The following is a 144,179-nucleotide window of genomic DNA, read 5'->3' on the forward strand; positions in this document are numbered from 1 at the left end:
CTGGCTGGGTGCGGTGGCTCACGCCTGTAATCCCAGCACTTTGGGAGGTCAAGGCAGGTGAATCACGAGGTCAGGAGATCAAGACCATCCCGACTAACACGGTGAAACTTCGTCTCTACTGAAAATACAAAAAATGTAGCTGGGCATGGTGGTGGACACCTGTAGTCCCAGCTACTCGGGAGGCTGAGGCAGGAGAATGGCATGAACCCAGGAGGTGGAGCTTGCAGTGAGCTCAGTTTGCACCAATGCACTCCAGCCTGGGTGACAGAGCAAGACTCCATCTCAAAAAAAAAAAAAGAGCAAAAATCAGAAAGACTGTTGGGATATAAAGACAATGTGAGAACGTGAGCATGTTTAGCTAATGAAGAGTGCGCGCTGAGAGCAAGGGAAGGCATGGCTGTTGTTGAGAGTCCTAAGCAGGTGGGAGACACATGGTGAGACACAAAGCCCAGGTGGGAGGTGGCCTCTTGACAGGAATAGGGCACCTCTTCTTGAGTCGAAGGCAATGCTTGGAACTGGTAGGGAGTGTGGGCAGAAAGATGGGCTCTCCCCCATTTCTTTGCAAGGCTGTGTCATTGTAGAACCTTTAGTCACAGTCCTGGACTCTGACTGAAAGGGTCCTGGGTCTTGGCCTCTGTGTTAACAGTTTGCTTCATAGGGAAGATTTAGGATTCATCCCTTCCTCTCCTGCTATAGAACTAGAAAAGAATCTCTACACCAGTGGTCCCTAATGTATTTGGCTCCAGGGACTGGTTTCATGGAAGACAATTTTTCCACGGACTGGGAGTGGGGGGATGGGGATGGGTTCAGGATGAAACTGTTCCCCCTCAGATCATCAGGCATTAGACTCTCATAAGGAGCATGCAGTGTACATCCCTCGCATGCACAGTTCACAATAGGGTTTATGCTCCTATGGGAATCTATTGCCACAGCTGATCTGACAGGAGGCGGAGCTCAGATGGTCATGCTCGCTTGCCTGCTGCTCACCTCCTGCTGTGCAACCTGGCCTCTAAGAGACCACAGACAGGTACCTATCCATGGCATGGGGGCTGGGGACTCCTGCTTTACACTTATGATATAGTTTGGATGTTGTGCCCACCCAAATCTCATGTTGAGATGTAATCTCCAGTGTTGGAGATGGGGCCTGCTGGGAAGTGATTGGATCATAGGGACAGATTTCTCATTAATGGTTTGGTACAATCCTCTTAGTGCTGTTCTTATGATAGCGAGTGAGTTTCTTTTCTCTTCTTTTCTTTTCTTTCTTTCCTTTCTTTCCTTCCCTTCCTTCCTTCCTTCCTTCCTTCCTTCCTTCCTTCCTTCCTTCCTTCCTTTCCTTCCTTCCTTCCTTCCTTCCTTCCTTCCTTCCTTCCTTCCTTTCCTTCCTTCCTTCCTTCCTTCTCTCTCTCTCTGTCTATGTCTCTTTCTTTCTCTCTCTCTCTCTTTCTTTCTTTCTTTCTGTCTGTCTCACTCTGTTGCCCAGGCTGGAGTGCAGTGCAGTGGTGCACTCTTGATCTTGGCTCACTGCAACCTCTGCCTCCCAGGCTCAAGCATGGCACCATGCCCGGCTAATTTTTGTATTTTTAGTAGAGACAGGGTTTTGCCATGTTGGCCAGGCTGGTCTCGAACTCCTGACCTCAGGTGATTCACCCTTCTCGGCCTCCCAAAGTGCTGGGATTATAGGCATGAGCCACCACGCCCAACCGATAGTGAGTGAGTTCTGGTAAGCGCTGGTCATTTAAAAGTGCCCCCTCTCTGTCTTGCTCTTGCTCTGGCCATGTGGCTCATCTGCTCCCGCTTTGCCTTCCACCATGATTGTCAGTTTCATGAGGCCTCCCCAGAAGCCGAGCAGATGCCAGTATCATGCTTCCTGCATAGCCTGCAGAACTGCGAGCCAATTAAACTCTTTTCTTTATAGATTACCCAGTCTCAGGTATTTATAGCAATGCAAGAATGGACTACTACTACTTACCTTTCCTGAGGCTGTTGTCTCTGTTGGGCATTGAGGAGTTTCTAGAAGTCTCTCTTTCTTTAACTATGTGGCATGCAATGAATCATCGAATAATTAACCCAGTCAATTGTAAACAAAGTGATTGATGGATGCCATCAGATCACAAAAGTTCCTATTACCGTAAATACAAGTGGATAAGTAAATCAAAATAATGTTTCAAATCCTCAGTAGGCCTCTTTTTCTGTTTCTAATTGAAGATTGTCACATCAACACATAAACAAAAATGCCTGTGAAGGAAATGTGTATTTTAGTGCACTGCATTTTTATATCTGAAGTTTATTTCTATTCCTAACTTTAAATGCTGAGAAAGGGATTTGTTTTGGTGCTTACAAAATTTTCCCATTTGCTCTTTGGGCTCTCACAAGTTGACAACAAATTACTGAGACCGAGGGTTTTTGTCTTTTTCTGTTATTCTAGAAAACGCTGTATCCTCTGTATGGAGGGAAATTTCTGGTTTGATTAACACTGTAAATTATTATGAGACAAAGCCTAAATATAAAAGATTACTCACACAGGCTCTTACGTTGAGTAAGATATTATGTATTAAAAATCAGGGTTAATAGTTTAACAGGCTCGTTATGGTTCAGAAATCCCCTGGGGGACTTCAACCGTCTTTTCTGGATGTTCACTTTGCCAAATAGGCTGCCTCTATGTCATACCTGAAGGGCGGGCTCAGACACTGATTGGGGGAAGTGTCACCCTTACTATAGCAAGAAGTCAGACATCCAAGGTCAGACACTATGCAAAGTCAGATACTTCAAGGGCTTTCCTTGGAAGGGAGGATGAAAAGGGAAGGGTAGGAACATCAGCTCAGGTGAGACATATGAATTCAACGAAACATCAGGGATGGTTTGTCATGTTTGCGAGCAGCACAGAAAACGGCAGTTTGCTCCAAGTTCCCAGCACACCAAAGGGGGCAGCAGCGCGTCTGTAAAGTGCGTTGTCGACTTGGTGATAATTTCTGTTTGCATTCACACTCAATGATAATCTCAACTGTTCGAGGCAATTCAACAGATAACAATGCGGAAGTTTGGTCTGAAGCCACCTGAAATAACTTCCACGAGCTCTTCCAGCTCTTCTGATAAAGCTGCCTTTGATAGTTTTCATTAACCCCTCCCATATTTGCTCCTCAGAGTCCCTTGGCTTAGCAGCCCCAGCCTTTGAAGTCCAACCTAAGCATTCTTAGATGATGAGTGAGGGTCTGCCTTCCCCAGCACCAGCCACTTAGTCAGGCTTGTGGCTGGTCTAACAAACTGGAGCCTGGAATTCTGAGAAAACGAAACCAAACAGTTGTACTCCGGGGTTAACACAGAGTAACTTCCACCTGCTGTGTGAGTTGGTGATCCTTTCTCTTGCTGTTGGAGAGCCCCAGTGAAAACTTCAGTGAAATAAGAGGGCATGGAGCCTGCCAGTCGCCCGCCCTGCACACACACACACACGCAAACACATTTAACTTTCCACTTGCAGTGACCTGCCCTCCAGTGTGACTTATCAGCTGTTTGGCTTTTGTCACTAAAGGAAAACAAATTGTGGAATGTCCTGCTCTGCATGCTTATGAGATGGCTGAGCCAACTTAGGGGTTATGAGGTGGTTTGCAAGTGAGGAGAAGAATGATCTTCAGTTTCTGACCTCCTGGCACGGTGGCGGGCGGTATTTATCAGGAGGTACATGTGACTGGTTAAGACTCAGAGCCCCAGCCTGAAGGAAACAGCTGCTCTCGGCATGCTCCGGCACTTGGCAGCTGGACAGGCAGAGTGCTGATGTGAAAAATACCACCACGACAAAACCACCCCAGTAAGTAACTAGAGAACTTTCCTCTCTCTCTCTCTCTTTCATTCTCTCTCCATGTGTGTGTGTACGTGTGTGTGTTGCAAGCCACCAAAAACTTATTATTTTGATTGTGGTTTCCCTCTGGCACGATAGGAGGAGATATTTTATTTGTACCTGTTAACAGCCATTGGTGTTTTCACAGCCCTTTTTCAGAACCTGTTATTTTCGGCAATGGTATCTTGTAACTTTGAGGATGAACGGGGCATGTGGCTTCACTCCTGTCTAGGAAACAGCGAGTTTGTTTCCCAGTGTTCGGGATTTTTCTGGTCCATGGTGTTTAGGTTCAAAGCCAAGATTCAGGTTATGAAGTAGAGACTTCATTGAAGTGAGTTGATGACTAGATTTGATTTTAATCTGTTTCTACCACTGAAACCTGAAAACATACTTGTTTAAAATAACTTGTGAATTTGTTGTATGGCTGACTTGGCTTTTCCTATGCAATTTTTGAGAATATCTCATTTAACTGTGTAGAACTGTCTGCAGTATAGAAGATTGACACAATAATATTTAGATTCACATTAGAAATCATACTTAGATTTCTTGCATGGTTTCCAACTAATTGAAAGCTGTATTTTATAGCTACTTTATTTCCCCCCCCCAACAAGCTAATTCACCTTCATTACTTTTAAATGTTCAGTTGCCCCTGGTCTTCCTTATTTTAGTGTTTTCGTGATGCTCGGGCTGTTTCTTCCTTGTTTATGACCTGGTTGGGAAAGTGCTGCCTGCAGCTGATGATTAACTCTGGGAGGCCTGGCATCCAAATTACAGAGAGGACCGGCTCTTTCTCAGGTTCATTCAGCAGTAATGGCGCTTGTTCTTGGGAGAGCAGCAAAGTAGGCACCATGCTGGAACTGAGCTGTTGTTCAGCGACTTTTGTCCTTCCTTGGTACCAGACAGAATGCTTCAGAGGAAAGGCAAAAGGGGAAAAGAGAGAGGGCAGAGCTCTAAACTGATGACGTAAACCTCTCAAAGTGACAGGTCTTTGAATCAGAGGCTGCAGGGAGATAACCAAACAGGTTCCTGTTTCTGGAGATTGCATGGACCTTGAGGAGGGCGGGTAGAGAGGGGCTGTTTTTATTTGAAGTCTCACCAAATAGTTGTTTTGCTTGTGATAAGCCTAGGACAACCTGGAGTGCGCTTGTTTCCTCGTGTGACAAATGGATTCTCAAACAGGCTCAAGTTATACGATTTTCTTTCACCCTCTGCCCCCTGCCATGAGGGAACACTATTCTCTCCCCACCTTTACCGCCCCTTGTTGTTTGTGGAGAATGGATTAAAATTGACCCAGGGCACGCCACTTCTGTGGTCGAGTTTCCCTTAACACAGTGGGTCTTGAGTACCACACCAACCAATGTTCTCTGATGGAAGCACTTTCAGATGCCTTGTCTAAACAAATGGCTAGCCTGATGTTGAGAAGTTCTCCACCTTCTTTTCCTTAAAATATAGAAGAATCCACAAAACCTAGAGTGGCCAATGAGGAAAAATAGTCCCGACTTCTTCTCTGTTCCTCGGTATGGCATTTGTGTGAGGTCCTTGGGTCAGCCGGTGGCCATGTGGTCTGTGACTTCCCTGTCTGACTGCTGGGGGAGGGGGGTCCTCCTGAGTCATTCTTTAGGGAGTTTGTTCCTGGTATAGTTTCATTTCTTCCATAGGTTGATAGTGGAAGAGAACCCTCTGGTGAAACTGTGTCTCTGGAATCATCGAGCCTCCCATAATAAAATGGAAGGTCTAAATGGGAGCAGTTGAATTATCCAACTGCTATATTTTTGAGAGCCAACAGACTCTTTTGAAAAACCCATGATACCCTGACTTTTCAAAATATTAATAGCAAAATAATAAAAAATAATGATTTTACTTGCAGATAGCACATCCATTGACTCAAAGATGTTTTGACCTGGATAGGAATGACAGAATGTGCAATTTAACTCTTTCATTTCAAAGATGAGGAAACTGTAGCAAATTTATTGAAGTCACAGTGCAGAGCCAGAAGAGACAGCTCGAGGCTTCTACGACTATTACCATAATAATTTCAATGCTAATAACAATCCCTTACATTTATTGTGCACCTACTATGCCAAATGATGTGCTAAACAAGTGTATTTATTTTCATAGTCTCCTCACAATAACTCTATGTGCTATATATTATTATTCCAGTTTTATAGATAGGAAACCGAGGTTCAGAAACCCCTTAGTTACTTGACCATACATAATACAGACAGGAGGGACACCTGGATCTGACTGTAGAACCTGTAGACATTAAAAAATAAAAGTGGAATCCCACACATTTAAATTTAAAAACTCACAACATGCAAATGAGAGTATTTCCAGCACAATATGATTACACACACAATGTGTGTTATGGCCTCTTCGAGCTCTCCATGACAGGAAGGGCTAGGTTTCCCCCTGGGACAGTCCAAGCCCAAGCTCTATAGGATCACTGGCTGGTGGCATGTTTTTCTCTTTGAAAATAGTTCAGTGACGGTCCTGATGTTGGTAAGAACAGCAACTGGAAACTTTGTTATTAACCTCCAGCACATGGCTCCCATGCCCCTTCTGGCCTTTCCCTCTATTTTTCCTGTCACTCCTTTCCTTTGGAAGACAGCCACTCCGCCCATGCCCCACCCCAAATGGCTGGCTTAGTGTTGATAAAGCTATTATCAGACCCGTTCCCTGTGCTCAGCCTGGAAGGTTGGTTGTCTGAGTAGGTTGCTGATGAATAGAAACCATGCACTCTGCCACTCTGCTCCATATTGTTGAGCTGTGGGTGTAGGGGGTGGGTCACAGGGCAGGGGACTAGCTGGCAGGAGGGAGGGAGGAGAGGTGTGCTCTTCTCCGCTGCCTGCACCTGCCATTTACCCTGAGTCACACTTCTCTGCACACCAGTTGCATATCTAAAATTCTGGCGGTCTCATGGGTGGGCCATGAACCTGTGGATTTTCTGGGTCATCAGACATGCAGAGCCCTTAAGAAACCTGCCTCCTCCTGAATCCTTTTAAAAATGTCGCTTGCTGCCCGCATTCCTCCACTTTAGGTTAAGTGTCAAAATTAGGGTTGGAGATAATGGGAAAGAGCACCAGGTAGTACATAATCAGCAGGGGACCTTTGAATAATCAGGAGGAAAATCAAGCACAAGTATGCCATGTGTGGATATCTCTGAGAAAGTTATCAATGTTTCTGCAAGGTCATTCTGACAAGATTGCACATTTTGAAGATCAAGCTATTTATAGCATGAAAGAGGAATTTTTAATCTTTAATCCCACCTGCCTGCTGCCTCTAAAACTAAGCCCAACTCAGTGGTAGTCAGTGATGTGGTTTGCTAGGCCACAACCCCCGGGAATTGCTAGGAATTGCTCACTTCCATAGAAATTGGCATTATACAGGGGTGTCATATGGGTACACGTGAAGTGGACTCAGAATCACGACAGAGTCCACACGTCATACTCTGGAGCTCGTTTGAAAGAAAATAAAATGCTTGATGCGTTTTGGGGGGCCTTTTACAATACGGAAACAAATTCTGGGATACAATGCCTATTTTATTTCTTCATTTTTGCCTGATTATGTGTTTCTAAGACATCTGCTTCCAAAAAATTAACTTTCTTGAATCTTCCTTTCCTTTGATATTGATTTCTCACTAACAGTCTCTGGAGTTAACAGATCCAGTGTCATGTTCCCACTGCTCTATGGGATTTGAAGTCTTTGGATTTTTTTGCTGTTTCAAGTGATTATTATAGCTTCAGAGTCTGTAGTGTGTAGAGTCACTGTGCTTTGATCTTTGAACACATCTTTGGTATTGAGAAGATGAACCTCTGCATTTATATATACTGGCATAAGGCACTTTCTTGCACCTTGACATAATCCCATGAAAAAGGGAGGGTATCATCACCATTGTTTTCCAAGAGGAAACAGAGGACGAGAGAAAATGAGTGACTTGTCTATGGTCATGGGAAAAGTAACTGTCAGAGCTCAACTGTATCTCCTGTCTACTGACTCCAAGTGCCAAGCTTTTTCTGTTAGTTATGCCATCTTTCAGAAAAAGACCAATTTCACACTATTTCATGACCATGCACTTACATAATCTGTGGAGTTATCTTTGGTGATAAAAAGTTGTGTAATTTGTATTCTCTTCTGATAGGCAAAGAGTGAATGGATGACCAATTTGCGACATGCCACTCATGATATTTCCAAAGCCTATGGACATTTGACTTTGGAAACAGGGTCAGCTTAGTCGGCAGACACAGTATTTGCTTAGGGTAATTTTTTTTGTTTTTTTTCAGACGGAGTCCCACCTCTGTCGCCCAGGCTAGAGGGCAGTGGGACGATCTTGGCTCACTGCAACCTCCGCCTCCCAAGTTGAAGTGATTCTCTTGCCTCAGCCTCCTGAGTAGCTGGGACTACAGGTGTGCGCCACCACACCCAGTTAATTTTTGTATTTTTAATAGAGACAGGGTTTCACCATGTTGGCCAGGCTGGTCTCAAACTCCTGACCTCAGGTGATCCTACCCGCCTTGGCTTCCCAAAGTGCTGGGATTATAGGCGTGAGCCACTGTGCCTGGCTAGCTTAGGGTACTATTTTTAAAGGAACTTAGTGATCATTTTTCTGTCTTGAAGACTCATGTGGTCAAGTTGGAGTTATACCAACTATGGCATGATGTAACATTCAGCTTTGAGAGACAATTTGGTTGTTTCCTGTGATATGAAAACTGCAGTCTGCTCTTCAGTGTGCACTCTCCTTGCCCAACAAAACCATCAGCATTCTTGAAAGTTCTGCCTGGGTACAGCACCTTTATTCCTGTGGAGGTATAATATACTCTAAACACCATGAATAGTGTCCATTGTGATCATTTCCCTCTGCATGATTATCTGCCCACAACTGAGAGAGTCTTAAGTTGCTTGAATAATGGAGATGTTTCACTATCTGTCAGTTTCCCAATACGGCCATTCAATTCATTGTATGACAGCATCATCCGAATGTTGGCAAGGTCATGAAAATGGCAGTTCATGTTGCCTGATGATTTTACAGTGCATGTTGTAATGGCCAGGGCTTAGAGGTAGGGGAAAAACATGTGGACAGCTTTGTGACAAGAGTCTCTATTATAGAGTTTCTTTCTAAAGTAACTTTTTCTGAGTATGAATGTGAAAGGTAGCCTTCTTCGAATTAAAAAATATCCTGAAAAACATTTAATGTCTGAGCTGACTCAAAGAGCATTTTTCTTTAGTGATTACTGTGATAATCAGAATTTTCTTCACCTTTCAAGAGGACAAAAGGGAACAACTATGATTTTAAAAAAAAGAATATGAAATAGTAAGTTGGAAGCATACCTTCCTGGATTGTAGTCTGTAGAATGTGGGGTAATAGAAACCTTGATGCCCCTATTGTAAGTGGAGAATTCAACTCAATGTATAAATGATTTCTGTGGTTGTAGATATCCCATCTTTTAAGTTTCTATTTGAATAGATTGGTAATTTTATTTTCTGAAGTCTTCTCTATTTGTCAAATGCTGCCTTATCTTTGTTGGTTTAGGTGGTTTGATCTCCACCCCACAGTAGGTTCTAAGCCCCTTGGAAAGATCATTATGCCATTGATTTGCTAAAGTATTGTAAGTGTTCTCAGAGTTTCAACTCTTAATATGTTCCAAGTGCAACTTTGACGGAAAACTAATAATGTAGGGAAAATAATATGGAAAAAAATTAAATTCATATCTAATCCCAGAAGCATGTTTTAGCCACTATTTATTTTTTTATTTTTTTTATTTTTATTTTTTGAGACAGATTCTCACTCTGTCACCCAGGCGGGAGTGCAGTGGCACAATCTCAGCTCACTGCCACCTCCATCTCCCAGGTTCAAGCGATTCTCCTGCCTCAGCCTCCTGAGTAGCTGCCACTATAGGCACGTACCACCACGCCTGGCTAATTTTTGTATTTTTAGTAGAGACGGGGTTTTGCCATGTTGACCAGGCTGGTCTTGAATTCCTGACCTCAAGTGATCCGCCTGCCTCGGCCTCCCAAAGTGCTGGGATTACAGGTGTGAGCCACTGTGCCCGGCCTAGTCACTACTTTTCTGTTGTTGAATCATTTCAAAAATCACAGACAACTGCATTTGATTGTGTGTATGCAGTTTTAATTGCTTGTCCTTTTCCCATTTGGGGTGTTTGTACTATGCTAGAGACCTTAATAGTTAATGAATTGACCAAAAGGAGTAGTGACAAGCTATGGAAGAACTCAGGCGAAGAGGTGATCAATCTGTGATGGAATCAGACTCCATTAAAAAAAAAAAAAATTTGGCTTAGTCACTTCTCTGTTTTGTTTTGAGAAAGTAAAAATTTCCCCTCCATCCAGCAATTCAAATTTGGCTGAACCAAGTTTCTTTGGAGTCTTTGACATAAATGAACTTTGGGAAGACACCAGGAGGAATTCTTTCCTAGGCATGTGCACAGGTGGGTTGGTGTTACAGAACTCCCTAGACCTGGAATGAAAGGAGTAAAGAAGAAATGTCCTTTTCTGGCCACACTCTAACAACTTGCTTGTGACTATCGGGGATGAATCTCTTCAAGTCTCAAGTTAATATAGATTTCTGGAGCTCATAAACTACTCAAGAATTTTTAAACAGTTTTAAATAAGAATTGGGTATAATCTCCATATTTGGTTCTGGAAAACTCATACCATGAGTTCAATTTGACTGAACTTTGAATTCTGCTCAGCTTTCAGTTCTGTTTTTTAAAAGTAGAAAGTATTCCATTTATGCATGGAATGCTTGCCGTTCAAAATCATCTGAGTTGACAGGATGTTTTAGAGATCATTATTTTTTTATGGCAAGGACAGTGCACAGTCTGAATGGTGGTGCTGGAGATTTCTCTGTAATCCATTTCTCTCCCCAGTCACTCTAGATTCTGAAATGAATTCCTGTCTTTCTACTTTCCTTCTCTTGTAGGCATTTAAATTGTGTCTGCTATTGAGAGAGGAAATAAAGCAACATTTATTTTCACATCACTCAGAGGTAGACAGCATTAGCACTCTTGCAGAAGAGAAAAATAAGTTTTAGAGAAGTCATATACTTTGTAGAAGGTCACAAGTCAGTGAGTAAGAGTCTAGTCCTAGTCTGCCTGGAAACAAAGTAGGTGCCTTTTTCATCCAATCACATTGTCTCTCACTGTGTCTATGTTAAAGCTGATACCCTCGGCTCGGCCGGGTGCGGTGGCTCACGCCTGTAATCCCAGCACTTTGGAAGGCTGAGGCGGGCGGATCACCTGAGGTCGGGAGTTTGAGACCAGCCTGACCAACAAGGAGAAACCCCGTCTCTACTAAAAATACAAAATTAGCCAGGTATGGTGGTGCATGCCTATAATCCCAGCTACTAGGAGGCTGAGGCAGGAGAATCGCTTGAACCCGGGAGGTAGAGGTTGCGATGAGCCGAGATTGTGCCATTGCACTCTAGCCTGGGCAACGAGAGTGAAACTCCATCTCAAAACAATAACAACAACAACAACAACAACAAAACTCTATGAAAAGGGAAGCCATTCTGTGGAGTTGGGATTCTGCTGTCCTTGTCAATTGATATTATGATGTCAATTGATATTATGTCATGTCATGCCTATTACATACCCATTTATATTAGAAGGATGCTGTAGGACAAAGAAATATCCCTGGACTCTGGATTTGTAATTGCACCCTGCAGTCTCTTTTTAGCTTCTACCCAGAACACATTCAGTTTTTATTATTGAGGTGTTCTCTCAGCTGTGCTGCTCTGTATCTTTGGCAGGGTGCTACTGCAGAGCTAAGCCTTTGGCAACACTCAAAAATCATTATACTATCTCAAATGGTGACAGGTATGGAAAAGATCTTGACTGTTGGACTAGCTGATTAACTAGCAGTGACAGTTTGCTTTAAAATGTATTTGGTTTTTACGAGAAGTGACATAATATTGGCACTAAGAGGGACAATCATATTCATTCCCATGAAATGTTTCTTGGGGCCATGATTACAGATAGATAAAAGGGCCAAGCAGACCTTGAAGCAGAACCAGTGTAAAACATCTCATGCATTTTAATTCTTTATGTTTTTAGAGAGGAATATTGCTTTCAACCTCTCTTTGGAATTTGCGGGAACTTTGGTTGACTTAAGCCAATGATGGTGGATTTATTATGTAAGAATTGAAGGTTTGTCTTTTTCAGCTACAAAGATGACTGAGACATGTGTCATGCATAAAATTCTGCAACTATTTGGAATACCATCTCACATCTAACTGTGGATGAGAGGCTAATATATTTGGGAAATTGTTTTGAGCTTTAATCACCAGTTTTAGAAATTTTCCTCAACCAAAACTTCAGGAATTACAGTCTAGTAGAATCCAGGATTTACATTTAGGTAACAAAAGTAAGGGACAAAATCCAGAATATATTTTCATACAAGATGATTCACTTGGTATTTCTTTTTTTTTTTTTTATTTTTTTTTGAGAGACAGAATCTCACTCTGTCACCTAGTCTGGGATATAGTGGCACAATCTCGGCTCACTGCTACCTCCGCCTTCTAGTTCAAGTGATTCTCCTGCCTCCGCCTCCTGAGTAACTGGGATTACAGGTGCCCACCACCACACCCAGCTAATTTTTGTATTTTGTTTTAGTAGAGATGGGGTTTTGCCATGTTGGCCAGGCTGGTCTTGAACTCCTGACCTCCTGACCTCAAGTGATCTGCCTACCTTGGCCTCCCAAAGTGTTGAGATTACAGGCGTGAGCCACTGCACCTGGCCTCACTTGGTATTTCTAAGCATATGCTTTTGTGCTGCATATTGCACAAACATGAAGAATACAGAATTTATCCCATAGGATTTTACTGTTTAGTTAAATAGATCAATATTTTTAAAAGGTTACAATAATCATCTTACAATACATAAACGTATTTCTGTAAAAGAGGATGTTTCCAAAATGTTCTGTGGGAATTCAGAGAGAGGAGATAATTAACTGTATCAGGATGAATCAGGGATGATTCCCTCGGGTTGGTGACATTTAAGCTGGGTATAAAAGGATCAAAAGTCATTGTTCAAGAAGAAAAAGACTATATTTGAAAGAGTGTGTTCCAGAAATAACATGTAACTTGATAGAACTGAGTCATAGAGTAGTACATGGTGGAGGATGGAGGGGAGAAAAGGAGCAAAGATAAGGTGGTTCCAGGTGGTTAACAGTAGTGTTTGCCCTTCTGAAACGTATCAGTATTTTCAAGAACTGTTTAGAGTTAAAAGAATTCTTTTATTATGGCACATTTCAACCATATATAAAAATAGACAAAATAGTATAATTAACCCCCATTTATTATCTAACTTTAACAATTTTCAATTCATGGTCATTCTTATTTAATTTATATCCCTACTGATGCTCTCCTCTTCCCATATTAGCTTTGAAGTAAATCCCAGATATTTCATCATTCCATCTGTAAATATTTTAGTATGTGTTTCTAAAAGATAAGTTCTCTTAAAAAGTTCACAATGTCATTCAGACATCCAAAATAATTAATAATAATTCTTAACTATTATTGTAGTTTGTCAAGTAGAGGGATGACATGAGTACATTTACATTCTGGAAAAAAATCTCTGAAGGCAATAAGGAGGACAGATCAGAGAAAGAAAAATACCAAAGACCAAAAGAAGACTCCAAAGATAGGTTTGAACCAAGACAATGATAATAGAGAGGATGGAAGAATTTTCAAAATGTTTAAAAGGTAAAGTTGATAGTTCTTGAGATTAATTGTATTTGGGTATGCAGAAAAGGAGGGAGTTAAAGAAGTTTTGGAGGTTTTAATTTGAATAATCAGCATATGAATATGCCATTAGCCTTATAGGGAAAGGATTCCTTGAAAAGCAGTTAGCCTGGTTCAGCATTATACAGAGACTATAGGAAACAAATAAAAAAAAATCTTCCTACTACCCTCAAACAAAACTTTGAGATTTTCACCTGTAGTCCTAGCTACTTGGAAGGCTGAGGCAGGAGGATTTCTGGAGCCCAGAAGTTTGAAGCCAGTTTGGGTGACATAGTGAGACCCCATCTCAAGAAAACAACAATAGAACTTTGAGACTCAGAGCATTTAGAATAATTCTGATTGCTCCACCTTAAGAAAGCCATTAAAGCCAGGCATGGTGGCTCATGCTTGTAATTCTAGCGCTTTGAGAGGCTGAAGCAGGAGGATCACTTGAGCTCCTGAATTTGAGAACAACCCGGGCAACATAGTTGCAGACAGCAGTACACTTCATTCCTAAACATTTTATCATGTATATGTGTATATTACCAACTATAGTTTGTTATTGCAGAATTTATACTTTACACAAGAGAGATTAAACTTATTCATTTATTTTCTCAATGGGAAAAGCCGTGATTCAAGAAAGATTAACACAATTCATAGTTGATTTTTACTTGATTATTTATGAAAGCAAGAAACTGAGAACCTCTTGATTTTCAAAAGTTGTTGCCATACAGAGCAGCCACATTCTACTACAAAACAGCCTTGGAGTAACTATCAAGTATTGTCCTGGCAAAACACGTTCCTCTCAATAAATGTTAGTTGAATTTGAATGTAAAGAAACTGACACCTAAAAATGCAAGCTTTTTGCCAGTAACTGACAGATTTTGTACTAGAACAAATTACTTCTAATAGTTTCTCATTGAGCATCACTCCTTACCTCTGACAACTCTGAATAGTAATAATAGAACACAGAAGATGCTTTATTAGTAAAAAGGTAATACCTTCTGTATCAAGTCATTGTGAGATTGCTCAAGGCTCAATGGGACCGAGGAGTTGGGCCGTTGGAAAGGGGGTAAAATTCTCTGACAAGAAAGAACTCTCTATACACAATGGAAGAAAAAATGCCTGTGTTCATTTACCCGCTGACTTCCTCCAGAAGAGGATTAAAGCAGCTTATGACAAAAAGCAAAAATAAAACACAACTGAAAATGATTAACACAGGAATAAAACAAGGGCCAAAATCCGCCAGTTAGTCAGGCGGGGGAGTCCATTTGGACCTAGAAAGCTTTAAAATGTTCTCAATTATGTCAAATTCTGACATGTCAAATCTTGCTGATTGGTTCAAGAATTAAAAATCAAGTTGAAATGATGTCTAAAAGACATGTTCATTTAAATGTTTTTTGTTGATGAAGACATCGAGTATTCATATGGAAACTGAAAAATTCAGTCAAACAGCCAGGCATTTGCCTACGCAAGAAACAGACATTCTGATACTAGAAAAGATTTTAGGGGTTTGATTGACTTTTTTTGGTTTCCATTTTGATGTTATGGCATCAGTCTATATCAGTGGTTCTCAACTGAGAGTGGTTTTGCCTTCCAAAGGACATTTGGCAATGTCTTGGGACATTTTTGGTAGTCTCCACTGGGAGTGGCGGTGGAGTATTACTGGCATCTAGTGAGTAGAGACCAAGGATGCTGCTAAACATCCCAAAATGCTCATGACAGCCCTGCATGACAATGAATTATCCAACCAAATATGTCAATAGTACCAAGGTTGAGAAATCCTGATCTATGTGAAACAATTAAAAATCTCACTCAAACACTCCTTCAAAGACACTTTAGATGAGTTACATGCAACATTTTTGCTTGTCTGCTGCTGAGCAGTAAGTGGCGATGGCCTAATACACTTGCAGAAATACTGCTGCGTCGACGTCAGGGTGGAAATGAGATGTCAAATGGCCAGTCCTTCAGAATGAAAAGCCACGTTGAGTGGTTCACAACACAGGCTGACAGCACTCTTTGATGTCCAAAAGATCAAATGTTGGCAGGCAAGGATACTGATATTTAGCCAGCAGGAAAATATTCAAAGCAATGAGGGACACATTGTTGTTTCTGGGTTTTTTTGTTTTTGTTTTTGTTTTTGTTTTGTTTTTGCGACCTCTGGCTCTGTTACCCAGGCTGGAGTGCAGTGGTGCAATCTTGGCTCACTGTAACCTCTGCCTCCCAAGTACCTGGGACTACAGGCAGGCACCACCACACCTGACTAATTTTTGTTATCATTTGTAGAGAAGGGGGTTTCACAATGTTGGCCAGGCTGCTCTTGAACTTGTGAGCTCAAGCACTTCTCCTGCCTCAGCCTCCCAAAGTGCTGGGATTACAGGTGTGAGCCACTGCTCCCAGCTGACACATTGCTGATTAGGACGGAACAAAGGATCTTTAGGTCATAAGTCATGGGACAGTTGATCCTGGGACTTGGGAAGTTCATTTCTCTGTTTCTGGCTTTTTTCATCTTCAAAAACTCAGGAAAAGAGAACTGAAGGCATCAGAGCAGGCTGATTTGATACACCCTTGCTGCCAATCTGATGACTATATATCTCTGATTTGTGAGATTCTTTCTCATGTTCCCCTTGCTAACTATTAGCCATGTTTGTAACCACGTTCTTTTTCTTCCTTCTTTCATATTGTAACTGGAACCCATCCGCTTCCCTTTGGTTATCTTCTCTTCCTTCTGAGTTTTCAGCTTCCTCTGCTAGATTCTCCTCATCAGTGCATAAGTGTGCTTCAGTAACTCTCATCTTATAAAAATATCCTTTGCTTGCCACAACCTCTGCCAAATTCTCTTCACTGCAATTCTAAACAAACTTGTTGCGCTCATATTCTACACACGTTATCTTTGTTTCTTTGCTTCTCATTTACTCTTGCACTCACACCAACTTAGCCTCTGCCCACAGTTCTGTAAAACTACCTTTGTCAAGGTCACCAGTGACCTTCTTGTATTAAATTTTTAAAAAGCAGATAATTTCCCCTTCTCCTCTTATTTAACTTCGCAGTAGCATTCAACATGATTGACAGCTTCAGCTTCCATTCTATCCCTGGCCTCATGGCACAGCGTGCTTTTAAGTTTTCCTTCTCTTTCTCTGACAGGAGCTCCTCAAGATGCTTTGCTGCTTCTCCTCCCCTCTCTGACCTCTACATGTTGCAAAGCCCAAGACTTAAGAGTGGGTCCTCTTGTCCTGCCTCTTCATACTTGCTCCCTGAGCAATCTGAACCATTGCCATGGCGCTAAATGCTGCTCACCTGGTGATAACTCCCAATTGTAAATTCCATCTCAGATCTTTCCCTGGAGTTCCAATTTGTATATGTAACTGCAACTCAAGATTCACACATAGTTTCTCACCTGGCCTGTTTAGTTCACTGCTGGATACCCAGACCCTGGCATAATGTCTGGAAGGTAGAGATATATTTGTTTAGCCAGTAAAGAATGATTTGGATAGATTTGGATACTGGGCCTAAAACAGACACATTGTTTTTTTCTGTGACAAGGTAAGAGTTAGCTGCTTTTGTTGTCAGAGTTACACTTTTATTATATTAAAAGATAACACTTAGACTAGGCAGGTGGTTCATACCCGTAATCCCAGAGCTTTGGGAGGCCGAGGCAGGTGGATTGCTTGAGGCCAGGAGCTTGAGACCAGCCTGGCCAACATGGGGAAACCTCATCTCTACTAAAAATACAAAAATTAACTGGGCGTGGTGGTGCATTGCCTATAGTCCCAGCTATTTGGGGGGCTGAGGCAGGAGACTCACTTGAACCTGGGAGGCAGAGGTTGCAGTGAGCCGAGATCGTGCCACTCTACTCCAGCCTGGGCAACAGAGCGAGACTCTGTCTGAAAAAAAATAAAAATAAAAAAAGTAACACTTAAGTGTCACCCAGAACAAAAAAGAAACAAGATACTATTTAATAACTGCTTATTGGTTGACGGGTAGATTGATTAATCAATTGGAAATGTATTAATACTTAATCTTTTTGTATTCCAACTTATTTATTCATAACATAGAAATAATGCTATTACTTGCCAAAGCATTTTAAAGGACAAAGGTAATTGCTTTTTAATATCCTGTGGAGAAAGACACTAACTACATACAGAATTGCACACAAGATGGTGTAGAGATCGCATGCATTATCAATTTCCTTAGTCTGAGGACTGACTACATTGCATTTGCGTCTGAACTCCTGTTGTTTGTGAGCCAACAAAATATCAACAGTCCTCATTGTTATAAGTCTTATTTGAAAGCTACCATTGGATAGTGTTTATGTGATGTGGCTAGAATTATATAATTGTTTATGCAGCCTTGTAGCCATCTCTTAGCTGCCCTGCACTGAGAGGTGCCAGGTGAGGATGGTGGACAGCACAGCACAGTAGCCCCTGGCTGAGGCCTAGGCTAGAGCACAATGGACTTTCTGGCATCTGGCCAAGGTGCTGAAGGGTAACGGGGGTGAACAAAGTGGAGAAGGAGGCAACTTCATGGGCAGGAGTCAGGAGTAGTAGATCTAGACCTGGACAGGATCATAGGTACTTCTGCGAAAGAGAAAACCTGTTTTCAGAATTGAATGTTCAGTCTGAGGTTGCTCATGGAATCTTGAGAGGAGATGAAAACTTCAGTATCTTAAATTTTTGTGACTCCAGACAGCTGATGGTGAGAATCAGGAGGTGAAGTTATTTTTCCTCCCCTTTTGCATTGGGCAAGTTCATTTGCTTTAAGGTAATAAAAAATAACATTGAGTGGTAGAACCTCAAGAATACTGATTTCCCTTTGTCTTCTTCAGAAATCCTCTGGGGCAACTGGCCTTTGTGTGTTTGAGTAGAGATTATGAAACTTTTATTACAGACCCCCTTCGAGCCCCCAAGGAAGGCTATGGGCCTTTACCCTAGAAAGAAGCCCATGGACACAAATACACAAAATTCTGTGTATGATTTCAGGGTTGTACAGATCTCCGATCGTTGGTTGGCAGCCTAGATGTGGACTGAATTTTGTGCCCCCAGCATCCACATGTTAAAGCTCTAACCCCCAGTGTGACTGTATTTGAAGAAGAGCCTATAAGGAGGTAATTACAGTTAAACAAAGTCACAACAGTGGGGCTGTAATCTCTGATAGGGCTGGTGTCCTTATAAGAGGAAGGGACACCAGACTTCTCTCCCTCTGCCATGTGAGAATACAGGAAGAAGGTGGCCATCTGCAAGCCAGAAAGAGAGTCCTCACCAGGGGCTTCTCAGCCTCCAGAGCTATGAGAAATAAATTTCTGTTGTTTAAGCCATCCAGTCTATGGTTTTTTGTTATACCAGCTTGGGCTAAGACAGGTCTCTATCCTGGAAGCTGCCCTGGCCTGTAATGTAGCTGTGCTCACGCTTACCGATCCATGGAGGGACCAGGATGGGGAGGGGAACGTTCCAGTGAGCGAATGTTCTGGGGAGGTGTATGAGAGCCTTGGTACACCGAAGCAGGTCAGCCAGTAGTATCACACCTGGCTCGCTCTGCCCAGGCTTCATGAGTCCGCAGTGACAGGGTGAAGTATGAAGGTCACCCAGAAGGATGATGTGCCATCATGCTGAGTGTGTACCTCTTCTTTAGGTGTTCATTTCACTGGGCTGGTTGTCTACTAGAACCAAGGGGCCTCTTTGAATTTCCTTTTAAGCATTTAATAAGAGGCATGCATCCTCCTAGACACAATCATCCATTTAGTAAAGTAGGCAAGTATCTCCGCACGGCTAAGATTGGAGCCACCTGAGCCCTAAACAACTGACATGTGGGAAGCATTTGCTCCAGACAAATCCACTTACCCCATCCCTATCCCTCTTGAGAAAGCTGCCATTGTCTGATGTGGGTAGAATTTGGGGACAACGACAGTGAGAGCTGCGGTATGCAGACTAGCTGGTCCAACACCTGGGAGAGCAGGGGCAGAGTCCCTACTGGTGCTGTCAGAGTGAGTTTGGACTGTGCAGAGGAGCACTTGAAAGTCTTTTCTGGAATAGTTGAAAAGAGAAGCCAAGGTTTGAATGGCTAAAAGAAACCAGAAAAATCTGTGGGATTCAATGTGCTAGGAGTAAATGAACAGTGTCAGGACCCAAGTGTTGGACCCAGAGAACCAGTGGTTTGTGCCAAGACCCATTTAGAGTTCCCAGACTCCACCTTCTCAAGCTCACCTCTACCAAGTCACCTTCACCCATCTCACAGACATCCAGACCTGCTTCAGATGCCCGGCACCCAATAGCCAGGGATTAGAGCTTTTTATTGAAATCCCTGCAATTTTTTTAGACCAGACTGCTGACTTTAAAAAAAAGGCTTTGACTAGGAGAGATGACCACAATAATCTTTACAAAATTAAAAAAAATAGATTCCCTTGAAATCAGACCAGTGAGCAGAAATTCCATGACTGATGATAGCATATAGCTGTTTCATTTCTCCATATCAAAATGGCCAAAGGGTGACTTTGTGTCAGAAAACCCAGATGTTTTTAAAGCAAGTGCATTAGTTCAAAATCAGCCTACTGCCTTATATACTTTTTATGTCTTAGAGGCCCCAGTATGAATCTGGATTCTATAGAAGTTCACTATGATGGAATATTTTCCTTTCTTTCATGAACTCACCATTTACAACTTAGGCAAATCACCTTATCATTTTGGCCTTGGGGCTCTCCTTTATAGTATGAGGTAGTTAAACTGGCAACTAAGTAAAAAATCCCCTTAAAAAGTGGAAATATTCCGTGTCGCCTACTAGCACAACCTCTTTCTCTATTGGAGCTACGGTTTTCTCTGTGTAGACTAAAAACACTATCAGAAGACGTGAATTACCAAGATGATGAAACCAGGTGCTTAGACACCAAGGCTCACAGCTGCACTGACCAGTAAATAACCCTTCCCTGGTTTCTGGTTTTTCTTTTTAGAGTAACAAACAACAACAAAAGTAGAGTACCAGTTCAACTTGTATAGTCTCTAATTATACAAGTGACTCATTCTAAGGGCTAGAAATTATCCTACAGGAAATTATCCTGAAGGGTCTACAGTGATGAATATCTATGATTTCCTTGAGTCTGACATGGAAAAGTAAGCTGTGACTTGTTGTAGTCAACAAATCCAAACCGACCTGGAGAGGAAGTGGGAGAGAGTGAAACTATATACTCACTATAGTGTGTGGAATCTGAAAATGTTTGCCTCTAAGCAGGAACAGGTACATATTTTTTTTTCAGGTAGCCCAATGTACATTCTAGTTTCTCTAAATGTTTACAAAGTAAAGTACTGAGGGGGCATTGGCACCCAGTCCCCTGCTCTTTAGAAAACATTAATGACTGCCTATTTTGCTGATTATGATAACTTTTTCTATTAATATAAAAGAATAAACCAGAAATCTGAGGAAACTCTAAAACTTGAAGGCAATCTAGACATGTAGAGGATATTACAAGTGGAAATAAATAACAAAAAAAAAATTAGAATAACCAAGCTTGACAAATGCTGCAGAAATCTCCGAATTTACTTTCTTGTTCACGCAAGAGGTGAAATTTGTCTTGCAATTTGAAATTACGTTTTGAGTAAACATATGTCAGAAGGCTTAAGTAAGCATAGTAACTGTCTTGTCATTCTTCCTTGTCCAGTCCACAAACAGTAACATTCCAAAGATCTGCACTTTGAAAGATCCTCCTTAGCTTTTGCATCTGTGGTGTCAGTAGGCAGCCCAGTGAGCCTGAGCTAGCACTTGTAAGTGCAGATGTCTACGGCGGCAATCCCTAACTTTTTGGCACAAGAGACTGATTTTGTGGATGACTGTTTTTTGATGGATGGGGCAGGCGGTAGGGGTTGGGAAGATGGTTTGGGGATGAAACTGTTCCACCTCAGATCATCAGGCAGTAATTAGAGTTTCATAAGGAGCACACAACCTAGATCCCTTGTATGTGTAGTTCACAATAGGGTTTGAAGTCCTTTGAGAATCTAATGCCACAGCTCATCTTATAGGAGGGAGGGCTCAGGCAGTAATATTCCCTCACCCGCATTTACCTCCTGCCATGCAGCCTGGTTCCTAACAGGCCATGGACCACGCCATGGCCCAGGGGTTGGGGACCCCTGGTTTACAGGACCAGGAAGATATTATAATGATGTAATGAGTGAAATTAATTAGGAATAAGAAAAATTCTGGACAAGACATGGTGCTTCGTGCTCGTAATCCCGGCACTTTGGGAGGCTGAGGCAGAAGGATTGCTTGAGCCCAGAAATTTGAGACCAGTCTGGGAAACATAATGAGCCCTCGTCTCTTAAAAAAAGAAAACAATTATTTCTGTTTGGAACAAGTGATAGTTCACTTTCCTCTTAAATCTACTAAAAGAGAAAAGGCACTTAATGGGATGGTAAATGGTAATGTCACTTGGTCTTAATTTGGGGAGACAGCAGAAGGTAGGAGGGACTTTGGGGAACTGGGAGTCAGTCAGTTGCTGCTCAGCTCCATCCAAATGTGGCCTCATGGAGATGCAGCCCTAAAATTAGCAGAACCAGTTTTTCCACAAGAATCTAGAAAACTGGATTTTTAAAGTAAAGGTTCAGATTTGTAAATTTTCACAATTAATTCAAAATTTTTGAAACTCTGTGAGAGCCAATCCTGTATGGGCCTAACAAAAAACATACATCTAAGGGCTAAATCTGTTTATAACCTGTAGATGCTGAGTGAGGTGGAACTTACTAGCTTGCACCATCTTCGATTTGGAGAAAGTACAAAGATTCGTGGTTCATTATTTGTATGTCTTTAAATAGGTTTTATCAGATAAAGAGAAAAAAGTTTTAAAAGCAAGGCATTTGAGGACAATGTTTATAGCGTGTGGACAGGAACTCTGCTCTTGCATTTCATTCCTGAAGCATCAGAGCCAGAGTTCTTGGGTTAATATGGAATGCATGATTTTTTTAGGATCCATAGCACATTGAAGTGAGATATTGCTGATGTCAGGCTTATGGCATCTGTAGTCATCTTGCTGTGAATATGGTCCTTAATAAAGAATTCATTAGAATGATTCAGATAGGGCCTATGTTACAACAAAGATATGGAGATCTGGATATATCTAGATGACATGAGGAATTTTCTAGTTGTCAAAAAATAAATGTTTGGGCTGGGCACAGTGGCTCACACCTGTAATCCCAGCACTTTGGGAGGCTGAGGTGGGTGGTTCACTTGAGGTCAGGAGTTCAAGACCAGCCTGGACAACATGGTGAAACTCTGTCTCTACCAAAAAGTACAAAAATTAGCAAGGTGTGGAGGCGCATGCCTGTAGTCCCAGCTACTCAGGGGGCTGAGATGGGAGAATCACTTGAATCCAGGAGGCAGAGGTTGCAGTGAGCCAAGATTGCACCATTTCGCTCTAGCCTGGGTGACAGAGTGAGACCCTATCTCAAAAACAAAACAAAACAAACAAAAAAACAAACCTGTACTCCCATCACATTGCTTTAGATGCATGAAAGCGATACGTTTTGGGTCTTGAGTATTTCTTGACATTTCAAGTGTAGATATAGCTTTAGATATTTCAGCATTTTTTTCCTACTCATTGATTTTTTAATGGTAGCTTTTTTCTTTTTCTCCCAATTCAAGTACGTAGTAATAAGTTACTGTCAGATTTGTACATTTTAATTTGTATTTTTGTTTCAATAAATAATAAAATAGTTTGTGTTACATTTAGTAGTAGAGAAGTATCTTTTTACCTAAATGCTTGGTGAATACTTTCAAGTTTTGCGTGATTAATAGTTAAAGGGTGCTACGATAATCAAACAAATATATATATGCCCCGTTTCCTGACCTAGAGATTAGAAACAAAGTTTGAAAAGAAGCCAGTAGAAATGAGATATTGTGGTGAGATAAAGATTGGCAAGGGTCTAAAATTGTGAACTTGCAGACTTGTGAAATCCCCACAAATTACCACAGAAGCTGATGAGGTTCTCTTTTTAATTTTAGTCCCAGCGTGGTTTCACTTACTATTTCAACTCTTCAGCATCCTTATTATGACTAGTAGATCTGTTAGCAAAACTTCTGGTGGAAATGTTTTTGTGTACTATCCATTCCCCCAAATTGTTTTAGGGACATTAATAACATGACATGCATTTATTTTCATTCCACAGAAGAATAAATGCAATCTCCAGATTTGGATCACATTCAAGATTCATTGGTCTATTACTGACATTTCTAAATGTATCTACTGAAATCTTCTGCTCTTTAACCTCTTTGTGGGAAGATATGTGTCTTTGTATGCCCTTGAGTACTTTCTGTGTGTGCTTAATAAATACCTCTTAAAAATTAGATAGTAAATTGATCAATAAAGATATCATTGAATGGTTTGGGTGGTATGCCCAGAGATAGCTAGTTTCAACCTACCAAAATAATGAATAATACAGAGTAAGAAGCATATTATAGAATTTTCATTTAAGAAAATACGGATTAAGTCATAGCAGAAATGGGATTTAAAACTAGTTCTCATTTCGTGACACAAATTTCTAGCCTACACTGCCTTTTCCCCCTTCCTTTCTCCAGTCCTTCTTTCCTCTCTTCCTTCCTTCTTTCCTTCCTTTCTTTGCAAAATGGGTATATGTAAGTAATATATATGTGGCTTATGAATTTGAGAGGAGTGACAGAAATAGGAATCATTGCATCCCTAGGTAGAGGGCAGCTTTTGGTCCCTTACCAAGATAATAATAACAGCAGCTAACACTCATTGAGGGCTTACCATGTGCCAGTTAATAAGCACTTTATCTATTATTAACTTATTTAGTTCTCATAACAACTCTACAACACAGACATCAGTATTATTCTATCATAGAGATAAAGATACAGACACACAGTAAATTAAATAACTTGCCCCCAAACCACACAGTTAGAAAGTTCAAGAGTTGAATTTGATCCCAGTGGTCTGGCTGTAGAGTCCAGGCTCTTAACCTAGTTCTAAACTAGTTCTCATTTCATGACAGAAGAACTCATTAAAGAACGAGTACAATGTGTAAGGCCTGCAAGGAAGGGCTATGGTGAGTTATGTCACATGGGCTCTCACAGAAGCTTTAGTTATGATGTTCAGAACATGATAGTCCCTCTCTCCTTCAAAATGATTTTTTTTTTTTTTTTTTCAGGCAGTGTCTCACCGTGTTGCCCAGGCTGGAGTGCAATGGCACGATCTTGGCTCATTGTAACTTCTGCCTTCCAGGTTCAAGCGATTCTCCTGCCTCAGTCTCCTGAGTAGCTGGGGTTACAGGCATGCGCCATCACGCCCAGCTTATTTTGTATTTTTAGTACAGACAGAGTTTCACCATATTGGTCAGGCTGGTCTCAAACTCCTGACCTCGTGATCCGCCTGCCTCAGCCTCCCAAAGTGCTGGGATTACAGGCGCGAGCCACCGTGCCTGGCCCAAAATGGTTTTGAGTGAAAGAATGAACAAATATATGCTTTAATCCCAACTTGAAGACCTCACCATCCTGTGAGCATTCCTGCTTTTCCGTGCCTCCCTGCCTTCTTCAGTGCCATTTTCTCTGTGTGCAGCGTTCTCCTTCTGCTCTCTGCCCAGTGCATCCCTGCTTGTGTGGCTAGGCACAGCTCGGTTACGTGAGTCACCTTGTTTTTACCTCTCTCACAACTCTTTCATAATGCCCTGGATCGTAGCTTCTGTCCATGTGTGCCCCTTCTCTAGATCTTCAAGCCTCCGAGATCACATTCTGTGCCTGACATATACTTGTACCTCCGCCATGGTGTTAATCACAGTGTCTGGCACAGAAATAAGTGTTTATTCAACAGACAAGAAAGTGACTGGAGAAGTATTCACTGTAATTTTATTCTCTTTAACAATCTGTAATACTAAAAATTGGAAAGCATATCTTGAAATTGCATTATGGGCCTGTTAATATAAAAGGAATAAACATATTCAATAATAAAACATCAAGATAAGAATAAGGTTAGGCTCATCTCCAACCCCCTCCCATTTCTGACCTCTGTTCCCCTCCTAAGATTCCTCCTAGCCCTATACTGAACAGTGAGTCCCTCCCTAAGGCAAACCACCTATCTCCCTGGCCTTGTCCAGACATCTAATCCTCACTCTATATAGTGATTGAAACCCCAGTTTTTGGCCAGGTGTGGTGGCTCAATCTCAGCACTTTGGGAGGCGAGGTGGGTGGATTGCCTGAGCTCAGGAGTTCGAGACCAGCCTGGGCAACATGGTGAAACCCCATCTCTACCAAAAATACAAAAATTAGCTGGGTGTGGTGGTGCGCACGTGTGGTCCCAGCCACTCGAAAGGTGATGAGGTGGGAGAATTGCTTGAACCCAGGAGGTGGAGGTTGCAGTGTGCCAAGATCACGCCACTGCACTCCAGCCTGGGCAATGGAGTGAGACCCTGTCTCAAAACAAAACAAAACAAAAACCCGTTTTTGGTGTCTCAATGCACAATGTTAATTAAGTAGGAAAATCTCGGCATTTAAAAACTCTGAAATATTTACATAAATGATTTGACCCAAATCACTTGTAAGGGTCAACTGATTTGGGTCAAATCACCTATGCCTTGAGCTATACTCAGAGAATTACATGCCGCATTAAAATATCAAATCCAAAAAAAAAGAGAGAAGATTAGAGAAGAAAATTAAAGAAACCAATTTGAAGTTTAGAGACCATGTCAGAAGACTATGATGGCAGAGAAAGGTAGTCCTATAAAGATATCAGGCATACTTCTGGGCTAGGGGCTAGAAAAAATACAGTTTTGTTCTTAAGCCGGTAGAGAGACCAACAGAACCATTCAGTAACATAAATTTTACAAAGCTAAAGGAAGTCAGTATGCTGAGTGCCAAAATCCACCTGGAAGGGTGAGGAGGGAGGAGGAGATTTCTGGAAAAGTGAGTAGGGGATTGCCAAGCATAAGTATTGGGAGAGGAGAGACATTCAGAAAAATAAAGAAACAATGTGTGCAAAGCATGGGGTCTGTGAAACCGGAGCTCCCTTTCACAGCAGTATCACGTGTGCTGGAGTAAAGAGAGGAAAGAGGAAGGAGGGAATGCAGGGGCAGGCTTTGTATGCCATGGAAAGGACTTTCTATTTGTGTAAGACCACAGGAAACTGTGGAAGAATTTTGGAGAGAGGAGTTCCGCAATCACTCTGATAATTTGGAAAGATTGATTTGGCCCCAGGAGAGAGGGGAGATAAACAGGAAGTGAGAACCCATCTGGAAGTCTGAGGAGTGAGACATTGCGGTGGGCCAGGGGAAACGGGACAACAGCTTGAACCCAGGAGAGGTGGTGGAGATGAAGGGCAGTGGGGGAGAAGAGACAACTGAGAGGTAGGTGATCAGACTCGGGCATGAGGGATGGCAAAAGAGGGTGCTAGGAAATCTAGGGTGAGTCCCAAGTTTCTGGCATGGAATACTGGGAGGCAGGTTGAGCCACAGACCAAGGAAGAAAATATAGGAGATACAGCAGGTTAAAAAAGGGAGAAGCGGGTGGGTGCCGTGGCTCATGCCTGTAATCCGAGCACTTTGGGAGGCCGAGGCAGGCAGGTCACGAGATCAGGAGTTTGAGACCAGCCTGGCAAACATGGTGAAACCCCATCTCTAATAAAAATACAAAAAGTAGCCGGGCATGGTGGCACATGCCTGTAATTCCAGCTACTCAGGAGGCTGAGGCAGGGGAATCACTTGAACCTGGGAGGCGGAGGCTGTAGTGAGCCAAGATGGTGCCACTACACTCCAACCTGAGCGATGGAGCAAGACTCTGTTTCAAAAAAAAAAAAAAAAGTGAGGACATATTCTTTATGTCCTTTATATTCTGCCTAACTCATTTCCAAAGTGACTGTACCATTTTACATTCCCACATATTCTTTAATTAATTAAAACTATTTCATTGAGACATAGTTTATATACCATTGGAACCTACCCCTTTAAAGTGCACACTTCAGGCTGGGCATGGTGACTCATGCCTGTAATCCTAGCACTGTGGGAGACCGAGGCAGGCAGACCACCTGAGGTCAGGAGTTCAAGACCAGCCTGGCCAACACCGTGAAACCTCATCTCTACTAAAAATACAAAAATTAGCTGGGCGTGGTGGCACGCACCTGTAATTCCCAACTACTTGGGAGGCTAAGGCAGAAGAATCGCTTGAACCCAGGAGGCAGAGGTTGCAGTGAGCCAGGATCACGCCACTGTACTCCAGCCTGGCGACAGAGCAAGACTCCATCTCAAAAAATAAATAAATAAAATAAAATGCACAGTTCAGTGGTATTTAGTGTATTCACAAGGTTCTCCAAATTGGACAGCAATTTTATCACTCCAAAAAGAAACAGTGAACCCACTGCAGTTACTCCCCATTCCTGCCTTCCCTCAGTGCCTGGCAACCACTAATCTCCTTTCTGTTGCTATAGATTTGCCTATTCTAGATATTTTCTATAAATGGAGTTGTACAATATGTGGCCTTCTGTGTCTGGCCTGTTTCACTTAGCATAACGTTTTCAAGGTTCATCTATATTGTAGAATGTATCAGTACCTAGTTCCTTTTTATTGTTAAATAATATTCCATTGTATGGAGATACTTCATTTTGTTTATCCATTTATTGATTAATAGACATTTGGATTGTTTTCACTTTGCAGAAATTATGAATAGTACTGCTATGAACATTTTTCAGTTCTCTTGGGTATGTACCTAGGAATGAATTTGCTAGATCATATGGTAACTCTATGTCTAAGTTTTTGGGGAGCTGCCTAGCTCATTTCCAAAGTGACTGTACCATTTTACATTTCTACTAGCAATGAATGAGGGTGAGATACAAAAACTTACCCAAAAGTTAAGTAAAACTTGCCGAAAGTCACATGCTAGTAAGTAGAAGAGCTAGGATGCAATCCCAAGTCCGCCTGTCTCCAAATCCTACTCCCTTCCTCTGCAGTTCACGTGTAGCTGATCTCTGGTTTGGAGTCATTAACATGGAGGTATAGTTGAAGCCACTTCTGTGTATGAGTTCAGCGTGGAGACCTGAGAACCGTTGGCAGTTTAGAGGCTAGCAGTAGGAGAGGAGTCTGCAGATGAGACTGAGAAGGTATGACCAGAGGTATGGAAGAAAAACCAAGGAAGAGATGTTGCCAGGAAAACCAGCCAAAAGGAGAATTTAAGGGAGGGTGTGGTCAAGAAGTACTACACTGCGGCCGAACCTTAGCGTAAGAAGACAATGAAGAGAGCTTAGCGGGTGTAATGACTTTTGCCAGAGTAGTTTGAGTGGAGTATGAGGGCAGGAAGTAGAAGGGGAGTTAGACAGAGCTTGATTTGGATGGTCTAAAGAGAGGATCAAATAGAACCAGCAAATTCTACTTGACTGTGAGGGATGGGAGAGATGGCCAGTAGAGGGTTGCTAAATTTTGTTTGTTTGTTAGTGTTTGGTTTTGGCCAGAAGGCACTTCACGTTTACCTACATAGAGGAAACACAAGGGGAGTTACAAGCTAGAGGAAGGAGAAGTGGTAAGACACGTGAACTCTAGACAGTTACACCAAGGAGCTGGTGAAGAGAGAAGAAAGGCATGGTGCTGTTTCTGGGTGGGGGGATGGGAGGGGGGTGCAGATACCTTCATATGGCAGGTCAGGGGAAATTAGTTCACTCTGGGCTTCCCTTCATTTGTCTTAATTTGCTCACACTTTAGTAAATTACAATTGATTAATTCCTCCTTTTACAACCTACCAACAACATCCTTATTCCCATTCCTTGGTCTCCTTTAACTGTCTCTTTCTTTTTTTTTTTTTTTTTTTTTTTGAGACTGAGTCTCCCTCTGTTGCCCTGTTGCCTAGGTTGGAGTGCAGTGGCAGAATCTTGGGTCACTTCTCACTACAACCTCCGCCTCCCGGGTTCAAGGGATTCTCCTGCCTCAGCCTCCCAAGTAGCTGGAACTACAGGCACGCACCACCACATCTGGCTAATTTTTTTGCATTTTTAGTAGAGACAGGGTTTCACCATATTGTTCAGGCTGGTCCCGAACTCCTGACCTCAGGTGATGTGCTCGCCTTGGCCTCCCAAAGTGTTGGGATTACGGGTATGAGCCACCATGCCCAGCCTTCCTCTAACTCTTCAACCTTTACTTTATGGAAAGCTAGCTTCTTCTCCCTCTATCTTCTTTCTCATTCTCTGTCTCTCTAGATGCACTAATGAGTCCAAAATACCCATCAGAAACCCTAGTTTCTCAGAGTTGTGGCATTTCTGAAAGCTAATCTGGCCCGCTAACAAACCACTTTATCAACCTCTAAAATTCTTAAGCACTCCCAAGGTTCTCTTTTAGTATTTTGACAGACTGTTTCCCATATGTAAATCTGTTATTACTCCACTTAGAATATTGTTCTAATGGAAAATATATATTCTAAATTTCAAATAACCACTTTACAAATTTAGTTGGGAACATTTCACAATTTTAGGACTTCCTTTTTTCTCACTGTGATTTGTACTCTTAAAACATTTTTGAAATGAATTTTTTTTGTTCTGATAAGGAGGGCAGAGTAGTAGTCTTTATCTCATGTCAGAGATGATAAAAGTGAGCCTCAGAGAAGTTACGTGAGACCTAAGATACTACATACATTTTCTAGTCACTTGTATTTTCTTGTTTTGTAGGTATGGACTGTGAGTTCTTTTCAGGAGTAAGGTGAAATTAGTTGATGTCTTAGATGGGAGAAACACGGATATTGTTGCCTCTTGAGATTTGTTTTTCTTTTAGAGAAAAGAAGAACCATTTGCTGCAGGAAAAACAACTGAAATAAAAGGGAATGACAAAGTCATTAAGTGGAACCTTCTAATTATGGGCTTTAAGCTGTGTAACTTTATTTGAAAGCACAGAAATAATTTTAAACACACTTTTTTTTTTGTTTCTGTACTTTACCGTTAATTGGTTCCAATAAAAAGTCTAGCTCCAAATCCCTGATTTCAGAAGTAATTTCAAACTGAGACGTTACCATCCCATAAAAGAGTACTATAAACACATGGGTTTCTAAATAGGAGCAAAATGTTTTCGCTTAGATAATAACATAGTACAGTTTCTCTTAGAAAAGAGAAATTTATATTACATCTTCAATATCTGTGTATACAAAGTTAGTGTCTAAATGGTAAAGGAAATCTTTATTAAAGCTTATCACTGTCAATAGTGAAACTGGATAATAAAATTAATAATAAAAATAAAGCAGCATTGTGCAACCCCTACGCTTTTTACAATCCTTTCATTTATTCGTACCTTTAAAAATATCCAAAGATGGTTCAGAACTCAATGTATCCCTACCTGACCCCAAACATTTTCTCTGTCATCAGCTTTTAATCTAAATATTGTTGTCTCACGTGTGTTCTTATTCATTTTTCACATAGTGATAAATTTCTGGATTGCAAATTGCATTTGTCTATCCTATGCCTAATTCTGGAATCATGTTCAGATATTTCCAAACACCTCACTGTCTGACACTATTGGACTTAGCCTGTATTTTCCATTGTAATTTTGTGACCCATAAAGCTTAGTATCTTTCCTGCCAAGAAGGCCTCTTAGATCTCCTTGGGTGGAATTCGGTCCCATTTCTGTGCTCCTGCAATGCCCTGGGCATCTGTCTCTGTCACCAGACTTAATGGACTCATTGGTTTATAATTGATTTATATTATGTCTCCTGCATGGGATTGTATGCTCTTGAGAATGGGCTGTCTACACCTCCAGCCTATTGCTATAAACATTGTGTTTAATGTTTAATAGACAATAAACGTTGGCTTTTGTGCCCGCCAAACTAATGCCTTTCTCTGATAACCTGCAGGTCCATTTAAAGGCAGTCTTTCATTATGTTAGTGCTTCTTGCTGCATTCCTGTGTAGCGACTTAAAATTCCTGTTTTCAAATCCTTTCCCTTGTTTTTCGTGACAGTCAGCTTCCACTCCCATCCTAGAGTGATGGTAGTTTAGGAGAGATTTTGTGGTCCAGGCTATGCCTTCTGTTCACATTCTCTTGCTTTTTAGAGGCTTTCTATGTAATGTCTTCATTCTCTTGGAGCCTCTTTTGTGTAGATTCTATCCTTGGAGATTGTCATCTGGATGCAGTGGGATGATCCCTAAGAATTTTACTTATGCAGTTGTTAAAAATGCCTTCCTGTTCATAGTGAGCACATGAGGCAGAGCACATTGGTATTGGCACCAAGTACTAAACAGAAGTCAATAACCAGCTCAGAGTTCATCTCACAAGACCTCATTGCATTTTTTGGTGAGAATTAAGTAACAAGCAAGATCTAGCCGCATTTTAGTTATTGCTAGATTGTTTGGGAGGGGCCTGGCCTCCCAGAGTTTGTTGGGGAAAAACCGCAACACAGTGACCAACATGAAGAGCACCTAAATGATTCCTCCTCTTCCTCCTTCTCTGTATCATCATCATCAACACCATCACCACCACCATTATGATCAGCATCAAATCCACTCTGAAGGAAAGGAGTAAGGGAATGTGACTTTATTTCAGGGAATTTGAGACCAGGTACTTCCAGAGCATTAGGACCGCAGACAGGATTCCTTTTTTTTTTTTTTTTTTTTTTCTGAGACAGAGTTTTGCTCTTGTTGCCCAGGCTGGAGTTCAATGGCCCGACCTTGGCTAACCACAACCTCCGCCTACTGGGCCCAAGCAATTCTCCTGCCTCAGCCTCCTAAGTAGCTGAGATTACGGGCATACACCACCATGCCCAGCTAATTTTGTATTTTTAGTAGAGATGGAGTTTCTCCATGTTGGTCAGGCTGGTCTTAAACTCCTGACCTCAGGTGATCTGCCCACCTCGGCCTCCCAAAGTGCTGGGATTATAGGCATGAGTCACCATGCCTGGCCAACAGGATTCTTAGGAATATAATATTGGCATTTTTGAGAGAAGAAAATATTGATCTTTAAAAAAATGATTTTCCTAAAGTTTAAAATGTTAACTTCTGAGGTTCAAGTTTCCTAGTTCTGGGTCTTACATTGAGGTATTATTTAGAAAGTGAACACTCGAGTTACTGTAGTAGGTCATAATCCTTCAATGTGGTTGAATGTGTCCATCTGGAAGCCATCCAACTGCAGGTGTCTAGAACGTGTATATATTATTTCCCTGCTATGTTTGGCTGCAGCCAAATGCAAGGAAAATATCCCCTTGGTGGGACTTTGGAATTTCATGGTATTTATTACTAAAGCTTCTCTAAGATTCTCATTTCTTGTTCAACTTGTGGCAGGTAGCTGTAAATATGTTGGTTTGATTGCCAATATTCAATACCAGTAACCAAGAAAACATAAATAAAATGCAGTTAGGCCTTGTTACTTGTTACCAGAAAATGCAGCGAGGTCTTGTGAGATGAGCTCTGAGCTGGTTATTGACTTCTGTTCAGTACTTGGTACCAGTGATTCCCTGAGTTGCCAAGCTTGCTGTAATAGTGAAGGTTATTCATTTTCAGACAATAGGGGCCAGTGATAGGATGCTTACCAGCCAAACACAGGGAATAACAAACCTTTGTTCTAGACAATGTCTGGAAATTGATCTAATGGGCAGGCCTTAACAACAGCTAAAATTTTTGTGGGTAGTTGAAAAACATAAATTTTGGAGATGGACTTCGCTTTGTAACTTAACTAGTAACATGATACTGGACAAGTAATTTAACCTCTGTAGGCCTCAATTTCCTTATCCATGAAATGGAGAAAATAAGACTTAGCTTTCGGGGTGTTATAACATTTAAAGATAATGTAGGTAATTTTCCCAACATTGTATCTGTCACATTACATTGCCACCAACAAATGGTATTTGTAGATGCCGTTATTACTTCATTTTCTAAAGTCCAGCACAATGTTGATTATTAATTCCCCATTAACTTAGTGAAATCTCTTTTCAGGATAAAACAAACAACAAAAATATTAAAATCTAGGAAAATCCTGTTATCACATTAAATAAACACACCCAATGCAAGAAGGACAAAAAATTTCTTTTAGAGTTGAAAATTACTGTATTAACCATGGCTCCTTCCTGCTGTCATTGTTAAATAACCCTTGGAGATACTGCTTCAACATCCATAAATATGGGAGATTTTAGTCTTCATGTCATCAGTTGTGGTCCATTTACAATGAATGAACTTTGCCATGAGCATCGGGCCCATTTCTTATATTCGTACTATCCCAGTAGGTTTGTGATAGAAACAAGTTTGACAGTGATGACAGTATGACTTTGGTAGAGCACACTGGGAAGAACACCTGATTGAAGAAAATGAAGTAGAAAGAGAAATCCAAAGAACAGAGGAGTGAACTTGAAAGGAATGAGCAGGAAAATTTAAACAGAAACAAGACCAATGCAGAAATAAACAAAGAATTTCAAATATAGTCAACTGAGGCCAGGCACAGTGGCTCATGCCTATAATCCCAGCACTTTGGGAGGCCAAGGTGGGAAGATCACTTGAGGTCAGCAGTTCAGGACCATCCTGGCCAACATGGTGAAACCCCATCTCTACTAAAAATACAAAAATTAGCCGAGCATGGTGGTGTGCACCTGTAAACCCAGCTACTCGGAAGACTGAGGTAGGAGAACTGCTTGAAACTGGGGGGCAGAGGTTGAAGTGAGCCGAGATCACACCACTGCACTCCAGGCTGGGTGGCAGAGCGAGACTCAGTTAATGAGAGCATTGGAGAGCGTGAGTGGTGGGGCAGAGATACAGAAAGCCTATTAGGGAAGGTGGGGATCATAAGAAAGGTGGCTCAGGTGGTAGTTACCAGAATGAAATATTTTGGATCAAGTCAAAGGATGGGAGAGAAATGAATCTCTCTCTGTTGCCCAGGCTGGAGTGCAGTAGCAGGATCTCGACTCCCTGCAACCTCCGCCTCCCAGGTTTGGCGATTCTCCTGCCTCAGCCTCCCAAGCAACTGGGATTACAGGCATGCACCACCATGCCTGGCTACTTTTTGTATTTTTATTACAGATGGGGTTTCACCATGTTGGCCAGGCTGGTCTCAAACTCCTGACCTCAAGTGATTCACCAGCCTCAGCCTCCCAAAGTGCTGGGATTACAGGAATGAGCCACTGTGCTTGGCCCATATCTGGATTCTTCCAGCTGCAGAATGGAGAATACATTGTAGTAAAGACTTATACTGAGGATGGGGAAACCAGTTAGTAATTGGTTAAAATCGTTCAGGCAAGAGATGATGGTTGTCTAAACCAGCATGTGTCCATGGAGATGGGAAAGAAGTGGTTGGTTGCAGAATTTCTTTTGAAAATAGATTCAGAAAGATTTACTGATCCATTGGCTATGGGGAATGATCAGAATCAAAGGTAATTCCCAGATTTCTAGCTAGATATTTGGTTGGGTGATGGTGTTATTCTCCTGCAATTGAGAAATTGAGAGTGGAGGGGAGGAGAAGGAAGTTTATGGGAGGAAAATGATGAGTTCATTTTGGCCGTATTGATTTAGAGATGCCTGAGACTCCAAGGAGAAATTTTGTTTTCAATGATTTCCCTTGATCACATCAAGGAGAAATTTTGAGTTAACTTCTAGATATCCATTACAGACTTCTGAGTTAAGACCTGGGCATCTTTAAGTGCTAAGATTTAGCAGGAAAAATAAATATTGGAGGAAGAGGCAAAAGAGTGAGAAGTTAATTCATGTAACATGGTCCCTGGGAGGACAAGAGTAAGGGATCCATGCACAGGTGGAGGGATGACCTTGAATAAAGAAGAGGGCCACTTCTTTCAATGCAATAGCAGGAGAGACCCCAAAAAAGGGCATTCATGTAGGTAAAGTTGTCATTTTTATGGAAGGAAGTCAAGGAAGTTTCTGTCTGGCAACTTCCGTTTACTCTAAAAAGGAGACACAGTCATCTGCCAGAAGGTATGATGGATACAGTTCTGAGGTTTATCAAGAGGAGAAAATGTACAAAAGCCATTGTGAAAAGAGAAGAAAGGAACCAGAATTATCGGGATTATTTCTGTCAAGAGTAGAAGGCTGAGGTTTCTCTTCTCCTGGAGGTTTTCTTTTGTTTGGTTGTTGTTGAGAGGAAGTTTAGTGTTCCTTGTTCTTTGGTCTATTGTATCACCCACCCATGTCATGTTTCTAAAATTATTTCAGATAACTTCTGGAACAATGTATATAAACCTCCCCTGCATTCAAGAAGCAATTCTGAGTTTTTATTATTATGATCTAGTCACACTTTCCATAACTCTGAGCCTCGGAACTAAAACAGGGCTGGCATTTGTTAGGTGGTGTCCTCACCAGGGCACAGATCCTAGCTCCCATTTCACCCAGCTTTGCTTGACATGGTGAAGAGGGCGTTAAGATACCATTGGAAATGAAATAATAAGAAAATCAGGCAGGGTGCGGTGGCTCATGCCTACAATCCCAGCCCTTTGGGAGGCCGAGGTGGGTGGATCCTTGAGGTCAGGAGTTTGAGACCAGCCTGGCCAACATGGGGAAATGTCCATCTCTACTAAAAATACAAAAATTAGCCAGGTGTGGTAACACATGCTTGTAATCTCAGCTACTTGGGAGGCTGAGGTGGGAGGATCACTTGAACCTGGGAGGCGGAGGTTGCAGTGAGCTGAGATCACGCCACTGCACTCCAGCCTGGGTAACAGAGCGAGACCATCTCAAAAAAAAAGAAAAAAAGAAAATCCAGATATGATCATGCCACTCTCCTTTCAAACAATGGCTTCCTGTTGCCCTTTGGATAAAGTATATACTCCTTACTAAAGCTTACAATACTGTCATGGGCTACTTCTACTGACTCTTTAATCTCATCTCTTGCCATAACACTTTAGTCATTCTAAATGTCTTTTCGATTTCTCGTAATTGCCATCTTCTTTACCAAGCTAAAACTCCTCAGGCTTCTAGACTAAATTAGTGCCCCTCCCTACCTGCTCTGTGCTCCAGAGGATATTTTATTGTAATTCTTCCTTTCATTCTTTGCTGGACTGTATAGGCAAGGATTGTGTCTGTCTTGCTTATCCATTTATCCTTCCCTTCCCCAACACCAGCCCCTTCTACCAGCCACTCTAGTGTTCTGTTCAGTGTCTGGTGTCTAGTAGATCCTTGGTAAGTATTATCAAAAAAATTAATTGTCTTTCAGAGTTTTTATTATCATTTCATTTACTAAACTCAATCTCAATTCTCCTATGGAGTATCAGGTAATATAATCACAGAACTTTTTAAAAAATCTCATGTCTGTGGTGATAAAGAGAAATTAAGTTTGTATATTTCCAGAACAATGAATGCTGACATCTTTGGCATTAATCTTTAAGACTTCAAGGTTTGTAACAATTACCACTTGTTTTATAGTCATTTAGAAAAATCTCTTTGTCTCCATATGGAGGTCGTATAAATGTAAAGAGATTTATGTAGCCATTTATGCATAAAGATAATAACTGCCATTAGCAGTGAAGGATCTTCAAGAAATTCTTTTGTCTTGGAATAGAGATAATATGATAGACAAGACAATCGTTGAAAGTTCTAATATGGCCAACATCATTTCAAAACGATTTGTTAAACACTTACTAGTTACAGTATTTCACCTTATAAATCCTACAATTCTAGAGCCAGGAGAAAGCTTCCCTGTCATTTTGGCATACTTCCTAGACACCGTCTGGGAATTTAGTCTACAACATCTCTGACAGTCATGACCTAACTTTGACTTGAGAACCTTTGGGAATTGGAGTCCCTTGCTGGTGAGGCTCCCCGGCCCACTCATAGGTGCTCCAGTGTCACCGTATTTTTTCTTAGAATATCTTTTCTCTTCTCTAAATGAACATCTCTCTCCCTGTCACTTCTACAAATTGGTCCACTACTTCAGGCCTCAACTTAAAAGACTTTTAATACGAGAAGGGAAGAAGTAGTGTGAGCTTCACATTGAGCACTCAGCATTCTGTAGGCTCCATGATGGATTCACTTTATGTGACCTCACTAACTCCTTAAACAGTCTAATACAGTACACAGCATTATGGCATTTTACTCAGAGATAAGTCAGACTTTCCCCATTCGGTTACCTAATGTTGAAACCCAATTTTTTTTAATGGAGAGGTTCTGAGTCAAGAGCCTGGTATGCTCATTTTTATCTGTTAATGATCAGTTTCGTGGAATTGGCTTCCTTTTATTATTTCTAAAATTGGGAGCACAGCTCTTATTGTCTTAGGCAACCTCAGAAGGATGTTTTTTGACAACAGAGGCTTCACAAGTCATGTTAATGGACGTCCTTTTGCTACAGGAACATATCATAGCCTTTGAAATCACACCCAACAAAACTCTATTGCCCTTTAAAAATAACACTTTTCTTTTAGAAATAATTCAAACCCTGGGAGAAATTTGGCTTATTGTGTCCCTTTCAGACTTGGGAGAAAATGTCTATGCTGGAGAGCAATAATTTTCATCGCAGCCGGAGAGCACCTATCAACACTACGGCAAGTCCTAAACAAACAGCAAGTCCTTAAGTCCCCATTGGGAGACTAAACAACCTGCTCTAAAATAACATTGACATTCGTGTTGAGACAATCAGTAGTGATTTAGGGTCAGAGTTTAGTGATCACGACCACAGACTGTTTTAAGTATTTACTAACATTTCAAAGTCAGTGTTTGGAAATTCTTAATGAGTAATCCACTGATAAAAGTACATTTGCATGAAATAGTAGTTTATACTATGTGTGTAGAACTTGGCTTTGTCCCATGTGTGGGTTTTTAATAGGCTGAAAAAAGCTTACTTGATTAAAAAAAAATTGTGTTACCAAATAACTATTTTGAATATTTGCCCTTGTTAATTGATGTTGTGGGTGAAGTTTAGACAAAATCTCAAATACCACCTATAACTCAAAGTTTTTGAAAATGCTTTAACACAATGTGGATTCTTTGGGGTTATCGTGATCTAATTCTGTACGGCGGCTTCTTTCTGTTCTTTTGTCAGGTTCTCCAAAGTACTTACCATACAGGTTGAATAAACCAGTTCTACAGACTGCTTCTTCTGTGCATTTCCCAATGGTGCTAACTGCCCTTAAAATTATTTCAGATTTGGAACTCTATCTGTATGGAAACAACAGGTAAGTATTTCTTTAAATTGTCATAAATTATGTAAGAATTCTCATAAAAAAATAAATATGCCTAGAGAAACTAAAAGAAACATGCTATGATGTTAATAGGAGTTATCTTTGGATGATGAGATTAAGGATAACTTTTTCCTTAATGCCCTATTTTAAATAATAAGTGTATATTGCTTTTGTAATAAAGAAGCCTTGTTTTGAAAAAGGCAGTTGTAGACACAATAATGTCCACACGTAGGAAATGAGATCTCAGGTAAATGTGCAGGTGACAGAAGGCGGAGCAGAGACTCAGACACATCTACTGATTGCAGAAACAGATTGTAACCTGATAGCCTGGCCCACCTGGCCCATGATGTGCCAGTTTCTTTGCAGATCAGAAATATAACCCTAAACATGGTGATGAGTCTTTGGTTCCAGGTTATCTCTAACCCCTTATGGGGACGTCAACACCTTCCCCAAACAGCTCAGTTGAATAATTTTGGTTTCGAATTGAGAAACAAGTTTAGTCTAGGCCTATTTGTTCTAAGTAATATGTCTACTGTTCAGTGAGTAACAGGATAAAAAAAAAAGTCTGTATACACCTGAAGGTAATCAAACTTGTTAATTGTTCAATCTTGACTTTTAAGGGTACTGATAGAGTTGACATTAGAGGAATCAGAGAAGTTCTGCCCCAGAATGTCTTGGAAAAGGCAAGTTCTCATGATTAATAGAGGCGATTATATTAAGTTTAGAAAACTGGCAGAAATTTTTGTTCCAGTGATGTTTACTTAAAGCTGATTTAGTAAACAAACTTTAAAAAGTCTCTTAAAAATATATGGTATCTATACACACTCACATAAATATACTCATATTCAAAGACAAACCTGTGACAAGTTTCATGATATTTATTTCCTCATCCATTAATCCACTCATTCATTAATTTAGTGAATAATTTTTGAGTATCTTTTATGTGAGAAGCAAAACCTTAGGCGTTAAGGAGTATACCAGAGAACAAACACAAAAATCTCTACAATCTTGGAGCTTATGTTTATGGCACTACAGAGATTTAAAAACAAATAAACAAGTAAAACATATAGTTTGTCAGATAGTGTTAAGTGTTATGAAGAAAAATAAATCCAGGAAGGGCGGTAGGACATGCCAAGTGAGAGGTGGGTGAGAGCTGAGAGGTGCGTTGTTTTAAATAGGGCAGGAAAGGCCTTACAGGTAAGGTAACTTTGTTGAAAGATATAAAAGAGTTAGTTCCAGATGACTTTAATAATCTGCTTTCACAAATCATTTGAGCAGCAGAATTGGGAGAACATTTGATCCAGCGTTTCTGCTGTTTTTATTGAACACTTGAAATAACCCTTTATTTTATGTTCTAAGAATGGTACCTTCAGCACAGGAATCTGGTTCTTTCACAGAATGAATAGAGGGCAAACATTTTCCCCCCAGAGTTATGTGCCTGGTGAACAGACTCATTCCAATGTCACTCCAGTGGTCTCACTGAACTAATACAACCATCATATGGACATTAGGTATTTTTTCCTATTCAGTCATGTGTTTGTTTTCTGAAGTTGACTATGAGCCTGTTGAAGGTAAGAATGGGACAATGATTTGTTCATCTTGGCAGCCTCAATGCCTAACCAAGTGCCTGGCATAGGCCAGGTGCTCAGTGATTGCCAGTTGAATAAATAAAGTTCGAGAGTAAAATAGACATTGACTTTCAACAGCTCATGAGATGAATCCTCAATGGCTGCATTTACCTACTAAAATATCTAAAGTGGATAAATGTCTTACATCATGACAGCCTCCGTCCTGCTCCAAGTCCTGTGGGGACCTGGCATCAAGGACCTGCTCTGTAAAATCAAGTGATGATGTCTACCCAGCAGTGATGCTTTTGAGTGTAAGCAACTAGAAGAGGCTATTGCCAATCATGTTTTCCTCACAACAGTGCTGGCAAATGCGATAGCTGTCATCCCCACATATTCTTTCTACCTCTGTAACAGATAATCTGCCTTACATCTTCTTTCTGAGATGATGTGGAGGAGTGATACCCTTTACACTAGATTAGCAGGCAAAACTATGATGGTTTGTGATATCCATGCTTGTAGAAGTAGTAAGAAGAAAGGGAACACAGACGCTTTATTTTGTAGTGGAGTCCTGATTCTAGGCCTTAATAATTGTATGGTTTTGGGTAAGTTGCTAAATCACTGTGAATCCCATCAACTCATCTGTTAACTGGAAATAATAATTACTACCTCACAGCATTGTTGTGAAGGTCAAGTTCGACAATATATGCAAAACATTTGGAATGGTGCATAGTACATAATGTGGGTGTTCAATAAATTAACAGTAGTATTTTTACCACTGCAAAGAATAATCTTACTCTCAGGCAAGTAGAATTTTTTATAGTTGTTGAATATTTATGAATCACTGAGGATAATGTTTATAAATATATTTGCATCTAAAATTTTTTTCCTTACATATTCTTTTATTAATATTAAACCAAGTAACATTTATAATATTCTTGAATATCTTATCACTTAAGAATATGAGGAAAGGTGGCTGGGCACAGTGGCTCACACCTGTAGTCCTAGTGCTTTGAAAAGCTGAGGTAGGTAGATCACTTGAGGTCAGGAGTTCAAGACCAGCCTGGGAAACATGGCAAAACCCCATTTCTACAAAAAAAAAAAAAAAAAGCCAGGAGTGGTGATGTGTGCCTGTAGTCCCAGCTACTGGGGGGTCAGAAGCGGGAGAATTGCTTGAACCCGGGAGGTCGAGGCTGCAGTGAACCGAGATCGCACTACTGCACTCCTGCACTCCAGCCTAGGTGACAAAGTGAGACTTTGTCTCAAAACAAAACAAAAAAAGATACGAGGAAAGTATAAAACATTGCATTAAAAAATTTTAGCTGTGAAATGGAATGGTATATAACAGGGAACATTTCCATGGTCTCCAAGAACCATCCATCCCCAGGAACAGCTTAGCAGGTATTTTTGGCATCATAAAGGTTGATGTAATCTCAGTCACTGATACTTTTCTTGTAGAAAGATACTGTCTATGGAAGTCATTATCTTTTCAGGTTGGCAAGTGATGCTCTAATGGGGTCTGAACTCTAGTCTAATAACTTTCTCTTGTTTTTTTAATTTTTAAATTTTTTTTAGAGTTTTCTTGAAGTACAACTAAGGACAGGTCACCACTAGGCACTAACGTCACTGACTTGCATGATTATGGAGATGGTCTATCTGATGCTGAAAATGTCTCTGGTTTTTTGACAACGGCTAAATAACCATGGGATCAAGTGGCCTCGGGAAAGCAGCAACATTAGATGAACTGCTGCACACTTGCATTGAGATGTTTGGTACGAGCCTTTTCTCCTTTCATATCTTTTGGATCTCTCGATGCTCTCACTTTCCTCTATTCAGAGGCAAGTTGCTTGTGGAACAGAGTTCAGTCTCTGTACCTTGGTATTTAAGGCCTTTTGGATGGACCCCAGTCTGTCTCTCCAGCTTCACTGCCCTCCACATTTCTTTCCCTTTACTGCCCACAGCTCATACCCCAGTCAAACTGTCCACTTAATGTTTCTGGAACATTCCCTGTACCTTTCTACCACCATCCACTGGTCATATTCCCTTCATTGAAATTCTGCTTCAGGGCCTTCTCAGATGTTCATAGTACCATTCCTAGTTTCCTTGGTCAGGAACGCTGCTTGCCTTTTCCCCCATCTCACATCCCATTGTAATTCCTTATAGCACATAGCAAATGCCTCTATAATTGTTTCTTGGTCTTTTGACTCAGATGAATGTGAGTAGCACAATTTACTGCATTCTACATTCAAACACGTCATATCTGCTACTAGATTATACACTTTACAGCTGTATGCTCCTTGTGTTGTTGTTTTCGTATCCACCACAGCATATTGAGTTATCCCTTGCACAAAGAAAGTCAACCCACATGGGAGTAGTTATTTATTAAATCGATTACTATAGAAACCAGAGTTAAACCAGAGCAGGGTTGCCAGATAAAATACAGGATGACCAGTTACATTTGAATTCTGACAAACATTTTTAGTGTAAGTATGACCTAAATAATGCCAGGGACATATTTACAATAAAGAAATTAATCATTATTTCTCTTAAATTCAAATTTAACTAATTGTCCTGAATTTTATTTATGAAATCTGTCAGTGTAGACCAGAGGAAGGGTAAGACCCACCCACCTTTACTTGCAAGGAAATACTAGCCAAAGTAGGAGGTAAAAGATCACTGGTTGGCCAGGCGTGGTGGCTCACGCCTGTAATCCCAGCACTTTGGGAGGCTGAGGTGGGAGGATCACAAGGTCAGGAATTCAAGACCAGCCTGACCAATATGGTGAAGCTCCGTGTCTACTAAAAATAGAAAAATTAGCTGGGTGTGGTGGCGGGCACCTGTAGTCCCAGCTACTTGGGAGGCTGAGGCGGGAAAATCACTTGAACCCGGGAGGCAGAGGTTGCGGTGAGCTGAGACTGTGCCACTGCACTCCAGCCTGGGTGACAGAGTGAGACTCCGTCTCCAAAAAAAAAAAAAAATTCATTTGTCTATGAAAAATTTTTGACACTATGATACTATTGCTTCTCTATTGATGTTAGAAAAAGTAAAGAGTAGCACTGTTATCTCCTCACTTCTTGTTCTATTTTTTTAACAGATGACAATGGAGAGCTGAATAATAGTTACTTGCCAAGAATAGTTCTACTGATGCACCGATGGTATTTATCTTCCACTGAGTTGGCAGAAAAACTTCTCTGCATATATCTTTTCAACTACTGTGTAATTTTTACAACCATAAATCAAGCTCTGTATTTAGATAGAGTGTCTATCCAAAGCCAGTAAATTAAGATGAATAAATAGTCTTCGGTTATCCAGCTGTTTTGCAAATATATGTAGATGTCTAGACGAAACACATCTGGATGATAGACCAGATAGTTGACTCTCCATCTGGATGTTTTGGCTGTACTTGAAAATAATCACTAAGATGTAAAATGAAGCAGGAACTGTGGGCTGGATGTTTCTAACTTGTCTTAAACATTTCTATTATTAGAGCAATGAGAGAATATTTAACAATGATTCAAGACCAGATTTGTTTCTTCTGGGATGGCAAAATGGTGGGCATAGAGGATGCAGCTTAATCATATGGAAATACAGCCAAAATAATATGCTCTCACTTGGGCACAAACATCCATTTAGTTTTCACATCTTCCCTTGCTGCCAAGACACAATGAACATTCTAGCAGGCTTATTATAATTTGTTGACTGATACTAATGTTAGATTTTCTTCTGAAATGAAAACAAAAAAATCCCACATGGTTAGAAACATCATTCCATAATGAAGGCTTTTAGCAGTCTACCACTTCTCTACATCATGCAGTCCAGAAAAGTGGTTGAAAGCCAAATGACTGAAGATGCAGTCTCCCATTCGTAAAAGGTTCTATTCCCTGAGAGCCAATGCTTATTATACAATCTCTAATGTCGGTGCCTGCAGTCTCTGCCTTCTTCAAGCCCATGAGGCCCTGGAGATGAGTGAGAACCGCTACAGGGAGGGGGAGCCTTAGGGGGAGAGGCACCGCCTTAGAGGGAGAGGCACCATCAAGTGTTGTTAGGGCCTGCCAAGGCTTCTGGAGCCAGTAGGGTGTCCACCTGTTCAGTTCAAGCTTCCTCCACTTTCTACTTCTCTTCATCCTCCTCACAACCTCAGAGCAGAAAAGGATATTAGAGAGTCTGTAAGGTCCATGGAAGTGAGCAAGATCCTAACTCCTGGTAGTCCAACGGTCATATGCGTCCACTGTTGAAGTGTAGAACACAGGTAAGGATGGAGGGCATTGGCTCAGTCTGGTCATACTCATGGCAATCTAGACATTATCCAAAGAATGTAGCCACCAACAGTGTTCTTACCCTCAGCATGGTCACCAGTGCATGAGACACAAATAAAAAGGGATATTTAGGCATAGTAACATTTAATGTGGGAAAGTTGAAGACCGCCTGTGAATCAACATTTCTATAAATTTTCCTCCCTTTGGATTCCTTGCTCATGCTATATCCACAGTGCCTGGCATATACACAAGCTCAATAAATATTTGTTTAAAAGAGTATGAATAAATACACTTACAAGTAAATAACACAACCTGAGTATTAAGGTACCTGAAAATGACATTTTCAAATATTAAAGAAGAAATTAGAGTACCTATACAGTTACGCATAGCGTAACGACGGGGAAATCATCATTTGATGATTTCATGATTTTGCAAATGTCATAGAGTGTGCTTATATAAACCTAGATGCTATAGCCTACTACACATCTAGGCTATATTACACAGCCTGTTGATCCTGGACTACAAACCTGTACTGCATGTGGCTATACTGAATTCTATAGGCAATTGTAATACAATAGTGGGTATTTGTGTATCTAAACATAGAAAAGGTATAGTAAAAATACGGTATAAAAGATAAAAAGTGGTACACCTGTATAGGGCGCTTATCACAAATGGAGCTTGCAAGACTGGAATCCGCTCTGGGTGAGTCAGTGAGTGAGTGGAGAGTGAATGTGAAGGCCTAGGACATTAATGTACAATATTGTAGACTTTATAGACACTATACACTTAGGCTACACCAAATTATAAAAATATTTTTCTTTCTTCAATAATAAATTAACTTTAACTTACTGTAACTTTTATACTTTATAAACCTTTAAAAACTTTTTAATCCTTTTGTAATAGTACTTACCTTAAAACACAAATATATTGTACTGCTGTAAAAAATATTTTCTTTCTCAATATCTTTATTCTACAAACTTATTCTATTAAATTTTTTTTTTTTAACTTTTTAAACTTTTTTATTAAAAGCAAAGACACAAACACACGCATTAGCCTAAGTTTAGGTTTACACAGGCTCAGAATCATCAATATCTTTGTCTTCCACCTCCACCTCTTATTCCACTGGAATGTCTCAGGGGTATTAACAGGCATGGAGCTGTCATCTCCTATGATAACACCCCCTCCTTCCGGAATAACTCCTGAAGAACCTGCTGAGGCTGTGTTACAGTTAACTTTTTAATTTTTTTTACATAAGTAAAAGGAGTACTCTAAAATTACAACAAAAAATAGTATAGTAAGTCCATAAACCAATAACAGTCATTTATTCTCATTATCAAGTATCATATACTGTACATGACTGTATATACTAGACTTTTACATGACTCACACAACAGCAGATTTGTTTACACCATCATCACCACAAACACATGAGTAATGCATTGGGTTACAACATTATGCTGGCTACCATGTCACTACGCAAAAGGAATTTTTCAATCCCACTATAATCTTTTTGGACCACTGTCATATATGCAGTCCTTCATTGACTGAAACGTCGTTATGTGGTGCATAACTGTATAAGGCATTAATCCTAAATACAAAATCTTTTTGGTTAAAATAGTATTTCTCGGCCAGGTGCAGTGGCTCACGCCTGTAATCCCAGCACTTTGGGAGGCCGAGGCAGGCGGATCACAAGGTCAGGAGATCGAGACCATCCTGGCTAACACGGTGAAACCCCATCTCTACTAAAAATACAAAAAATTAGCCGGGCATGGTGGCGGGCGCCTGTAGTCCCAGCTACTCGGGAAGCTGAGGCAGGAGAATGACGTGAACCCGGGAGGCAGAGTTTGCAGTGAGCCGAGATTGCACCACTGCACTCCAGCCTGGGTGAGAGAGCCAGACTCCGTCTCAAAAAATAATAATAATAAAAATAAATAGTGTTTCTCTGTACTATCAATTTTAATTATGTATAGTTGCCAGTCTATTTGTAATTACAATTGGCAGTTATTAGTTAAGTGTGGAGGAAGGCAAAACTAATCTTGTAACTGGCTTCTCCTTCAGACCAAAAAAATATATTCCAGAGCTATAATAAATCAAGTTTCAATTGTTCAGTGTCGAAGTCATCAGAGGCCACTTCTCTCTGTATTTGAGTGTCTTTATAACCCTAAATGTCCCCAGCATGGTCCTCTTACTAGGAATTGATATACGTTGAGGGCACAGCTTCAGGTGTGTGTAAAGGAAATGAGGTGCACGAATTTTTTCTTTAACTGGTTTACGTATCGAAATGCCACTGGAGAAAGCTGCAATGAATTTCGATTAAAGATCTGCTACTTCATGAGGTAAACACATTTACAAATTTGATTTCTTATAGCTTCTGGTTCTGGCACGGTTGTAGTTTCTAGTTCTGCAATTGTTGACAATTTCCTTTTCCCCAAGCTGCAGACCTAGTTTGACAACAGTCTACTCTGATACCCCTCCCACCAACTTTGTTAAAATTGGCCCTCCTCTGTTGGGTGGGGTGGGGGAAACTTTATCTTTTGCACTAGAGATTAAGTAGTAGTAAATGTGATTAAGGAATGAAACTAGCTCTTAGAAAGGGTGGATTTATTTTCTTCTACTCCCTCACCACACCCATTCCCACCTACTCACCATGACTTGAAGGAAGGGTTTCCTCTCAACTGAAAGAGAGGCTATGAATGGGAGTGGTTTGAGATAGAAGGAGGGCAGAGAGAGGCTCCACGTGATGGATGGGGGTTTGGAGACAGGAGATGGCTAATTTGAAGTATGGTCCTGGATTCAGTGTTAAATGTAGTCTGTAAAATGGTACAATCGTTTCCATAGATATCCAACTTGAAATATTCCAGCTGCCAAAAATATTTGATGCCTTTCAGGTACTGGATTCTGAAATTTCCTGCAGAGTTTAATTTGGATCTTGGTTTGATTCGTATGACTGAGGAATTCCGGGAAGTAGCTAGTCAACTAGGATATGAAAAACACGTCAGCCTCATCGACATATCCAGCATGTAAGAGTGGCACCAACGTCTTTCACACTCGATGAGTCCACTGCTTAGGGGAGGAAGTAGTGATCACCCCACTTGTCCTGAGTCCATCCCACTCCTGAATCTAGGTTTGCTTCTGTGAGAAAAGCCTTGCTGCAGTGAGTACAAGCCGTGTTGGACACAACTCATCTCTCCAAGCTGCAGTTTCTTTACTTGTAAAATGTGGACAGTACCTTTCTCATGGGATTATTATGAACATCCAATAAGGACATAAGATAGTGCATGAAAGCATTTGGCACACAATAGACGCTCGGTATGAGTTACTGAGTCTGAATCTAGTTAACATCCTTATGCCTTCACTACTCAAAGTGTGGTCTGCAGACCAGCAACATTAGCATCACCTGGGAGCTTATTAGGAATGCGGCCTCTAGGCTCCACCTTAAACCTGAATTGGAATCCGCACTTTAAAGATCCCCAAGTGATTCACATGCAAGCTTGAGAAGCTCTGTACCATAGTGCTGCTGAGGTTGGCCTCAGAACAACAACCTTATGGTGGTTGACCATAGATGTCAGCAGCTGGTTAGCTCAGTTATTAGGTAACTGGTGCAATTAGGCCACTTTCGTATCAACTAGGTAACTTTGCACAGGGAAGACTATTTGATGATCCTAAATATGGTTATCCATCTTGCAAATGTATGTTCTTGTGTGTTAGGTATCTCTGTTTTCCACTGTCGATTACTATTGAATACTTCTTCAATAGTAATCAATAGTGAATGATCCGGGAATTATAAGGGATGTTTGGTGAAAAAACATATTATTCAAGATCATTCCTAATAAATCAGAACCTCTGGCAGTAAGGCGCAGGCGTCTGTCTTTATAACAAGCTTTTCAGATAATTCATGTTATACTAAAGTATGAGAATCACAGCTTCTAGTGGTTTCCATGTGCCTTAAATCACCATCTATATCCTGATAAACTCCCAAATTTATATACTAGCCCTGACCTTTCCTTTATGATCCAGACCTTGCTGGTCACAAAGAGACTAAGTAAGAGATTCTGGATGGATCAGTGCAAAACCTACTCTGTCTGGAAAAACAACTCCAAGTTTATGTTCTATTGGCAATTGGTCAGTGGTTTTCTCTTCAAATATGAAAGACAGGGCATGTATTTTGCACAAGCCCCTGGAAGCAAGCCAAGAGTTACAGAGTCAGTAGGTTAATAACTTCCATTGAGTGAAATGGGCTTTCAACACATTGACCGGACTCACTCTTCTTTTATAGTCCTTCCTATGACTGGATGAGAAGAGTCACACAGAGGAAAAAAGTATCCAAGAAGGGAAAAGCCTGTCTGCTGTTTGACCATCTGGAGCCCATTGAATTGGCTGAGCACCTCACTTTTCTGGAGCATAAATCTTTTAGAAGGATCTCAGTAAGAAACTTGACATTTATTCTTCCAAGGATAACAACCACGATGCCAACTTTCCCAAGAGCTGCATTTTCATACTCTGAAGTGTTGGCAGCTTCTATCACTGTGCTCTGCTGGAAAAGTGCCCTTAATTCACAGGAACAATCCCTTTTAACCAAAGATAAATATTATCCTGTCTTTATTTTATGGCTCAGGAGCTATATTTCTGTCGCTATTTTCAATGTCTCCTTTCATAGGATTAAAGCGTGATTTTTCTAAATAGTCAGTGGAGATTTAACCATTCAAGGTTGATTTAGCTCCATTGACTTCTCCCAAGTGAACATGTTTTGCTAGGCCCTTCGTTTTGGGGAAAAAATATTTAGTTAGGTTCGGATTTGTATAAATGGCTAATTATGGGTGTAGGTTGAAAACAGGAATTGTAGACTTTAAGGAGAATCTCAACATCAGGTTGTTTCTTTCCCAGAGATAGAGATCCTGAATTAAACTTTTCTTTCCTACTCATCTTGATGGAGCCTCATTCCTTCTCTAACTCCCCCTTTTCTTTCTCTGGTCTGTGATTTCTTAGCCTCCTGCTCTCTATCCTCCTGTTATGATAACATTTTCCACATTGGTTCACAATCAGCCAACCACTTTGCTTTGTCTCGCCAAGCTCTGGGGAAGTTGCGCCTCCTCCTTCTCCTTTTCCAAGGTGTCGGAGAATGAATTACATTATTGCTTGCAAAGAAGACTGTCTTGGTTAGAAGCATGAATTTCTGAAAGACTGATTCTTTCACTAAGTAATCCTACTTGGAGAGTACCTTAACGATTCCCCGCAGGCAGGCCATGGGAGGGAGTCCCCTGCACTGTTTATATGATAGAAAGCTCATATGTATTTTTTGACCTCCATGCTAACATTCTGAAAATGTGTTTGTCTTGCTAAAGAGCAGCCTTACTTCAATTGATTTTTTTTCCCTCTGTCTTCTTTTTTCTTGAAACAACTTTACAACTGATGCTAATTTGAAATCATTATATTTGTGTTCATTTCCTCCTCTTCATTGTATACCATTGTATCTTTAACTTGCCTGACTGGAATCACCAACAGTGTGTTAAAAATGGAGATTCTTGGCCCAGCGCGCCTTTAATCCCAGCACTTTGGGAGGCCAAGGTGGGCGGATCATGAGGTCAAGATATCGAGACCATCCTGGCCAACATGGCAAAACCCCATCTCTACTAAAAATACAAAAAAATCTAGCCAGGCCTGGCGGCTTGCACCTGTAGTACCAGTTACTCAGGAGGCTGAGGCAGGAGAATCGCTTGAACCCGGGAGGCGGAGATTGCAGTCAGCCAAGATCGCGCCACTGTACTCCAGCCTGGCAACAGAGCGAGACTCGGTCTAAAAAAAAAAAAAAAAAAGGGAGATTCTTTGGTTTTTCTTCTGAAGATAGTGATCGTTTACACCTAGGGTGTTCCCAGGAACCAACATTTTACCAAGTGCCACAGGTGGATCTTATGACCCAGTAAATTTTGAACTCATTGGAATACCACTTTGAATCTTGCCTCTTTCTCCTCCCACCAAAGCTGTGATGTGTAGTAGTGGGTGTCTGTGCATGGGGTGAGTAGTGGGGTTTGAAAAACAGCAAAATAATATTTTAAAGACACATGTATATTCAAACTTTTAGGATGCCATTGTAAATGTGAAATAAAAGAAATTATTCTGTTATGAAACAATATCTTACCTCTTCTATATAATATTCTAATTTCTGATTTTACATTATAATTCAGAATCTCTGAATCTTCCTTTCCTAGTTCACTGATTACCAAAGCTATGTCATCCATGGCTGCCTGGAGAATAATCCAACTTTGGAAAGATCGATAGCTTTATTTAATGGAATCTCTAAGTGGGTCCAATTGATGGTTCTTAGCAAACCAACCCCCCAGCAAAGGGCAGAAGTCATCACAAAGTTTATCAATGTTGCAAAGGTATGTCTTGTAATCAGACTGGGTTCTTGAGTTCTAGATGTTCATTCACTCTGTTGAGAAAAGTCCTTGAAGAAATGTGGTGTTCACAGTATAAGAGCACTGGACAACTAAACTACTTGCTGATGTCTAATGAACAAATCGTATTTTTGCCATGCAAGAAGATTGCTTTCAAAAAGCAATGCTTAGAAGCATTTAACGTAGCTATTTTTCTGTGAAGTAATAGATATATTTCTCTGATTCTATTTGTGCTTCATTTTAAATTGATGTAATTTTTTCATTAGCTTCTTGTTATTAAAATTGTGCATAAATGTACTTGTAATTCAGAAAGTTTAGACTAATTTAAAAATCCTTAAAAAGCATTGATGCATTTTTATTGCAGAAGCTCCTTCAGCTCAAAAATTTTAACACCCTGATGGCAGTGGTGGGAGGCCTCAGTCATAGTTCCATTTCACGCCTCAAAGAGACACATTCTCATCTTTCTTCAGAAGTTACAAAGGTACAGTAGATTTGATCCTAGTTAAAAGTAAAAAAAATGCATTTGTAAATTGTTCAGATTTAGTATACGCCTAACAAATGTCACTCAGAGGGGGGAAGTTTTCCTCTTAAACCAGTGGTAGTTTATACATGGGGACAAAGTAGAAAGGGAATAACCACACCAGCTGAGTTCACCTGGAAAAACAGGTTGGAGGTGGTGGTAAGTGTCCCAGGAAGAATGCTTTGAATATCATTAACATATTGTAGTGGTGGCCAGGCGTGGTGGCTCACTCCTGTAATCCCAGCACTTTGGGAGGCCGAGGTGGGTGGATCACAAGGTCAGGAGATCGAGACCATCCTGGCTAACATAGTGAAACCCCATCTCTACTAAAAATACAAAAAAATTAGCTGGGCGAGGTGGCGGGCACCTGTAGTCCCAGCTCCTCGGGAGGCTGAGGCAGGAGAAAGGCGTGAACCTGCGGGGCGGAGCTTGCAGTGAGCTGAGATCACACGACTGCACTCCAGCCTGGGCAACAGAGGGAGACTCTGTCTCAAAAAAAACAAAAAACAAAACAAAACAAAAAAAACCCAACATATTCAACAGGTATCTGTTTGGTCCTACTATGTGATAGGCACTGTGATACACAAAGTAAATAAGACAGAAATAGTTCCTACCCTACCTCCTAAAATAAAGTCATTGAATGACTACTTTATTCATAACACTGTGTTGGGCACATCAAAAGATAGAAAAGGGAAGACATAGGCCTTGTATACAAATCCTCAGATTTAGAACTGAATTGTCATGAAAAAAAATATGTGTATATATATATAAAAAACAGTGATCATTTTCCAAACTGCGCTTTCTGCTGTATTTATTTTTATGACATGATAGTTCTCTTTTTCTTCTTGAGCAAACAGGAGCATTTCATCCTTATGAAAAGATTGTCACGTAAGAGTGCACTTTGTTATTTCAATATGGACACTTTTAGCTGTGAGTTTAAAAGAAAAAGAAAAAAACTTCTACAGCAATTAAACAATCAGGAAATGTATTGTCCATCAGGCGTGGTGGCACACACCTGCAATCTCAGTACTTTGGGAGGTGGAGGTGGGAGGATTGCTTGAGGCCAGGAGTTTGACATCAGCCTGGGTAACATAACTAGATCCTGTCTCTACAAAAAAAAAAAAAAATTAGCCAGGTGTGGCAGTGTGTGCCTGTAGTCCCAGCTATCTGGGAGGCTGAGGTGGAATGATCGTTTGAGCCCAGGAGTTTGAGGCTGCAGTGAGCCAGGATCATACCACTGCACTCCACCCTGGGGGACATACCTGGAAGTCCAGAGACAGAGCAGGCATGGTCTGATCAGACCTCTGACTCAGGGTCTCTGCCTGCCTCTGAGTATTTGAGAGTTTTGTTTTTTTGTTTGTTTCATCAAACTGGTTTTTCTCCTAATTGGGCTGTCTGTAGCAACCGAAAAATTATGTTCCCTTGTTCATGAGAGCTGAAGATAGGGAAGACTTCTCACTTCAACTCTTCACGCATAGAATTAAAGACCTTTTGAGCCAACTCAGGTCTTAAGCCCATCCCTGGACCAATAACAGTTGCCAGAGGAATACGACGTACTGATTGGCTTAACCCTGAGTTCCTGAACTGGTCACAAACTAGAGGGATGCAATTACTCTGATGATAAATCAGAACCCATTCTTGGTCCTGGAAATGGAAACAGCTCTGTCTGAGTCACAAGGGCTGCTTTGGGAGAGAGTAGACTAATTAAAATCGGGGTCTACTAGAAAGACCATGCCTGGTTACTGTGAAGCAACTAACAATAACTTGTCCACATAAACAAGAGGAAGTAGTAAACGACAGAAGTACTGTTGTTTGACCTCAAACTCTGTACTCATTCCAAGTATAATGGAACGTATTAGGTAATAAGTATTTCATTTTCTTTTAGCTTTGTACCAAATCTCAAGTAAAAAGCAAAAACAAATTTTAAATGTTGTGAAGAATAAGAATCTGATAGAAGCTTATAGAGGCTTGGAGAACTACCAGTGTATCTTTTAAAATTATTTATTGGAACTTCTCTTACTTATAGAGAAAGAAACCGAGGCCCAAAGAAGTGAAGTGACTTGTTCAAGGTCACCCTTCTAGTTAGGCAGAATATAGAACCACAGCTATCTCATAACGCATTGCAACTTTCCCTACCCCACAGTGTCCCAGATTAACCTCAAGTAATATCTGGAATGCAACTTTCTTGGAACAACTAAAAAATTTTAATATTCGACATGCTTGAATTTGTGGACAGTAATATTTTCATAAATTCCCAAACACTTAAGAATACATGATGCCATTTAATATCCCAACATCTCTAGTAGGTAGGCAGACATGTAGGCTATTTCCGTTTTATAGCAAAATGGAACCGGCTGCTCAATGCGTAGCCAGGCCTAGTACGTTTTCTAACTTTCTTTTTCCTGATTAATATTTCCCTGTAGCAACATTGGTGCAAGTGATACTTTTCTCAGTAGCTGAGGAATTTCCTAGCCACACATTGCAGGGCCTGGGGGTGTGCAGAAGGGAAAAAGCTGTTTGAAAATTCTACTTTTCCATCTGTTCCCAGAACTGGAATGAAATGACAGAGTTGGTCTCCTCCAATGGTAATTACTGCAATTACCGCAAGGCCTTTGCCGACTGTGATGGCTTCAAAATCCCCATCCTTGGAGTACACTTGAAAGACTTGATAGCAGTCCATGTCATTTTCCCAGACTGGACGGAGGAGAACAAAGTGAACATTGTGAAAATGCACCAGCTCTCCGTTACCCTGAGTGAACTAGTCTCCCTGCAGAATGCCTCTCACCACCTAGAACCCAACATGGATTTGATCAACCTGCTCACGGTGAGTTCCAAGGAGCCAAGTTTGGGCTCTGTAACTCTTCTGCACCTTTCTTTCCAGGAGACATAGGAAGATGTGTGCCAGCAATTCATTCTGGAGGAAAATTGGTTTCAGAGTCAATAGATAAGAGGAAATCTCATAGGACAAGGGAAAAGGAACCCTGATTAGTATTTTCCATAACCAGCAAATCTTGGGACAAAGAAATCTACCTTTGTTCAGAGGGGCCCAGTCTCTGCCGTATGACTCCACTTCTGGAGTTTTTAGAGAAGCTCCTCCAGACTCTGTCTCAGCCCTCGCTCTCCTTCACATTCGTCCAACTCATCACATCCTTCTATATGTCCTCCGGTCATCCGCTCCTCTTTATCCTCACTGCACTGCTTTAGCTGAAGCCTGGAGTAATGCAAGGACCTTCTCTGTGATCCCCCTCTTCCCATTGCGAACCTCCCAAACCTCCAGGATGTAGTTTACAGACTGGCATTCAAGGTTCTTGAAGACTCAGTCTCCAACCGTCAGCCCAGCCTTCTTTGCCATCACCCTCTCCCACATTTTACCAGCCTTTGAGAAATACTGAACTTCTTGTACTTTGCACTCCATGAAGTGCTGCCTTCTGCTTTCTGGCCTTTGCACTTTCTGGGAGAATCCTATCCCTACCCATCCATATGGCGAGTTCAAATTCAAAAGCCTGTCTTTCTGGAGCATTCTCTCTCCCCCTCCAAAGCAGTCATGCATCTGTCACATGTCACCCTGGCACTTTCTATTTTCCTTAACTATAGGAGGAGTCACTCTGAATTCAATTTTTTTCTGTTTACCTGCCTTACATATCATATCCCTCGCACCTCTCACAGTTCCTGGCATATTTAGGAACTCAATAAATGAACTGCATGCTGTATTTAGGAGTGATGTGGCTTAGGAAAAGAAGTTCACCTACCACTCATACTTTTTTGGCATTTGTGGCACACATGTTTAGCTGGTCTCCGCATCCTAGAACTTCTAGACGCAACAGGTGTATAGAAGAGAACATTTCCCACTGGCTGCTGCTTTGTGGGAAGAAGAGGCATAACAAAATTCACTCGCCCTTCCTTAAACAAAAGTAAAGGTACAACTTCCCTGTTTGGGTTTATAACACTGTAGCATCTGAAACTCAGCTGCAATACTGAATTAACTGTTTTCCTTGTATGGCTGTGGAAAATGAAACCAATAACTCCTCTTAATTTCTGAGAGCCTAAATCCCCTAGGTCTGCTGCATTGGCATAGTAGTGTGGTTTCTCGCCCTTCTCACAAACTGTTCCTAGAGCATGTAATTGTTTACCAAAGAATAAACCCCTAAGCGTAGGCAATAATGCTAGCTATGCGCTTCAAATAAAGCAGAAGTGGCCAACACACAGAAACACGGCTCTCTTAAAGATGAGTTTTTGTGACAAATAGTAAATATGCAGACTTTCTCTACTGGGGGCAGGGAACACAACTCACAATAATTCAAGCACCTGCATTTATTTATTTATTTATTTATTTATTTATTTATTTATTATGATTATACTTTAAGTTCTAGGGTACATGTGTACAACGTGCAGGTTTGTTACATATGTATACATGTGCGATGTTGGTGTGCTGCACCCATTAACTTGTCATTTACATTAGATATATCTCCTAATGCTATCTTTCCTCCCTCCCCACTCCCCACAATAGGCCCCAGTGTGTGATGTTCCCCTTCCTGTGTCCAAGTGATCTCATTATTTAATTCCCACCTATGAGTGAGAACATGCGGTGTTTGGTTTTCTGTTCTTGCGATAGTTTGCTGAGAATGATGGTTTCCAGCTTCATCCATGTCCCTACAAAGGACAGAACTCATCCTTTTTTATGGCTGCATAGTATTCCATGGTGTATATGAAGCACCTGCATTTATTAATGATTTGCCATGTAAATATGTTTCCATGAATGAGTGACCAGAGTTGCAGCCCCAATCAGACTGCAGACCCACAGCTGCAGGTGATGTCTGCAGACCCGTCTCCGTGTGGAGCCTAGGCTTCCAGTGTCTGTGTCCAAGCTGTCCACGATGTCAAGCATAACTTCAGAGAGCAGGTGCCTACCCTTGGGCAATTTCTCATAGAGACAAAAGATAATAATGGGGTAGAGAAATTAATTTGAGTTATAAATGAAACAAGCAACATTACGACAAAGAGATATTTAGAGAAATATTGAAGGATTTTCAATAAAACTTCAGGAGTACAAATGAAAAAAATCTGAACTCTAGAAATAAAGGCTAAGAAAAAAATTCCTTTTTGCTGGGGAGGAATCTTTCTCTCTCTCTCTCATATTGAAGGAAAACTTAGAAGCCATCAAGCGCCGTATTTAGTAAATGCAGTGTTGGGCAGCATAGTGTAGTGGCAGAATCCTAGGTGGGAGACCTTGCTTTCAGCCTTCCCTCTGCAGTTGCTTGGCTTTTTCTCCTTGCTAAGAGCCTTGTCTTTGGCTTTTTTAAAATAAGTGTTTTATGCTCATTTGTGAGGTCTCTTCCAGCTCTAAACTTCTAGGATTCTAGATGTGAGAACCAGTGGAGTCTTGAGAATAAGGAACCAAGAGTCAACTTGATTCTGTAGTACCAGCCTGATAGCTCATCACGATAGCACAATCCTGTGTATGAGTCACCAAACTTCAAGCCGAGATCCTTTCTCTCCCCACACAGCCAAGAAGAAAGTTTAGTGCATAGCAGCATACATTCATTCTTCCTGACTCCTGAGGAGTTAATCTCCTCAACATGAGGACCGAGGAGGCTTCTATCTTGTGGTCACTAGAGCACAGTGGCCGTTTTATGAAACACACACATATGTGGATTAGAATCATATGGCTGACCACAGCTGCCCCAATGCGTGTGAAGGCGTCCACATGCCAGCATCGGAAGGGGTGATTCATTTTGCCCCAGGACTCTAAATTTTCACCTGAAGTGATTGTTTTCATCTAAATATGGCCCCAGCTGAGGTCGCCTGTATATGATGGACAGCCCTGGAGGACAGAAAAAGAGAAGCCTTAAGTTCATCAACAATTATGAAATGCCTACTCTGTGTGGTAGGCTGTAGGGCAGTGCTTTAACTTTCTGTAATAGTTGATTACAATTTTCACAGCACTTTTCACATACATTTCCTCAGTAAATTCTCACACACACCCTGCAATGCAGCCTGGGCAGGGCTGCGAATGTAACATCACCCCTGCCCCGTCCTTTTTTTTTTTTTTTTTAAACAAAAGAAGAAACTGAGATTTACAAAGGACAGGGAGTAACCTTCTGCATCGCAGCCTGGGCCAGGTTCCCCTCAAATGGACATTTGCTCTCTCATGTGGGCACATTGCTGACATCTAATTTATTTCACATCTGTAAAAATTAATTAATACCGTTCTCTCCCCCTCTTCATGATGTGCAGTAAAGGAAGTAATTATAGGACAAAATCTATGAGGGTAGGAACTTTGTTTGTCATTTTTATCATTGTATCCTTGGCCCCTTGAATACGGCACCAGGCATGTTGAGGGAAGGAGGACCACGCCACCAAACTGTTGGGATTCGTATTGTTCCTCTTTTCAGGGAATATCTGAAGAGGACGTTTCCCTTACATCCCCATTCACGTAACCAGGAGTTTTACAAGCTGATGCTTCTGTTGCATGGGGTATGAAATAGTCTGAATCTTTTCATGGTATTTTTAGCCCTATCAGTTACTTTTTACCATTTTGAGTACATGCAAATAACTGGAAAGCCCCTGTATTTTTAATTTTAGTCTCATTTTTAAAAAAGAAGAAGAAGAATAAGAAGAGTTTCAAAAATGGTGAGTAGAGGCAGTCTGACGTCCAGGTGTGTTTTATTTTATGATAAACAGTCAAGCCAATGTAGATCCTACTGAAGACTGAATCTGCAACCAGCTTTGCTGAAAGGATAGGTTGGTAAATGCAACAACTTGAAACAGTGGATCAGAACATTTGTCAGAAAAAAACAGCCAGGCTCAAAATATGTTTGACAAAAGCAAATGTTCTTGAAATTCCATTGATGAGCAGCCCATATTATAAAAAAGGTGTGTAGAAAGTAGAACAGATCACTCTTTGGGCAGGGTCCGTAAAGCCCGGAGGAGATCTGAGAGAGGAAGTAGAATCATGGCTGGGAAAGAAGAGATGCTAGGAGTAACCCCAAGTGGCAGCTTTACATTCATGGATAAGCACAGTGGCATTTGACTCGTGCATTGACTGGAAGCCAAACCCTGCATTTGTGACCTTCTAAACAAACTTTAGTCAGACACCCATTAGCTCATTTAATCTTCACCATAGTTCTTGGAGGCAGCTATTATTTATGATTCCCATTTCACAGATCAGGAGACTGAGACTCAAGAAGGTTAATTGCCTGCCCAGGCTCACACTACTAATAAGCAGAGAGCAAGTATTTGGAGACTACCAAAACATTTCCATTGCTGGGCCAGTTATCCATTTGACACATGGAAATACCCAAGGATGTTCTGTTTCTCTTGAAAGAGCATCTCCCCGCCTTAGTGTGTGGCTAATTTGGATTCTTGGTTGGCAGTGGTAGTGCTGCTGTCATCTCCTCTCCAGCAGATGCTGGTGCCAGTGATCACAGGACTTGGAAGCTGAGTCAGGAGGAAGGGAACATGCTCCTCCAAGTCTGCACTAACTCCTGATAACAAGGAATTCAGAAGGAAGGAGTCACTCGGTTTTCTCTCTTTATGTAACCTTCACAATGTGAGGCTGCAAGCTGGGACAGGGGATACAGAGGTGCAAAAGACAGATGTGCTGCCCATTTTCATGAGACTGAGAGCCTGGTGCAGTTGTCTGTTGTGGGAATTACAAAATAGTAGACAACTGCCCACGGCTGATGTATTTTATTTGGTCCATATGGAATCATAAAATTTTGTTGTTAGTTAGTTCCCAGTGTTTAAAAATTGGGATAGTTTATCTAAAACTCCAGATTTCTGGCTTCTCTGAACAAATCAGAAGATTTGGCAACTCAAGGTCCAATGTTAGGCTGACAGCAATTTGTCATTGCTGAGTAGCGATGTTCATCACAAACCACACCTCTCCCTGTGACTTCCCTAACGGAGAGCGGTGTCGGGTCCCATTTATCATCATAATTTTTTTTTAAATTGTGGCGCTAAGAGGAAAGATCCTTAAATAAATTACATCTGCAAAGACTGTTTTCCAAATAAGACGTTGTGGTACCAGTGTCTCTATCAAAATGTACCTTTCACACATCCTACTCGACTCTTTTATATAATGGAATGGCTCCCAAAGGCATTTGTTTGTGACATGTCGAGGTTTCCTTTCCTGTAACAAGGCAGAGCCCGGGAGGTAGGAGTGATTGCTGTTCAGGGGAAGGTGAATACAATGTCTCTTTTTTGTAAGCAGGATTGTCATGATCTTGACATGATACTGGGGAAATTTCACAGTTAAATCAGTTTTATTTTGTTTAGAAAAAAAACTTCGTGACAAAGTGCAGGTAAAAGAAACGTGACCTGATTATGAAGTCCTTAATTTAAATGTTACATTCAAGCAGCTGCTAGAAGAGTGACTATAACAGTCCCTGGCACATAGTAGATTACTGATAAATATTTGTTGAGTGAATGATTTGAAAATGAAATTTTATGATGCCAACTTCTTTTTTAAAGGAAATAGAACAGGAAAAGGAATCTTTGGAAACATTTTCACCTCTGAGTTTTCTCTGGCTTCCTCCTTCTTTCTTTTCCCCCTCACTCCACTCTCATACACACATTAGATAAAATATGTTAAAGAACATTTTTCATTCCTACATGGTCAAAGAAGGGAACCAGCACTGGTTATGTTCATGGCCGGGGAAGTGATGTGATCCATGGAGTGTTCTATTTAAAGGAGTAGGTGGGAATTGTTCAGGCTTATTTTAACCTCATGACTTCTGTTTTAGGTGAGTGAGAACGTGCATTGTAGGGCTTTACAGAGTTTATCCACGTTCTCCAATCTGGATCTGTGTTGTCCTTGCCTACAATGATCTTCCTCTCTCTTTTGTCTAGATTCCGTCCCAGTCCTCCTGGTTAAGTCCCAGTTCACAAGGACCTCCATGAATCCATCCTGATCATTTCCATCTCCAGTGGCCCCTATGCATAATAATAATATAACAAATAGCAAATACGATAATAACACAGTAACATTAACACTACAAAATAACACTTCTTGAGATTTTACTGTGTACCAGGTCCTGTGTGAAATACTTTACATGTGTTATTTCATTTTTCGTCTTGATACAAATCCAACTCAGTAGGGACTTTTATGATCATTTCCATTTTCCAGATGTGGTAACTGAGTGTCAGAGAGGAAATTACTTGCTAAAGGTTACACAGCTAGCCAGTGGCAGGCTCCATGCTTGAACCCAGCCCTGCCTGACTACACAGCCTCTGCCCTCGTGTATTTACTATGCTGCCTCCCTGATTTCTGACCGGTTCCTGGAGCACTTAAAGTGGAGCAACTACTTCACACTCAGCATGTGCTGCCTTTTATTGCTATGAACACACCTTTTTAGGTTCAGGCCCTATTTATTCAAATAAATTATCAGGCGCTTGAGGGCAAGGAATGATTTTATATCAGCTTGCCTCACTAGGACTTAGCACAACGCTCTCAAATAATAGGAGCCTAGTTAACTGCTCCTTTATTTCCACAGTTCTTTAATCAAACCTCAAAGGCAGCATTTATTATATTTACAAGTCTTATTGTTTGCATCTGTCCCCGCTTCCAGCCTGGAAACATCAGGTAGCCCTCATCTGTGACTCAGCACCTGGGAGCTGCTCAGTAAATATTGCTGAGGAATTGAGTTGATGGTTCTCGTCCATACTGATGATTAACCAGGATTAACGTTTTCTCTTTTAAAGTTCATTTTCCATCTCTGCATGCCGTCTTTTTATTGTTCTGCATTTACTCAAATTCCTGTATTAGACAGTGAACTTAAAATTCAACCTGAACAAAAATTCAGCAACGTAAATAAATAAATAAATGTAATCCAACATATTTATCTGTTTTAATTTTGTTGTAGCTTTCCCTTGACCTCTATCACACTGAAGATGATATTTACAAACTGTCACTGGTGCTGGAGCCTAGAAATTCTAAATCGGTAGGTATTATTTTCTCTCTAAGGATCAGTGCCACTCACTATTTTTTGTCATTTATAGTAATTGGCTATTACAATGTTGCTTTATGTTCTAAAATGGAAGAATTTTAAAAATTGGTATTTTTTTTTTTTTTTTTTTTTTTTTTTTGGGGTTTTTTTTTCCCTTTTTACCTGGGTTGGAATGCAATGGTGCAATCTCGGCTCACTGAAACCTCCGTCTCCTGGGTTCACGCGATTCTCCTGCTTCAGCCTGCCGAGTAGCTAGGATTACAGGCACACACTGCCATGCCTGGCAATTTTTAAAATTTTTTTATTTTTAGTAGAGACGGAGTTTCACTGTTGGCCCAGGCTGGTCTCGAACTCCTGACTTCGTGATCCGCCCGCTGTGGCCTCCCAAAGTGCTAGGATCACAGGCGTGAGCGACCGCGCCCGGCCATTATTCATTCCCATTTTATCAATGGGACAGCTTAGCCCTGACAGTTTGAGAATTATGTCTTCATACCAGAGGCTAATAAAGAGGAAGAACATCATTCTCATTACTCTGTTTTATAATTGATCTTCTATTTGTTGTGTTCCTGCTAAGAACTCAATACACCTAGGACCAAAAAGAAAGGAAAAGAATAATAACTCATCTTAATGTTAAAGATCATTTAGACTGTTTCAAGCTTTAAAAAAGCTCCATTCAACATAAAATTAGATTTAAAAATTTAAATATCTTGATCGTAATTTACGAATTTCTCTACTAACCATTGATTCAACTCAGAATTTGGATGTCACATTGGATAGTGTCTCACTTAGTAGATGGCAAACTCTTAGTAAATAAACTATATAATGAGATTGAAGAAATTGCATTATTGAATATATACCACTCATTGGTTTTAGTGGATGGATTATATTTTAGCTATGATTTGCACTAATACAAAATGTCTGGATGAGTTTAAAATTTATAATGAGGTTAGCCGGGCACGGTGCTCACGCCTGCAATCCCAGCACTTTGGGAGGCCAAGGCAGGCGGATCCTAAGGTCAGAAGATTGAGACCATCCTGGCTAACATGGTGAAACCCTGTCTCTACTAAAAATACCAAAAATTAGCCGGGCGTGCTGGTGGGTGCCTGTAGTCCCAGCTACTTGGGAGGCTGAGGCAGGAGAATGGCGTGAACCTGGGAGGTAGAGTTTGCAGTGAACCGAGATGGCGCCACTGCACTCCAGCCTGGGCTACAGAGTGAGACTCTGTCTCAAAAAAACCCAAACCAAACCAAAACAAAACAGAAACATTTATAGTGAGGTTAAGGCTTGCATGTTGAAGATAAAATGCCTATGCTTGCTTCTTATAATCACATCTTGAGATCAGTTCTCTTATAAAGATCTCATCCTTACCAGCTGAACTCTATAACATAGTCACTATGCCCCCTAGGTTTATTAATACCTGCTGTGATTCTGAACCATCAGACCGAAGAGACAAAATGGCAGTGAGAGCCGTTCTCTGGCCCCGGCAGGACATGCACTTGAGTCTGAGTCAGTTGAGCTGGTAGCATCTGTTCTTAAAATAGTGCATGTGGTTCCATGAGCATGTTCTCCTTCCTGCCAGTCTCAGGAGGCTCGTCTCCTGGAAATACTGCAGAACAGAGCCATGCGGGATGATATGGCACATGCAACGGTAGGAGTGAGGACCCAGACTCTTTAAAGCTAGCAAGACTAAGGAAGCTAGCAAGAAAGCCAAAGCTTTTGAAAACCAAAAAGGAATTTGTAAGCCCCTCCCTAATTCTGTAGTTTTGTCATGATGAACCTGGCCACGGTGTGTTAAGGCCTGTTGTATGTGTGCATATAGAATTTCCACCTCTTGGCGCCAATTAGGCACCAGAATTGCTTCCAGCTGTTGAATGCCTGGCAGGGCATCATACACAGTTTATCTTATTAACTCTGTTAAGAAAACTAGGTCTGGGCCAGGAGCAGTGGCTCATGCCTGTAATCCCAGCACTTTGGGAGGCCGAGGCAGGCAGATCACTTGAGGTCAGGAGTTTGAGACCAGCCTGGCCAACAGGGTGAACCTTGTCTCTACTAAAAATACAAAAAGTAGCCGGGCCTGCTGGCACATGTCTGTAGTTCCAGCTACTTAGGAGGCGGAGGCAGGAGGATCACTGGAACCCAGGAGGCAGAGGTTGCATTGAGCTGAGATCATGCCACTGCACTCCAGGCTGGGCAACAGAGCAAGACTCCATCTCAGAGGGAGGGAGGAAAGAAAGAAAGAAAGAGAGAAAGAGAGAGAGAGAGAGAAAGAGAGAAAGAGAGAGAGAGAGAAAGAGAGAAAGAGAGAGAGAGAGAGGGAGGGAGGGAGGGAGGGAGGGAGGAAGGAAGGAAGGAAGGAAGGAAGGAAGGAAGGAAGGAAGGAAGGAAGGAAACTAGGTCTGGTGAGAGTAGGTATCTCACTCGGATCAAACAGCTGCTAAGTTGGAGAGCTGGGATTCAGTGTCAGGCCTGTCTTCCATCCTAGTTCTGCTTCTACCATCCCTTATCTCAGGAACAGCATAGGAATGGCCATTTTAGCACACTTGTCTGCCTTGTGTGCCTTTAGTTTTACTTTAGTTTATTTTCAGGATCAATTTTTTCCAATTTTAGGAGATTTTTCCATCAAACATACAAAAGTCTTTTTATTTGTTGTAAGAGCAAAAGCTTTCAAAAGTCCCTTCCTAGTGCTAAAATCCTATGAATCTAAACACAAGACATTTCCCAGTCTTTCCGTCTCTTCTCTAAGTGGAGTGTCAGCCTATTTGACATGTCCTGATGAGATGGGAGAGTTCCCTGGATCCCTTCACTGAGACTTGTGACAGGGGTGTGGCCACATTCAAACCCCTTGCGGGAGGGGGAACATGCAGACAAGCGGGTGCCGCATGGGGGCCGGGGAGAGTGCTTTTGGGCTCTGGCCCCAAGACAGCATTTAGGGGTGTGTTACAGTTAATGCTCTTTTAGCAGTTGCTGTCCATGGATAGCTAAGTGGTAGCCAGCTCAGTGGAGAGTCAGGGTGACAGGCTTTTACACCCAACCTTCTTGGTACCTGGGTCCTTGTCTGGCATCCAAGAAGAATCAGGTCACACGGACTTGAAGGATGGTGAATGCAGAGGTTTTATTGAATGATAGAGGTGGCTCTTAGTAGGATGGGGAGCTGGAAAGGGCATGGAGCGGGAAAATAATTGTATTAGTGTTCTCTTAGAGGGACAGGACTAACAGGATATATATATATATATATATTCCTGTGGTGATCAGTAGTGGGATGGTGCCTATGAATAACCACTGCACTCCAGCCTGGGCAACATAGTGAGACCCTGTCTCTAAAATACACACACACACACACACACACACACACACACACACACGTATATATATCTACAAATGTATTTTTTTTTTTTGAAATGGAATCTTGCTCTGTCTCCAAGGCTGGAGTGCAGTGGCATAATCTCAGCTCACTGCAACTCCACCTCACTGGCTCAAGCAATTCTCCTGCCTCAGCCTCCCAAGTAGCTTGGACTGCAGGCACGTGCCACCATACCCAGCTAAGTTTTTTGTATCTTTAGTAGAGAGGGGGTTTCACCATGTTGGCCTGGGTGGTCTTGAACTCCTGACCTCAGGTGATCCACCTGCCTTTGCCTCCCAAAGTGCTGGGATTACAGGCATGAGCCACTGTGCCCAGCCTCTATAAATATAAATTAAAAAGAAAGGATAGAAAAAAAATAGATTTGCATGTGTGCACCAGCAAAAATGTTGACATTGTATGAAGCTTTCAGGAAGAGGATATAAAGTGAACACCAGTCTTGGCTGGTCTCCTAAAAGGATTGTGTTCTCTGCTTGTGTTGTCCAAGCATGTTATACATTATGCTACCATCTTCCTCACAGTTTTATGTGCAAATGTCTTGTGAGAATGCAGAAAAATCTGTGGAGAAAGCGAGTTCACCAAAGACGGCCAGAGAGACCTAATGATTGGCAGAACAGTCAGAAGCGCTTAAGTGTGTTGAGCAAGGTGCAGACGTGAGGACATAAACTTGGCCACCCACTGGTACCCATTTGCTGCATGCACCATAACTGATCACTAAGTATTAGAGAATTAGATAACTGGTGTTTTTATATCCTGTATTACACAAAAATCCATGATGGATTGTTATATACATAAGTTTTAGTGATATTTGGAGAACTTGGATAGGATTTTTGGACGGACTGGGAGTGCACTGCTTTTTCCCATTTAAAATAATAGAATTTAAGCTGGGTGTGGTGACTCACACCTGTAATCGCAGCACTTTGGGAGGCCAAGGCAGCTGGATCACCTGAGGTCAGGAGTTTGAGACCAGCCTGGCCAACATGGTGGAACCCCATCCCTAATAAAAATACAAAAATTAGCTGGGCTTGGTGGTGGATGCCTGTAATACCAGCTACTCAGGAGGCTGAGGCACAAGAATCGCTTGAACTTGGGAGGCAGAGATTTCAGTGAGCCGAGATCTTGCCACTGCACTCCGGCCTGGGTGACAGAGAGAGACTCTGTCTCAAAAAAACAAAAAAAAGTAAATAAAAAATAAAAATAAAATAATAGAATTTAAGTTGCTGTTAAACAAAAGGCAGTATCTAAACATGTATTTAGTTACAGATTAGATTCCATCAACATAAGATGCTTGTTTTATAAGCATTTAAGAGATACATACATGTAAGTTTCTACTGGTATTATGAATATACAAAACTTATTCATTCTTCTCAGTGTCCCTGGTCCTCCTAGTTGCTCAAGGCCCCAGTTAATGTTGAAAAATATGGCCAGGTGTGGTAGCTCACGCCTATAATCCCTGCACTTTGGGAGGCCTAAGCCGGAGAATTACTTGAGCCCAGGAGTTGGAGACCAGCCTGTGCAACATGGTGAAACCCCATTTGTACTAAAAATACAAAAATTAGCTGGGTGTGGTGACACACACCTGTAGTCCTAGATACTTGGTAGGCTGAGGTGGAAGGATGGCTTGAGCCCGGGAGGCAGAAGTTGCAGTGAACTGAAATGATGCCACTGCACTCCAGCCTGGGTGACAGAGCCAGATCCTGTCTCAAAATAATAATAATAATAAAGTTGAAAAATATGTGTTTTTTGTCAGCAGCCTACCTCCCCTACAACACCCAACAAGCCTGTGGTGCCCCTCGAGTGGGCATTAGGGGTGATGCCAAAGCCAGACCCCACGGTCATCAACAAGCACATAAGGAAATTAGTTGAGGTAAGTGGTTGAGGGAGAATAAAGAGAGGGCACTTGAAGACCCTTTCCCTTTCCAGAATATTCCGCGATTGTCCACGAATCTGATGGAATCTATGAAAACAACCCTCTGGCAGGTAGGAACAATTTAGCAGGCACTTAGTGCCACCTGGCATTGGGCCCTGGGGAGAATCGATCAGGAAGGCCCTTTTCCCTTTGTTGTCAGTCTACTCTCTCTTGCCCAGATACTCTCAGCTACTCCCAGCAATTCTCTTTCCCAGGCATTTGCCACCTCTGTCATTGTCAACAGCTCAAGGGATTGGGGATTAGAATCACTCATGAAAAGCCCACATAGGTCCCACTAAGATGCCCAATAAATTGATTACCCAAGGGCAGGAAAGAAATCCTGTAAGTTGGATAGTTTCTCCTTTTGTATAGTTTTGGAATTTTATGACACAGCAGCCCAATGTAATTGAGATTAGAAAAATCACCTAATGTAGGACAAGGCTCTGTCCTTGTGATTAGAGAGTTTTCCATGTAGAAAAAAGAGTAGAAGTGCCAGTCGGGGGAACACGGAAACATCTAGCGTACTAGGAAACTGTGATCCTGAATTAAATGTCGACTTTAATGGATTGGTAGGTACATCTGCTGGTGCAACAGAATTGAGTCTTTGGGACAGAATGTGCTTTTTTCTGGGAGAAGATGTTTAAAGAAAAAGAAAGAATGTCTTACATCTTGGATAATTTAGGGAACTAGGAGGTACTGAAAGAAAAATTTTGTGGAGCATGTGAGGCAGGAAGGAAAAGGGTGGTGCCAAGAGGAATATTAGTGAGGGAAGGTCTGAGAAGGAGATAAGGTCCAATGGAGCCTATGGTAGTAACAGATCCAGCTTAGAGCTGGGGAAGGTGAGAAAAGGATCCAGGGGCCCCCAGGGAATGCAAGGACTGAGTTGCAGCTCAGGAATGTCTGAAGCTGGGAAACGGAAGACAGAGCTGTTCCCTCTCCCAGTCTCATTCTACATACTGACTTCCTCTGCTCTCTCTCTCTCTGTCTCATTCTGTCTTCCTTACCTACTCTCTCTTCCTTATTCTCCAAATTCCTTACCATTGGTTCAATCAAACAAAGACCTGGATTTTATGATGAATTTTACTCCACAAAAAATCTACTTGCAGTTAAACTATAAATAGTAGGCATTCCAAAATAGTTAACTTTTAAGCTATTTTTATTATAGCTAAGTAATGATACTGGGATTTTAAAAATAAAAAGGTAATGTTTTCTGATTTTGCACAATTCTGTTACCTATGAAAAAGCTTGAGATGGGCTCATTTGAGTCATATTTTTAATTAACTCATTCATTTATACCTAACTACTTCCCAAAATACTCCTGAAGTAACTTGCAACACAGGGCAATATAGATAGATAGAACAGACAGAAACTACTGGGAAAAGTAGAGAGATTAATTAAAACTGGAATCAAAATCAAATATAAATTTGTGTACATGTGTTTGCAAAAAGAACTTACAAAAGTTTTTGAAAACCTAATTTTGCAGAGGGCAATGGGAAACTTTTTTGTTCTTTTCTGATTATAAAGGAAGGTAGAATCATCAAGAATATTAAAGCACTACATAAATTATAGAAAATAAAAAGCTTTACTTTCAGGTCTTGGTAATTCTATTCTCCAGGGATAACCACTGATAATTTGTAGATTATCTTATATGACTTTATTCTCTCTCTCTATGTATATATAAACACAGATAAACTACATACATATATACATGTATGTCTTAAGCAACTTTCTTCGAGTTCTTTAGAACAGATTCCTAGAAGTGGAATTGCTGTGTCAGAGAGTAGGCACTTAAAATTCCTGATTGTCCTCCAGAAATATTGTGGCTATTTACGTCACTAAATTGATACAAGAGTAACTATGGTCTCATACCCTAGAAGATGATCAATTACAGTATTTTAAGATTTTATTTTCATTTACATTTCTGTAATGATTAGCAGAGCTGAATAACTTTCCATGGATGTATTGACTATTTGTATTTTTATTTGGTGATTGCCTGTTTGACTTTTGTGTCTTTGCTCTCGCATATGCTGCAAATAACTTGCTCTGTTTGACATTTATCTTAAAATTTGTTAATTGAGCTTTTTTGATTCAAATTTTTTGCATTTCATTAAATAAAATATTTTTCTTTATGGCTTCTGACATTGATGTCATGCTAAGAAAGCCCTTTTTCACACACAGATTATGAAATGTAAAAAGTATTTTCATCTATTTATCTTTGGTGTTTTATAGCTTTGGGTTTTTTTGCATTAAACTATGTAATACACTAGTGCGGAGGCTCATGCCTATAATCCCAGCACTTTGGGAGGTTGATGCAGGAGGATGGCTTGATCCAGGAGTTTGAGGCTGCAGTGAGCTATGATCATGCCACTGCACTGCAGCCTGGGCAACAGAGTGAGATCCTGTCTCTAAAAAGATAAATAAATAAATAATATATAATACATCTAGAATTTAGTTTGGAGGTAATTTATTTTGTAAGATTATTAGTCATTTAACTCAGTAGCGGTTATTGGATAATCCATAATTTCTCTGTGGATTTTAAAAGACACTTTTTGATATTTTAAATTCCTATATATACATGGGTTTGTTTCTGGACTCCACTCTACATGGTAATTTATATTATGTTGTTTTGATTAGTGTAGCTGTGTAGAATATTTGGTTTCTGAAAGGGCATGTTCCGCCTCATTACTCTTCATTTAAAATAATTTTTAGCCTGTTTTCAACGTAACCACTTTGATTTGAACCTTATAATCAATTTGTTCATTTAAAACAAATCCCTACTGGGATTTTGACTGGAATTGCCTTAAATGTACAGTTTATTTTTGAGATAACACCTTAAAACTTTATTTTCTATTGTCATGGTATTGGAATTTGTAAATTCACTAAGCCAATTTCTACTCAACCCTGAGGTTTCAGTTTAAACCTTGCTTTTCCCAGGAAACCTTTCTTAATCTACCTCCTCTTTCCCCCCTACCAATAGCACTCTGTTTTTATTTATTTATTTACTGAGACGGAGTTTTGCTATTGTTGCCCAGGCTGGAGTGCAATGGTGCCATCTCAGCTCTCTGCAACCTCCTCCTCCCAGGTTCAAGCGATTCTCGTACCTCTGCCCCCTGAGTAGCTGGGATTGCAGGCGTTGTGCCACCATACCTGGCTAATTTTTTATTTTATTTTATTTTTAGTAGAGATGGGGTTTTCATCATGTTGGTCAGGGTGGTCTTGAATTCTGACCTCAGGTGATCCACCCACTTCGGCCTCCTAAAGTGCTGGGATTACAGGTGTGAACCACCGTGCCCAGCCCAAGTTTTATTTTTAATTTTATTTTAAATTCATTTTTTTGGGATGATGCCTTACTCTATTGCCCAGGCTAGAGTGCAGTGGTGTGATCTTGGCTCGTTGTAACCTCCAACTCCTGGGCTAAGCAAGCCTCCTGCCTCAGCCTCACAAGTGGCTGGGACTATAGGCATGCACCACCATGCCCAGCTAATTAAAAAAAAAAAATTTGTAGCAATGAGGTCTCTCTATGTTGCTCAGGCTGGTCTCAAACTCTTGGGCTCAAGTGATCTTCCCACCTCTGCCTCCAGCTCCCAAAGTGCTGGGATTACAGGTGTGAGCCACCACATCCAACCATTACTCTGTTTTTATCCTCAGCAAACTACTTGTCTCTTACGTTATAAAGGCTTCTTGACTTAGTTATCTTTCACTAGATTCTAAGCTCCTTGATAGAAAGGACCATATGCTGGTTATCATTGCTTTCACAATAACAAGTGCAGAGCCTGCCTCATAGTCATTCAATAAATACTGATCTTTCCTTTGCAGTCTGTATTTAGAAACTATGATCATGACCATGACGGGTACATTTCCCAAGAGGACTTTGAAAGTATAGCTGCCAATTTTCCCTTCTTGGATTCCTTCTGTGTGCTGGACAAAGATCAGTAAGTTTTAATTTTGTTTTATTTTACTGCAACTATCATAAAGCAGAAAATTATTATCAGAGGAGAAAAGGGAAACTTGTAATTTACATCTTGACAGCTTCAACCCTAGTGCTTTGATGAGCCAGGTTTAATTCGTCACTGATTATTTTCTTGGTGTGTATGAACATGACCTGAATGGAATCACAGGGCAGACCGTGTTGTCAGTGTTGAGCACAAGTGCATATTTGTAAATTATCCAAGCACTCCACTTGCTATATTGCCTCTATTGCTTAGCTCTCAACCCCAAAAAATCTCCACCAAAAAAGAGTAGAGGAGAAATATAATTAGATCTAACCTGGGAGAATCTTTGGCATTAGTGGACCTGAAGGCAATCTTAAAACTCATGAGCATTTAAAAAAAAAATTTTGGCCAGGCATGGTGGCTCACGCCTGTAATCCCAGCACTTTGGGAGGCTGACGCAGGAAGATCACTTGAGGCCAGGAGTTCAAGACCAGCCTAGCCAACATGACGAAACTCTGTCTCTACTAAAAATACAAAAATTCACTGGGCGTGGTGGCACAGGCCTATAATCCCAGCTACTTGGGTGGCTGAGGAGGGAGAATCGCTTGAGCCTGGGAGGCAGAGGTTGCAGTGAGCTGAGATAGCACCACTGTACCCCAGCCTGAGTGACTGAGCAAGACTTTGTCTCAAAAAAAAAAAAAAAAAAACTTATTTATAGTCTTCATTAAAGCAGACGATAGCTGCAGATAGCCAAGAAGCATTCGTGCTTTTTTCTTTGATTGATCAAAGGTTGTCTTGATAAACGAAGAAAAAATATATTGCTTTTTAGTGTCAAATGATTCCAAAAAATTAAACCGCTTTAGAGACTAAAATGCAACTCATTAAAAGAAAATAATAATTTGGAAAAAAAACTGCTGAGAAATCCTGGCATTAATAATTTGATTGTTAATTGTACAAGATTAGTTCCTAATTTAAAAATCACCTGTAAGGAAATGCTGGATTTTGTTTTGGTAAATGGGCAAATGAAATTACATTAAAATTCTCTAATATTTTTGCTGGTGTGAGATTTTTTAAAAAAATGAAATCTGGGGCCAGGTGTGATACCTCACACCTGTAATGCCAGCATTTTGGGAGGCTGAGGTAGGAGGATCGTTTGAAGTTTCAGACCAGCCTGGGCAACATGGTGGGACCTTGTCTCTAGCCATTTTTTCTTAATTGAATTTAAGAAAATAAAATCTGTAATTCAACACACCAAGAAAAGCCTTGACACATTAACATAACTTAAAATCTTAAATTCATCTTCATTATATACCCAGAACAAAGAATATTTTTAAAATAAATTCTATTAGAAACATTAACTTCCTTCACAAAGTAAAATTTAAATTGCCTGCTAACTACCCACTTCTTTGCTTAGTTTGTTACTATTAGTGACATGTAAATAGGACATTGACTTAAAATAACTTCCCAGTCTTCATTTCTTTTATCTGTTGGTTCTAGAGACAGAATTGAGATTGTCCTAGCAAATATCTGCATCTATCTCTCTCTCTATATCATCATTATCTCTACTTACTGATATCTATAGAATTGTTTTCTATGAATGAAGGTTTGAACTATTCATATCTTGCTTACATGATACTAAAGTTTTGAGTGGTTAATACTGGAAAGTCTCAAAAAGATGTTTTCTCTAAGGTACTGTTTTCCAAATGATGTTCCACAGAAGTAGCTATCAATTAGTACTTTTGAAAAAGGAACTAACTCATCACATGTGAGAAACACAGGGTTAAATCTCATTAAATAGGTGTCTTTACTGTGTGACTTCCCAAAGCTTTTAATAGGCTAAAGTGTGTTACGTTGTGAGTCCCTAGGAGGGGAGATGGGCTAATGTACTGTTACACAAATTTACGTAGCAAATGATGTCATAAATTTGTGAGACAATGCATTAATAAATTTATTTATCATATATATAATAAAGATTGTTTTTGGCATCTTCATTATGAAATCAGTGCCCATTCCTTTGAGTGGGCAAAAGACACAAATAGACACTTCTATAAAGAAGACATACATGTGGACAATAAGCATATGAAAAAAAGCTCAATATCACTGATCATTAGAGAAATGCAAATCAAAACTACAGTGAGATATGATCTCATACCAGTCAGAATGGCTATTATTATTATTATTATTATTATTTTTTGAGACAGAGTCTTGTTCTTTCACCCAAGCTGGAGTGCAGTGGCACAATCTCGGCTCCTTGCAACCTCCGCCTCCTGGGTTCAGGTGATTCTCATTCCTCAGCCTCCTGAGTAGCTGGGATTACAGGCATGCGCCACCATGCCAGGCAATTTTTTTTTTTTTTTTTTTTAGAGACGAGGTTCCATCATGTTGGCCAGACTAGTCCATGTTGGTCAGACTGGTCTCGAACTCCTGACCTCAGGTGATCCACCTGCCTTGGCCTCCCAAAGTTCTGGGATTCCAGGTGTGAGCCACTGTGCCCAGCCAGGAATGACTATTATAAAGTCAAAAACTTGGCCAGGCGCAGTGGCCCACGCCTGTAATCCCAGCACTTTGGGAGGCTGAGGCGGGTGGATCACGAGGTCAGGGGATCAAGACCATCCTGGCTAACATGGTGAAACCCCGTCTCTACTAAAAATACAAAAAATTAGCCAGGCATGGTGATGGGGGCCTGTAGTCCCAGCTACTCAGGAGGCTGAGGCAAGAGAATGGCGTGAACCTGAGAGGCAGAGCTTGCAGTGAGCCAAGATCGCACCACTGCACTCCAGTCTGGACGACAGAGTGAGCCTCCATCTCAAAAAAAATAAAAAAATAAAAAAAATAAAGAAAGTAAAAAAATAACAGATGCTAGTGAGGTTGCAGAGGAAAGGGAACACTTACACACTGTTGGTGGGAGTGTAATTCATTCAACCATTGTGCAAAGCCGTATGGCGATTCCTCAAGTAGCTGAAAACAGAACTACACTTCAACCCAGCAATCCCATTACTGAGTATATACCCAGAGGAATAGAAATCATTCTGTAGTAAAGACACAGGCATGTGAGCGTTCACTGAAGCACTATTCAAATATCAAAGTCATATAATCAACCTAAATACCCATCAATAATAGATTGAATAAAGAAAACGTGGTACATATACACCATGGACTATTACACAGCCATAAAAAAGAATGAGATTGCCAGGTACAGTGGCTCACGCCTGTAATTCCAACACTTTGGGAGGCCGAGGCAGGTGGATCACCCGAGGTCGGGAGTTTGAGACCAGTCTGACCAACATGGAGAAACCCCATCTCTACTGAAAATACAAAAATTAGTCAGGCATGGTGGCACATGCTGGAGGCTGAGGCAGGAGAATCCCTTGAACCAGGGAGGCAGAGGTTGTGATGAGCCAAGATCGTGCCATTGCACTCCAGCCTGGGCAACAAGAGCGAATCTCTGTCTCAAAAAAAAAAAAAAAAAAAGAACGAGATCATGTCTTTTGCAGGAACATGGATGGAAGTGGATGCTATTATCCCTAGCAAACTAATGCAGGAACAGAAAACCAAATACCACATGTTCTCACTCCTATGCGGGAACTAAATGATGAGAACTCAAGAACACAAAGAAGGGAATAATAGACACTGGTGCCTCCTTGATGGTGGATGGATGGTCAGAGGAGCAGAAAAAATAACTGTTGGGTGCTAGGCTGTGCCATAATTTCTCAGTAGGCTTGAGAATTTAGAATCCTTTTTTTTTTAACCTCCTACGCAAAATAACTTTAATAATAATACTTATAATGTACAAAAATCAAAGTTATTTTGCATAGGAGGTAAGAAAGGGATCTCAAATTCTCAAGCCTGGGGGAAAATTGTGGCACAGCAAATAGCAATAGGGAAGCCTGGGCAGGGAGTACAGGGAAGAAAGAGATGAAGTTGGACTTAGAACCATTGATTGAGACAGAGAGTGGATTATCAGGCAGTGAGGTCTAGCAAGTTGTTGGAGATGTGGTGCAAAAATTCAGGACAACAGTCAGGGCTGGGAATGGAGATGAAGTCTTCCCACTGTAAGCTGGAGTCGCGATCTTGTGAGCAAACTCTGGTGGGAACGCTTAGAGGGAGGTGAGCTTGGGGCCTGAGGAATGAGCCTTCAGGGACTCCCCTCCTACATGCAGGCATTGAAAGGAGTCAGAGGGCCCTGCAGCGAGCTGGAGAAAGGGGAGCTGGAGAGGAAGGAGGAGAAGCGGGGTGGCATGCAATTCCAGGGTGCCTAAGGGGAGAGCGCCGAAAGAAGGAAATATGTCTCCGTGTTACCTCCTGCCAATGAGAAAAGGCCACTGAGGATGTTCTTGGTGACAGATTTGTAGGGTTAGAAACCCAAGTGGCATAAAGAGTACCTGGAGGAAATGATAAAAGAGCCTAATGATTTCTCTTTTTGAAAACTTTGGCAGTAAAAGAAGGAAGAGAGAAAAGACACCTGTTGGAGATGGTGGCAGGACTGAGGAAGGGGATTCTTCAGGTGGGAAAGTCCTGAGCATATTTGTGAACGGGGGAAGAAACGGAAAGAGACTGAGCATAACCTGGAAGGAGGAGAGTCCCGGGGAGGCTGGAGAGTGCTGGATGGGGCAACATTTCCTCTGAGAGAGGAGCCCCAAGAGAGGACAGAGGAGGTAGAAAAGAATTCTGAACCGGAAAGGAAAGGTGTGATCGCCAGCACACGCTAATGGACAAAAAGCAATATGGAGCTCACCTGTGTCAAGTGGATCCAATTATTATTATTATTATTTTTTTTTTTTTTGAGAAAGAGTCTCGTTCTATTGCCTAGGCTGGAGTGCAGTGGTGTGATCTCAGCTCACTGCAATCTCTGCCTCCGTGCCTCAGTCTCCTGAGTAGCTGGGATTACAGGCACACGTCACCATGCCCAGCTAGTTTTTGTGTTTTTAGTAGAGATAGGGTCTCACCATGTTGGTCAGGCTGGTCTTGAACTCCTGACCTCAAGTGATCCACCCACCTTGGCCTCCCAAAGTGCTAGGATTACCATTACCTCTCGAAGTGCCATGAGCCACCGCACCTGGCCAACTGGATCATTTTTGATAAGCAAGAAGTCAGGGTATGTGGTGAGCAGGGGTAGGAAGGTGGGAAGAACCAGAGGTTTGTTCTGTGTGGAGTAGGTCTGGAAGAATTGCTCCCAGCCAGTCACAGTGAATGGGCTATGAGCCACTAAGATGTGAGTGAAAATATCACCAAGGAGCCCGGACAGGGTCAAGCTGAATGAATTTGAGAATGGTCAGTCCAGTTATACAGTTTTTTGCCTTTCTCCATCATCCTAATTCTCGCAACCTTACAGCTAGGCAAGGACTAGAAAGATGTCCTTGAGGAAGCTGCTTTTCATAATAAAGACTTTGTGTGCCGTGGTGCACAGGCCACACGTGTGCTTACATGAATATGCTCCTGCACACACACACACATGCAGGGTGCACACATACACAATTTTCTGCTCACTGAAAAAGGCTTTGAACACCTGAAGATGCCTTTTGAGGTTCGCCGTTTCTCTGAGATGTAACAGAGAAGTGAATATTCCTCATCTGCTTTTGGCCACAAAGGTTTGGGAGGTGGGTGATTAAAGTGTGGCGACTACGTAGCAACCTGATATTCAAAGATCCCTCCCTTCTTGGATTCTCTTAACAGGGATGGCCTAATTAGTAAAGATGAAATGATGGCTTACTTCCTGAGAGCTAAATCCCAACTACACTGTAAAATGGGACCAGGATTTATCCATAATTTTCAGGAGATGACCTATCTCAAACCAACCTTCTGCGAACACTGTGCAGGATTCGTAAGTCTGTTTTTCGTTGTTTTCTTACATAAGTAGTTATTTGCGTGGCATTCTGAAAGGGTAGGAAAATGATATGCTAAATAAAGTTCACTGTCTGCTTTGAATCAGAAGTAAAATGTGATGCCTCCCTGAAATTAAAGATTAAACACCAAAGGCAAGGTTTCATTATTTTCTAGGAATGCAGGGCCAGCAAAAACAGGGAAGGTTGGCTGTTAACTCAAGAGAGTGGGTTTGTTTATTAATCCCTGCCAGGGAAAAGCATCAGCCCAATGAGCCCTGGCATTATCACTAATATTCATAAGTGGTTGCAATTAAGAGGTGCATTTATCTTAGCGAGTTCCTTCCAGTTTTCATTTCATGTGTTATTAGTGACCAGAAATCCATCATGGCATGGTTCAATAATTCACAACTCAAAAAGAAGAAAAAATCTTTTTGGAGAGAAGCTGGTTATAATAATAAATAACATTTACTGAATGCTTGATGGTAACAAAGTACTTCCATAGACATTATGGTAACTAATCCTCATAGCAAGCCCTTGAAGTGGGTATTTTACTTTCACCATCTTGCTTATGAAGATAGAGAGGTTCAAAGAGGATAACCCAGGTTCCTGAGGATTGCACAGCTAATCATTACCGGAGCTTGGACTCCGACACAGGTGTACTGACTGTCAGCCCTGTGCTTCACCTATACCACTGCAACAAATGAAAACTGCACGCTTCCTTCCCCCACTTTTGATAATTCTTTGGGAAGTGAAGTCAGTTTTTGATCCTGGCCTTAACAGAAACTCTTGGGCCCTGAATGTCTTCCAGTTGATATCCAAGTTAAATACAATGGAAAATGCGGTATTCCAGGTGAGGGAGGCCCAGCACCCAGATGAGTATGACAATCACCCCTTTTTCTTTCTTTTCTTTTTTTTAATTTTAATTTTTTGAGATGGAGTCTTGCTCTGTCGCCCAGGCTGGAGTGCAGTGGCACAATCTTGGCCCACTGCAAACTCCGCCTCCTGGGTTCACGCTATTCTCCTGCCTCAGCCTCCCGAGTAGCTGGGACTACGGGCGCCCACCACCATACCCAGCTAATTTTTTGTGTTTTTAGTAGAGACGGGGTTTCACCGTGTTAGCTAGGATGGTCTCCATCTCCTGACCTTGTGATCCGCCTGCCTCGGCCTCCCAAAGTGCTGGGATTACAGGAGTGAGCAACCACGCCCAGTGACAGTCACCCCTTTTTCTAGATGCCAGAGCTCAGTCGTGTCACCTTTATTTGGCAGCCATGTCCTCCTGTTGACTTGTTCGCCTATATTGAATTTGTTGCCAATATTATACACTACCAGAAATTACATTTTTCCCATCCCAGGCTCAAAGAACTGGCTTTGGGGGGCCAAATGCAGGAGTCTGTGTTCAAGCACACACTCCTCTGAGAATGGGTAAATAAGAGGCAGCCATTACCTCAAAGATGGTCCCAGGTGGTCATAGCAGCTGATGTGACACAGGGCAAAGCCCGTCTAACTAGCTCTCTTTATTCACTGCAGAGAAGGTGAAGTTCTTCTTTAGTATCTCCACTGGGATTGCATGACCAGACCATTTTATCATAAAACAAATGGTTGGCCAGGCGCATTGGCTCACGCATGTAATCCCAGCACTTTGAAAGGCCAAGGCAGAGGATCACCTGAGGTCTGGAGTTTGAGACCAACCTGGACAACATGAGGAAAACCCATCTCTACCAGAAATACAAAAATTAGCAGGGCATGGTGGCAGGTGCCTGTAATCCTAGCTACTCAGGAGGCTGAGGCAGGAGAATCACTTGAACCTGGGAGGCGGAGGTTGCAGTGAGCCAAGATCATGCTACTGCACTCCAGCCTAGGCGACAGAGCAAGACTCAGTCTCAAAACAAAACAAAACAAAACAAAACAAAATGATCTCCTTTTTCATGTTTCTCTAGTTTCTCTATTCTGATGGAAATCTTTGGAAGTACTTAGACCTGAAAGTTCTGATGTGGGATGGGGCCATGTGTAACACACTCCTACACAGTGGGACCCAGTGAACAAAAGATCAGGCTGCTGGGCCATGGCATGGCTCAGCCAAAAGTCAGGATGATGCATCTGTCTTTTGGTGGGCTGTGAGAGTCAGAAGGCCCTTACCAAATCTCAAGGTCCCGGGTGCTTTGGCATGGACCTGTAGTCCCAGGTGCTCGGGAGGTTGAGGCAGGGGGATAGCTTGAGCCCAAGAGTTTGACTCCAGCCTGGGCAATATAAAGAGACCCCCACCGCTGCCATCTCTAAATATAATAATAATAATAAAAACTCGGAAAGGCGTGGTGGCTCACGCCTATAATCCCAGCACTTTGGGAGGCTGAGGCGGGTAGATCATGAGATCAGGAGATGGAGACCATCCTGGCTAACATAGTGAAACTCCATCTCTACTAAAAATATAAAAAATTAGGCAGGTGTGGTGGCGGGTGCTTGTAGTCCCAGCTACTCAGGAGACTGAGGCAGGAGAATGGCGTGAACCCGGAAGGTGGAGCTTGCAGTGAGCCGAGATCACGCCACTGTACTTCAGCCTGGGCAACAGAGCAAGACTCCATCTCAAAAAACAAACAAACAAACTCAAGGTCTTATCTCTGCTCTCGAGTCCTTCTGTCCTGTTTCTCCCTTTTACAGAGGCCCTGGTTCTGTGGGAGCAGCAAGGTAGACTTTCTTGGAAGTTCCACACCTGTCCCCCTGACTCATTGGAGCAGAGATGCTGGTGCTGTATTCTTGATGCAGCTGTGATGAAGTAGAAAGCTCTGGACCTGGAGTCTGGAACCCTGGGTTAAATTTCCGTTTTGCCTTTGCTAACTCTATGTCCTTGACCAAGTCATTCACCATCTTTGGGTCTATTTCTATCTGTAAATACTTACCCACCATGTTGTTGCATGATAAAATACTATTAGACACGTTGCACGTCACATGGCTTGGAGTACACATTTTTTATGTATTCCTTGATACTTTGAGAGTTTCATTGAAATTAACTCATTTAAAATTTTTACAGCTGTTTTTGTTTTTAAAATATATTTAATTTTATTGATACGATTTGATTTGATCTTCACTGACACTCATGTTAGAAAGCCCATTGGTTTTCAAAGTAATTTATAACTATAGCTCTATAGATGTGTCATTGAAAGGAATTGTGGGAGAATGGTTCCAGTGCCGGAACCATCTGCTTTTAAAATAAATTCCATTTTAAGGTTAAGGAAGACAAACAGACTTGCTCTGCAGAAGACTTATTTTAGGATTGGAATCCCACAACTGAAAGAGTGTTAGTAATTCCCTTATTTTGTAGATGAAGAAACTGAGGTCTGGAGAAGTTAAGTGACTTCCCCCAAGGTCTCACAGATCATTAGCAGCAAAACCATGAGTCACACCCAGGTCTCCTGACTCTCAGTCCAGTGCTCCTTACACCACAATTACTCCAAATATGACAGCAGCCGGTGGTCTCAAATCCAAGGACTGTGGGAAATACTCCCGCATACCCATCCACATGAGTTCATCCTCTCCTGTTCTTGGCAGGCACACTGGCCCAGTGCCTCTTCCTAGCTACTGTTTGTTCCTGGCTATTAAGTAAGCATGAGCAAACCTACCTCCTCACCCCCACCTCCAGCACTCTTGCTTGACTGTATGTTTTTCAGCAGTTCCTGCAGCAATGCAATAATGTAACATATCTGGATATTAGGATGTCTCTTCTTAAATCTTATCCTTTCTTGTCCCACCTCAGTGCCTTTGCTCACACACAGAGTATGCAGGAGCAATGGCTTCCTGTCTTTCCCTCAAGTGACACATTCTTCTTTCCCTTACTAGCTATGAGACCTTGCCAACGGACTTTACCTCTCTGCAGGTCAGTCTCCTTGTCTGTAAAAATGAGAAAAATATTATTACCTATATCATAAGGACATCATGAGCAATTAAACAAGCTAATATGTATAAAGACCCTAAAACTGTGCCTCTCACATAGCAAGAGTTCAAGAAATGTTAGCTATCATCATTATGATTGCTATTATCATTACCAAGGGCTCTGGAGAAAGAATTTCCAGGTTGTGGGAGATTGGAAATTATCTAACTTCCTGGATCATCACATTCACCTTTTACAAAAGAGAAGCAAACTAGATTATCGTAAAGATCAAGCTGTGATGATCCTGGCCACCACTGCCCTTTTCTGGATCATGCCCCTCTGTCTTCCAGCCATCCTTGCTTCTACTTAGTTGTCAAATAATCCTTCCTGTCCTCAAGACAAAATATTGCTGTGTCCTAGGAGATATTTGCATTTTATTTATTTATTATTATTTTTTTCTTTGAGATAGAATCTCTCTCTGTCGCCAGGCTGGAGTGCAGTGGATATTGGCTCACTGCCACCTCTGCCTCCCGGGTTCAAGCGATTCTCCTGCCTCAGTCTCCTGAGTAGCTGGGACTACACGCATGCACCACCATGCCCAGCTAATTTTTGTATTTTTAGTAGAGATGGGGTTTCACCATGTTGGTGAGGATGGTCTTGATCTCTTGACCTCATGATCCACCTGCCTCGGCCTCCCAAAGTGCTGGGATTACAGGCATGAGCCACCACACCTGGCCGACATTTGCATTTTAATAGGTATTCTGAAGGACCAAATAGCTGTTAAGGCTCAAAGGAATTTTAGTTTTCTACTTGGGGAAGTTCCTTGTCAAGAAGTAAGGATTTTTCCTGTACTCTTGAGTCACTTCACATTGGCTGTGACTTACTCTTCTGCAAGAGTGGGCCATGCTGCCCACACGTGGGGGCATTGTTCGCTTATAATACACTGTGAACATTGTGAACGGCACCCCCATCAGTCGCAGTGGGCCCTGCTTTTTTCAACATTATTTTATTAAGTAGATAAGAGCCACCTAACCCAAACATGTAAAGGTTAGCAATAGTTCTTCTCCAACTTGAGCTAAGCCCATTTAATTACGCATACTGTACACCTCTGGTGAATCTGTCACCCCGTGCAAGATCTGTGGGGAGGCACAGAAGGGCATGGCAAGGCCCTCTTCTTTATGGTGTTTAGGAGTCTGTCTAGAGAGCGAAGACACCACCACCAGAATGTTGCCCCTGAACCCCCCGGGCAAATGCTCCCTTGTGGAACTGTGGGCCCTCACATCTCGCCTCAGGGATTTGTCACTTCCTACTCGTTAACCACAAGGAAGTCACAGACTCCTTGGTTGGTAGAATCTGAGCTTTTTCGACATCTCCTACAGCCCTGGCACAGGCCAAACATAGAGCAAATGCGGAGAATGAAGACATGAATAACTAAGATCATTTCCTCTTCTGTATTTTTCCATGGGACAAATACTACTCAGAAAATAACCTAGGAAAATCCAAATGCTTTCATGTGAGGCGCGCTTCTTCCATTGCTTCATTTCCTGTAGTGGGTACCAAGAGCAGCTAGTGTCATTAAAAAGAGGGAGCCAGGGGCTCCCAAAGACCAAGTGGCCATCTCCTCTGTACATTTTGCCAAAAACGCATCAGGCCAAAGTCTGGTGCATCAAACTTTAGTAGTTTCCCATCCCGGCTCCCAGTTGGCTCCAAGAAAGAAAAGGGAAATGAAACTCATGTTATCACCATAGCTGGAAGGGGCCCAGAGAGGGTTCTTCTATCTGGCAGGAAGGGTGTTAAGAGTGGCTACATCCTGTTTGTGCCTGGCTAGTCATGAAGCTTCCCAGGACTTCCCTCTCAGTGGCCTTGTTTTCCTTCCAGATCTATCCTCAGATTCCCTGACATTCCTTTGTCTTTTGTTACAGCTCTGGGGCATAATCAAGCAAGGATACAAATGCAAAGGTAAATCAATGTTATTTTGTTAAAATTTTTAAAATGTGACATTTTGGTTAAGAATCAAATTTGGTTAAACTACAAAAGCTCTTGACATTCAGAATTTCAGTCTTTTGGGTCAACGGCAACTGAGAATGATTGCCTCTGAGGAGGAGTTCCTGGAGTTTTGGAGAGCTAAAATTGGAATTTTATAGCTTGTTAGAAACCACTCTTATCAACACACATAAATCTAGTTCTTTTGAATCAGAGGCATCCAGTTAAGGTGGGAATTCTGAGTGGGACAAGCCTAGCTAAAATACTGTATATAAGAAATTTTTCCTTCAAAGAAAAACACTACTTACTATTTCTATAATCCATAGGCACTTCTTCCCACTCACACTTAGCTATTCTTTTCTCTACTAAATCACATAAATGGTAACAGAAAACAAGGAGAAAACTTAAAATGTATTTTTGTCCTTTTCAGTGAATGCATTCCTCTATATTTCCCATTTAATTAAGTTTATAAACAATTGAATAAAATATATTTGACAAATGCTATATGCATGTATATTAAGCATTTAGGAATGTGTTGCTACTTGTACATATATGATCAAGTACACATTATTGTTATTTAAGAAGTTGCTGGACACTATGCGGACAGTTTATATGGTTCTTTTAAGAATCTTACAATGCTTTTGAAAAATATAATAAAACTTCAAAAAGAAACATCTTAATCACAGAATACCTTCAGATGAATGTTGTTCCCCTAGCATGCCCTTTTTCTCCAGTTATTTTCCAGTATTTGCTCCTCATTTTGCATGAACAAAAAACTTCCCAAATCTCAATGGAAGCCACTGTTTAATGCTCAGAAGTACCTTCCCATTAGTGCTTCTCTATCACTTGCCTTGGTCTAACTTGGATTTTTACTTTCAAGCAGCAAAGATACTGCAAGAACTTATTGCCCAGCAGTGAGTCATTCATTTTATTCTGGTTTCTATCCTCATACCCTAAAATACACACACACACACACACACACACACACACACACACACACACACAATTTTATAAAGATGAAAATATATTATACCTTTGGATTATCTCTTGTATTTTCTTAATGGCATATAAAGTGAAGAAAAAACTAATTAAAATAAATTGAACACGTCATTAAGACTTTTTGGAAACAAGATCACTTAGGGGAAAATGGGTATTGGAAATAGTTAGAAAGGTCCTCTTTGACGGTAGGAGAGAAATGATGATCTCTATTCAGTGATTCTCTGTGAAGTGTAGGACCCTCACCATAGGAAATAATTGGGAACCACCATCTGAAGTGGCCACATTTTTCTACCCCAAGTAGTAATTAACATTCTATTACCTTATCTAAAACATCCTAATGGGCAATTTCACAGACTCTACTGCATACCGTTTCAAAGCATAAGCAAATACAGAACATATTTACTGAGCATCTGCCCATCTTGTATTCTGTTTCTATACAAAGGAAGGAAGCAGAAGATGTAATCACTGGCCCTGAAAGGTTTTGGAAAATGAAGAAGAGTAAAAAAGTCCAGACAAGTGCTGAATGGAGGAACTCCTCACAATAAATGATCAGAGGCAGCAGTTGGCCTGGGAGAGGCTAGAAGCTGAGGCTTCTTGCCCTCATCCTGCCTTAGGCTCTCTTTGTGGGGATTCCATCTAAGCCTGGGAAAGACTCTCAACCCCATTTGATTTGCATTTAGTTTTGGGCAAAGGCAACTGACCTCTCAGACTGGACTCTATTTGCTCCCTAGGCACAGTTGCTCATTAGGTCCTCAATTGCATAGAGAATCAAGCTGAGCAAATGTAAGAGAACTTTCGGAACCTCAGGAAGGCAAGTGTGGACCAATGGCCCCTTTCCAGATGCTAGACACACCCCATGGGCCTGAGCTCAACTCTGAAATTCAACACAGAAACTGGGGTTGGGGAGGGGAGGGCTGAAAAATCAAGTGCCACCCTGGAAACTCAATCAACATCAGACACACTAATCATCTGCGACACCCTTGGAATTTTTCAGACTGTGGAGCCAATTGTCACAAACAGTGCAAAGACCTCCTGGTTCTGGCCTGCAGGAGATTTGCCCGGGTGCCCTCCTTGAGCAGTGGTCATGGGTCACTGCCTGGAAGCCCCTCGCTGCCCCCAGGTAATGCCCTCTGCCTTCTTTGTTGCCATGGTCTCTCTCTGCTTGCCTCCTCACACTTGGACCTCATTTAGGTTCTGGGTCTAAACCCAGTCAGTCTCTCTAAATGCTAAGGCCTTCTTTAGGGTGAGCAGCAGTGGCTAAACCCTTGAATCATCCTTGCTTCTCTCTGCTTTCCAGTCTCAGGAACATGTAGGTTGCCTACAGCTAATTGAGTTCTGTTCCTCGTCGGTTCCTCTAGGACCTTGCATGCCAGACTTGTGCTGTTTGCACTATCCTTGATGCTTTGCTATCAAGCAGTCAGATGTCAAATAATCACCATCCTCTTTCACTTCCAGCACAGGATGAGGTGTTTGAGTTCCCTGGAGTCGCTGCTGGACACAGGGATTTAGACAGCAGAGCCATCACACTGGTTACAGGCTCTTCTCGCAAGATCTCCGTGAGGCTACAGAGGGCCACCACCAGCCAGGCCACCCAGACTGAACCTGTCTGGTCAGAGGCTGGCTGGGGGGACTCAGGGTCCCACACCTTCCCTAAAATGAGATCCAAGTTCCATGACAAAGCAGCAAAGGACAAAGGCTTTGCCAAATGGGAAAATGAGAAGCCCAGGGTGCATGCTGGTGTGGATGTTGTAGACCGGGGCACGGAGTTCGAACTTGACCAGGATGAAGGAGAAGAGACCAGACAGGATGGTGAGGTAAGTGCTAGGTCAACCCACAAAGAAAACCAGAAGAAGGAGGCTGAAAGTGCTGAGATGAGCATGACAGAGGGTCTGGGGGGCAGCCTGGTAGTTCTGAAAGCAGAATGGTTGGGAATGAAGACATGTATCACTTTTAGTCTTGCCACTGGCTAGCTATGTGCCCCTGGACATATGTTTCTTCTTTCTGGATCTCAGTTTCATGATGTAAAAAATTGAACCAGATCAAGTTCTGAAACCTAGTGAAGGCTGTCATGTGTGCGTACTGAAATGATGCCCCAGAAGCCCCTGACTATATATCCAAGATACCAGTACACAATACAGATCAGCTTGGTTTTCCAAGCTAGAACCAGGGCCAGAGTCAAGAAAGGCAGTGGAAGCAAAAGCCTTTTAGATAAAGGAGAATTGGAAACTTCTGACTCTACTCAAAAGAAGCTTTTGACAGCATCATGGAAAAGGGGGTGGTAAGAATCAGAGATACACGGCCCTTGAGGATCTCTAAACCAGGCTCTGCCTCTGCGTGAGCAAAATCATGCAAAGCAAAGTAGGATGCAGATGGAATTTGCTAGAGTATGCTGACATAGAAATTGATTCAAGATGGAGTTAGATAAATTTATTAGTTAACAGTCTATAGTGTATTAAGAGAAAGGATTTGAGAAAATTGGCATCATATTCCTAACGTTTAAAGCAATGTCATGGAGGACAGCCATTGCTGCCCTGTCAAATCGTTCTCATAAACAGAATATTGGGTTAGGCAGAGATCCTACTGGATCAAGCCAGTGCTCTTTAGTCTTATGGGTGGTCCTCCACATTCCATTCTTCAGGAGACCTAAACACATCTCTCCATACATCTCTCCATGATGAGAAAAACTCCAATGACCTTTGACCAGAAATCCCCCTAGTTCCTTCCTGATTGAAGGCAGTGCATAAGGAGGCCACCCATTATCTCTGGTCATACAAAGTTTATTATAAGTTTCTGCTAAAACACTTTTTTTGTTTCTTATAACATCCTCTTTTAAAAACAGCTTTGAGATGTAATTCACATGCCATGAAACTGACCCGTTTAAAAGTATACAATTTAGTATACTTTCAGTATGCTTTTAGCATACTCACAAAGTTGTGCAACCATCACTACAATCTAATTTTAGAACATTTTCATTATTCCAAAAAGAAATCCTACACCCATGAGTAGTCACTCTCCCCCACCTCACCCCAGCCCTAGGCAGCCAACTAATTTATTTTCTGTCTCTATAGATTTGCAACACCCACTTTATTTTTAACATTTCCCCCACTGATCATCTTGGCAACTGTATCAGTCCTATCCCCCCACTTCTTTTACTGGCCTAGCACAGTTCAAGCTGGGAATATAAACGGGAATAAGAGAAAGATCATGATTTGGTGCCAACAGCTCTTAACCTGACGTCTATTTAATGACTTCAGGGGGTTCATGACAGCACTTTATACTTTATATAAAATTATACATGAACATATGCTCACTTCTGGGAAGAGGAGTCCATGCATTAAACAGATTCTCATGCGGGTATGTGATCCAAAAAAGCAAAGAATCATTGTGCAAGAAGATTTTCTGGATTCCCTGTCTAGTCACCCCGTACACCAACTCAGCCTGCAGAGGCTATTTCCATGGGTGCTGTAGCTGCCCCTGGAATCTCAGAAAAAGAACTTCTCCAGGTTGATGGCAGGATGCCTACCAGAGTGCTCAGGATGGCACCCACCTCATGGGCATCTCTGAATTCAGAGGAGAACCTGCTTTTGTTAAACAAATAGTGAAATTGGCCATGAGCTCACTACTATTGGCCTCTCACAGTTCAAGTTACTTAAACTGTGCTTCTGAGTTAGGAGAAGTTCACAGCCTGTTGGGTGTAAGACAATCACATAGGTAAGATTTCCTGATCATTAATCTCTATAAGGAAATATAAACAAGTATCTGGGCTTTTAAAAAAATTTGAATTTGTTTTCTGGAAATTGAACTTTTATATTCAAATGCTCTCTTATCCTTTCTGTGTTCTTATCTCTCTTTTTTTTTGACAGAGTCTCACTCTTTCACCCAGGCTAGAGTGCAGTGGCGCAATCTCGCCCCACTAGTTTTTGTTTTTTCAGTAGAGACAGGGTTTCACCACATTGGCCAGGCTGGTCTTGAACTCCTGACCTCAGGTATTCTACCTGCCTCATCTTCCCAAAGTGCTGGGATTACAGATGTGAGCCATTGCACCCGGCCATGTTTTTCTCTCTTAAAGCACAGGGATGATTCACTGACCCCAAGTATTTAATTTCATCTGTGCTAATTAATGAAGGAAATATGCTGTTGCATGAAATGCATATGTGTGGTATATAGTCTCAATCCCATAGAAATCAGTAACAAATGAGATGTTTGCCCTGTTTAGGGAATAAGCAAGAAGGAAAAAAAAAAATGACAAAATTATACCCAGGGGTTGAATATGTAGACAAAGGAGTTTTTAAATTTAAGATTTTTTTTTTTTTTTCTGCCAGGCGAGACCAATAAATGGCATTTGGAGCACTGACCTACACATTTATTATTTAGTATCAGATGATGTTTGTGAGTCCTGTAGTTAAAAACTGTAGAACGCAGAAAAGGTACTTGTGTTTGTAATCCGTGTATTTCCTCCAACAGAGTTCTAGGATTTATACCCATTTTAAAATATAAGGGTATGAACATTTTCTGTGGCAGTGTACCTCATCTCACCAATGACCACAGAGCCCCTGCATGTCAGAACAGGTCAAGATTACTCTCTTGGCAGTAAGAATACATGCATTTCCTTTAAACTTCTTTTATTTTCCTTTATCTTCTACTAAATTAAATTTAGTCAACAAATATTTATCATAAAAGCGTTGGGAAATGCTGACTAAATAAAATGGAATATGTTTGTGAATATATGTCATATACATATATAGTCATACATATGTACATATACATATGTAGATTGATAGGTTTTCTTAGTGCCCTTATGCACAATTTACACTGTGGATTTCTAAAAGGGAAACCTTTTAACAAGAATCATTTTGAGGAACTAATGATTTGTGGTATACCCTTTAAGCCTTTAAGGTCAACATCCTAGTTGGACTCCATATAGGAGTCTTCAAGAGTTCATGTGCTGGGTGAACTACGTGATCTCTCTCTCGCTCTCTCTCTTTTTTTTTTTTTTCTGAGACAAGCTCTCACTGTCCCTTAGGTAGGACTGTAGTGGTGCAGTCATAGCTCACCACAGCCTCGAACTCCTGGGCTCAAGCGATCCTCCCATCTCAGCCTCCTAAGTAGCTGGGCCAGCAGGCATATGCCACCACACCCAGCTGGTTTTTATTCATTTTTTGTAGAGACGGGGTCTTGCTATATTTACCAGGCTGGTCTTGAACTCCTGGTCTCAAGTGATCCTCCCACCTTAGCCTCCCAAAGTGCTGGGATTATAGGTGTGAGCCACTGCACCCGGCTACCTATGTGATCTCCTAATTCCCACTAAATCCTGAGACTATGAGGTACTGATCATTTCAGATATTCCCTCAAATTCATCTGAAAAACTGCTTTCTAGGAACATTCTTACTTTGTTACATGAGATCCAGCCATGCAATAGGTTCCAATTTGTGTTTCAGGATGGCTGACTTCAGGCTGCGGAAACTGAAGGCAATAATGTGGGCTTTCGGAAGGGCAAGATGAGACACTCTGAAGAAAGCGGTGACTCTCAGGAAGTTATCTGGAAAGATACCTGGATGTTCACTGCCTTGGGACACTGTGGGATCTCCATGTTTGGACTATGGGACAGAGAATTGACCCTAACTATGAACTATTTATTTCCTGCTCCCCTACCCCTAGTTAAGTGCCACAAAGACTGTGTTATGTAGTCAGTACTTTTTTCATGTATCTTTCTCTAGAGCCATTTATATACGGGTGAAACGAAAGCTTTTTTGCATGTACGTGATACTCATTCTGTAAACTCAGACTTCGCTTTTTTTGTGAGAATATCCTTTCAATACTTTTATAAACTTTTGTGTGTGCTGTGGCGGGGAACAGTTAACAAGGAGATGATTTAGAGGATTTTTTTTTTTTTTTTGGTCTGCCTTTTGGATGGGACCAGGACTTAACATTTTCCTGAGGACAAGGAAGCTCTTCAGACACTGGAATGCAGTGATTCTTCTAATGATGGTCAACTGCAAGAGGAGCTATTTACATTGTTCCTACCATACAGTTGCTATGATATGTAACAAGTCACACATGTATATATTACACAAGTCTTACCAATTCTGCATCACTAGGAAGCTATGGCATGGTCGTGAAAACTCTCCTAATACTTACAATAGCCATGGAAGAAAATTATGCTTGTCCCTTCTGACTGGGTGAAGCCATCTTTCTTAAGATTCCTGAAGTAGAAATAGCAATTAAGAAATAAATTCAAGTTTTGAAGGTTAACATTTAGCAGAAAAACAAACCATTGAATCAGCTACTAGGTGATATGCAAAACAACCATCAATTTTTTAAAACTCAAGAATTTCATGAAAAAACAAACAAACAAAAAAACCTTTCGGTTGTAAAAGAAAACCCTTGTTCTCTTCCTAAGAAACGGCCTTCCACAATTAAAGAATATTCATAGAAAGAAAATAATCACAAACCATATTTGATTAACATTTCATTTAAGCTTTTAAAATATCAATCTTTTAAGTAGCTCCCATTTACCCAAAATAACTAGTTATGGTTCTATTTCTTCCATGATTAGAGGAGAGAGAGCTTGATTCAAGATACTGAAAAATAGAGATGGGACTGAGCCTGTGAATGACAGGAATAATCTGTTACCAGGTGACTAGTCGGAAACTACCCCACAGAGGTGCACTGGTCTGCATTTGGGGGCTAAAGTGTATATATTCCATTTAAAATGGAATTTGTTTGTATTTGGGGCAGTCTACAGTAAAGCCTTTCTCCTTTCTTTTCTCCACTGAGGACAGTTCTGCTCAGCAAAATTGTTGAGTACCTGTTCCAGCCAGGTCCCATGCTATATGCACAAAGTTAAGAAAAACTTGGTCTTGGCCCTTGAGAGCTGACAGCCCATGGGCATTAAGGCAAAGTGGTTCCAGTGATTTAAAATATGGTTCCAAATATGCTAAAACCAACTTGTGCCAACCAGATTTACAGATTGGAAATACTGCAGATGAAGTGAAGTTATCAGTTAAGGGAGCTGTGATTAAGCTGGATAATAAGAGAACACACCACCTGTAAGCACTCAGAAGGCAGTCATCCCTAGATGTTGGTTTCATGTATATTACACTATCTACTACTACCCATAAATGCAGTAATATGCATGTTAACAACATTAAAAACAGAAAACAGCAATCTAAGTACAGGAAAGCTTTTTTGTGTGTTTAAAAAAATGGAAGAAAATTCAGGAAGAAACGTGTTAATAAACATTGTACTGTTCTTTTGCTTCTCAAAGGAATTATTCACTTGCCACTTTGGTTATTTTTGAGTTTTCATACATAGGAAGTTTTATACTGTCAGCCTTCCTATGACAAAGATATTAAATGTAACGAGTAAAAAATAAAAAAGAACAAATAACTATGTATATACATATATAAATTACATATGTGCCTGTATAGTGTGTGTGTATATACACAGTAAGTCCTCATTTGTCCATAGATTCTTGGAAACTGCTACTTTAACAACTTGAAGTTGGTCTTGAAACAACTATAACAAGACCAACTTTTTTTCTCATCAACGTTGTAATGAAAGGAAATTGAATGAAATCACCTTGTGGAGGACCAGTCTGAACACTTCATTTGACTTAAAGTTGCTGTTCCCAAGAACCTACAGACCATGTTAAGTGAGGACTTACTGTATACACGCACACGCGCACACTCATACACACACCCCTACCTATTAATACTTTGCTGAAGAATAATTTAAGTCTATGACAAAACTGCCTTATAATTTTGATTATATCATTTACTGACAACCAATGACTCTGATGTTTCCAATCTATCAATTTCCCATAATCAGCAAAATAAACAAAATAGGCAAATCCATGATGGGGCAAAAAGAACAATCACAATTGACTCCTCCAGACCTTAATTTTGTAGGTTTGATGATCACTGTCACCCAGAAAATTGAAAGAAAAAACAAAAGCAAACTCTTAACAATGAAAATGACGTATGAGGGCAGGATTCATTAAATGTTTTAATTGCATCTTCATTGGAGCATCTGCAAATTGACTGATGCTTTCTCAGATCTGCCTAAACCAGAGAAGCCATGATTGGTTATTTGAACCCTTATGTTGAGTGGATATCCTCTGAAGCAATAACGTCCCCAGATTTTCATGGTAAGTCTGTACAATGGACAGAGGAGTTTGCAATTTAAAAATGAAGGCAGGACTTCTACAGAAGAGCATGTCAAACTGTTATCGATGGTAGGAAACTTAATTATTCCTAAGATAAATATCTTAATTTTGCCAAAATATATAAAGCTCTAGAATGACTGAGGAAATCAATTCAGTGAAACTGCACCACAAAAGTGTACCTTTAGCACGCAATTCCCAACCAGATTGAAATCTCATCTTGGCTGCTTATAGTCATGGAATCCTGGGCAAGTCAGGTACATCTATTTGAGCCTCAATTTCTTCATTTGAAAAAGAGAGATTTCACCACCCTCTTCAACTACCTCATAGAGTTTTGGTAAAGATCAGGTCAGATAATATATGTAAAAGTATTTGTAAAGACCTTATGTTGTTATTATTTTGCAATTAAGCAGGATTCTTCTCTAAAATTGTTTTAAGAGCCCAGATTTTCTGTATATTATATGGCTGTGTATTTGGAGGCTCTAAACTCAATATTTAACTAAATTTTCTGTTTATAAAAAAGATTTCAGATGGCTCACGCCTATAATCCCAGCACTTTAGGAGGCCGACGTGGGTGGATCATAAGGTCAGGAGATCAAAACCATCCTGGTTAACATGGTGAAACCCCGTCTCTACTAAAAATACTAAAAAAAAAAAAAAAAAAAAAATTAGCCAAACGTGGTGGTGCGCACCTGTAGTCCCAGCTATTTGAGAGGCTGAGGCAGGAGAGTGGCATGAACCTGGGAGGCAGAGCTTGCCGTGAGCTGAGCAGAGATGGTGCCACTGCACTCCAGTCTGGGCGAAAGAGCAAGACTCTGTCTAAAAACAAAAAAAAAAAGATTTAAACAGAAGTATTAATGAAAATAGTCAAAAGAGATTTTCTTATTTCTGGCACTATGTGTGTGTAGGATTAGTTCTGGTTTGATTGCAATACTGACTAGTCTTGTCCTCTTTGAAAACAGACCAGCAAGATTAAGAAACCAAATGGGTAAAATGTAAATGAAGTTAGAGAAAAATCCATATATTGGGTATATGTAAATGGGATACAACACAAATATATTTAAAAGGCTGGCTCGTAAAAGAGTTTATTAGTTTACTACAGGGAGACAGGAGGAAAACAAACACTACTTTTTAAAATAAAAAGCATTTACTTGATAACTGGAATGTATTTTACAGCTATTGAAGGTGGGTAAGTATAGGAAACTACTTGGCATTTTAAGCCTTCATCAGGAAATGGCTTCCTCCTGGCTGCATCCAAAACGTGCTGGCCTAAGTCTAGAGAGCACTCAGACCTCAAACAAAAATGATTATCTTGTGTCTTAAAAATGTTACTAGCATATCATGTTGGAATTCATGCCCATTCAGAATCTAAGTGACACGCAGTTTATCCACAGGAGCATAAAGGAAGAATTACTTGGAGCATTCTACAAGGCAACTGGCCTGAACACCTCAAAAATAAAATATCATGAACAGATAAAGGAGGGAAAGGGCAATTTTGGGTCAAAAAAGATTGAATGAAACACAATAGTAAAATGCGATGTTATAAACCTTGATTGGATTCTGGGTCAAATACTGAAGAAAGCAGTGGCTCACGCCTATAGTCCCAGTGCTTTGGAAGGCTGAGGCAGGAAGACTGCTTAAACACAGGAGTTCGAGGCTGCAACGAGCTATGACTGTGCCACTGCACTCCAGCCTGGGCAACAGAGCGAGACACTGGATTAAAAAAAATAATAAAAGAAAAAAGTAAAGCAGGCATTTGCGGGGGCAACTGGAAAGATTTAAATATGGAGTATAGGCCGAGTGCAGTGCCTCATGCCTGTAATCCCAGCACTTTGGGAGGCTGAGGTAGGCAGATCACTTGAGGTCAGGAGTTCGAGACCAGCCTGGCCAACATGATGAAACCCCTAAAAAAATGCAAAAAATACAAAAATTAGCCAGGCGTGGTAGTGCACGACTGTAATCCCAACTACTTGGGAGGCTGAGGCAGGAGAATAGCTTGAACCAGGGAGGTGGAGGCTGCAGTGAGCCAAGATCACATCACTGCACTCCAGCCTGGGTGACAGAGTGAGACTCTGTCTCAAAATAAATACATAAATAAATAAATAAACAAATAAGGAGTATATATTAATTGAACTATTGTATGAATGTTAACTCACTTCAGTGTGGTAACAATTTTATGGTTATGTAGGAGAATCTCTCTTTTTAGGAGTAGTAGTTAGGGATAGAGTATCAATATTTGCAACTTTCAAAGGGTCAAAATTTTTTAAAAGTTTCTATTTGTGCAGAAAGATAAAAAGAAATGTGAGAAAATACCAAAATGTTGACTCTAGGTAAAGGGTACATAGAAGTTCATTGTACTATTTTTTAAACTTTTATAAAGGTTTGTGATTTTTTAAAAAGTTGGAGGAAAATAAATCATTATTCCTTCTCTTACCGGAAATCATTTTAAAAAGCATCAATGAGAATAAAAACAAAAAACAGTTTCAATTTGCAGAAAAAGCTGGTGAGAACTGAAATTCTGGCCCAACAAAGGAAAGATGGTCAAGAGCATCAGAGACTTGCAGGACGGAGGGACTTGCGGGAAGGAGGACAAGGACTGACATCGCTCTGGGAGAGAAGGATTCAGTAGCTGCAAGTATTTAAAACATACACACAAGGCCGGGTGCGGTGGCTCACCTATGTAATTGCAGCACTTTGGGAGGCCGAGGTGGATCACTTGAGGCCAGGAGTTCAAGACCAGCCTGGTTAACATGGTGAAACTAAAAATACAAAAATTAGCTAGGCATGGCAGTGCGCACCTGAAATCCCAGCTACTCAGGAGGCTGAGGCAGGAGAATTGCTTGAACCCGGGAGGCGGAGGTCGCAAGTAAGCAAAGATCATGCCACTGCACTTCAGCCTGGAGTGAGATTCCGCCTCAACACACACACACACACACACACACACACACACACACACCAGGCGGCAGCAAATATCCCGCTCAGAGAGAAGAGGCACACACTGAAGTGCAAATCCTCAATCCTTGTTTACAACAGAAGAAACAAGGACATGTTAGCCGGTGGCAGGAGCTTCCCGGGCCTGTTTGGTTCGGAGAAGCGGGAGAGCCAGGGCACACTGACAAGCAGTATTTGCTGGAAGCAATCTGCCTCTGTGACAGCAGAATGCCAGAGGATCTTTATGATGAAAAAACCAGAAAATCCCATAGTTGCCAGTGCCCAGCAAGATGTTAAGACTAACTGAACTCACACTCACAACCTAGGATCGTAAGAGAAATTTGACTGGGCCTGAACACTACCCTGGTTCCTTCCCTAGAGGAACTTCCCACAGATTTTGAATAAAAGCTCAAAATTAAAACAGAGGTAAAACCAAAACCAAGGGAATATGAGAAGATAAAAAGAGGACAGTTAGACAGATGTCAGAGAACTCACCAGAAAACAAAATTGCTACAAAGCATATGAAAATTGTTTCTCCAAGAATTAAAGCTACTTAATGAATTCCTGCTTCACAGAAATCATGGTAATAATAAATGCTTATTGTTTTACGTTACTAGGTATTAGGGTATTTTGCTACACAGTACACATGAATATAATATCCTACAAGGCAATTAAACCATAATCTTTGAGGTTATCTTCTCTACTAGACAGAAATAATTTACACCTCTACCTGATAAAAATCTGTTGCATCTTAACCATTTTCTGGAAGTTAGAAACTGAGACCTAATCCTCAGTAAACAGTAAATGAAACAAAATTACATTCCCCTAAAGAAGGTTCCTATATCTCTGTACTATTGACATTTGGGGACACAGAATTCTTTTTTGGGAAGTGGGAAGGGGGCTGTCCCTTGCACTGTAGAGTATTTAACAGCATCCCTGGCCTCTGCCTTCTGGATACCATTAGCACTTCCTTTATAACTAAAAACGTCTTTAGACATTTCCAAATGTCCCCTAGGTGACAAAATTGCTCCTGGCTGAGAACCACTGTCCCTGCATCGGAGTCACCTGAAGGTTTGTTAAAGCACAGATTGCTGGGCCTCATTCACAGTTTCTGATTCTGTTGGTCTAGGAACAGGGCCTGAGAACTTGCATTTCTAAGCTCCCAGGTGATGCTGGCGTGGCTAATGCTAGTTGGGTACCGAACTTGAGAACTGCTTCTAGAAAGTCAGATGGCTCTCAGGCAGGTTTGTTAGACACTGCTGCAGACTGACACCCAAAGGACATACAGCCATCTTCTGCCTCATTTCCAGATTTTAGATCACTTTTTTTTTTCTGCAATCCTTTCTAAAGAGGAGTGTAAGGTGAAGGCAATGCTACATAAAGGTCCACATTACAGCAAAATTTTAAGTCTTTCTAAATATTAGCGTAAATGCAAAAACCAAAGCAAAGAGACCCTATATGAAAGATGTTTAAAAGTTATAAAAATAGAAAACAGAACTTAATATAACAGAACTAAGCTCAAACATCTGTTATATAAATATAAATGGGCTAAACTCATTTTTTTTAAAGGGTACTCAAACTGATAATACCACCACCAAAAAACCCCAATTCTATGCTGTGCACAACAGACCTGCCATAAAGTGATGCAGATGGTTGAAAACTTTTTAAAATGGGTAAATATACACCAAACAAATACAAGCAGAAAGAAAACACTGATCATAAATATAGTATCACACAAAATTAAGGCAAAAGGCACAAAAAAAGGCTGGTGTGGTGGCTCACGCCTGTAATCCCAGCACTTTGGGAGGCCAAGGCAGGTGGATCACCTGAGGTCGGGAGTTCGAGACCAGCCTGACCAACATGGAGAAACCCTGTCTCTACTAAAAATACAAAATTAGCCAGGCGAGGTGGTGCATGCCTGTAATCCCAGATACTGGGGAGGCTGAGGCAGGAGAATCGCTTGAACCCGGGAGGTGGAGGTTGCAGTGAGCTGAGATCGCGCCATTGCACTCCAGCCTGAGCAACAAGAGTGAAACTCTGTCTCAAAAAAGAAAAAAAAAAGGCACGGAAAGACAGAAAGAGACAAAAGTAGGCCCATTTTAATGTTAAAGGATACAGATCACAATCAAAATATAATTATGAATATTTTTGTACCAAATTATAGAGCATCATCATTTATAGAACAAAAAGAATAGATTCAAAGATACACAGAAATGTATTAGTGGTATAGAATATTTATTATCATCTAACTCAGCTCATGATATAACCAAGTACAAAGTACACAAAAAATAAGGCGCTTAGACCTGTGCCACTCAACACAGTAGCTGCTGGTTACATGTGGCTAATGAGCAGTTGAAATGTGGCTAGTCCAAATTGACAGGTGCTGTAAGTACAAAATATGCCAGATATCAAATACTTAGTACAAAACAAAGAAGGTGAATATGTTGTTAATAATTTTTTCTATTGATACAGGTAATAATAATGGTTTTGATATAATGGGTTAAATAAAATTTCACTTTTAAAAAACTTCCTTAACATTATGGCTACTTTAAACTTGAAATTGAATGTGTGGCCTGTATTATATTTCAATTGGACAGTGCTCCTGCTCTAGAACTAATTAAAAAGGCAGATCTAAATACTTATAACAATGAACACATATATAGTATTTATTTCATTCCAGACACTGTTCAAAATATTTTGCACATATCAATGCGTTGAGTCCTCTCAGCACCCTAAGAGGTAGATGCTATTATTATAGCCATTAGCCATTTTATGAACGAAGAAACTGAGGCACAGAGAAACGAAGTAATTTGCATAAGATCACAGTAGTGAATCTGACATTTGGTTCTCATCAATCTGGCTCCAGAGTCTGTACTCTAAACCATGATGCTACAATTGATAAATGTACATATTGAACTCTGTCCTTTGAAAACAGAGATACATCTCCTGTTCCATCTTCTCCAATGAGATAGCCACAAAAATTGACCACAGATTAGGCCACAAGATAAATATCAAGTTTCAATACTGGGAAATAATACAGAGGAAATTATGCTATAATGCTATAAAATTAGAACTTGATAGCAAAACCAGAAAAATGAAGTAGCTAAAGTTCAGAAATGAAAACAAAACAACACAAAACCTACCTCTTCCAAAGAGCTCTTGAATAAGAGAGGAAATCAAAGACTAGCAAATGATCATGAAAATACAGATCAGAATAACTACAAGATTCAGCCTCAGCACTACTCAGAGAAAAAGTTTCAGTCTTAAATACGTTCATAGACAAGAAAGAGTACAAATAAATGGCTAAACTTCTCAAATCCAAGGCAAAAAATAAAAACCAAAAATGAATAATTTTCTAGGAAAATATAATTTACAAAAACTGATCTAAGAATTAAAAAAAAAAAAGTAAAGTTGTTGAAGAGCTACTGTCCAAAATTATCATCGGGCTTAGAAAATTTTTATCAAACTTTTAAAGTGTAGATAATTTCAGTGTAACTTACATTGTTTTAAAACACAAACAAAAAACTTCTAGAAGCTTTTAAATGAAGGGAATATAATATTATTCTGCAATAGGACTGTTTGTGAAAAAACAAATAAAAAATAAAACAACAGTAACAACAAAAAGAAAATATAACATTGATACCAAAACCCAGTAAGAGTTGTCCAAATTAAGAGAACTGGAAAAATCCCATTTCTGAATATCAAGGTAAACCAGAATGCTGTAAATACAGTAAAAATATGAAAATTATTAGTAGAAATTCAAGAATGGCTCAATATTCATATATTTATTAATATAAGTATGCTAATAATATATAAAGAATAAAACTATATGATCATGATAATAAATGCTAAATAAATGTTTGACAGAATACAACATATATTTTGATTTAAAATTTCTTAACAGTCAAAATAAAAATTTCTAAATATGATTAAAATATATCTATTTCAATCCCAAAATCATCATGATCCATTACAAATTTTTTTTTTTTTTTTTTTTCAGACAGGGTGTCGTTTTGTTGCCCAGGCTGGAGTGCAGTGGCATGATCTCAGCTGACTACAACCTCTGTCTCCTGGGCTCAAGCGATCCTTCCACCTCAGTTTCCTGAGTAACTGAGACTACAGGTGCCCGCTACCATGCCCCAGCTAATTTTTCTATCTTTTTTGGTAGAGACAAGGTTTTGCCATGTTGCCCAGGCTGGTCTCTTAACTCCTGGGCTCCGCCTGCCTGGGCCTCCCAAAGTGCTGGCATTACAGGTGTGAGCCACCATGCCCCGCCCCAGATTCTTAATGAAGGAATAATGCAAGCATTTATAGTAAGAACTTATCTAAGATAACAAGGCTTGTCATCACGATTATCTAACATTGCTTTTGAGGTACTAGATACTACAAATAAATAAACAAGAAAATAGATGTATATTTAAAAGTAGGCAAAATTGTTACTGTAATATAATCCTATACCTAGAAACCCAAGAAAATCAACTGAAAACTTACTACAAACAGTAAGAAAGATCAACAAGGTAGCTGTGCATTAAATTAATAGACAAATAGTTTTCATAATGTAGACAGCAATCAGTTAGAAAACATAAATAAAAGACCAGTGACGAAAATAGATAAAATATCAAGGAATAAACTTAAGAAACAAGCAAGCCATATGAAGAAAATTTTAAAATGTTCATGAGAGACACAAAAGAAGACTGAAAGGAATGGAAAGGTATCAAGTTCTTATGAAGAAATCATCATGAAGATTTCAGTTCTCTTCAAGTTAACCTTTGAATTTAATACTGTGATTCTCCAAAAACACTAAGAAGATTTTGTTTTTGGAATTACCAAATTGATTTTAAAATGTATGGAGAAAAATCAAACAAAAATAGCTAGGAAATATCTGAACAAGAGTAATGAATATTAATTAGCCCTGCCAGATATTAAAACATAAAGTCTCAACCAGTAAAATAATGTATTACAGATGCCTGCATAGAGAGAATAGCAAGTCCAGAAACAGAAGCAGCAATATAGTAATTAAACGTATGGGCTAAAGTGGGCATCTCATAACATTTCAGAAAACATTATTACTCAATGAATGATTTGAGGCAACTGGGTAGCAATCTTAAAATAAATTTGAATTTGTACCTCAAAACTTACACCATGATAATTCCAAATGAATGGGTGATTTAAATGGAAAGGAACAGAACCATAGAAATGAACAGTATGAAAATTATTTTTAATTACTATCTTGGACAGGGGAAGCCTTTCTAAGTGTGACACAGTTCCCAGAAGCCATAGGAAAAAAGATTGACAAAAATCTGTGACATAAAAAGTCTGATTGGTTTATTATACCAAAAGTTAAGGGAAAAGTAGACAAAAAATACTTTAAAACATTTTCAAATCCTATCACTAACACAGCGCTAACTTACCTAATATATAAAGAGCTACAAATTCATAAGAAATCTAATGTCCTGGTTTCAAATAAAATGAGCAAAAGAATTAAATGGACAATCCACACCAAAAGAAATCCAAGGGATTCATAAAACCACATCACATCCCTCACAAAGAAGAAATGCAACTTAAAACTACACTGTGGGCTGGTAGCGGTGGCTCACGCCTATAATCCTAACACTTTGGGAGGCCGAGGTGGGCAGATGGCTTGAGTCCAGGAGTTCAAGACCAGGCTGGGCAGCAGGCTGATGGCAAAACTCCATCTCTACCAAAAATACAAAATTAGCCAAGCGTGGTGGCGCACAGCTACTTGGGAAGCTGAGGCAGCAGGATCACCTGAGCCAGGGAAAGTCGAGGCTGCAGTGAGCCCTGATCACGCCACTGCACTCCAGCCTGGTGACAGAGTGAGACTGTTTCAAAACAAACAAAACAACAACACTACACTGTGATAACAGTTTCAGTCATCAAACTAAAAAAATGTGAATACCTTCTGGGCACAAGTGCGAGAGACATTCTATTCATACATCACCACTGGGAATACAAATTTGTATATCCTTAATGGAGACCATTTTGGCCTTCCATAAAGATTAGGAACATTCTTTCTTTTTGACTTAGTACATATATGAGAATTTATCCTAAAGAAAATGAGAATGACAATAACAATAGTAGTAATAGCAGTAACTAATAGCTACAGCATATGTCAGCCACTGTTCTAAGCAGTTTACACAGGCCGTGTCACCAAATCTCTGCACTAATCTTAAAGTTCTTACTGATGAGGAAACTGAAGCAGAGAAGTTAAGTAGCAGGCCCAGAGACACACACCTCATAAGTAGAGCCAGGGTTCAAACCCCAGCACTCTGTGTCCAGAATCCATGCTTTTATTTGTGATCTCTCAAGCTACACTTGGACATAAGAGAAATTAAAAGTAAACAAGAGTTTTCACAAGGGTATTGTTCAGGATTGGAAATAACTGGAAATAATCAAAAATCTACCAATAAAGACCTAGTTAGTTATATCCATACAGTGTAATACCATTCAGATGTTTTAAACAAAGAAGAAACTCTATATAAATTGATAGGAAGTCTCCAAGATAAATTTTTTAAAACAACCAAGCTTCAAAACATTATGTATTATATGTCATCATCAGTATACAAATGAGGGAAATAATGAATATATCTATTCCCTTTATATGTTTAAAATATCTCTGAGAGAGGACAATACCACATACCTAATAAACTATTGTGTTTGGGAGGGGAACTGTGTGGCTGAGGGGCAAAAGTGAGAAGAGGAGCTCATTGAATAACTTTTTTTTCATTTTGAATTCTGGACTATGAATAACCTATTTAAAAATTAAATAATAATATGGCTGAGTCTGGTGGCTCACCCCTGTAATCCCAGCACTGTAATCCCAGCTACTCAGGAGACTGAGGCACAAGAATCACTTGAACCTGAGAGGTGGAGGCTGCAGTGTGCCAGAGTCACACCAGTGCACTCCAGCCTGGGCAACAAGAATGAAATTCCATCTCAGAAAAAATTAAAGAATAATATTAATAATAATAGTAACAGAATGATATGGATCCTCCTTAGGGTCTATGTCACAGAGGAACAAAGGGTTGCAGGCAAGGTAACAATGACAAATGTGAGGACCGACTGCAGCAGAATGGGCACCTATCCTTTTGATAATCACTTAATGAAATAGAAAAATCCAGAACTAGTTATTAGAAGAACTGAGACAAGAATATTTTAAAAACTCCTAATACAATCCTCTTTCCATCACTCTTATTTTTCCCGTAGCTAAAATGACTTCGAAGGTGGTGTTCCATCACAGAAAATGGTAGAGGTTATAGTCTGAAAAAGAAGGTTGATCCGGTATACCATATTCAGAGAAACCCCTCTCTGGTCTGGGAGAGTGCATTATGATGAAGTATCCCTCAGATACACATAAAGGCATTTACCAAATTAGTGGTCTTTAAGCCCTTGTGTTTACCTGATCGTTTTAAAGTTTATATACAAGGCTGGGCCCGGTGGCTCACGCCTGTAATCCCAGCACTTTGGGAGGCCGAGGCGGGTGGATCACGAGGTCAGGAGATCGGGACCACGGTGAAACCCCGTCTCTACTAAAAATACAAAAAGTTAGCCGGGCGTGGTGGCGGGCGCCTGTAGTCCCAGCTACTCGGGAGGCTGAGGCAGGAGAATGGCGTGAACCCGGGAGGCGGAGCTTGCAGTGAGCGAGATCCGGCCACTGCACTCCAGCCTGGGCAACAAAGCGAGACTCTGTCTCAAAAAAAATTTTATATACAAAATGTTTCATCATAAATTTAAATAAGTTTATTGTTTGCTATAAGATGAAATGAGCATTGACGGTGATTGGAATAAATACTTCATGACATGATTTGATAGCATAGGTTTTAAGTAGGTTATTGCATAGAGATCTCTAAATGTGAAAGAAATCATGTATCAGTTTATCTATTTTATCTAGTGTATCTTAATAGATTTTGTTTTCATAAAACATTCTAGTTATATTGAAAACAACCCACATAACTAACCTATATTGTTTTAGTCAGTCTGAATTCAGAATATCCCCAGACAGGTCAATTTGATCCTTAAGGGAAATACATACAGTACAAAAGTATTTAAAGGGTTAGAATGCCTTCTTTATGTAAACTGGGAAAAGTTATTTTCTCAGCTAGTTTTGGGAAAAAGTAACCATGAAAGATGATCTAGAAACCGATTCCCTTGCTTACATTTACTTGACTTAGCAGCATTATCTCTTGCAGTGACTTCATGCACTATTCCTTATTCCATTTTGGAAAACACTATGCTAAATCATAGGCATCATTCCACTTTCTTATTGTTTTTATTTTTTATTTTTCTGAGACGGAGTCTCACTGTTACCCAGGCTGGAGTGCAGTGGACTAATCTTGGCTCACTGCAACCTCCCCCTCCTGGGTTCAAGTGATTCTCCTGCCTCGGCCTCCCAAAGAGCTGTGATTACAGGTGTGCACCAACACACCTGGCTAATTTTTGTATTTCTAGTAGAGATGGGGTTTTGCCATGTTGCTCAGGCTGGTCTCGAACTCCTACCTCAGGTGATTCGCCTGCCTTGGCCTCCCAAAAAGTGCTGGGATTACAGGTGAGCCACCACTCCCAGCCGTGTTTTCAGTTTTTAGAGGTCAGTTCTCATTGTCGCCCAGGCTGGAGTGCAGTGGCACAATCATAGCTCACTTCAGCCTCAAACTCCTGGGCCTAAGTGATCTTCCTGCCTTAGCCTCCCAAGTAGCCGGGGGTTACAGGCATGTGCCACCATGCCTGGCTAATTTAAAAAATAATAATTTTTTTTTTTTTTTGGTAGAGATGGGGTCTTGCTATGTTGCCTGGGCTGGTCTTGAACTTCTGCCCTAAAGTGATCCTCCAACCTTGCCCTCTCAAAAGTGCGGGGATTACAGGTGTGACCCACTGCGCCCAGCCTATTTTGTTTTTGATGGGAAAATAAAAGCATGACCAATGAGAGGGAATGTTCTGAAGGGACATAAAAAGGATTCTGTGGCCAGTGTGGTGGCTCACACCTATAATCCCAGCACTTTGGGAGGCCGAGGTGGGTGGATCACGAGGTCAGGAGATTGAGAGCATCCTGGCTAACACAGTGAAAACCCGTCTCTACTAAAAACACAAAAAATTAGCCAGCGTGGTGGCATGTGCTTGTAGTCCCAGCTACTCAGGAGGCTGAGGCAGGAGAATCACTTGAACCCGGGAGGCGGAGGTTGCAGTGAGCCGAGATAGCGCCACTGCACTCCAGCCTGGGTGACAGAGCAAGACTCTGTCTCAAAAAAACAAAACAAAACAAAACAAAACAAATTCTGTAACATGAGCCACCCAATCTTCAACTCACTCCCTTTGTTGTCCTTAACAATGCTGTTACACAGCAGCTCTATTCTACATAGTCACACACTGAATACTACGGAAAAGAATTTATTAGAAAAAAAGCTAGAACACAAAAGCAAATTTGAACATCATGTTGTACTGTTTCAAAAAACAAAAAACAAAACAAAGATGCAAAGCAGATTGCCCATCTTTATGTGTGAGTACTCAGGATATCTTAGGCTGTTTTGAAGTTGTAGGAAGGGCAATAATCGAGTGCTATGCCTTTCTCTGCAACATTTGTTCCAAACCTGAACCAGGAGGAGTAAAGAGATTTCTCCCTAAGATTGTGCTTAGGAAGTTCCTGAATATTAGTTACTTCTGTATTGATAATAAACACTGAGTGTGTATTATGTGCTATACATTGTGGTAGGTATTTTATAGGGATCATCACACTTAATCCTCCCAGCTCTTCTAAGAAGGTGGGAATTACTCTCACATTAGAGATTGGAACATGATGGGTTAAATAATTTGCTCAACATCACATAGCTAGTGTACCAGACTGCCTCCTGGTAATTTAAATGAATTGTTAGGCAAGTGTTTGTTGCATCCACCCATCGCTCTCAAATTTTAACATAGGTACAAATTTCATTGCCCCAGTTTGTTATAGGGTAGCTGTCTAGGGGAAAAATGCTTTCTATTACTTTTATGTTTTCTGGAGTAAGCACTTAAATAACTTGATAAGGTGTTAACGTTAAGAGTGGCACCACAAAATTTAACTTTATTACATTTCATTATCATTATAAATAAGATTTTTTAAAAAGCCCTGGCTCATCCTTTTAGGTTGTAATTTACTTTTTATTTCATTAGAAAATTTTTCACCAATTTCTAATAATTGAGGGTTAGAATGAAGCAAATTTCTCTGTAGTTGACTTGTGATTGATCATCTTCCACACCATACCACATAAATTGGTTTCCACTGGAAGAGAAACAATTCTGAAGCAGTTAAGCCTTGAGAGATATTACAGCTGGTGTTGACTAATGCATTGATAGGTGCTGGAAACTTTGCATAACTGGGAATAAACCTACCTGTTCTGAGGACTTGATAATACTTTTCATGTATTTTGCAAATAAGTCTGTTATCTCAACCATTTTGTAAATGCCTCATAAATAAAAGAAAGAAGCCAGGTGCTGTGGCTCACACCTGTAATTCCAGCACTTTGGGAGGCCAAGGTGGGAGGATCCCATCAGTCCAGGAGTTTGAGACCAGCATGGGCAACATGGCGAGGCCCTGGCTTTATGAAAAATGAAAAAACTTAGCTGGGTGTGGTGGTGCCCATCTGTAGACCCCGCTACTTGGAAGGCTGAGGTGGGAGGATCACTTGAGCTTGTGAAGTTGAGGCTGCAGTGTGCTATGATCACTCCAGTCTAGGCCTGTCATTCATGCATTTATTCACTTATAAACAAATAAAGAGAGACAATACTAGATATGCTTGCTTTAAACCCCTAAATAATTGTTATTGATACTTTCGGGTTCTTAAAGATTTTCAGTTACATTTTCTTGAAGATTTCTCTGGTTTTTGTAACCTTTCAGAGTACATCACTTCATTCCACTAAATGTTATACTGTTATTTTACTCTGTCCTTTCTCAGTGAAGCTTCTAGAACTACAGTGGTCCCCTGGTATACACAAGGAGATTAGTTCCAGGACCCCTGAACTAATGCACATACCATTATGCACACATAGTCAAGTCCACAGTCAGCTCTGTAAAACCCACATATATGAAAAATCGGCCAGTCCCTATAAGGAGGTCTTTACATCCTGTGAATACTGTATTTTACAGCGGCATTTGGTTGAAAAACTTTCTCATATAAGTGGACCTGTTGTTCAGGGTCAACTATAATCTAAATTTATGGTTTCTTTTCTCACTCTTTCCTTAAACTCCAGAAAACTGGCCTCATTTTTATTCTGAAACTGCTCTTGAAAATGCCACCAGAAAAAAACAGAAACACAAAAATGCCGCAAGACATAATGGCTATTTTTCAACTCTAGTTTGTTGAATTTCTCTGTAGCATCTGGAATTGCGCATTACTGAGCTCTGGAGCCAGATGGCCCTAGGTTTATTCCAGCTCCCCTGCTTACTAACTATATGGATATGGGCAAGTCTTCTCAACTATCCTGGCTTCACACTCTTTACAAGTGAAAAGAGGAGTAATAGTAGTACTCATGTTGCTCTCAATAAACAGTAATAAAATAAATTAGCATTCGTAGTACCAACCCCAAGCTTCCACACCGCTGTTCTCTAGGTGTCCCTCTTACTCTGTGACCCTGCTCCATCTATCCCTTAACTGATTAATCCTTAAGATTTCATCCTTGGTCCACTGCCCCTTTCCTCCCTTTTTGGATGGTTTAATTCAGAATCATTTTTCCGATGAAATGTTTCAATGCAAAAATCAGTGGATGTTGATCATTCCCAAACTTCTACCTCCAGGCATTTTCTGGAGTTTCAGACTGAAATCATTTCCCCCAGCACACCTTTCCCCCTTCTTGTAATTTCGATTTCAATTGGCAGTTCATCATCCACTGAATCACAAACCAAAAAAACCAAAAACCAAAAACCAAGGTTCATACTAAATTTCTTGTTCTAATATACTCCTATGATATTTGCTTCCTACGTAATTCTCAAATCCGCCCCTTCTATACTGTTACTGTATCTACTACATTAGTTTAAGCTCTATGCTTCTGATTCCAATCTTTGCCCTCCTCGAGTCTATCCCCTAACTCTTGAGCAAATAATTTACACAGAGCCAAACTTGAATATGCCGTGTTACTGGTATATTACTGTACACAAAGTAGGTCCAACTTACTCAGGACAGCATGGAGATCCCTCTATTAACTGACCCCTGCAGTCTTTCCAATTTCTGCCAATTTCCGCCAATTTCCACTCCATATAAACAATATGGAAACACTATGCTCTCATAGTACCCACACAGAACTTTCATTATTATTTATGCTACAATTACCTATGTTTCTGGTTCTGTCATTCAGTCCATGCTGAGACATTTCTCAAGGCACGGACTTTCTACCTCAGCCCAGCACAGTGCTAGAATATAGCAGATACTCATTATTATTGAACCGAACTACAGGCCTTTCTTCCTTTTTTTTTTGTTTTTTTCTCTGAGATGGAGTTGCCCTCTGTTGTCCAGGCTGGAGTGCAGTGGTGAAATCTCGGCTCACTGCAACCTCCGCCTCTCGGGTTCAAACCATTCTCCTGCCTCAGCCTCCCAAGTAGCTGGGATTACAGGCGCCCGCCACCAAACACGGCTAAGTTTTGTAAGTTTTGTATTTTTAGTAGAGACGGAGTTTCACCATGCTGGCCAGGCTGGTCTTGAACTCCTGACCTCAGATGATCCGCCCACCTCGGCCTCCCAAAGTGCTGGGATTACAGGCGTGAGTCAACCGTGCCTGGCCAGGCCTTCTTCCTTCTTGAAAAAATTATAACTCAATTTAACAAATACTGATCATTTTAAGAGACGTTTTCTCCCCAAGATTCTCCCCCACCCAGATTCCTAGGAAACATTTTTTTTTTTCCCCTATCATTTCTGCCCCTGGCCTCTTTATTTACATTTAGTGGGCAGGGAATGATTTATTGTGGAAGTTCTCATACCAACAGTTATGTTTACTCCAACTTACAACCACACATCTGCAGGTGACTACAATTGTGCAAGGGGGAAAAGTGAGTTCAAACACTGACATGCATACCTGTTTGAATCAGTGATTTGAACCCTAGGAATACACTGGTGTATACAAATATGGAAACCACACACACACACACAAAAGCATTTCTAGTTATTACCATGATAATGAGGAAAGACAGAAACAAGAAAAACAGGAAAAGAAGAAGTCATAAAATGCTAAGTATTCTGTGATGAATGTATTTTTTTATTTAGGTAAACTCATTTTTTTATTTAGGTAAAATACAAATAAATACCTAAATTTTATCTAGGTAACCCTCTCTGTTAAAAAACAAATGGATCAAATGCTATCCAAATTACTTAAGGTGGGAGACGGGGGTATGATTAAATAATATAAACATATTTAAAATCTATTTTCAAAAGGATGTAATATAGGTAGACAAAGTATCCAGAAAGACATAATGGGCACAACCTAAAAATATTTAAGTCTAAGGATGGAGGTAATCTGGGCACTGGGAAATCAATTAAGTATCTATAGAATGATTCAAATGTCTTGCCTCAGCAAGAATTTGTCTACTCTATGTCTGCCACAGTTGGACACTTGATTAGTTTGGATACAGAGCAAGAAATAAAAATGATAGTGGTACATGTTTAATAGTTTTCATAGAGAATACTGACATCCTATTCTAGTTCCTAGTAGTAGGAGGAAACAGAACATTAACTAAAGGTACTGTCTCACTGTATCTGTTTTAAGAGATAACAGCTTAAGATTTCATATGTCAAAAATTCTCTCCTAATATTTTTTGCTTGTTTCTCCAAGAAATTCTTATATGCACTATTCCAGTAAATCATTACTTACCACAAGTTAAGGTTAAGAATGTGTATAAGATCAAAAGATACTCTCTATATAAAACCTAAGAACTTTAATATAACAACAAAACTAACTGGTGGTTTGAAATATCCTGTTTCTAGAGAACTTGATCTATGTTCAAGAGAAAAAACTCAATTCTTTTATGGTTTCAGAACGGGGAGGGTGGGGGGAGGAATAACAAAGGCTGGTAAGGTTCCAGAGAAAAGGGAACCCTTAATACACTGTTGGTGGGAGTGCGAATTAGTTCAACCATTGTGGAAATCAGTATGGCGATTCTTCAAAGATAGCTAAAAGCAGAACTACCATTTGGCCCAGCAATCCCTAGGAAAATAAATCATTCTACCATAAAGACACACGCGCGCGTATATTCACTGCAGCACTATTCACAATAGGAAAGACACGGAATCGACCTAAATGCCCATCAGTGACCAACTGGATAAAGAAAATGTGGTACATGTACACACCATAAAATACTATATAGCCTTAAAAAAGAATGAGATCCTGTCTTTTGCAGGAACATGGCTGGAACTGGAGGCTATTACCCTTAGCAAACTAACACAGAACAGAAAACCAAATACCACATATTCTCACTTGTAAGTGGGAGCTAAATGATGAGGACCCACGAACACAAAGAGGGAAACAACAGATAGGGGTCTACTTGAGGGTGGAGGGTGGGAGGAACCAGAGGAACAGAAAAGATAACCTTCAGGTACTGGGCTTAATACCTGGATGATGAAATAGTCTGTACAACAAACTGCTGTGACACAAATTTACCTGTATAACAAACCTTCACATGTAACCCGGAACGTAAAATGTTTAAAAAAATAATAATGTTGGGGGAAAATCTAGTTTGAAGCAGGAGATGCAGATTTCAGAGCTATCAGGGAGAAATGTATCATTTGCTTTCTTATATGCTTATATTTGAAAAAACAATCTATTCACCATAAAGATAAATCAAAATTACATTTTTCTAAAGAATGAAACCTGTATTCATTAGGTATATTATGGAGTCTGAGGCTACAAAACAGATCAAAGCAAATAATAAATATAAATACATCCTAAGATATGATACATTTAAAGTATGAAACTTTACAATTTTAATAGGAATTCCTATATAAACATAATTATTTAACAGTTTAAAGAAACCAACACAACATTCGAGACAACTTAAAACCTTAATTTAATGATAAAATACTTGAAATTGTCTTCAAATTTGAACATTTTAAAATAATTTAAACGTTAGCTAAAAAATAAACAGGTAAAGTTAAAAAGGATGGTTTTAGTTATCAGAAGAATGTGCTTATCTCAGTAGCAAGTAGATTATTTTAAATGGCATGAGTTGATTCTTTAAAAAAGCCCAATTTAGTAGTAGAAAGAAAATACAATTTCTCTTTTAACAAACATGTTTATATTTTCAGTTACTTCCTTTTTTTAAAAAAAAGTCCCCCAATCTTAGGAAGAATGGAGAAGCAAATAACAAAAAAAAAACCCTAAAAACTTGAGACATTTTTGCCTAGTATGTGTAGCAACAGCTACACCCAGTGGCCAGAGATGAGTAGTGACGGTTTCTAGCTTCTTCTTATAACAGGAAAACCTGGAAAGAGCCATTTTTCTATTTAATTTAGGGTTTTAGGGTAAGAATCACCCTTCACTACAATTAGGTTTTAAGGAAATACTCAAGAATCTTTGGGAACAAAAGCCTTAGCTCATTAGCTTGACGCAAGAGTCCAGAATAATTCAGTAGCTAAAATAAAACTCAAACCAAAGAGAGAACTTAACAGGTACTTTATTGCTCACCTTTCACACAAAGCACACCTCCAGCCATTTTCTTTCACAGCTTGACAATGTTTACATGTACAAAAACCCAGCAAGAAGCATCATGTCATGTAGATTTCAGTAAGGGAGAATGTAAAACATCAACTCAGCCAGGCTTTTGTTTTCTGCAGCAATAATAAAGGGCCTCCTGCACTTAGCAAAAATCTGTCTTAACTTTGTAGTGCATTTCTTCCATTACAAAAAAAGTCTCCTGCCTAAAGCAAACTAACTTGTATTTGCTGAGCCAGTGGTATTAACTCATGCATAAAACAAATTTCGGTTTGCTATTTCTTCTAGCAAATTTCAAGTAAAAATAAGGTTGAAGGAGGAATTTGTTTTGGATGGATGCAGGTCAGTTTGAATTGCTATACTTAACTAAATGCCTACATGTACTATAGGTTCACAACTTAGTTTGCTTTTATAATCTTTATGGATTTTGGCTGTGTTCAAGGTTTTCAGATTTGAGCATATGATACAGTATTCCATCAACAAAATAAGGCTACTGAATGTGCTATCTGTAGAAGAGCTCATTTAATAGGAACTGACCTAAAAGTTCTATCATGAAGCACATGTGGCATAAAAGTCAACCGGGGGCAGAACTGTGCTTGGAAATAGGCATTGGAATACTTTAAGCAAAACACATATAAATGGTTATTCATATGAGGAAGGTTTCCTAGTAGTAAATCTAAAAAAGTCTAGGTGAATCCTCATTTTCAAAACTGCATATTGAAAACATGAAAACTACTTATTCAAGTAATTGCTTCAAAAAAGTATGCATGTTCTGACTGTGGAATTAGTCTACTGGTCAATTAAAGGCAATTTTAATCACCTTCTAAAAAATTTTTCATAGAAAGGAGAGATGTTATGTGTTTCTCAAATAAACAGCATTATGTAAGTCCAATAAAAAAATCCAACAGAATTGAATGAAGACCTACAAATGCTTATGCCAAGCAGGAATCTGCCTGCCACCTGTGGTCTCACATTAATTCAAAATAGGTGCTGAATTCAGGATTCTGAAACTAAGTTTCTATTACTTGAGCTCTAGCAAAATGTAAGGTTCGGTAGCCTCAACTAGTATAATGTCTTCCCTGCCCAAATCCAGAATGATTATACTGATAACCTCCATGCTGGAAATGCTGTTCAAATTGACCCCCTTGGTGATAATTCTGGCTCCCTCTTCCTCCCCAGCCTCCTCCCTGGCCTGCACGACCACCTCGCCCTCCACGACCCCCTCGCCCTCCACGACCACCACCACGATCACCGTGGTGCCCACCATCTTGGTATCTATTGTCCTGCTGGTAGCCACCACCCTGGTATCCACTTCCTGTATATGAAGATGTTTGGAAGCCACCATAACCTCCGCCTTGATAACCACCACTGTGGCCACCATGATAGCCACCTGGCTGGAAACCTGAATCTCGATAACCACCATCTTGGTAGCCACCTCCTCCTCCACTCCCTCCATCTGTCCAGCCTCCTTGATGCTTATTTCCTCTTCCTCCCCCTCGGCCACCATGGTCATAGCCACCACGTCCACCTCTCCCGCCTCCTTGTTCATGACCTCCTCGTCCTCCGTATGAGGAATGTTCATAGCCACCTCTCCCTCCTCCTCGGCCTCCTGTTTGCTGCTGGGGGCCATCTTGCCTCTTCTGCCATGGTGGCATCTCTGGGGGTGGAGGTTCGATTTCATTGGGTCTACCACCTCTGTCAGGCACCCTGCCCATCAACACCTACAGAATAGGAAAGATATTTTAAACTTTTATTTTACGAACAGAAATAAATGCATTTGGAAAAAATTAAAGGTACTCTAATCACCTTATTGATGGCACAGGCAGTTTTTTCTCTTATAGAGCCGCTGCTTGTCCTTAAAATCTTTGACAAGTCCTGCCTTGCAGCCAAAAGATGGGCAACAGAAATAGTACTTTTAGGGGATAAGACCGAACGTTTCGGCTGGTAAACCTTGGCTAATTTTTCTGTCTGGCTCTGTTGAAAGAAAAGTGTTCAAAGAGAAATATCAATTTTCAAAATGACATAAGAAACACATATTAAATAAGTTAAAAGTCTCCAAAATATCTGATAATGATATTTACTAGGCTCCAGATGGTAGGAAAAGTTATATACTCACTACTGCTCCTATGTAGACAAGAACTACCTTAAAAGTACAGCTGCCAGACTTGTTGACACAACAAGGAGTGACAGGGACAGTGAGGGCAGGGGTGGAGTGGGAGCGCTTCCCTTTAGGGTTATGAGGCCAACATGATAAAAAGGTTCCCCCATCATTGGTCTCAGATTGAACATATTCATATTCTCTATTTAAATATAAGAATGTAAAGTTATTTAAACAATTTTGCTTTTTAATTTTCCTATCTTTGGTTTCTATGAGGTAATAAGTATCTGCTGAATGACCAAGGTCTTTACCTGGATTGTCTCATTTAGCTGAAAAAAAAAACTTAAGTCTTATCAAATTCTCCAATTCTCTATAAATCATACTAAATCCAATATTTCTAACTTCTATTAGCAAATTAAATTGTTAGTTTAAAGTAAACAAGTAATTTGAAATCAATTTTTTTTAGTAATTTTCAGAATAACTCCATTTCTCTCACAATAAGAACTCTCTCCAATAAAAACTGTAAAATTCAGATATGTTAAAAAACAGAAAATTGAAAAATGTTTTCATTATTGCTGGATAGTTGAAAGAGTCACTACTCAATAACTCACTAAGGAAAAATCCCTACATGTGTCTTCTATGTATTTCTCCCATAGTTGCCAAGTATCTAAATTGTTTAGATGTTCAGGGACCAAGTCTATAAATAGTCTGCTCTTTTAAATTATTTAATGTGTACCTTAGCTCTGTCAGACCAGCCAAAGGACTGTACAGTGACATCCAAACGTTTTATTAGCAGCTTTCTCCGGACTTCATATTCATTGGCTATGGCTTGGTTAATTGCTTCTATCTTTTCCTGAAGCAAAATTTAAAAAACTAGTTAGAATTTAAATCTGCTTGATCCTCTGTCCCAAAAGGGCAAAAACTACGTCTGCGTCATTCATAACTGAGATCCCAGAATTTAACAGTCAAAAGTTCTTATTCCATATAATATACTAACAATTAATGAAATGATAGGTAACAAAAAGCTGATTCTCAAAACAAAATGAAGAATATGTGAAATACACAACTCTTATTTATCTTTCCCATAATTTACTGTGTGAAACTCAGCCCAATGAAGTTTTTGGCTTGAAGGCAATCCATCTGGCAATGAGAAACATGCATCACACTCAATTTCAGTTTACTTTTATCAGCTGTGTGAAATATTTACAAATTATGAGAAAAGTGCTTCTAATCTTACACAAAATTATTCTGCAGAAATCCTCAGATTCACAAAATGATTCTAAGGGTATTCAACTAGAAAACTACGTATTAGAAAACATAATTTAAAATGCACAAAATGTAAGTGTTGACATGAAAATCATAAACTCTATAGTTCGTTACAAAGTTTACTCAAGATGATTACTACTCACCCAGTGGGCTGGTCCCATTGGCTTCCTCAGTAAAGGCTTTCCCACATGATTAGGTGGAACTTTTGCTAATGTTTCCTTTAACTGACACAAAAACATAAATAAATGAATAAAAACTCTAAAGGTAAAACATCCTCATCTTCCCAATTCCCATCATATCTTGCCATCAAAAGAAGATTCCTGACAGAGGCAAAGGTGGAGGATGTTTTGAAATGCAAATGTAAAAGACCCACAAGATAAAGACACTCACTGGTCCCACTCCTCACGCCTACAGAAGTCCTTCATTGCACCTAGAACAGTGCCTGACAACAGTAGGCACTCAATGAACATTTGCTGAATGGATGAATAAACACACAGGAAAATATGGACTATGGATACACTGCTGCTCCCCTGTAGAGTTCAGCCAAATTTGTGCATCATGGTGCTGGTCTACCCCACAATGCAAATGTACCAATTCTTAAGAGTCCAGCAGATAAACATACAGGGAATAACTCTGCTATAACAAATACCATTCTCTTCCACTCATTTTTTGTTAAAATAGCTTGTTCCTAATTAATTGTATAGAAAATCTTAACTGATAATGTGTAGTATAAAAATAATTCTAATTTCCTTTCACATACTAGATTATGTTAGCAGTCAACAAATCTATTTTGTCAATTGAAGCATAAGGTTAGAAGTGACTGGATTAAAAAACAAAAATATTAACATCCTTTTCTGTCCAGTCAATGGGGAGGAGGGTGGTAACATTTAATGATAAAGACTTTAAATTGACTGTATCAAAGTTCAATGATAAAATAATTTTTAAAAGGACTGAAATCTTAATCCTTTTTACATTATATCTAGTTACTTTAGCTTGCAAACCAGTGTAAAGTTTCCTTTTTGAAAAAGAAACATGCTAACATGTTTTTAGGAAAAGACTAACATACTAGTTTATCTTTAAGGCATCTAGGATTTAAAACCCAAAATTCATTTCGTAACAATTACTTAATAATATATGCACATTCGGTTCCCATTAAGAGAAATTAAATTAATTGCTTCATTTCAAACAAATGTAGGACTATGCCTTTAATACACTACAATTTGGTACTAAAGGTCTTACTTTTTTCTCAATCCCGCTGAAGAATTGGAACATAGTTATATTGGCTGGAGGTTTGGACATTCCTAGAGCAATACATATGCCTTTCAACTCTTGAAAGACCTCACTACCGCCTCCTTCTTGAGCTTTTTTTGGAGGAGCATTCACACAGAGCATTCTGGCAGCTTCTAGTTCTGAGATGAGGTATGCTGAAGTAAACAAAATAAGATTTCAAAATGAGATACAGCTATAGTTATAGTCATAAGTCTGGAGTCACAACTATATAGACCTAATGATATGTAACTGTTAAAGCTGCAAGAATGGATAAAAACAAGAAAGAAAAACCACTTTCACCTGCAAATGAAATAAGATATAAACTGGTTATGTAATTCAGGTATTTAAGCAATATGTAATGTTTAAAGGTTAATTTTAAAATAAGCGATTCTCCTTTGAAACCGAAGGATTGAGGTAAGTAACATCTAAAAATTTGGATTCTTGAATTCTGGTATTAAGGAACCTCCAGAACAGGGGTTGGCATCTGTTAAAAATTTTGGAAAAGGTGGCAAGTGACGACTTTTTAATGACTCTTTTTTTTTTTTTTTTTTACTTCTCACTACTTGTGAGCATCAGTGATAAAACTACCTTGCTCTCTTATCTCCCAATAATTAGACAGCCTGTCCAGAAGAGGTGTGAAACAACAGTGATAAGAAGTCAAAGCTTAACTTACAGGAAAAGCAGGAAGGCACCCCAGAGTTCCTTTCCCATGGTCTCCAATTCTTATGTCACCCTCTGGCTGTTCAAAGAGATCCCTCTTTCATCTATATTCTTCTCAGGACTCCCTTCCCCCTACCTTCCTCACCCCATTCCCTTCAAAACAACAATAAAACTTTCAAAGCACTTCTTGGCATAGTCCCCTTTGTGTCAGTATCATCCCCTTGTGTGCTGATTTCAGCCTGGTATAATGAGGGCTGCAATCTGCTTCAGGTAATTCAGTTGAAGGTATAAATATTCAATCCCATTCCTTTAACATTCCCAAGGACATTTCAATTTTTATAAAAGATGATTAAGAATCATTTGAATCTTAGGATTTCCGGTTATGTGACAAAATGAGATTCTTCTGATATTATAACAAAACCAGTTTTGGAAAAAGATATTTTCAAGGCTCTCAGGTCCTATTAGAAGTAGAAAAAAGTCAACTTGTGTATCAAATTTCCTATACCCAAAATGTAATGCTAGAAGGATACAGTCCATAATTTTAGCAAATCATTTCTCAAAGGCTGCCAACTCCTGTTCTAAAACAATAAATACATCTAAGTTTCTGGAAAGGTCATTCTAAATGGATTTGACACTGTAAAATCTTAACGTGTTCCATACAGCAAACTGTATTTATGAGTTAAAACGTCAAAATAGTAAAACCCCACCGTTATGACAATAACCACTGTTTTTATACATAAGGTTTTATTAGAACACTGCCACACTCACTTATTTATATATTGTCTATGGCTGCTTTCATGCTGTAACAGCAAAGGTATGTAGTTGTGACAGAGAACTTAGGGCCACAAAGCCAAAAATATTTACTATCTGGCCCTTTTAGAAAAAGTTTGCCAACTCTTGTTCTAGAAAATCATATACTATATGATTTAATACATTGGTTCTGTAAATTTGGGATAACATAGTTCAGGTATTCACAAAATTAGGTTACCAATATAATTACCGTGAAAAAACTTTAATCGTAATCGATGTGTTCAAAGCATTGGGAAACGCACTGAAGATAAAATTTTTTAAAACATCAAAAAGATGATCTCTTCCGACAATCTAGTTAGGAATAAAGAATATATGCAAAAATAAAAGATGAATAGTTCTTCATCTACTAGGAACTCAGATATCTTACTTAATTTACATAAGGGTAACACTCTGAGAACCATAAAAGGCTAATAAAGAGCCAGAGTCCTTAATCTGATACATGAGAGCTTTTCAGCCACTCACTCAAAGGCTATTCTATTTTACCAACAATTCTAATGAGGCTGGTTTGTTTTCCCCCCTAAAATACAATGTAATAAAAGATTCGAATTAGTGAGGTAAGGGTGCTGGAAAAGTAAAATTATAGCATCCAGATGTGACAACTGGTACTTCGAAAGATGAGAAATATTTACACAGACCAAGCAGAAAATGAGTACATGTAGGTAAATGCTAGAATAAAGAGAGGTTACCAACTGAGAGTATTTTAGAAAGGGAGAATCGGCAGAAGCAAAGATAAAGAGGAAAACAGTGTGTACATATATGTAGGAAGAATATAAAAAGTGAGTGACCGCTAGATGATTTAGCCATTTAATTGAAGAGCAAATAGTTGTATATTCTTGAAAAGCTTTTGAGGTGATGATAGCACATTAAAATAAAGTCTAGAATTATGACCCTGAGTCCAAAATAATGTTCACTGAAGTCTGCTTAAGAAACAGAAAAGTGTGAAAGGCATTTTATACTTACATTCAAAGTGGTTTGTATAAGTATCAGAGCTAACAAGGCCAAACTCTGAGCTTTTTGGAAGAATTAGCTATTCAGGGTCATTAGTAAGCATTCCACGCAGCTATTATCTTCCTATGTCGATAACATATTCTAAGTGCCAAATATTGGTAAGGATAAGCAATGCTATAACGGAAGACTCAGCTGAGTACACTGCTATTGAATCAGTTACAGAAATCATACCATATGAAGAGTATTAAATGAATATGTAAGAACTACCAGCACCAATATCAGTATCAAAGCAACACCTAACCTTACGTGCACATTCCCACAATAACAATCATTTGACAGACAAAGGGGAAGTTACAAAAGTGATTCTGGAATAACTTAGTGCCTAAGTATAATGGCTATGAACACTTTTTTTTTTTAACTGAACCTTAAAAACTGAAGTTGTATCATTTTTTCAGAAACCATAACAGAGTTGTAAAGACAAATATTTTTTAAATCCTCTGAATTATCTGTCCTAATGAGAACTACAATAGCCAGTTAACCAAAGCTTAATGTCAATGTGCTTCAGAATGCTACATAAATTCTGAGTTAAGACTATAGGTTGTATTTATTGGAAAGTTTATAGAAGGTAATAAAATTTGTGAATCTACTTACTGTTTTTCAGTGTGAAGAGACAAAACAGTAGTAAGTATGTAAAAAACATGGAAGGAAAGAACTTTTCATAAAAATGTATTTCCCAGAATGATCAGTAAGTACCAGAACAATCCAAGTATTATTCCAGAATATTTACAAACAAAACCAAAATCCCCAATTATCCAACCACAAAGAAATAGCAACAAGACAAAATACTTTACATTAACCATTAACCGTATCTACTATTATAAATGCTTACTCTCCTCAAAGAAATCAATTTTTAAACAAAATCTCCATTATTTCCATACTATCTTCCTAGTATACTTAAAAATGTGCTTCTACTCTAAAATGCAAGTGTAAAGATCATACACATAAGCATCACTCCAACACTACCAGTGATCACATTAGGAGAAGCACAACAGCCTGAGTACCACTGAAGCTGAAATACTGAAAGAGTATCAGTTACGAAAACAATAATGCTACCAGTGCACATGTCTACCCTCAGCTCCTAAATTGGAAATTTAAGGAAGTTTTCTTTTAAAATGAATTTTGAATTATATCCATAATGAAACAAACAAACAAAAAAACATGGTCAGTTTACTAGTCATGGAAAACATAAACAGAAAATAATAGCTATATTCTAGTAGCCATGAACTTACTGAGCAAGAGGAGGCAGTTCTTCTGAATGAGAAGGCGCTTGGTCACATCCCCAGATGTCAGTGAAAGATACGGGCAGTTCATCTCCCCTAGTAGCCCACTCACCTCAAGCTGGAATTCTTCAGCTTCACTCGGACCTTTTAAGAATTAAAATAATCTTATTTAATGATAGTGATTATTTTTCCATTAGCATAACAATTATTATATACAATTGAAATTGTTAATAGGATTTTCATAACTTGAGTTTCTTTCCCTTCTAATTTATCCTTTCTTATACCACTGCAAAGTTTCTTCTTTTTTTTTTTTCTTTTTTGAAATAAGGACTCTGAGGCCCAGGCTGGAGTGCAGTGGTGTGATCAGAGCTTCCTGCAACCTCAAACTCCTGGGCCTGAAGGATCCTCCTGTTTTACTCTCTGGAATAGCTGGGCCTATAGGTGTATGCCACCATGCCTGGCTAATATTTAGAAAATTTTTTTGTAGAGACTGGGTCTTACTATATTGTCCAGGTTAGTGTCCAACTCCTGGCCTCAAGTTATCTTCCCACCTCGGCCTCTCGAAGTGCTGGGATTACTACTGGCATAAGCCACTGAACCCGATCTAAAATGTTCTTTCTCAAACAGTATTCATTAGGTCATTCCCTTATTTGAGAGTCTTTAATGGCTCCTTAATTCCTCTCTCATCTCATCTATTTTTTTTCTGTCTGCTTTTAAAGATTCTTCATAGCTGCTTAGGTTAGATCTTCCCAGCATATTCAGCTATAATCACCTACTTTCCCTCCACAAATATTTGTTGTTTGTGCCAGGCCAGTCTCCTCACTGTCCCATGAATAGCCAGTCTCATTTCCACTGTGTGCCTTTATTTAAGTTATTCCCTGTGACAGATATGCCCTCCACTCTCTTCCCCTATAGCAAATCCCACCCATCCATCAAAGCCCAGTGGCCTTGCTCCTTGATGAAACCTTCCCTGTACTTGGCTGAAACTTTACCCGTGTATTTGCTGATTTCCTCTCTCTATGAACCACAAAGTGGTTCAGCATCTAAGTACCATACTTGGCTGGGCACGGTGGCTCATGCCTGTAATCCCAGCACTTTGGGAGGGGGATGGTTTAAGTTCAGGAGTTCGAGACCAGCCTAAGTAACATGGCAAAACCCCGTCTCTAAGAAAAATAACAAAAATTAGCCAGTCGTCGTGGTGCATGCCTGTAGTTCCAGCTACTAAGGAGGCTGACCTGGAGAATTGCTTGAACCTGGGAGGCAGAGGTTGCAGTGAGCCCAGATCGCGCCACTGCACTCCAGCCTGGGTGGCAGAGTGAGACCTTGTCTAAAAACAAACAAACAAACAAACAAAAGGACTGTACTTAGCGCCAGTTGTTTCATTTGTACGTAACATTCTCAATTAGACAAAATTTGAAGACAGCAAACATGACTTGCAGTCTTGTACTCCCACAGCATATAAAAAAAGGTATGGAGTTCACTGGGTGAACCAAAGGAAAAACAAAGCTCTTTCCTCATTATTTTGATTGTTCTCTATTCAATATCATAAAGGGGAAGAAATTAACAAACTTTGAGAGTCACTCGATCACCTGAGTCCATTTTCTAATCTGTAATACAGGAAGACTACATTATGAATATTTTGCAAACTGTGATCTGTGAGTCCTTGAGTTCCACAGAGCTCCTTTAGAGGCAGCTGGGAAGATGAGAAGGAAAGAGTTGGGCTAAAGCTACCTCGTCTCTACTTTGTTAGAACACCTTTTAACCTGTTTTACATGTTAGCTTCTGTATCATGTTTCATTTGAGAGAAAGGGGCTCCAGGTTAAAAATAGGTATCATCTAGTTCTGGTGTTTTCAAAGGTTCCTACAGTCTCTGAAACATCTGGTCAAGAGGCAGTATAGCATGGTGTTTAAACGCACTGGCTCAGAACTTGACTACTGTTCTGGGGGTGAATCCAGGCTTCACCCCTACAGGTTGTATGACCTCAGGCAACGTATTTAAATTCTCTGGGCTTTCTTGTTAAAGGTATGACAGTAATAAAACCTGCTTCATAGGGTTGCCCTGAGGTTTAATGAGCTAACACATATAAAATGTTTAGAATATAGGGAGTACACAATAAATGCAAGCTGTTGCTGTCATTATTGTTACACTATACTCTCCTTAATAATTAGAAGTGAATGCAACTAACACGTACACATTAAATATACTAGCATGCAAGCCATCATCCTCCGCAAACTAACCCAGGAACAGAAAAAAAAACACCACATGTTCTCACATCTAAGTGGGAGTTGAACGATGAGAACACATGGACACAGGGAGGGGAACAACACACACCAGGGCCTGTTGCGGGGTGGAGGGTGAGGGGAGGGAACTTAGAGGACAGGTCAATAGGTGCAGCAAACCACAATGGCACACGTATCCATATGTAACAAACCTGCATGTTCTACACATGTATCCCGGAACTCAAAGTAAAATTTAAAAAAAAAAAATATACACACACACACACACACACACACACACACACACTAGCAATGCAAGAACGTGAGCTCTTCAAACTGTGATTATGTGGAAAAAAAGGAATTATATGTATAGTTCCCCATAAGGGTGGGTTAACAGGTATTTTCCTTGGTCTCCTATTATAGGTTTACCTACAGCAGGGAGGAACCAGATGGTAGAGTGTTAGGTTCCAAGCTTTTGCCTCTTTTGCAGTGTCGACAAACTAGTGCAACAGTGAAAACAAAACTGGTAAATGCAGAACAGCTCTCAGACCCATAAATTTGATCGTCCTGGATTGCACTGTGATGTATGTAACAATGCATTCTTATGATAAACAAAATGTCTTAACAAAGTGTTCTCTTTCTCCCCAAGCATAACAGAATAATAATGCATTTACTCTACATTCTATAGATGCTTCTAGAATCTGGTAGTCCTAAAAGAAAAATATCCCAGTATCTAGTTCTAGCCATCAATCTAGGATCTTACATTTAACAGCTTACAAAATATAGGAAGTTCATATATTCTATGCTTGTGGTCTCCCTTTTTCTGTTTCTCAGTAATAGGGTTATTTTCAGCCTCCACGAATTTTTAAGTTACATGACTTTATTCTGATATTTCAATTTCCAAATCACCTCTAAAAACAATGGAGGGAAAAAAATCTTGGCTCCTTAACAAATTTTTTACATTTACAAAAAACTTGGAACTTTAAGCTTTAGTATTGATAATGTTCAGTTGACAATACCGCAATGTTATTTTTATACTTTGTACCTAAAAGTGAACGTTTACTTACTGTTAGTTGCTTGCACATTTTCCTCCAGTTTACAGAGTACTCTTAATTCAGACACCAGCCAAGCACAGAGTTTGGTAAACTCGGGGGAACTGGCTCCAGCAGAGACTGCCTGAGAGAGCGCTCCATCTTCCAACAATGGGCCCTTGTAACTGGCAAGCAAGAAATTACATTTCAGAAGAAAATACAATCACACCTAATACATTACAGATAAAACATATTATGGTTTTATTTATATAAGCAATAATTTAATAAAGATAAGTTATGTGATCAATTTTAAATGGGCAAATATAAACAAAATTTAGAACTATACTGAACCATGACGAAAAGCAGCTAAATGGTAGCTGCATTTCAACCTTTCAAAATGTAGGTGAATATCTAACAGAGTCGCATATACTACTAAATTATGTCAACTTCTGTACATTTACTAAAAGCTTTCGTTGTAAAAAGGTTTATTTTCTTACTGTAACTGGAGTATTGAAAGCAAATTAACAAGTAATAGATAATTATACTGTAACTTATTTCAGAAATAAAACTTAGGTTATCTTTTCTAAAAATTTTCCAGAAAACAACTAGATTAGGTTTTTATTTTGAGATGAGGTCTTGCACTGTCACCTAGGTTGAAGAGAAGTGAAGGCACAAGCCACCAAACCTGGCTAATTTTTTTATTTTTTATAAAGATGGGGTCTTACTATGTTGCCCAGGCTTGGTTAGGTTTTTAATGACTTCCTTTAAAAGTAAAAACTTTCCGGTTAACCATTTATATCATTTTTATAAATTTAATGACAGCTAAGACTAGTAAGACATTCTAGTACCATAGAAATGTCAAGGTTAGCTCAATAAATATTGGCCAGTTAATGAACTGGTGCGTCTAAATCTTAATCCTTTGTAAGTGATTCTAACATAATCTTAAAATTTTTAAATGTTCAAACATTCATAAAAGATGACACTCACAATGAACTCCAATCACCAATATTCTAAAATATAAGATTTTTGTCACTCCAAGTAATCTTAAATACATATTATTCATATTGCTTTATATTCTCTTAAATATTGATAATAATGCTTACTCAAGATGATACAGTAAATATGCTTAAGATAATACAATGTTTAGGCCTGGCATGGTGGCTCACGCCTGTAATCCCAGCACTTTGGGAGGCCAAGGCGGCCGGATCATGCGGTCAGGAGATCGAGAACATCCTGGCTAACATGATGAAACCCCGACTCTATTAAAAATACAAAAAAATTAGCCAGGCGTGGTGGCAGGCGCCTGTAGTCCCAGCTACTCGGGAGGCTGAGGCAGGAGAACGGCGTGAACCCGGGAGGCAGAGCTTGCAGTGATCCGAGATCGCACTACTGCACTCCAGCCTGGGCTACAGAGCGAGACTCTGTCTCAAAAAAAAAAAAAAAGGTAATACAATGTTTAGAACTACAGGTATGTTAGAGAAATGACAGTTCTCAATCCCTTTAAAATATGATTACAGGTTTATACAGTATATGCAACAGAATGAAAACAAATCATATACCAAAAAAATGAGATCACATGTAGTCTGGCATCTAGATTTATAAACTGCATATTATTAGACACTGGAATCAAAAGACTAGGCCTAGAAGTTTCTCCTTGTGTTTCATATTTTGACTTCATTAGTTTATTCAACAAGTAGTTACTGAATTCCTACTGTGTGCCAGGTAAGAGATAAAAGACAGTCATTTGCCGGGATCAGTGGCATACACCTGCAGTCCCAGCTATTCTGGAGCCTGAGGTGGGGGGATCGCTTGAGCCCAGGAGTTCAAGACCAGCCTGGTCACCAGAGCGAGACCTCATCTCATAATAAATAAATAAATAGAAAAGGGAGTCACTTAATTCTAATATTTCTCAGTGAATCCTTTAAAGGTACATTTCAATTAATTAAGGCTGACTTTTAATGTTTAAATGCCATCAAACTAAGTAGTTAGGGTTAAAATTTGTAACAGTTTTCAGAAAATCCATGGTTTACATTACAATCCATCTCAAGTAGTTATGTGATTACAATTACTACAGTAACAATTACTTGTATAGTATCCAAAAGAATAAAAAGTTTAAAAAAGGAGTGCAAAAATTAAAAAAAAGACATTAATGGGAAGAAACAGCATCCGTGGCCAATTCTTAAGTGACCACCATCCATGCGGAAAGACTACATTTCATAAGGTCTACCCCCTTCCTTTCATTCCACTCTTCCTTCAGTACTACAGTGTCATTTATTCCAGAAAGAAGCTTCTAGGACTTCATTTCCTTTCCCAGTAAAGGGACCCTCCTCAGGGCCCCTCACAGCGTATTTTCCCAGTATCCTGTGAACCCCTTTTCCACCTCACCTCGTACCCTAAGTGCCCAACACTGCCACAAAGCAACTGTTCCTTAAAAAGTCCTAATGAATGAATGGTTTCATGTGTGAACAAGCAATTTAGTCTGAGATGTCAACTAAAGAGACTATTCTGCTGAATGACTTTAACATACGCCCTAATGAAAGAAAGAAGCCCCCTAAAGTCTGGAATATTTATGAAAATTCAGAGCAAGTTTCCAAGAAGAGAACAATGCTATTTCACTCTGACAAAGACAGATGATAAGCACGACTACTTCTGTTCCTAAAAATTTCTACTAGGGTACTAAATTATTCAAATAGGCAGACTTTGGGAATCCTCAAGGTGTTTCTTCCTAAAGAAAGGTTTCTCTCAAAAGTTTCCTTGTCATGGAAAAACCTAATAGAAAGTTTTGATAAAGAACTTGTTACTTAGAAATACAGCTAGCTAAATCTGTACTTTGTTTTGATACTATACCTGTAGATAAATATCTAACCATACAATTTGTTTCTGGAACCACATTTAGCCCAAGAGGGTCCACGTTCTCAAGTTTAATAGAGTACACTGATCTGGGTGACCCAGTGAGATAACAAACCCTATTTCCAATTTCTGGATACTGATGAATTATGGTTGAATAACTATCAGGAGGAGGAGAGACAAAATGCAAAACAAATATGCAGGTTCTTCGTGGGTGAAGACGACCCTGGTCTAATGGGGCTCAACGAGGTAGAGTATCACAGACTCAAGGCAAACTGCTGGTGGTTCCCAGGGACGTGGTGATAGGTTAGATGCACAAGTGAGCTGGCTAGCGGAACAGATGCAGCGCCCATACAAGTGGCTTAGGGAAGCCTGGGTGCATGCAGAGATGACTGGGCAAAGGAGAAATTTTGAGAAAAGTGGGGTGGGGTAGGAGTAGGGGCTCAAGATGGGAGCAGGAAATATGGAGAACAAATAGCAAAGCAGAATCAACTTTGACAACCTTTAGAGTTGAGGGGTTAAGGGGGAGGGCAGGAGGATGAAGCAAGGAGAGAAGCTCGGGGAGTGGGGGTGGCGAGAACCAGAGCCCAGACAATGACACGCATGACTGACAAACGCTGCGGGTAGCTCGGCTGCAGGGAGCACCGGGCAGGCCTAGAGGTGTTGGGATTGGAGGACCCCGAGCTAGCAGCGCAGACAGTGGACGTGGCATTGGGGGTGCCGGGGCCAAAGGGAAGCAACAGCCAGGAGCCACGGGGTGCGGCGTGGAGAGGCAGGTGTCTCAGACTGGGGCGCAGGAGGTGTTCCCAGGGGGCCGGCAGCCTGGGGCTTGGGAGACCCGTGCCCTGACAGTCTTACCCTAGATCTTCCAACGACTCCAAGATGTCAGTCTCCATGAGGTCACACTCCATGCTACTGTGGTATTCAAATTTCCGAGTCGTCAGGCTCCCCTCTTCGCCGGCAACGCGTACACTCGCGCATGCGCGACTTCCCCGGAACTTCCAAATCGACAGCTGGCGCCTCAGTTCCCGCACTGCGCATGTCCGGAGCGTGCGCAAGACACTTTGTCCCACCGGCCGCCCCACCCCTGCCCGCTACGGAGTTGCAGGGCCCGCAGTTTTGCACATGCGCGTTACTGCATAATGAGGCCAGCCGCCCAAAGAAGGGCAGGAGGACCGGCTGCGTGGCAGCTGGGCGTGGGGACCACGCGAGGGGGAGTGCTCTCGGCTCTCTTTATTGGGTGTACGCATGTGCGAATGTAAGGGGCGAGGCGGGCCGGGAAGGAGCTTGGAGAGTCTCGGGACTCGGATGGAGTCGGCTGTGAATCCGAGTCTCTGCATCCCAGACGGGAGATCGAGTGGCTCTTCGTAGGGTGCCGGCATGTGCTAGCCTTAGCTTGCGGGTCACGGAGAAAGGGAGAGTTCTTGCGCTCGCGTCTTTAGGACGCGGGTAGACGGGCCAAGTGCAGACGGCAGATAGCGTGCCATATGGTTTCCTTGTGGCTTCAGTAGCTTTATTTCAGGGTTAGGGATGAGCCAACTTTCCGTAGACTATGGATGTTCAGAAAGTTGCGTCGTTTCCCCCCACGCATTCTCCACCTGACGTCTAAAGCCCTTCCCAGACACTAAGCATGTTATTTTAAGGAGAAGGGGACCTTCACTCCATAGCAAATAGAACATTTTTAAATCCACGTAGTTTAGACAGTGAATAAACTTTTTGGCTGTACTGTCATTACTTTTGACATGATTTGCCCGGGTGAAACATTGAGTTCATGATGTGTTATGGTATCTTGGCAGTTACTGAGTGTGTGCTTAGAAATTATTGAAAAATGAGAAATGTTCCCAAAGTGATGGCATATTAGAAAACTATATTTAACCATAAGTTGGCATACTGTTAAATCGTGTAGGCATTTAATTAAAGAGTTTTCATATTGATACCTGTTGATTTTATTCTGTAGTTCTCAACCATTTTCGTGTCTGATGGATAGATGTTCCTATCCTTAGTAGTACCTTTTCCTTTTCTTTTCTTTTTTTTTTTTTTTGGAACCGAGTCTCTTCCTGTCGCCCAGGCTGGAGTGCAGTGGCGCAATCTTGGCTCACTGCAAGCTCGGCCTCCCGGGTTCACGCCATTCTCCTGCCTCAGCCTCGCGAGTAGCTGGGACTACAGGCGCTCCCCACCACGCCCGGCTAATTTTTGTGTTTTTAGTAGAGACTGTGTTTCACCATGTTAGCCAGGATGGTCTCGATCTCCTGACCTTGTGATCTGCCCACCTCAGCCTTCCAAAATGCTGGGATTACAAGAGTGAGCCACCGTACCCGGCCAGTAGTACCTTTTTCAGTTTCCTTATTTTGCATCATCTGAGGTGGGGGTAGGTTTTTGATGTGGCCCTACTCCATTGACCCACATTATGATACAGTCACCATAAGCCTGTGTAAATATTAGTCACATTCTACAGATGAGGACACTAAGGCTGAGTGGCTTAATAATCTTCAGAGATCTTAAAGCCTTTAAGTATGGAACTAGATTTTGAGATTGAGGCATATCTCAATACGCAGGATGTGAAAAGAGCAAAATTTAGCTACTTGAATTTGTTGAAACTTGTACATGTTACACATACTTACCTTATAATAATGGAATAATTATTTTCCTCATAGGGTTGTTGAAGGTGCTAAACAAAAAGTCATGCCTAATACAAAAATCAATTTTGAAAGAAAAAGGATTTCATTCTTGACTCACTTTTGATGTAAGCTATAACAATATTAGTGAATGAACGAGTGATGACTTTCCTCAAAGTATTAGTATTCCCTTTCTTTTTTTAAAAAAATCCAGCTTTTGCAGGAATAGTATTCTCTTTCTAATGCACATCATTAGCTTAAATGAAGGATTGCTGATATGAAATTTTTATGTATTATTGTTTAAAGTAATTCTACAATGGCTTTCTCTGCAATTAAAAAAAACTTGTAAATACTACTTAAACAAAATTGTGTTCCCTACCAAGCAGGCTCAGAAAGAAAAACAAATTGTCATCATTTTAATGAGATCTACTAGGAATCTTTTGCATTTTATTTAGAAATTATTTACGTGTATAATGGAACCTGGTATCTGAAGACCTCTTTCAAACCGAGTTTACTAGAATGAAAGGAACAATGATTTGGGAGTGAGGCAGCTCCGGTTTTTGCATCAGATCAGTATAAGAAAGAATTTTTTAACACTTTAAGAGTGGTCTTAAAGTGAATTAGGTATCATTGAGAGATGATGAGCTTCCTGTCTAGAAGTGTTCACCTAGAGGCTGAATAATTACTTAAGGGGACTCTTGTGAGAAGGCACACTCACAAGTGCCACCACATGCCCTTTTACTGATGACTTTGATTCTAGATTCTTTCTCCAAAAATAATATAAAATACCGACTTAAAACCCTTCTAGGGTCTGGCGCGGTAGTTCAGATCTGCAATCCCAGCACATTGGGAGGCTGAGGCAGGAGGATTACTTGAAGCCAAGGGTTCAAGACCAGCTTGAGCAACATAGCAAGACCCTGTCTCTGTTAAAAAAAAAAAAAATTAATTAAAAATGACTTCCAGGTGGGACCCAAGTGAGGCAGAGGGGCAGGGGGTGGCAGATCAGCGGTAAGCATGGCATATCAGGGCCTCACCATACCTCTCTTTGCAATGAGCGTGTTTTGGGGTTTCATTGGTTTCTTCATGCCTTGGTTCATCCCTAAGGGTCCTAACTAGGGACTTATCATTACCAAGTTGGTTACCTGTTCAGATTGTTGCTGTCTCTTTTGGCTGATTGCGATCCTGGCCAACTCAACCCTCTCTTCAGACTGTAATTGAAACATGAAATCATCTGGTATCTGAAGTGTCACTGGCCTTGAGGAAGACAGGCTTTACAGTGTTCAGTCTTAGCAGTCATGAGAAAAGAATTCCTTCTAGATGAAAAAATCACCTCCAAACCACACCTCTTTTCTTGACTTGCTTATTTTGGGCATCAGCTACCTTAAACATCCACAGCGCATTTGAATGTCTAACACAATGCAGCATTTTTTTCTTCAACTTTTTTATGCTTTAATGAATGATGTGCTTACTTAACCTAAACTGTGCCAACTCCTCAAAATTATAATGCACTCTTTAGAGAGAGAAGATGCTTTTCTTCTGAGAAATACGTTATTCTGTCCTTGGAATTTGTGGATTTGTCGATGGCTCCTGTCTTCTCGTAACATGGAAATCAGTGAACTATTTAGAAAGTGCTGCTTGACAAGGCTCCAGCAGGGCAGTCAGTAGGAGAGGATGTTCAGAGGAAAGAGCTCTCTCGACAGAATTACACCAAACTATGTGTTCTTTTTTCTTTCTTTTTTTTAAACAGAGTTTTGCTCTGTCGCTGACATTGAAGTGCAGTGGTGATCTCATAGCCTCAACTTGTTGGGCTCAAGTGATCCTCCTGCCTCAGCCTCCCAAGTAGCTGGGACTACAGCCGCTGGCCACCATGCCTGGCTAAGTTTTTTAATTTTTTGGTAGAGGCAGTTTTTGCCATGTTGCCCAGGCTGGTCTCAAACTCCCGGGCTCAAGCAATCCGTCCACCTTGGCTACTACGCCTGGTCGTGAGCCACTGCGCCCAGCCCAAGCTATACTTTCAGTATGAATTTCTCATTTCTGCCCTCTTTTGGAATAAATCACTTTTCTGTTTTCTATAGATAAAATAAAACATATAATAAAGCTGTTCTAGTGTCTATCTTTGAGAGAGTCTGGTTACTGTCCATATTCTTACTGCTGCTGCTACAAATTACCACAAATTTAGAGGCTTAAAACAGACAGATTTATTATCTTACAGCTCTGGAGGTCAGACATCTGAAATGCGTCTTACCTGGCAAAAATGGGTGGGTTTGCATTTCTTCTGGAATCTCTAGGAGAGAATCTGTTTTCTTCCCTTTCCTAGTTTCTAGAGGCCACCCACCTCCCTTGGCTTGTGACCTCCTTCATCCAGCAACACCACTCCGACTCCTGCTATGTGGCAGTCATGCCCTCTTACCTTCCTGCCTCCCTCTTTTACTTATAAGGACCCCCATCCTTGTGATTACATTGAGCCTGCCCAGATAATCCAGAATAATCTCCCAACTTCAAGATCTTCAGTTTAACCATATCTGCAAAGTCCCTTTTTCCATACCCTTATGTTCCAAGGATTACGATGCAGATAGTCTTGGAGGAGGTGGTGAGGGGGGCGGTCCATTATTCTGTCTACCACACTGCCTTTCCCGGAGAGTAGAAACAATGAATGATCTTAAAGATACACCTTTTCTAGCTCTTTTTGAAAAGAATAAAGAGAAATAATTTTTTCACTTGTAAAAGAAATGTAAATGGGAAAATTGAAAACTGATTTCAGTTTCCAGAGGAACATGTTTTATAGTATTATTAGAAGGTTTTTAATTATATAGTAGTTAAAAATTTTTGCAGCTGACATCCTTAAGAAAGTTACTTCTAGCATCTATAGAAGTAATTTTTTATCATGGAAAAGAGGTAGGTATAAGCTCAAATATAAGATTTGTCATAGATTGGTTTCTAAGAGATGATTAAATAGACATCTAAAACAAATAAAAGAACTATCTAAAATAAAAGAACACTGTCTGAAAAATAGCAATATTTTCCATTTTTAATGAATTTGCCTTTAGAATGACCCTCCAGCAAGGAGAAAATAGAAGACCATAGATGTACTGGTGTTGCTCAGACATGCAAGATTGTATATGTTACTAAATAAAGTCCTTTACAGCTTGCACAGTGAAAACACGACTCTTTTATTTTATTTTTTTTAAGTCAGCATGTAGAATTAAATCTTGTGTGGTCTCAAATACTTTATATTACTAAAGAATGCTGTTTTTCAAATCATTCCTCTGGCTATGTTAGGATAGTTTCTGAGCCCTGGCAATTTTTAGAGAATATTACAAAGTTTGAGAACAACATCTTGCCTGTGTTTCAACTAAACACACTCACACACTACAAATGTGTATATATATACAAAAACACACACAAAGATATATCCAGATCTTTCCAGAATAAAAGCTCCAGATTTGATTTCTGTTTTTCTCCCAACAAAGCTTCAGCCTAGTTGCCATGTTCTGCAATCAGGCACACAGTGAACCAGATAGACACCCATCTAATTTGGATGCAGTAAGAGCTTATTAGACTGTAGCCTAGAGGTAATAAACTTGGCTTCACACCAGGCCAAGCGTTGTATTTTGTTTGGCCTGATTAATAATTTAAAGAACTGAGCCTTCATTTAAAAGTTTGGAGATTTTATTTTAAAAATCGGAGTGTCTGGCTTTTCTGGAGAAAAAACGTCTGCTGATGTGGCAGCACTGGAACCTCATTGCCCATAAAGGCAATGATTGGCTTGGGTTGAGCAGGTTGCCCTTTAAAACATGGGGCATGGATCGACCAGTTCTCTCTGGTTTCTGGACCCTGTAAGTCACACAGTATGTCTTATGCATGAACATCCAGGCATTTACTTGCCCTGCGTTATGGTTTGGGATTTCCAAACTTGTTTAGTCTTTTACTTCTTAAGCAGGTCTATCACTTTTTCTACCCTGTCTCCCATGGGCCTCTCCTCCTTTCTCTGCCTATTCCAGTCACATGGAGCTCCTCCTAGTCACTTAACATAACTTGCTCTTTCATGCCTCTATACTTTTGTACAAATTTGCCTGGAATCCCGTTTCCCTCATCTCTGCCTGGCAGATCCCTCCTGCTCAGTCTTAGAGACTCAGTTTGGGAGAAGCCTTCTCTAACTGCTTTGGGCACTCATTCTGTCCTCCCAAGCCTTCCTTAGTATTTTGGCACAGGCAGCTTCAGGTGAGCACACACATAAGCCCTCTGCTCTGTCAGCTACTTTGTTCACATCTTACCCTGTCCTCATGTCACCGGCCAACTAGTTCTTCTTGCCCGCTGCCCTAAAAGAACCAATGAGAACCGGTATTGCAGCAAAGAAAGAGTTTAGTAATCGCAGGGCTGGCCAAGCAATTACAAGGAGAAATTTCTCAAATCCGTCTCCCTGATAATTCAGAAGCTAAGGTTTGAAAGGGTACTCTGGCTGACAGGGGGCTGGGGACCTAGAACAATTGATTGGCTGGGGTGAAATCACAACAGTGTCTATAACTGTCTTCGTGTAGCTTAGTCGGTTCTCCGGACCAGGTGGTACTGAAATGCTGAATCTAAAAAATATCGCAGTGACCCAGTTCTTTAGTTTTCATAATAGTGAAGTTATCTATAGGAGTAGTAGAGGAGGTTATAAATGTCGTGGCCCCAGTTATGTGACTCTGGGTCAGTTAACAACTTGTAGGAAAACACATTAAGCAATGGCAGGTCATTGTTTATGCCTTTTATTTGTATTTTTATTTATTTTTATTTTTTGAGATGGAGCCTCGCTCTGTCACCCAGGCTGGAGTGCAGTGGCGCCATCTCGGCTCACTGCAAGCTCTGCCTCCTGGGTTCACGCCATTCTCTTGCCTCAGCCTCCCAAGTAGCTGAGACTACAGGCGCTCTCCACCACGCCCGGCTAGTTTTTTCTATTGTTGGTAGAGACGGGGTTTCATTGTGTTAGCCAGGATGGTCTCGATTTCCTGACCTCATGATCTGCCCTCCTTGGCCTCCCAAAGTGCTAGGATTATAGGTGTGAGCCACTGCGCCTGGCCTAACTACGCCTATTCTTTAGCAAAGTTCAAGCCCCTGCCGTAATTTCACCCGTGTCTTAAGAATGTGGCTTCAATCTCTGGATAGTGTGTGTGGGCATGGTGGGATAGGGCAGAGGCGGGGACGAGTTAGCTTTCCTTACCTCCAAGTTTAACTATAAACTAAATTCCTCTCATAGTTATCTTGGCCTCTGTGCTAGAATAAATAAAAAAACAATTTAGCCTGTGAGGTTAGAAGCAAGGTGGAGTTAACCCTGTCAGAATTCTCTCATTATTTATAATTCTGCAAAGGTAGTTTCACTCAGGGCCCATCTCAGCTTCACTGCTCCACAAAAAAGGTGTTCCCTGATAGTACTGGTTAAAATTAATTTTCCTCTCCTCTGCATTTCTGAGGTAGTGGTGCTCAACTTGATTGATTATCATAACAACCTGGCAGACTTAAATGCAGATTCCTAGGCCCTGCCTCTGCTGAGATGAGTCTACATTAGCATTTCTGATATTATGGCACAGCACATAATTCTGACATAGCACATATTCTGACATAGCACATATTCTGACATAGCACATATTCTGACATAGCACAGCAGTTAAGGGGTGAGGTTTCTATATTTCTTTTCTTTTCTTTCTTTCTTTCTTTTTTTTTTTTTTTCTGAGACAGGGTCTGACCCTGTCCTTTGTCACCCAGGCTGGAATACAGTGGGGTGATCTCAGCTCACTGCAACCTCTGCCTCCCAGGCTCAAGTGATCCTCGAGCCTCTCGAGTAGCTGGGACCACAGGTGCATGCCACCATGCCCAGTTAATTTTTGTATTTTTAAATTCTTTTGTAGAGATGGGGGTCTTACCTTGTTGCCCAGGCTGGTCTTGAACTTCTGGGCCCAAGTGCTTGGTCCGCCCTAGCCTCTCACAGTGTTGGGGATTACAGGCCTGAGCCACCGTGCCTGGCTGGAATCTGTGTTTCTTAAAACCACTTCAGACAGTTTCATAAGTAGTCCTTCACAATTTATCATTTATTATTGTTTTATTTTTATGTTGCTTATATCCTGTGTTGTGATCTTTTCTCTCCAGTGGTTGTAAAACTGTAACCACCTAATGGGTTCTTCTTGCCTGCTGCCCAGATACAGCTGACTTATTGCAGGAGCATTGCAATGGAGTTGAATTCATACAGAGGTGGGATTTCAGGAGCTAGGGCTTTTCAAAGGTAGTCTAGGGGAAGTAGTGCAGTGGCTGCTGATTGGATGGTGGGTACAATCATAGGGGTGTTGGAAATGGTTCTTCTGCATGCCGAAACCCTTCTGGGTGGGGCCACAGGAGCAGTGGGTAGGTCCAGGTTGGAGCCAAAGGCATAGATGTCAGACATGTAAAAACCCTGAAAAGATATCTCGAAAGGCCAGTCTTAGATTCTACAATAGTTATGTTATTTGCAGGAGTAATTGGGGAAGTTGTATATCTTGTTACCTCTGGAATAAAGACTGGCAATCATTTATGTATACACCTTAGCAGAATTCAGGCTCCTGTCCTCCTCCTAGCCTGGTGGCCTCTCATTAGCTTTACAAGGGCAGTTGAGTTTTGGGGAAGGGCTGTTATCATTTAAACCATAAACTAAATGTCTCCCAAAGCTAGTCTAGTAATAATTAAAGGCAGCGCGATTGCTTGAAGGCTAAAGGCAGGAGGGCAGTTGGCTAGATCAGATCTCCCCTACTGCCGTAATTTTCTCACTGACGCAACTTTTGCAAAGGCGGTTTCAACCCACTCATGTCCTACACAGTGCCTAATACATTGATGCCTATCCAGCAGCCATAAAAAATATTGATTAGTTGATTGACAAGAAAATTTTCCTTTTTTCATAACCAGATTTTGCTCTCTTCTGAAAGAATAGTGGTTCTTTGCAGCAAATAAATAAGTATACAGTAATGAACTATGCTCTGAGCTCTTGGATCATCCTGGAACTCAGTCAATGCCTATTTAAAACTTGGCTATTCTGGGAGGATGATATATTCTCTGCTGACTTAGATTGTTCTTAGCAACTTTGTATTTTATCCTAGTGCAGAGATTCTTTTTGGTGTCTATGTGGGGAAGGGGGGTGCGCTAGAATCCTTAATGAGACTTTTCATGCTCTACAGCCCCCCTAGTCCCCATGAGAATCACAGCATTGTGACAAGAGATGCTACTGATTGGGAGTGTACTGGGAACAAAACAGGGTTAAATCAGAATAGTGGCTGTGAATCACTGTCCTAGAGAGAGTTTGCAAATGTGACCATTATGATTAGATAAATGAACCAGAGGCTTATTTTGAATGTCCTCAGCAAATCATAATTTCCAACTCTTAGTAACAGTTATATATTTAAATTCTTCATTATCACAATAGGATCATTGTTTGTAATCACAATAGAGATAAGAGGAAAATATATTTTAAACCACAACAATTTTTTTTTCAAATCCTTGGTTGGATTACTTTATGTTTTGGAAAACTTGGGTTAAGTCACTATAAACCAAAAATAAAATTCTAAGACCTCCCAACCATCTGAATGAGCTTCCTCCTCAGCCAGGACGCTCTTCAAATTTAATCTGAGAGAGTGGTTCAGGCCATGATGGGAAGTGGGGGTTGGACATGCCTCATTATATCCTCCAGCGTTAACATCAACACAGACCTTAAGTCTAATAAGAAGCATTTACAATCTATTCTCTCTGAAGCCTGCTACCTGAAGGCTTCATCTGCCTAATAAGAACTTTGGTCTCCACAATCCATTATCTTAACCCCAATATTTCCTTTCTATATTGATCCCAGGTCTTTAGATAAACTCAACCAATTGTCAACCAGAAAATTTTTAAATCTACCTGTAACCTGGAAGCAGTCCTCCCACCTCGCTTCCCGCTTCAAATTGTCACACCTTTGTGGACCAAACCAATGTGTAGCTTAAACGTATTTGATTGAAGTCTCATGTCTCCCTAAAATGTATAACATCAAGCTGCACTCCAACCACCTGTTCTCAGGATCTCATGTTCTCAGTATCATAGGCCATGGTCACTCCTATTTGGCTCAGAATAAATTTATTCAAATATTTTACAGCGTTTGACTATTTTTGTTGACATCATTCAAATTTACTCTGAAGAAAACCTTGGAGGATCATTCTAGATTTCTCCCTTCTCAACCACTCCTAAGAGAGAATTAAGCCCTCCTGCCCTAAGGCATCCACTGTATGTAATAACTAACTTATTTCCCAGTATCTTCTAAAATGCCAGCTTTCTACTTGGGATAAATAACAAGAGTCACTGAAATAATTTTCTCTAAAGCTCCAATCTCTCCTGTGATTGAGAAAAGCTAAATTACCTAGATTCCAGTGGTTTTCTAACATTGGCGTGCATCAGAATTACCTGGACGTTTTTTAAAACATAGATTTCCAGGCCCTGTCCCTGTTCAGTGGGTCCGGGATAAAGCCCCCAAATTTGCAATTCTAATGATCACTGGGTCCCAAGTATTTCTAATGCTGCTGGGCCAGGGACCATAATTTAGGAACCACTGATCTAGACCAATTCTTACATTGCTTACAAAGGTCACGCCGGTCAATAAGAAACTCATTTTGCATCATGTCTCAGTACACTTAGGAGCACACACACACAACACACACACACACCCCTGAAACAGTTTTGAAACTGCCTTTGCAAAATTATAACTAAGGAAATTATGACAGTGAGACACATCAGGCCTAACCAACTTCATCTTGCTTGTAACCTTTAAACTGTCCTTGTCCATTCCTGGGTGTAGGCCAAACTAGCCTTGGGAAGGAATTTAGTTTACAGTTTAAGTAATAACCCTTCCCAAAGCTAAACTGTTCTTGTAAAATGAATGAAAGGCCATCAGCCACCAAGTTAGAATGAGAGGGGCTGGAATTCTAAACATTACCACCCATTATTCCAGAGGCCATAAGATTCACAACTTCCCCAATTACTCTTAAAGGTAACATCACTGTTGTGAACCTAATGTCACCTTTTGAGATGTCTTTTCAAGGTTCTGCATTTCTAACAGCCAGATGGTCCCACCTGGACCTGCCAACCAGTTCTGTGGCCCCCACCCAGGCACTGACTCTGTTATGGGATGGTCTTTGTTCTTCGAGCTCCCAAGATGGTGGTGGGTCACTCCCAAGACGATGGCAGCTGCTCCCAAGACAGGGCAGGCCTTTTGTTCTCTGACCTGGGGTTCTTGGCCTCACAGATTCCAAGGAACGGAATCTTCGGCCATGCAGTGAGTGTTATAGCTCTATTAGAAGCTGTGGGTCACAGAAGAGAACCGTGGAACCCAGCAACTAGTGTTCAGTTCGATTAGAACGAATCCGGGCACTTAGCTGTGCAGGAACAATGGCGAACCTTTAGGCCGATCGGGAGCAGCAGTGGGCGCCTCACTGGATCAGCAAGTCAGCAGACACCTTGCCTGATCCAGAGGGGTGGAAGTCAAAGGCGAGTCTGCGACAGCGGCGAAGGGCAGTGGTGGAGGATGAGCGAAAGCTGAGCTCGAGCTGGAACAAACACAGACCAGAAGAGTGTGCAGTTGCAAGATTTAATAGAGTGAAAACAGAGCTCCTATACAATGAGAGGGGACCCAAAGTGGGTTGCTCCTCCCTGCTCGAATGCCAGGGTTTATATCTTGATCATTGTCCCACCCTCTGTGCTCTCAGGCGATATATGATTTGACAATTTCTTTACCTCCTGCTTTTATCCTAATTTGTATTTTAGTGAGCCCTGTTTACTACCTTATTGGTCAGGTGTGAGCTGAGTTACAAGTCCTGTGTTTTAAAGGTAGGTGCGGTCACCTTCCTCAGCTAGGCTTAGGAATTCTTAGTCGGCCTAGGAAATTCAGTTAGTCCTGTCTCTCAACTCAGCATAAGAGAACAGCTTTGACTCCCTATGACTTCATCCCCGAGCCAACCAATCAGCACTCCCAATTCATTGGCCCTCTACCCACCAAATTATCCTTTTAAACCCTGATCCCAGAGTTTTTGGGGGGACTAAGTAATAATAAAATTCCTGTCTCCTGCACAGTCAGTTCTGCGTGAATTACTCTTTCTCTATTGCAATTCCCCTGTCTTGATAAATTGCTAGTGTCTAGGCAGCAGGCAAGGTGAACCCACTGGGCAGTTACAAAGTTGGGGGCTCATCTGGGATTACCCTTGTGGCTCTGCCCATGGTTCAGTAGCCCTACCTGCCCCCAGCAATGGATACAGAGGCCAGCCCAAGCAGCTGCCTAGTTCTCTTGGACTGGGGGCTAACTCTGGTACTGTTTCTACTGGTGGGGTGCTGCCAACCCAGCATGCAAGGATCTAATTGCAAAAGAGAAATAGTCCTGGGGAGACATCCCGTAATTGTATCCCCAACACAGGGTGTCTGTCTGCAGGTCCATTGCAGGGTGTCTGGGTGGGTGAGTATCCTAGGCACTGCCAATGCCTCCTTCCTTCTCCTGACTAGTTCTCTCGCGCCATGGTGGAGTGTCTGTCTGTAGCCTCCCTGCACAGGGTGTCTGTAGCTCCACCATGGGGTGTCTGTCCCGGTTTGGCTCCTGAGAGGCCTTGGTTGGCTCTCCCTCAATTATAAGAAGGGTATTGGTTCGGGAGACTTCTCCTCAATCAGGTAGATTTCGGGGAGATTTCTCACGTGGAGAATAGGAGGATAGTTGGGAAGGTATACTCTGGAATTCTTGGTTAGGGATCTTGATTTGGAAGGCCTTCTGCCCATCTTGTGTTTGTGTATGTATTTGTATATGTGGGGAATATCTCTGAAGGAATTGCCGATGGAAGTCTAACAGGCCTAACTCAGAGAACCCTCCTTATCTATCTGGTCACATTCAGTGAGTCCCGAAAGAAGTTTAAGTTAAGGCCTGATTGAGGGTGACAGCTCTTCATCTCGCCCAGAGACCACCCATTGAATTACCGGATGGAGGTCACCTCTCCCCACCTTGAGTGGATGAAAGACAACAGGGACCAATGGGAAAAAGTTTCAGCCTTGCCAGGTTGATGTTGGGTGCTGAGCGAGGTGACCAGTGTCCATTGTGTTATGTGTATTTTGCTTGCGCTGGGATGGGAAATGTTAATTTGGTTCCCTATGCAGCTCATCGGGCAGCATCTTGCATAATTGAGAAGCTTTTGCCTATGGTTTCACAAAACCAAAAAGGGTGATTTTCCTTCGTAATGGAGCTTGGTCACCGACAGCTATGGCATGCTGAATGGGGCCATCAAAAGCCTCTCCATTATTCTGGAAACTGCAGAGAAAGGGGACCCAGAAACCTGGTATACCAGCAAAAAGAGTAAGAAATTCTTACTAGTCAAGTTTCTGGCCTGCCTCTCTTTCTCTCTCTTTCTCTGCATGTCGGGTGATGGTAAATGATAAACATCACTGTGTCTCCTCTGCAAGGGTTTGATTAATAGTAAAAAAAGGATTTGCGAGACTAGTCTTAAGCTATAGCAAATCTGGTGCACTTTGTGTTAAGAATTTGTCTTTCTGTAATGGAGAGGAGGGTATCCCAGGATAGAACGTGGGCTTAGGATCCCTGTAAGCCGGCTTTTCAAGCCAGCCTGGCAGGCTGGTCTGTTACAGACTTTGCTGTGAGTCCCTGAAACCAATACCAGATGAAATTTTTGTCTTGTTTTGTGTCCTTAAGAAGTTAACCTTGTGACCATGTGGGGATACTTTATCTTGGTCTCCACTATCCAGAGGACGGGAATATTGGGGTTCATGTCACAGCCCTAAAAATTACCTTGAGCAGTTAAGTCTTTGCGAGCTTGAAATTGGCTGCTCTAGACTTCTGGGAAAAACAATAGAAACTGCTCAATGCTGTGTAGTTTAGTAGCTAAGGCTTTAGCTTTTGACAACGGTGGCCCAGGTTCAATTCTTGGCTTCTGAATGATTCCTTTCTGGTTATTTGTGTAACTTTGTCATGTATTGAGGTTCCCTCCCTCTCCCCATGGATAGCTTCTGATTTCCGGTCTTGAATTTTCCTTTCTCTGAACTAACCTTGGGAAGATTCAAAATCTTGTTAAAAAACAAAAAGAAAGAAAGAAAGAAAAGAAAAAATAAAAAAAGAAACTGCTTACCATCTCTCTAAAACACCTTATGCGTTAATGGTTAAGTTATAATCTTAGTTCCTTAGTTAAGACTTACTATTTCATGTGGGAGGTTACCTGGGGTAGAATTCAAAGGCCGGAAATATCGGCTGTCCTAGCTAGAGTCTAGTAATAAGACATTTAAAAAAGATTTTATTTTAACAAAAAAACTCTGTGGTTAAAACTGGCTTGATTAAAAATAGATATTCAAGCTATATATATTTAAAAGACCTTTATTGTTTATTTTCTTGAATCATGTTTTTCTTCTAAAAAAAGGAAAAAAAAAGAAGTTTTTCTTCTCAACCAACCTGTTTTTCTTCATTTTGTCTTCTTGCCACTGTTGATGCCCACATGAGAAAACGTAAGATAATTACTAACAGCCTGGGCTACCTGGGGAAAAATAGGAGGTACCATGGACCCCATCTGGGAAAAACTTCTGTTTTCCCATGGAACCCCAGGAATTGAAAGAAAATAAATCCCTCTCAAAATCTAAGGCTCTGTTCTCTTTTGCACTGTGTTAGCTGATGGTTTTGACTTTTGGGGGGTATCAAAAATTACTTTGCATTGCGTTAGCTGATGATTTTGACATTTGGGGATATCAAATTACTTTGCATTTTAGCCTTTTGTGTGTATACTTTAAGGGATGGCTGAGGCAGTTATGGAGAAATACTTGGCTCTTTGCATATTTGGATCAGAGAGGCATGCTCTTGGCCACCTGGAAGATATGGTAACATCCCAACCACCCCAAATGAGAGATAAGACTCCCATGGGGGATGGGGTGATTACAAAATGGCCTGATTATCTTTGAATTGCCTTGCAATAAAATGCATGGTAGAAGCACAGCACTATCTTCTCCCTTAGTATTCCCCTCCTTTTTGGGGATCCATGATCCAGTATAAAATGGCACCCTTAATTTGGGGGAGTTGTTTTTGCCTTCCAGCTGTGCCTGCTTATTAGGTTCTAGAAATTGCAAGCTTTCCTGGTTCTGTTCCTCCAAGGGCTCCACCCTGAAGTCAGTAATCCAATTAAGAAACTGGCAAATGGAAAATCTTACAACTGCTGGATCTTCTGTCTATCTGTCTGTGTATTTATATGTGTTGAGTGTGTGTGATGTTTATATAGAAGAAATCTGATTAATTGGCTTAGAAAAATAAGCACTTAAATAATATTTTTTCAGAAAAATAGAAACTTTAGAACAATGCCTTTTTGTTCACGTGACTTTAGTAATCATTTGGAAATAAAGACAGCTTTGAAGATGATTGGTAAAATAAAAATATCTTCAAAATTTGGACATTTGACTTAAATTAAGGTAAAATACCAAATTTGCTAAATGCTTGAAGGTCATAAACTGCTTCTTTGACTTTTGAAAATTGTTCAATTTATCTACTTTGAAGCATTAATTTCTAGATAAGGCCTGGGGACATGTGGAGAAAAATTGCTTACTTATCAGGTATTTCACCAAAAATAAAATTTGCTAAGAGCTAACATTGTAACATGTCATTAAGACTACTAAGAAAACCAGTTTTACATACAAGGTGTATAAGAAAAGTAAAATGTGTTTTTGTAAAAAAAAAAAGTATAAGAGGGCATGGAAAGATAGTTTTTGTTAAAGGAAATGTAATTTTGTCAGAGGGTTTTAAAGATTATCTTACCGTAAAAGAGTAATGGTACAAAACTTAAGGCTTAAGCGATTTGAACAGGTTTCATGAAGGACTGCTCTTGTAAAAAAAAGTTCTGTGGGTATAAGCAAGTTGGCTAAGATATAATGGTGATTAATTTTTTTTTTCTGTAGGTTAAACATTAGAATAAAAACACACTGATACAGGGCCAGAATCTGGGCCCGTGTGTCCAAATAACAGGGTTTTCTTAGAAAATTAATTTGCTGGTTAATAAAAAAATTACAAAGTATTCTTAAAAAAAGTTTACGAAAATCTTACCTTATGGCCAAACTAATTAAAACTGGATAGATTATAAAATATGTTTTTAAAACTTGCTTTAGCATTTAAGATGCACTAAGGTAACCATAAAATTTTGTTTCTTCTTTTTTTAAAAAAAATGATTTTTAAGTAATACTAAGAAATGCTGAAAGATTTTTGTTTGCCTTTTAAGTAAATTACAAAAAAAGTGGGAATTGGAGAGAGAAGAGACAGACTCAGTTAGCCTTATGCTATTTTATTGGGTCTTGTTTGGAAAACTGAGTCTGCCATCTAGCAGAGTAAAGGGTTTTCTCTTTTAAAACTTTTGAATTATCATTTTGGCTAAATAAATGACTTATGGTGACCTGGGATTCTATTTTGTGATATCCAGTGTTTTAAACCTTTGATATTTGACAAACCTTCAGAGATCAAATTCTAAGTTATTAATATAATAATAATAATAATAATTGGGTCCCCTAAGTCCAAAAAGACCTATTCATTTTATTTAATGTATTAAAATCATGCAGGAAACTGTCAAATATAAAAAGGTGTTTAATTTTGGGTTATGTTGATACAAATATGTTATTAGTATCTGTTTCAGAATTGTATAAGATTCCTATAATTCTGGTATGCCTCAGTATGTGTTATCAGTAATAATGATAATTTTTATGTTAAATTCTTGTGTGCCACAGAGGTAATACATTTCCTTGTCAATTGTGTCTTTGTGGCTGCCCTGAAATGTTTTCGTCATCCACAGACAATTGTTGTCTTATTTGGTTCTCTTTACAGATAGTTTTATAATCAGGTATAAAACTTTTGCAGGTGCTCTTGAATGCAAGTTTCTGGTAACTTTGGAGATTATGACATTAGAATAAAATTAAGAAACTTTCAGGACTCTCATGGAGAGGTGAAGTGATCATGAATATCAAACACAACACGAGTTAACTGAATGGACTAAGCTAATAAAAAACTGAAGTAATATTTTTTTTGACTTTTTGCTTAAAACATTGCTGATCCTTTTTGTTCTCTAGAGCCAAGAAGACTTTTCTTTTGAGCTATTTACTGCTTTTGACAATTGAGTAAAACATACTCCTGTGAATAAAATTTGGGGCACATTTGTTTCACTCTATCTGATTTCTCCAGAATTTGAAACTATTTGTGAGTATTCTTAACTTATGGCAATATAGTTATTTGCATAAATGTATTAAGAATGTTTTCTTTTGAAGAAACTGGTTGTTTCACCAAGGCTTTTACTGGAATGGCATGCTTTCCTTTAAGAAATCAAACTTGACTTATAGAGCCAATAAAAGCTCCTTGGGAAACCTGGCCTCATACCTTGTCTACACAGTCCCTGTACAGGAACTCTTGTAACCACCCAAGGGGTTGTAACCACCTTGCCCACTGCCTAGACAGAGTCGATTCATCAAGACACGATAATTTCAATAGAGAAAGAGTAATTCATGCACAGCCAGCTGTGCAGGAGACTGGAGTTTTATTATTGCTCAAATCAGTCTCCCAGAGCATTTAAGGATAACTTGGTGGGTGGGGGGAAGCCAGTGAGCCAAGAGTGCTTATTGGTCAGAGGTGAAATCATAGGGAGTCAAAGCTGTCTTCTTGTGTTCAGTCAGTTCCTGGGTTGGAGTCACAGATCAGATCAGCCAGTTTGTTGATCTGGGTGGAGCCAACTGATCCATCAAGTGCAGGGTCTGAAAAATGTCTCAAGCACCCTGATCTTAGGAGCAGTTTAGGGAGGGTCAGAATCTTGTAGTCTCCAGCTGTATGACCCCTAAACCACAATTTCTAATCTTGTGACTAATGTTAGTCCTACAAAAGCAATGTAGTCCCCAGGCAAGAAGAAGGTTTGCTTTGGGAAAGGGCTATTACCATCTTTGTTTAAACTATAAATTATAAGTTTTTCCCAAAGTTAGTTCAGCCTAAGTGCAGGAATAAACAAGGATAGTTTGGAGTTAGAAGCAAGATGCAGTTGGTTAAGTTAGGTCTCTTTCACTGTCTCAGTCATAACTTTGCAAAAGTGGTTTTGTCCCGACCTATGGCAAGTAAAGAATGTCGCTTTCTAACAGGTCCAGGAGCCCCACGTTATCTTGAGACTTTCAGAGGAATTTACCCAACTTGTAGGTATTTGAGTGTACAAACCCATGGCTGGGCTCATCTGAAAACAGTCTTATCTGAAATTCCTTATGGAACAGAGTTCCATCAAAGGCAGTTTAAAAAGCCTATATGAAAAATAATTATTCTTGCTGCACTTATGCAAATAATCAGGCCAAGTATAATAAAGCAAATTGATCTTACCATGATTTGCCTTTAGTAAAAATGAAAAACTGGAGAGAGAAAAATCATGTTTTAAAAACTATAGTATACTTGTTGTTAGATGTTCTTAAGTTTTTCTTTTTTTCTGCAATTTAGACTAAATCCTGATTTTTTTGTGGGCTACAGGTCCCTAAACTAATGTTTTCAAATCTTTACTTTTAAAACTGGGAATTGCACTTTTTTATCCTAGAACTCATTATGACTTTGTAGGACACTGTCCACTTAAATGCTGTACTGAAAGGCATTAGTGTAGATAACAATACTGACACCTTTGTCATGCAATCCTTGGAACCCCAGCTAGGCCTCCATGAGTATGCTTGGACAGTTGCAAAGCAGTTCTACTCTCCTCCCCTTGGGGTCAACACCTACCATCACTAAAACAATTTAATTAGGTACAGTTTGTTTTCTTTTCTGTATTGTTTGTTTTTCTTTCCCTTTCTAATTTAAAAGAATGTGTGTAACACTCCATCTTAGACAATGTGATAACCATGAAGTCTTTGTGTGAGAAAAGAAGAAGAAAAGATAATTCATAATGAAGATCAATAGGGGTCTTCTCTGGTGCCCTTCAGTTAATTACTGTCTTTTACAAAACAATGTAGGTAAGAAAAAAAGTTAATCTACAACAGAGAAACAAAAATCACACTGGCCTAGGTGACAGCTGCCTACTTATGTTGACTCAGGTACCACAATCACATTCCCTTAAGGCTCAGATATTTTAAAGTTCCAACAGCTTAGATTTTAAATGACTTATTTTTACAGAGGAAGGATTCTGAGCATATTATAAGGTAATAACATGCAAGTGGACTTTCAGCCTAG

The 144,179-nt window shown here is 40.4% G+C and overlaps 2 protein-coding genes and 1 pseudogene across 3 annotated transcripts; 2 read left to right on the forward strand and 1 right to left on the reverse strand.

Annotated features, from left to right (window-relative positions):
* Nucleotides 1–2,982: 2,982 nt before the first annotated feature.
* RASGRP3 (RAS guanyl releasing protein 3) lies at nucleotides 2,983–90,552 on the forward strand. Its single transcript, XM_025353659.1, has 18 exons — nucleotides 2,983–3,802; nucleotides 38,470–38,602; nucleotides 41,749–41,945; nucleotides 43,268–43,370; nucleotides 46,703–46,765; nucleotides 47,318–47,449; nucleotides 48,706–48,853; nucleotides 50,636–50,809; nucleotides 51,189–51,305; nucleotides 53,893–54,168; nucleotides 61,208–61,285; nucleotides 66,400–66,516; nucleotides 70,375–70,490; nucleotides 76,164–76,311; nucleotides 82,097–82,133; nucleotides 84,151–84,276; nucleotides 84,612–84,970; nucleotides 88,595–90,552. Exons 3-18 carry the CDS (start codon nucleotides 41,876–41,878, stop codon nucleotides 88,601–88,603), a joined length of 2,073 nt encoding a protein of 690 aa, XP_025209444.1. The 5' UTR covers nucleotides 2,983–3,802; nucleotides 38,470–38,602; nucleotides 41,749–41,875; the 3' UTR covers nucleotides 88,604–90,552.
* A 19,324-nt stretch (nucleotides 90,553–109,876) lies between these two features.
* FAM98A (family with sequence similarity 98 member A) lies at nucleotides 109,877–125,410 on the reverse strand. 2 transcript variants are annotated; one of them, XM_025353661.1, is made up of 8 exons: nucleotides 125,217–125,404; nucleotides 121,548–121,696; nucleotides 118,273–118,407; nucleotides 114,536–114,720; nucleotides 113,440–113,520; nucleotides 112,767–112,883; nucleotides 111,739–111,906; nucleotides 109,877–111,653 (listed from the first exon to the last, which is right to left on the reverse strand). In XM_025353661.1, exons 1-8 carry the CDS (start codon nucleotides 125,267–125,269, stop codon nucleotides 110,991–110,993), a joined length of 1,551 nt encoding a protein of 516 aa, XP_025209446.1. In that variant the 5' UTR covers nucleotides 125,270–125,404; the 3' UTR covers nucleotides 109,877–110,990. The 2 variants fall into 2 exon arrangements, with proteins under 2 accessions (XP_025209446.1, XP_025209447.1); XM_025353662.1 differs by lacking the exon at nucleotides 114,536–114,720 and having other exon boundaries at nucleotides 125,217–125,410.
* A 2,577-nt stretch (nucleotides 125,411–127,987) lies between these two features.
* LOC112605369 lies at nucleotides 127,988–128,232 on the forward strand (annotated as a pseudogene).
* Nucleotides 128,233–144,179: the final 15,947 nt, after the last annotated feature.

This window comes from Theropithecus gelada, chromosome 13 (genome assembly GCF_003255815.1).
Source record: "Theropithecus gelada isolate Dixy chromosome 13, Tgel_1.0, whole genome shotgun sequence".
NCBI lineage: Eukaryota > Metazoa > Chordata > Mammalia > Primates > Cercopithecidae > Theropithecus > Theropithecus gelada.

Excerpts from the sequence above, each read along its gene's own strand:
- RASGRP3 (XM_025353659.1), top strand. The coding sequence starts at position 41,876 with ATGGGATCAAGTGGCCTCGGGAAAGCAGCAACATTAGATGAACTGCTG. Across the intron at positions 41,946-43,267 it reads CACTTGCATTGAGATGTTTG|ATGACAATGGAGAGCTGAAT; the intron begins GTACGAGCCTTT and ends TTTTTTTAACAG. Across the intron at positions 84,277-84,611 it reads AAGCCCCTCGCTGCCCCCAG|CACAGGATGAGGTGTTTGAG; the intron begins GTAATGCCCTCT and ends TTTCACTTCCAG.
- FAM98A (XM_025353661.1), bottom strand. The coding sequence starts at position 125,269 with ATGGAGTGTGACCTCATGGAGACTGACATCTTGGAGTCGTTGGAAGAT. Across the intron at positions 113,521-114,535 it reads TCAGCGGGATTGAGAAAAAA|TTAAAGGAAACATTAGCAAA; the intron begins GTAAGACCTTTA and ends TTTTTGTGTCAG. Across the intron at positions 112,884-113,439 it reads CAATGGGACCAGCCCACTGG|GAAAAGATAGAAGCAATTAA; the intron begins GTGAGTAGTAAT and ends ATTTTGCTTCAG.